This window comes from Pleurodeles waltl, chromosome 12, assembly GCF_031143425.1.
Source record: "Pleurodeles waltl isolate 20211129_DDA chromosome 12, aPleWal1.hap1.20221129, whole genome shotgun sequence".
Lineage (NCBI taxonomy): Eukaryota > Metazoa > Chordata > Amphibia > Caudata > Salamandridae > Pleurodeles > Pleurodeles waltl.
Window position 1 is genome coordinate 553,760,850 of NC_090451.1, and position 144,179 is coordinate 553,905,028.

General features: G+C 45.1%; 1 protein-coding gene across 6 annotated transcripts; it reads left to right on the plus strand.

The window, feature by feature from the left end:
- Positions 1 to 30,117: 30,117 nt before the first annotated feature.
- On the plus strand, positions 30,118 to 112,707 carry LOC138268194 (zinc finger protein 271-like). 6 transcript variants are annotated; one of them, XM_069217618.1, is made up of 4 exons: positions 30,118 to 30,376; positions 61,726 to 61,849; positions 86,001 to 86,708; positions 110,328 to 112,707. In XM_069217618.1, the coding sequence occupies exons 2-4, from the start codon at positions 61,831 to 61,833 to the stop codon at positions 111,911 to 111,913; spliced, it is 2,313 nt and encodes a 770-aa protein (XP_069073719.1). In that variant the 5' UTR covers positions 30,118 to 30,376; positions 61,726 to 61,830; the 3' UTR covers positions 111,914 to 112,707. The 6 variants fall into 6 exon arrangements, with proteins under 6 accessions (XP_069073719.1, XP_069073720.1, XP_069073718.1 ...); XM_069217619.1 differs by lacking the exon at positions 61,726 to 61,849 and having other exon boundaries at positions 30,119 to 30,475; XM_069217617.1 differs by lacking the exon at positions 61,726 to 61,849 and having other exon boundaries at positions 30,119 to 30,376.
- The last annotated feature ends 31,472 nt before the right edge of the window (positions 112,708 to 144,179 follow it).

Consider the following 144,179-nt stretch of genomic DNA (forward strand, 5'->3'; position numbering starts at 1 on the left):
TGCTGGCCTGCAACAGGAGGGGGAACTACAGAACACAGCTGCTGGTATACGCAGGCGGCAACAGATTGTAAATAATTTCTTCTGAATATGATCACTTTCACCACTTTAGTTAACCAATTTAAATAAACACCTATTCTAATCACCATATCATGGTCTGGCTATTCCTTTTTGCACACCTTCATCTCTACTTATCAGAATAAGAGTGTTGCCTCACGGAGCATTGCTGAGATACTGAGTAGGACACGGAACATCCCAGAGCTAATGTGATGCCTAACATACAATGGTCACATACACACACACTCTTAATGACATATATCATGTACATATCTCCTTTGAAGGCCAATAGCAGAGGACCACAACTATTTCACACATACATGTTGAAAGCAAGGTCCAACGCAGCATATGGCACACAACTATGACACCATCACTCAATAAGGGGAAAACAAGCCTCATACATGAGGCAGCCAATGTGCTTTGGCATCACTAACAGGAATGTCTGACAAGACTCTTGACAGCAGTTAGTCCAAATGCATCCAATATTTGCAAGGAATATCTGTGACTAGATCTGTGCCACACATATGACATGCATTGCGCACATGACATTCCATGCACATGTCAGCCCATTTCCTAACTCCTGACACACCCATGCACCTGGTCACAACCCACCTGTCGGAAGAGGTCCTTGGAATACTAAGTGGTGTACCCTGATAATACCTCCTCTACACACACAGAAACATTAGCAAACCAGTGTGCTACACCCTTTCCTAAGGTATGCCATTGTCATATAACATCTGACTGCATGGACGTCAGGTCAATTTATACACTGTCTTCTACTTTCAAAGCCCTATTAGCACATGTAGATTGCTTCCCCTTGTAAAAATGTCTGCTGGCTCTTAGAATGCAAGTCTCACCTACAGGACTGGTGAGAAACAGATGCAGCCCACACCTGTGATCACCTCCATGCACACCACCCATTTCAAAAAGCACTGCCCCTGATGATGCCTGGAACAGCATAGGAGTTGCCATTATGTCAAATACACCGTCAACCATTGATACTAATTAAGCCGTGTAACACAGCCCTTGGGTTCATTTGTCACCTTCAAAAACACAGGACGTACACAGTTTGACATGTCAACTGTCTAGTTTGTCCCCCAAACAGTCTCAGTCAGACCACTGATTATGTAACTTGTCCAGTAGCTGGCTCCTGAATCACCTTGCATTCTGTCAGCCTGACTGGCAACTGTCTATGCGTCACACTAAAGTATCCCTGTGTCTACATATGAACCACACGTGCATAAGAAAACCTCCCATTCATCAGGGGGCATTGGGCATGGGCTTCTTCCATGCATACCCAAATACATTGTATAGCATCATCTGCCTTTTAACTGTACCATTTGAGTTACATCCTCTTGGAAATGCAAAATCCATGGCCCATCCCTTGTCTGGGTTGCATATATGCATGAATGACAAAGTGTGACAGTGTCCCAGGGTCAAAGGCAGGGATTGGGTACGGGGCTTTCAGCACAACCAGCAACCTCTGATAATGTCCGTGAATAATACACAAATGTCAGAACCATGACAGTTCACACACAGCATCACAGTGCGCACAACATAGTGATGGGCCGTGTGTGGTGACTAGCTGCGAGAATAAACAGCACAGAGGCTATGATGTTCCCAGATGCAGTGGGAAGTGCAGAGGCCAACCTGTGTACAAATGTTGTAATGACACCTGCCGGAACATGACAATTGAGACATTATCTCACTCAGCACACCAAGGTTGCCCTGTTGACTGTCTCATTACATGTCTTTAGTGACAGGGTGGGACCATCCACATGTTGGTTCACATGTCCACATCTACTTTACTCACATTGATCAACCAAGGATACTCAGTAGTTACAGGAATAGCTGCCACTAACTCATGATGAGTCCTGGTCCGAACTGTGACAAATTACACCCCAAACAATCTACAGGTTCATCATTGGCCCACACACATGAACAAGACACCTACGTGCAATTGATCACTGGAAATATGTGGACACGTGTTGTCTTGTATGCTGGTCCACCACAGCCACTTGATAGTTGGGGCTTACTTCTATGGCCTCAACTGTGGTGTCATCATACATATGAGATTGATCCTTGTCTGTCTGTGCAAACAACATGGTACACACTTCCTCAATGCATGTGTATGACTCACTGTGGGATTCATCAACTAGTGCCTAGGAAGCTCTTACCAATACTCTAGGACATAGGATGTAGAAAATGTGGAACATTGACATGAACATGCGTCTGCCATCCATCTGGTGCATGCTATGTCACATGTGGTGTCTACGTGACCCTAAAACTTGGAAGTATACTTCATGGGTGTTGTTACATGTATGACCAACACATGCCCTTGCTCATTCCAAATTTGACTTGCATCTTAGGATTGTACACATGGACGTCACATTCATACAACCATATGTACAATAATGCTTCATGTGATATACACACACACTTGGTCAACCAACACATTAGTTGTCAAAGCACACACTTTGAGCCAAAGGTATTTAGGTATTGTACATATGTGCGTCACATTGCTATCATCTCCTCATGACAAACATGCACAATTTGTGCCACACATATATGTAGGCCACACTTATGACCATCTATGACGTCAGCCAACTGTGAATATACTGTGAAGGGTGTAGTGGATGATGTTCCGCTGCAGTATGATGTCACAAATGTGAACATACACCATCAACACCATACTGTCTTCAATTAGCCAATCTCTGATGTGTTCCAAATGTAAAATAACCAAAGAACAAGTAAAAATGGCCCAAACCAGTTAATGCACTGTAATTTTGACATCCCTAGCGTCGTGCGTCATTTTTTGTTTACCAAAACTGTATTTGCGTCATTTTTTTTTGACGCACAGGAGTGAAATTTAGCCTGCATCCAGATATTTGTACAGTCCATGTATCATTATGTGGATGCGGGTTAATATTCACGTCTGTGCGTCAAAAAAAATGACGCAAATACAGTTTTGTGCAACAAAAAATTACGCATAACGCGAAAAAGGCAGGACCTTTCATACAGGAAGTGATGTAATAGGATATCCTGTATACAGATCATGTACAGTGGGTGTACTTTCACTTTCACTTTACAGTCTATGATCCTTCTAGACTGTGTGGCTGTGTAGAGAGTGTTGTCAGAGATTTTGTGCTGTATTTGTCCTGTGTGCTATCTGTAAAGTCCTTTTGTGAATTAAATATTGTTTGTGTATACTGTACTACTGTGTTTTGTCTACATTTGTCCATTTATCTTGTGTATTTCTTGTTTGTGGGAGTCTGTTGTGGGTAGTGTTAGTTTGGGGATAGTTGGGCTCTATTAGTGTTTAGGTTTACTTTATTTCTGTCTTTTTCCCCCTACTTTCACCCTTTTCCCCTTTCTATTTATTTTCCCCCTATTCCTTATCTTCAACTATAAGTATGTCTGGTAGGCCCCGTCTTGGCAGGAGGGTGGAAGAGGAGTTGGGGGGCTCCATCTGGCTGGCGACACATTTCTTGCCGCTCATGATCCAGGCAGGGGGCAGGGTCATACAGGGGTACCCGACAGAGGCGAGCAGAATCCGGTGGGGAAAGGTGCTGCATCACCTGCAGCGTCTGTATGCCAGCAAGAGGAGTGACCACCAGCTGAAGCACCGGTGGGCTGACCTCATCACAAGGGAGCAGGATCTCTTGGACCACCTGGGAATCATGATTGGTGGCACTGTTGGTGAGTACGACAATTGTTAATGTGCACAATTAAATGCTCTGTAGTGACATCAGGGGATTAGTGCAATGTCTGCCAGCTAACTTGATGACTGTGTGTAATGCTGGGGAAATATAAGGGGATCATTGATGAACTATGGCAAGGATCACAATTGCAAGCTGTCAGGTAGCACGTGCTCGGCAAACTTACAGGTAACGTTACCATGAAGGAAATTGGTGCGGCCTTTTTGTCAGCACAGCTAACAAAATAGGAGCCAATCATGTCTATATAGGGTATTATTGACAGAGAAGTACAGATGTACCAACATTTAGGCCAACTACGTTGACACAATTGCTAGACTGACTTTAGAATCACTACATGATGCTGAAAATTAGTGCTGCCTTCACGTCAATTGATAATAGCAAAGTGGCTCAAACTTTGGTCTCATGTTAGTCTGGTGAGTGTGGAAGGAAAGCGTTCACAGAAGTACTATGAATGTGTGGGATTATTTGGTTTCTTGATCTTTTTGGATACATGTCAGTTCAGGATTTTAAAACATAATGAAAAGGTGTGAGGTGCCCTCAGCTAACATCTTAAGATGTTTGTTGGAATTAGTTGAGCCACAATCCAAATATGGATGGCAGTCCAAGTGTATGCACATAGCTTCACGTCTCCATGGTTAGTGCAAATCACCATAGCTGGGCCACATCAATTAACTATACTGTAACAACAGGATGGCTTACAGGAGTCCCTGCCCCTCCCTCTGTACATTTGGCCTATGTGCAATAAATGTGTCATGGCCACAAGGCATGTTTGACTGGTAATGCAGTCCTCAAGTAACCAGGCGTTGGATGTTTCTCTTGGATGCACATGATGAGACGATTACACTCCATATTTTTAGTGCTCACCAATTATGGAGCAAGTTTGCAACCACATGATAGTTAGAGCCAATGTATGTGTGCAGATATGTGTGTAACTGTCACAGGAGACCCATGCTATGTACAAGTTGTCCGTGAAATATCAGATGCAGTACCATCATGTCTGAATGGCTGCCATGTCCTTATTCAGCCTACACATTGTAAATGATTATGAAATTGTTGCACTGTGCACATATTTTGAGCACATTTCTTCCTTCCATACCTTACAGGTGGACCGGCACCCTACACTGTGGGAGAGGTGGCGACATTTGAGGACCCCGAACACTCCAGTAAGTGATGTGTCTGTTATGTGTTGTGTTTGCTGGTTATGGACTCGTGTGAGTTGGACGCATAGCAAGGTGTGATGCGTTGGGCAAGTTTTTCACTTGTTCCATGAGTGGGAATGCAGTTCTCACATGTTTTCAGTTTGCCAATGCGTATCCAATGGTATCATGTAGGGATTGTAGGACATCCCTGTAGGCCCCACTGTGAGTACAGGGGATAGTCATGTGTCTGACACTTGTATCACCAAGAGTCGCACTGGAAGTCAGCCCCTATTTAGTCAGCCTGTCAGACCCACATTCTCTAAGATTGGTGGAGCTAATAGCTTCCCAATAGACATCTGCTTCACTATTTACCTACGTAAGTTTGAAACAGTAGGTGGAACCTCCTAGCAGCATGTACTTCCACATGTACTGCATCAAGTCTGTGGAACCTGAGTGTAATGGCCTAGGTGTGCATGCAATTCATGATCATGGGTGTTCTAGCAACTCTGTGTCTGATGTAAGTCAGGCCTCACTGGAAGTATATGTTGTGTACTAAGTTCTGCATTTCCTGACATGTCTGACCCTATGAGTGCTCTAGGGTTTGCTGACTCCAAATTGTAGATAGACCTTACCTGTGGTGTGTCTGTAGAGACAAACATGTGTGGAGTTGCCTATACACTCCTCGTTGTACATGTTGTTGGCAAATTATAGTTTTGTATCCACGCCCACCCTCAAACACGGCCATGGGTTTGTGAATGGGGTACCTAGTATTGATGCTACCAGTATGTTACACATACCTGTGAATAGGTGACGGTTTGGTTGAATACTAGTATACACACTCAGGTTTGGCACTTGGTACCATACTGGAAAGTCCAGTTACAACTTGCAGACCATGTGGCTTTAGTTTTGCTTTCCGTACACTGACATTTGTAGCCCAGCTCTTGGTGGAGGATATGCAGCATGATTCTTAGATGTTAACTGGCAGAACTCAGATTGCAAGTCAAAGCAAGTTGTTAGCCATCTTGTGGGTTATGGATGTGCTTTGTGTGATGTCACCTTTGTTGTCTGGCGTGCCATATACTTCCTCAGGGACATTCAATGCTCTGTATCGTGATATGAGCTGTTACAAGTACAGTAGATGTAATGTCTGATTAACTTGCTGTGCCGTTTCACACAATGCAGTTACTAATGTAGCATATCTGCATTTGTCTTCACAGCAGCGAACATGACTTCAGACCAGGTCTGTGAATTTCAGCGTCGGGCCATGCGATACCAGCACATCCTGCTGGTGGAGTTGGGATTCCGGAGGATGACCCGGCGATATCGCCATCAACGTGCCTCCGGGGCATGGCGAGCCTTCCCACAGGGTGGGCCTACTTTGCCCACCACAGCCACCACAGCAACAACCACCAATCCAAGCCAGGTGGTCCCACCCACAGCTGCCACTGTAGATCCAACATCTGCTGGACTTCCTGGCCCCAGCATTGCCACCGGTGCAGGACAGCCCACACAGACCTCCTCCACCGGTACCCAGACTGCCACTGCTCCAGCTGTTGACCCTGCAGCCTTCAATAGACTTGAACATAATATGGACAAAGTGCTGCGCAAGGTGAGCCACCTGACCCGGGACGTGCAGCACACTAAACGGCGGGTCAAGGATATAAAGAGGACCCTCCGGAGGGCCAACCTCTAGACCATGGGTACTCACAAACTTTTTCTCGGGGGCCAAAATTGCAGTATGGTTTGCGGCCGAGGGCCGCACTGAAGTGACAGCGGGGGGCGGGGCTTAGAGGGGGAACAACCACCCCACCCCCTTTTTCAAAACAATGCCCCTACCCCAGTAACACACACAGCGCGCACACATACAGCGCCATCTGCTCTCACCCCTACCCCAGTAACACACACTGCGCCATCTGCACACAGCGCCATCTGCTCTCACCCCACCCCAGTAACACACACACACACACAGCGCCATCTGCTCTCACCCCTACCCCAGTAACACACACACACAGCGCACACACACAGCGCAATCTGCTCTCACGCCTACCCCAGTAACACACACACACACATCGCACACACACAGCGCAATCTGCTCTCACGCCTACCCCAGTAACACACACTACATTAAAAACAAATAAATAAATAACCAAAGAGCCTTACCTGACTCAAAGCACTGTAAAGATGCCACAAATGTGGAACAGCAGGCAGGCAGGCGGGCAGCAGACGTGGAGCCGGTGACAGGAAGCAGACGACCAAAGCCCCATAAAAGTTAGCTGCAAGCGCTGACTTTTATGGGGCTTTGGCTTCCAGGATCGTCAGGGCAACGGCATAAACAATGGCCGCCGTATGTAAACATAGAGGAGGGCCGCGGGAGCATGCTCCCGCGGCCCTCTTCTATGTTTACATACTGCTGCCATTATGATATGGCGTTTGGTGTGCGTCTCGCGGGCCGCCAAGCTAGGTCCGTGGGGCCGCTGGCGGCCCGCGGGCCGTACTTTGAGTACCGTTGCTCTAGACAGTTGATTTGATGGACATGATACCCTCCCCTCCCTCCTCTTTCCTTGTTCTTATAGTTAGTGGGCTTAGGGGGCTTGGTGTTAGGTTAGTATAGGCTGTTAGTTTAGTTAATGTTAGTGGGTGGGGGATGGAGGGTCCTGCTTGTTTCTTTTTTGACTTATTACATGTGTGGGTGGAGGGCTCTGTTGGGGTTCTTGTGTGTAAAAAAAAAAAAAAAAAAAAAAAAAAAAAAATTACCCAAAAATATATATTTGGTTAGGATAGTATAGTATGTGTTTAGGTTAGTATGTGTTGTCCTCTATGTGTCCCGTCTCATAAGGGGGGTGAGGGGTAGATGTTTAGAACGTTTCGTTACATGTGATTAGTAAGTGTAGCTTAGGTTAGTTAGGGACAGTTGTGGGTAATGAGTAGTCAGGGTAGATTAGTGTAGGTAAGATTTTTCCTTCAGTTTCCTCATCTATGGTTAGCATTTAATAAATATTTGGTTACCCCTTAGTATGTGTTGAATGGTACTTGATCGTGGGTTTGGATTCAGTGTACATCAATTTTGTGCTATAACATCTGTGTCCTATGCTACAAACAAATCCCAACTGAGCTGTATGATTGGCAGCTAGCCCAGAACTACCTTGAAAAGTGTCTACCCTTTGTTGCAACCACCAATCACAGTTAATATGGTTCCCAATGTGTTTCTGTTGATAAGTGTGTTTTAAAAGTCACTAACAGTGCTTCCAGACATGATACTGGGGAAACAGTTTTAGGTCTGACTGCAGTGTGATGATCATGCACACCCTTATAAGATGAGTTCTCATTGGCAATATTGTATTCTTGTCTTCATGACCCTCATACATCAATTGTGACACAGTTCGGCATGATTACCTATTTGTATGTTAACTCAGACACCTTCATTTATGCAGTTTTGTTAGTGTTTACTTAGATTAGTGTGGCATGATTATTGTGTTATTTTTGCATGTTGACAACATTTAGCAGGCACTATTTGATGACTTAGTTATCCGCTGAGGAAGCATTCTTCTGTCCAACACAGCATGATGGTGTATGGTTTCTCATTTCATGAGATTTGTCCCTCAGGATGGGCAGAGTATGATGCAATCATGGTCACTGTGCAGATTTCTCTAACTACATAATATCAGGACAGTTGTATTGACAAGCTACGTAATTTGAGAGTAGGCACATTTCAGTTATCTACTGCACAGTTGATATGTCACATTACCCAGAGACAGAATTGTTGTGTAAGTGCTATTTATTGAAAAGTGCTGTAGTGCTATCTGTACATTGTCCATGATTGTGAGTCCATTATAGTGACATCTTCCATTGTGATCCAACACAAGGGTTTACCAAAATGCTTTTGTCATGCTGGGGTTGCTGTTTCAGACAGTGCAGAGGGACAGACTTAGCCAATGAGTAGGAGAGAGACAATCACTTGGCTGGGTGACAAGATATACAGTGGTTAGCAGAACAGTGCTTGAGTACAGTTGTTGTAAGACTGTCATGTTTCAAAACGCAGGACTTTGGTAATAGTTGGCCATGTGGCAGGGACTAGTGCTTCCGGGTATTTTTCCTTGTGAATGTGATCTGTTCCTTGTCTTCTTCTTCTGATGTGTGTGTTGCCTGCTTTGTCCTTGTTGTTGTTGGTTGTGAAGGGGCAACACCCACCTCAGTGTTAGAAGACGTGGAGTCAGACATCCCGGTCGCTGCTCCCTGTGAAGGTCTTAAGGGCAGTACTGCTGCAAGGAGGGCCTGCTGGTTCTTGAGAATAGCAGCCACATCACGATGGTAGGCAGCCACGTCGGCCCTGAGGGGTTCAATATTGCATTCGTGCATGCGTTGACAGGATTGCTGTTGTAGGTGTTGGGTAAACTATATTACAGCTGTGCTGATTTCCTTCTGGGTTTTCTGCAGTTCCTGCAAGATAGATGTTAGGGCTTGCATAGCTGCTGCCTGATCTGCAGATGACATCATGCACGAACACACCCCCTCTAGGCTGGCTGCCATGTTTTGCATCCCCACCCGCACCTCCTTGGCCAGCTCCCGCTGTACTCCCACTACAGTTCTCTCAAAGCTGGTGCCAGTGTCGTCGAGTCCTCAGCTGTATTAGAGCTGGCAGGTCTTACAATTGGGGTGGTGGGTGGTTCCTCTGCGATGGCTGCTTGTTCTGTGCTCCTCCTTCTGACAGAAGGTCGGGTCTGGAGGGTTTCAAGGACCTTTTGGATAGTCTCCTGGGGAATGTTTATCGGCTCGTCATCCATGTCATCAGGGAAATCTGGGACAGGCATATCGGCAGGAGATCCATCTTCCTCTGCAATGAAACAGGGTACAATTAGTGTGTCTGTGTTGTGGCAATTTTGATGTGACGTGCCTGCCTTTTGATGAATTCACTTTGTGATCTTGTTTTGTGTTAATATCTGCAGTCCTTCAGATGGGCATTGTTTCAGGCCTATGGCCCACCTGTGTGTCACATGTATGTTATTGAGTTATTAGACTTGTCAGCCTCATCGCCTCTAGAATTGCCACCTTTTTTTCCTACTTGACCCTCCGTGTACATCCATTCTCATGGTGAGACCTTTCACTGGCTGTGGGGTTTCTGATGGCCCTGGCAGCACACTTAACAATCTGGACCTGCCCCAATCCCTGATCGTTCACATCAACCTAAATGTAATTGACATGTGGCATATCCTATGCATGGCAATGTTATGATCCGAGATGGATGTTGACATTGTTAATGGGCCCTGCTGATGTTGGGTAATGTGTGTTACATTGGATTGCCCTGATGGTCGTATCAGTGTCCTATTTCCTCCTCTGACTGTGCAGGTGTATTTCAGTGACCAGTTACATGTGTCCCCTCCTCTATGCTGTTTGCTGAGCAGTATGACATTTGGGATGTTGCCTTGTTACCCAGGCACAGGATGGACCCTGACATATGCAGCATGGGTGTGTCCTTAGTGCTGTGTCGCTCCTATTGTTGTTTACTTTGGCTGATGTTTGTGACAACTATGGGCATTGACATTGAGTGTACTGGGTCATTTGTCTTGTTTCTGGGGATTGTTGCAGATGTCATCCTCAACCCTCTAATTTAGGTGTGTATGATCCATGGGGACGTTACTGCCATTGGCTACTTGAGCTGCACACAGATCAGAGGTGGTAGTGGCAACTGTTGTCGCAGTTACATTGCAGTTGTCGGTTTGGCTAGAGGATTGCTAATAGGGCCCTAGTTAATGTAGGAGGTATGGTGGCTGACGAGTGCCAGGATGTAAGTTTGACGTAGTAGCCTTCCCTCCTGTCGTGGCTTTCCCTTTGCTCCATCGTTGGCATGACAGCATGCCCCCATGGGACTGTTGTTGGTGTAGTGTAATGGTGTGCACCAGCTTCTGTCTGTGCAGGCCATGCCCCAACGCCATGCCCCTTTACCCATGCCACTTCATGTATGCCTTCCTGTTCCTTGCCATCTTTTCCTTGGTCCTGCGTTTGCAGTCATGCCAGCGCTTCTTGCACTCGATGACTGTTCTGCGTACTTCAGCCACACTGTTAATCTTGTCGACAATTTGTTGCCATATAGCCTCTCTCCTACTTATTGGCAACTTTGATGTGACAAACAGTTGGTGCTGGTGTTATGTCACCTCTTTTTCCTGCTCCTCTGCACTAAAGCGACACTTTCTTTTCTTCTTAAAAGTGTCCTGGTTCTTGTATGGGTCCTCCTGGCTGGTTCCTGGTCTGCTGTCATCTTCCTGGGGTCTGTAGTGGTGTCTGGGATCCATTTTGGCTCTCCTCTGGTGAAATGGCTGTGTTCGCTGTGTCTTTTGATGCTATTGCGTCAAAACAAACTGCGCATATCCGGTTTGCGGTGTCGTAAATCGACCCACAGTAATTTCCGCTGCGTTAACATCCTTTTCCTTTACGACTTGATGCCGCGGTGTGCGTCAAAAATAATGACTCCCATCTGTTGTTTGCGCCGCCGTGCGTCAAAGTATAAATATGACGCCCGCATGGTGCACCAAAATGGCGTACGACAGCGGTAATATTTTTTACGCAAAACTGCACCAGCGCAGTTTTGCGTCAAAAAGTATAAATATGGGCCTAAGATTCTGATTAGCAGAACCTCAGTGACACTACACAGGTATACACATTCAGGCCACAAACCATGAGCACTGGGGTCCTGGCTAGCAGGATCCCACCGAGACAGATAAAACACACTGACAAATACTCACAAACAGGCTAAAAGTGGGGGTAACAATGCTAGAAAGAGGCTACCTTCTCACATAACCCCCCCACAAACGAAGGACAATAGGGCTAACCTTGGCCAGTTGAGTCTTTACTGTCTAATTGGTGATAAGTGGAGAATAGCTCTGCAATAGATTGGTTACTCCCTTTATCATCCACTGTATGGTTACTTCCCTGTGGGGATGTGAACCACCCTGTTTGGAGTTTTTTAGCTAACCAACAATGTGAGGTTATATTTTCAGAATTCCTATTAGTATGTTTTAGTTTAGAGCAGTGGGATTGGTCCACTGGGCCTATATCAGGTGAAGACAATGCTAAACAGGGATGCTGTCTCAATAAAGCCATGGCTGGGCAAAACGTTTGTCCATATGGCTGTAAGAGGGAACAGGGTTGCTGTTTCTCTTGAGTTGGAGCAGGGCAGGGCTGCTTTCCCCTAAGCTCCACACTAGGATAGGGTTGCTGTCCTTAGTGTTTTGAGGCAGTGCAGGGCTGCTGCACTAAAGTTTCTTTGGGAGGGTTGGAGGGATGCTCCATGTTAACTAAAATGGTGCAATTTTTCACATCAGGATTAGTTATCCCACAGAGAGGTACTTTTACCTCAGGGAGTACAGCTGTGGTAGCTGATTGTTTGCTTGGTCCGGGTTCCACCCCAGGAGAGGTTTCTCCCACCACAGGACTGTTATCCTTAGTGGCAGGGTGGGTCGGGGATACTTTGATGCCCTTTTTATCTGTTGTTGGAGAAGGATCCTGAGATTTCAGGCCTTTTTCTCTCCTTTGATTTTTCATCTCTGCTGAAATGAGAGGGAGCAATTCCTCAGGAATACCCAGCATGGAAGCATAGGTCCTAAACTCTACCTCAGTCCAACCTGAGGCCTCTAGGTCATTACCTAAGAGACAATCTACAGGTAAGGTAGATTTGGGCCAGTAACTCCACACCAACTAAACTGAACTATAGCTAAGGGGAGGAACTGAGTGGAGTTATGGACATCAATAATTTTGTACTGTTATCCAATGAGGTGTTGTACATGAGACACTAGGGCCCATATTTATACTCTACTTGCGCCGGCTTTGCGTCATTTTTTTTTACGCAAATTTGGTGCAAAACTTACACCATATTTATACTTTGACGCTAGACCCGTCTAACGTCAAAATATCTCAGTGTGTGTCATTTTCTGGATGCGTGAAACTGCATTGCGTTAAATGAGATGCAAGGTGGGCATTCCTGTCTAAAAAATTACTTAAACACCCGTGCGTCATATTTATCCAACCACGCAAAAATGCCACACGGCTGGGAGACGGAGGCGGAAAATGGCGCAAATCCCGATTTGCGCCAAAAATTAACGCCTGGATCAGGCCAGGCGTTAAAATGGGGCAAACACACCAGTACTTAAGGAAAACCCACAGAAGCAACATCAGAGCTCCAAAAGGAAGACATGCAGGTGCTATTCATCCAGCATGCACGAAGATGCAGAGCACAGGAGCAACAGCAGCAGCTTCCACCACACCAACAGGGACCCCAAAGGCAACATCGAAGGCAGGGGAGGATATTCCGGACCAGGACAACCCTTCTGGGCCTCAGGGAACATGATATCATCCAGAGGTGCAGACTAAACTGGCAAGCCATACAGCAGCTGCTGCCCCGCATTGAGCCACAGTTGGCACCCAGCTTGCTTACACCCTGCATCATTCCACCAGAGACCAAACTGCTAGCTGTCCTGCACATGTTGGCAAGTGGCTCTTTTCAAACCAATGTTGCCCTGGTTGCCGGTATCTCACAGTCCTCATTCTCTGCCTTCCTTCCCAAGGTACTGGATGCCATCATCTCCCTCACACCCGCCACATCAGCTTCCCCAACACACAGCAGAAGCAGCAAGAGATCAAACAGGTCTTCTATCAAATCAATGGCTTCCCACACGTGCTTGGTGCCATTGACTGCACACATGTACGGATTGTGCCACCTGCTGCAATGGAGCATCCATGCCGCAACAGGAAGCACACACACTCCATCAATGTGCAGGCCATTGTAGATCACCGGGGATTGATCACCAACATCGTGGCAAAGTATCCTGGGAGTGTACATGATTCATTCATCTTCCGATAAGGCACCATCAATCAACACTTCCAGGATGGACGATAAGGCAATGGCCTACTTGTTGGTAAGTACAGAACCCTAGTTATATACACACAGCACAGCAACCCTGTAGGACACACAACACATACACCACTACATTGACACGTGGCCAGGAAGACACTGAGGTTGTGACACTGGTAGTCATGTTTGATATCCTGACCCAATGGGATACACACCTATGGACAAATGACAAATGCAAATAATAACAGATGCCACTCCAGAGCCGCAAGGGACCAATTTAAAACCACACAGTGACAATGACATGGCCTTAACTGGCAGTGCAACTTGGAAGATGAATCTTCCAATATCACATCAATAACACTCAATCACACGCCCTTCCAAGCAATACATACTGTGTAAGGGGTGAGTAATGTGTTTCACTGCAGGTCAAACACCATGAGACATATAGCATGATTATGCTGACTCTAATGAAGGTGACATGGAATCATTGAGGCTGTGCCAACATCTCACATCACTCCTGGGGTGACATTGCCTGCTAGCAATAAGGAAGTGGACTGCGCTATGAAAACATATTAATGTGACACTAATGCAAAGTGAACACTGCTACACATACGGATTGAGACAATTACACATATACATAACAGATGTACAGGCACATGGACCTTCTGACACTTAAAGCTTCACCCCCACAACCAAGTTAGCCAGCTTACCTGGAGCAGGTTCAGTAGTGTAGGTACACGTTTGCACATGAGCCAACTCAGTGAGGGCACAAAAATAGGTTTGCCTAGAACTTGTCACACATGGGACATTTGTGCATTGTCAATTGTGAAGAATTCAGTGCTTCCAACTTATGGAGATGTGTTGCACATTGTCACCTAGCCAAATCATAGGGCCTCTCTGTTGTTTATCACATGCTCTTACATATGTTGAATTAGATGGGATGTTCAGGCCATATAGTGCCTTGTTACCACCAAAGTGGAATAAATTCTGTGTGTGGAAGTATCATTTCACCTCCACTGAAGGCACATGGACACTTCTTTCACATGACATAATGCATGGGAGAAACAAAAAACTGCAAGTTTACAAATATACCGCTGACATCAGGTCAATCAGCCAAACACCAGTTTTGATAATTAAACAACCCCATGCAGAAAGAACATCCTAGAAGCCTAGGATCCCACACAATAACACAAACACAGATGAGTCATAGACAACACAAGATAACAACTGCCATGTAAAGTTATATTCAAGGTGCAACCAACATCCAAATATTTACACTCATTTTCTCTTTCAGCTGATCAGGCTTACAGGATCCAGCCATGGATCCTGACCCCATTTGCCAACCCAAGCACAGCATCAGATCGTGCCTATAATGAGGCACATCTGAGTACACGCACCATAGTTGAGAGAACTTTTGGCATCCTGAAGTCCAGATTCAGGTGCCTCGACATCACCGGAGGCAGCCTCCTATATTCACCTGAAATGGTCTGCAAGATCATTTTGACCTGTGCCATCCTGCACAACATTTGTGCAAGGAGGAACATTCCCCTCTATGAACCAGACCCACAAATGCCTGAAGAGGAGGAAGAGGAGGCTGCTGTCCGTGAAAATGAGGGGGACCATCCAAACACTGCAGCAGGATTGCATCTGAGACAAAACATTGTACAAAACTTCTAACTATAGTTACCATCACCACTTTGTTATCATGTGTCATTAAACATCTACCTTCATCTCTCAACCATGCTCTGGGTATTTTTTATGCATCACATGATCCCTAGGAATCATAATCAGAGTTTAGCCTCATGGAGCATTGCAGAAATTCAGATTAGGATACTGAAAAAGCCACATCACATTTGATGGGTACGAATGTACACCCAACATCACACACAGTGTAGATGACATATATCCTGTCTATTTTACATGTGAAGGGCAATATCAGAGGACCACAGCTATGAGGCACATCCATGTTGCCAACATGGTCCATTGCAGCACATGACACACAACTAAGACACCATCAATCATAAGGTAAAAAAGTGTTTCATACATGAGGCAGTGGATGTGCAATGACAGCAGTAAGTGTGAGATCAGCTATCTTTGCAAGGAGCATGTATGACAAGAAGTCCATCTAAGCAGAAAATGGATAGCATGAGTGCCCCAGGTAGGACAAGCATTGCTCACAAGACATGCCCTGCGCAGTCCATCCCAGGTAATAAGTCCTGCCACTGCCATGTTTTCAGTCTCTGCTCACCCTTCTCTAGGGGGCCCTGTAAATGGACTATCTGCACCCTGAGTATCTTCATCTACACACACCCAGACTCCCATTCTGACTCCTGTGTTCTTCTCTCTTCAGTATGGCATGCCATAGTCATAGTTTATCAGTCTGCATGGACTTCAGGTCTGATAATGCACTGCCTGGTAGTTGGTAGGACCTGTAATCAGCTGTCCATTGCTTCCCATGTGAAAGGTCCAGTTAGCCCTTTGGACTTGATTCTCAAATCCAGGACTTGTGAGACACTGAAGCTGCACGCACACGTGAGCACTTCCATGCAGAACAGCCATTTGAACCTGCCCTGCCATTGCTGCTGCCTAGAGCTGCTTAGAAGCTGCCATTTTCCGAATGTCCTTGTTGTGCATTGGTGTACAAATCACTTGTGTAACAGAGCCCTTGGGGAATTGTGTAATGTTGCAGACCACAGCACAAATACAGTTTTTAGTTCCCACAGTGTTGTTCCAGTTTTTCCTAGTCAGAGTCTGCTCACTGTGTATTTGCCTTGTGGATGTTTGTTCCTGACAGAGCCTGCATCCTGTTAGCCTGACTAGTTCCTGTGTTTGTTTTGACCATAGAGGTCCCCTGTGGCTACAAATGTCTCATGGTTGCTTTCCATGCCCTCTCTTGCCTCCTGGGGTACTGTGTCTGGTAGGTGTATGATGAATCCTCAAATATATAGTATAGTTTAATCAGTTTCCTCATCATATTCTGTTCTGGGACATATATTCAAATTGCCTAATCCAGCCCCCATCCCTTGTCTGGTTTTGCATGTATTCATTAGTGACAAACAGTGACAGTGTGCTATGGCTGTATGCATGGATTTGGTCCGGTGCCTCCAGCACAACAAACAAGGGTTGCCAATGTGTATGTAAGGACAAAACATGTTTGTGCCCTGAAGGTCCACACACAGATTAACTTCTGCCGCCACATTTTGATGGTGCTTGTGTGATGATTAGCTGTGAGATTAATCAGCACAGAGGCACTGATGTTCCCTGTTGCAGTGGGAAGTTTAGAGCCCACCCTGTGTACAAATGTTGTGATGAAAGCTGCCTGTTTCCTATTACTGATCCATAAAGTTTTTAAGCACACCAAGGTTGCCCTGTCGTCAGCCTTATTAAAGTTCTGCAGTGCCATAGCTGGACTATCCCCAAGTGTGTTGTTAGTTGATCTTTGGCTTGAGGTCAAATCTGCTTCGAAGGATACTCTGTTAATTCAGGGAATTGCTCCACAGACTCATGACTAGACCTGCACGTCACTGTGACAAGATGGAGGCCAATAGTGACACAGGGTACACATGGCCACACACTTGAACTCGACACCTTTGTGCAATGAACCACTGGAAATATGTGAACACATGCAGCATGGTCTGCTGGTCCTCCACAGCCACAGGAGAAACATAGGTCATTTACATGACTCACACTGTGGTGTACCAAAACTTTTTTGGATTGGAGTTGGGACCCTGTGTCACAAACACTGTACCTACCTAGCATGTTCAAATGCATGACTCATGGGTAGTATACACACAAGTGACCATGAAGTGGTATCCAACATTCCATTACATGTGATGGCTTACACTTTTAACATTGTCATTATCAATCCTCCTCTCTCTATCCTGTGTATAGTTTGTCATGGGTGTTTTGTCCTCAAAGTCAGGGAAGTTCACACAGCATAAGATGCAACAGATATGACAAACGCATATCATGACTGATGTACCTCAATGAATGGCATCAGATGGTTATCCACAATTACAACACATGCATACAAGCACATTATGCAAAACACATCTTGTGACGTCACACAGAGGCCCAACAACAATTGAAATAGCCAATTCACAGACATAAACACACAGGCCATGAGTGAATTTGTTTAAGTTGCGTAGCCTTGCTATCCTCTATTGATGCACAACCTGCTCAAACTAGGAAATACCAATTTTAATTCCAAAAGTTTGGGTTGCTGTTGCGTCAGTTAAGAGTGCTAATCCGGCTCAACAAAATGAGTATAATGGTCCACAGTAGTGTGGTCAGCCATATGTGCCCAAACACTGGAACACACACAGCAGGCCCTAACAGCCTATCTTTGTATAGTTATAGCCTTCATGTATGTTTAAAATGAGAAAAATTACACAAACACAGTTAAAGACAGATATTTTGACGCAAAAGCGTAAAAAAGACGCATAAGCGTCAAAATGTGATGCATATGCGTTAAAAAATGATCCTCACACCCATTATACATCGATTGGTCCCTAGCGTTAATTCCAACACTGCCCCCGTGAAATCTGTTATCCATGAAAAATATATTGATCCTTGAATGCAGGGAATTTTTAAGCATATGCATCAAAAAATATTGATGCAAAGCCCGTAAGCGTCATAAAATTCCACGCATCGTAATAAAAACGCACCACATTTGAGACAGGAAGTGATGTAATAGGATATCATGTTTACAGAAATGGTTCAGTGGGTGTACTTTCACTTTCACTTTGCAGTCTGTGATTCTTCTAGACTGTGTGGCTGTGTAGAGAGTAGTGTCTGTCAATATTGTGCTTTTGTCTCCTGTGTGCCATTTCAATTGTCATCTGTTGTTTTTGTAATTGTCTCTGTAAATCAGTGTAAGTGTGTTTTTGTCATTTTGTGTGTCTAATTTTGTCTTTGTACTGTTGGGAGTGTGTAGTGGGTATTGTTAGTTGGGGTATTGTTGGGCTGTTTGTGGGTTATTTAACTTTAATTTCCATACCTCCTTTCCATGTATTTCCCTCTTTTCCCTTTCCTATCCCTATTATTTTTGTGATGTTGGGAAGGCCACGACTGGGGAGAATGGGTGAGGAGGAGCTTTCATTTGCTGGTGTGCCACTTCCTCCCCCTGATGTTAGAGGCTGGTGGCAGGGTGATACAGGGGTATCACACCGTGGTGAGGAGGCTCAGGTGGTCCAAGGTGCTGTTCCATCTAAAGAGAGTGTTCAACAGCCAGCGCAACGACCACCAACTTAAACATCGCTGGGCTGACGTTGTGGCCAGAGAGCAAGACCTGCTGGACCACCTGGGTGTGGTGATTGGTGGCCCTGTTGGTGAGTTCAAATTAGACTAATGTGTACAGTAAAATGCTCTGTAGTGACAGTAACAGATTTTGTGACATGCTGCATGCAATGTTTGTGGACATGTGGAATGCAAGTTGAACATACATGGCTCTGATTTATACAATATTTGCTACGCATTACCGTCATTTGTGGACGCAAAAGCTGCTCAACCTTACAAAAGACACCTTGATCTTGTAAATTGGTGCTGCTTTGACGTCAGAAGATGATGGTAATGTGGCACAAACAAAAATATTATTCAGAGCCTGTGAGTGTACCAGGAATGAGATATATTTCACATGCTAATGCAAGGAACAAATGTAGTCACTCATTTCTTCAATACATGTCTGAACTGTATTCATGGCCATTTGTACAAAGATCTTCCTAACCTCTGGTAATATCTTAGGCGGATATTTTGACTTGGTTTGTGCAGCATTTAAATTAATTATGGATGCCAAAGTAATGCACACTTGATATTATCTAAATATTTTGTGCTACTTTCCATAGCTGTAGCGTAAACAAATGAAGCCAATGCTACACATAAAAAAAGAAAACATTTGGCCCTAGGTTCATTGTTCCTGTGTGTTTTATTTTGCCTTGGGCACAATTGCTGGTACAGAGCAGATGCATTTGCCATCTGTGTCACTTTATAGCCAAACAATTTTCTAAAGTTAATGGGTCATCATGGAATCCCTGAACTTTGTGAATGGATGGTCACAAATTATTTATTTACATGATGTTGTGCAAGGGACCCCTGACTGCTTCCATCATACATTTAAAGTGACAAAATAGTTTGGTAGTTTACGTTTTGTACACCCCTGCTAATCTAGTGCAGCATATTTACAATTGTAAAGTTCTTAGTATAAAGGCTATCGCAGACATGAGTGTATGCTAAGATCAGCAGGCCAGCATTCCTGTGAGTGCTGCCATTCCCACGGGGCATACTAATTGAGACCTACCTCATCAAGATTGCCAAAATAGGACATTTGCTAAACCATGTTTCAATTGGTGACAGTGTCAGTCCTTTGTATAACCACCGATCACCCAACTTGACAAATGGAAGATAATGAATGTGGCTACCTGTGATCTATGATACCTGATATAGGTACACAGGGCCCTGAGTAACACATTTCAGGTGAAATGACTACACCTGTGCCCATGCATTCTGTCACGGATGATCAAATTAGACACTGTCTGCATATATTTCTTTGTTGTTTTGATTTAGATAAATGGCCAATCCATGGTTAGCGTATCATTGTCATCAAGTAACACACCTGCCATCATGGTGTCATAGGGGGTATATACGTCTCTGGCTACACTGCCAATGTGGCAGATGTAACCTACATACAGCACAGGCACACATATAATGGACCATAGAAAGCACTAAAAATCCAGAACTAAACTCAACCCACATGAGCATCACACAGTAACTCATTGTCCCTTGATGCACATGCCACAATACCTGAGTGACATGTATTGCAGTGCACCAGGAATGTGGCTTTGCATGTCTCTCATAACAACAAATGAAGAAATGGAGTACCCTCGAGAAATAATCATGCACAAAATTGAGTAATCATGTTTGGCACCACATGATTGTTAGGGCCAGTGCATGTGTGCATATGTGTGTCTATCACTCACTGGAGTGGCAGGGTCAATGCATGTTTGCAGTAGTATGTCTGTTGAGGTGTCTACATGCCTGAGGTGCTGCTCTATCATATAAAATGTCACACACAGTGATTTGTTGTTCCAGGTTTTGTACAGTGAGCAGACATTGAACACATTTCACCCTTTCATGTTTTACAGGAGGACCAGCCCCCTACACAATTGGTGAAGTGGCTTGATTTGCTGACCCAGACATATCCAGTAAGTGTTGATATGTTAGTCCTGTGTTGTGTTCGCTGCTGGTGTGTGATTGACTCCTGTGTGTTAGACACATTGCAAGGTATGATGTGCTGGCATATGATCTGATATGTGATTTGACTGGAGGTTGACATTTTGTTCCATGTTTGAGTTGGACAATCAGTGGCGGAAAGTCATATATTGGGATTCTAGAGGTGCGCTATAGGCATGGGCAGGTGTACAGGGTGATATTTGTTGCTACATGTATGCCAATGATTAATTAGGAGGTGGCTATTTTCATGATTTACTCAGCAAGTCATTCCCTTATTCACACAGACCAGTGATGCCGAAGTATGACCCACAGACTTGAGCATCCTTGTTAACTAATGACCATGTAGGACTGTATGTTTGACTTCCTAGCAGCATCTAGCTCCACATGTTGTGCTCGTTCATGTGGCACTTGAGTTGAATGTCATAGGTGTGCAAGCAGCTAAAGCCCAGATGGGTGCTTGCATCTATGTGCTTGTTTTTGGAAAGGCATCAGTGAGATCAAATGATGTTGACAATTATCCGCAATTAGGAACATAAATGTGGATGTGATTGTCCAATCTTTAAGTCAATCCTAGTTGGCAGCCCTCCTTACCTGTGGTGGACTGACTAAACCCATGGACAGCTGTCCAAAGCTTCCTGGCTATCCTTGATGTTTGAAAGTATGTGTTGCATGTCCATCACCCCCTGAGGCACAGGGTTAGGGATATGAAATATGTGTACCTAGGTGTGAGGATCCCAGTGTAGAAGACAGACATGTAATTCCAACATTCTATTGTTCCAATCTAGGATACCCCCTCATGTTTAGCAACTGCATACCGTCCAGGCAATTCCATTTACAAATCACAGGTCTTGTGGGCCTTGATTGTCATCCAGAAGATAGTCATTAGTTGGCCTGTCACATGTGGAGTACTTGCAGATTTTGTTATGTGACTAATAGCAGTACAATGATGTACAGATCATTTAAGTAGGTACACACCTTTTTGAGCATTGCTGTGCTGTTAGATAGTAGATGTGTAGGCTGCGTTGGCCTGTCATTCCTCAGGGACATTCTATGATCTGTACTGTTTCAGCTAATTTTGAGGAAGTGTTAGAAATCATCTGTAGATGTATCACACAATGATGTCAATAATGTTTGGTTTTCTCTATTTTTACAGCTGCCAACATGAATGCCCATGAGATCAGGGAATTCCAGAGGCGGGCGATGCGTTACTGCCACATACTAGATGTGGAGTCTGGGTTCCGCAATATGGCACAGCGTTATTGCCTTAGAGAGCCACAGGGGTCTGGAGGGCATTTGCACAAGGGGGGGCCATCCTTGCCACAACAGCCATCACCACCAGCACAACAGCTCAGATCACAGTCGCCCAAAGGATGACAGCCACTGTTGCAAGTCCATCAACCTCATCTGCTCCAGGCCCACAGACAGCAGCTCCTGCACCTCCCCCTCCAAGCACGGCACCGGCACCCGCACTGTCCTCAACTAGAGGAACACAGACAACCCCAGCTGCTGTAATAGACACTGCAGAATTTTAGTCCATGAGACGTGACATGCAACGGATGTTGTGCAGGATGGACAGGCTGCAGCAGGAGGTGTCCTGCAATAGCAGGAGACTGCGGGGTATAAAGAAGATCCTGCGGAGGGCAAATTTGTGACTTTTGGACCCTCAACCATGATTCCCTCCCCTCCCTCCTCTTTCCTGGTTCTTATCTTTAAAGGGTTTAGGGGGCTTAGTGTTAGGTTATAGTAGGCTGTTGGTTTAGTTAGTATAAGTGGGTTGGGGGTGGAGGGGGTTATATTATTACATGTGTTTTTTTTGTGGGTGGGTGGGGGATGACGTTGGGGTTTATGTGTATAAAAAAATGAAAAAGTATAGAAAAATATCAAATAAAAAAGCCCAAAAAATATTTCCTCGTTTAGGATAAGATAGTATGTGTTTAGGTTAGCATATGTTGTCCTACATGTGTCCCGTCATATAAGGGAAGTGGGGGGTTGATGTTTGGTGTGTTTAGTTAAATGTGATAGGTAAATTTAGATTAGGGTAGTTAAGGCCAGTTGTGGGTAATGTGTAGTTAGGATAGGTTAGGTTCGTTAAGGGGTTTCCCCTAATTATAGTATCCTTTATTACTGTTAAATAAAATTTTGGGTAATCCTTTACAGTATGTGTCATATGCTTAGGGATCAGGGCCTTGGCATGGGTGAAGAGTGTCAATTTAGTATTTGCATTTGTGTTCCATCCTGCATCCGAATCCCATTATTGACATGGTTATTCACAATTCCTAATGTGCAGTCACATTGCCAGCTACACCAAAGCTACTTCTCTATGCATCTGCCATCCATTGCACCCACCACTCAAGGTTACTATGGTTCCCAATGTGTTGTGAAGTTTGGATGTGTTTTTAAATCTGTCATCGTTTGAAACCTGAATTGGAATCTTGGGCACTGTGGTACATCTGCCTGCAGCCTGATATTCATGTGAACCCTGATAAGCTGAGTGATGTTATAATCTTATGTAGTATTGTATACATAACTCACATCTATCATTTCTTACATTATACTCCCAGGTTACATATTGGTCCATACACTTGTACACATTCATTCCTGCTGTATGGTGTGTGTGTGTGTGATAAAAGTTTATAGTCAGATGTCACATACATAAAGATTGTCTTGAAGGGACTGTTGCCAACATTGATTTTCAGCTTATACATACCTTGAAGCAGACTTTTTCAGTCCAACACAGCATTATACTGTTAGTTTTCAATTTACTTCAGAAATAAGCCTCAGGAAGCGCAGATGATGATACTATCCAGACCCCAGTGCATAGTTATCAGCCCACATTCTTTCACCACAGTTGTATAGACATTCTATGGCCATTGGCATGTGACATACATCACTAATCTCCTACACAGTTGATGTGTCACATTACACAGAGACAAAGTGGTTGTGTAACTGCTATTTCTTTTAAAATGCTGTAGTGCAATAATTACATAGTCCAGGATTGTGAGTCCATTAGCGTGATGCCTTCTATTGTGATGCTACACAAGTGCAATGGGACATGTCATTGGACATGCTGGGGTGAAGTGTCATACAGTGCATAGGAACATGAATTTCCAATGAGGTAGTGAGGGACAATCACAAAGCATAGTGTCAAGGCAAACAGTGTGCTGGAGAACAGTGCATGTGACCAACTGTTGCAAGACTGGCACGTTAACAAGCACAGGACCTAGGATATCAGTGCCCATGTGGCATGGACTGGTGCTACCAGGTACTCCTACGGGTGAAGGTGATTTGTTCCACGTCTTCATCTTCTGATGTGTGTGTCGTTTCCTTCGTCCTTGATGGTGGTGGGTTTAAAGGGGCAACACACACTTCAGTGTTTGAAGACGTGGAGTCAGAATTCCCAGTAGCTGCCAACTGTGGTGCTATTAAGGGCATTACTGCAGCGAGAAGGAGCTGCTGGTTCTTGAGTATAGCAGCTACATCACTTTGGTAGGCAGCCAGGTCACCATCTGTGCCCTTCAAAGCATTTCCAGAGGGTCTGGGAGGCTACCCCTCCCAAGCCTGTAACATCTATTTAAAAAAGGAGAGGGTGTAACACCCTCCTCCCAAAGGAAATGCATTGTTCTGCCTTCCTGGGATTGAGCTACTCAGGCCTCAGGAGAGCGGAAACCTGCCTGTGAGGTGGCACCAGCTGGGGCTGCAGTGGAAACCTCAGAGAGCTGGTTTAGCAGTACTGGGGGTCCATGGTCAAGCCCCCAGGGTGCATGGGATTGCCCCCACCAATACCAGGTTTTGAATGGGGGATAATTCCATGATCTTAGACACCTCACATGGCCATATTCTGATGTACCATTGTGAAGCTACATATATGTATTGACATATATGAAGTGCATGCGTGTAATGGTATCCTCGCACTCACGAAGTCCGGGGAATTGGCCCTGGACAATGTGAGGGCCCCTTTGCTAGTGCAAGCGTGCCCTCACACACAGTAACTTTGCACCTAGCCTTCAGTAAATGGAGGTTAGACATATAGGTGACTGATAAATTACTAAAGTGCAGTGAAAATGGCTGTGAAATAGTGTATGCACTATTTCATTCAGGCTGCAGTGGCAGACTTATAAGGGGGGTCCAGTGTGCCAGTTGGAATTGGAATATGGAGTCACTAAACTATAGTGACCAATTTGGTAAGTAGAGAGAGCATAAGCACTGGAGTTCTGGTTAGCAGAACTTCAGTGACACAGTTAAGCATACTGACAACACACACATAGGCCTCAATCTATGAGCACTGGGGTCCTGGCTAGCAGGATCCCAGTGAGACAGTAAAAACACACTGATAAACACTCAGAAACAGGCCAAAAATGTCAGTAACCATGCTAGAAAGAGGCTACTTTCTCACAAGAGGTACAAATTAGACCACTTAATACTCCAATTTTTAAGGCAGCTGGTCGAGCAGTTAGGCTAATCCAGGAGATGTGCTAAGTATTTGCTGTACTCACTAATCCAATCATGCACCACACACACACAATGAATAACTCGAGACCAGAAAGTATAAAAATAATTCAGACTTTTATATAAATTTTAGGACCAAGATCTTTAAGGTATGTTAAGTACTGTTTGAGATATGACTTTTCAAAGTTTTAATAAAGTTAGTCTTTCTGTATGTAATTACGCACCATAGGAATGAATAGGCAATCACTTTTAAAAATGCATTAAAAATCATACAGTTGAGTTCCCAGTCTCTTCTTTTGCAGGATGGTCACAGCCATCGATGGGCACTGTGTGCCAACTGGAGAGCCCCGGGCGGCTCCCGGTTCCGGCAGGAGCAATGTTGGAAAACCTCTAGGCACAGGCACAGGGCCACCAGGATGGGCCACTTGGAAAAGGAGCTGGTTTGCCGATTTAAAGTTGGTGCCTGGGGGTCCCCTTGGACTGATGAGGTCACAAGGGGTTGGGGACCCGGAGCACACAACAGATCCCACGTTGCAAGGCTCAGGGTGGCCAGGTGCAAGGTGTTTTGAAGGTCTAGGATGCTGTGCGTCAAGGCACCCTTTGGAGATGGAGGTAAGTCTTCTTCTTGAGGCCTTACAGGACGTTGCGGGCTGGAGGTAAGTCTTCCTGTTGATGCCTTACAGGATGTTGCAGGCGCTCTGGTGGGAGGTCCGGGGTGTCACTGAAGTCCCTCGACTGGGGCTTCCTCCTGATCCAGTTGCAGCTCTGGAGGAGCTGTTTTTGATAATGTCCAATGTGCACTGGTCAGTACTTGCAGCATTGCCACAACGTGGCCACGGGCGGGCGATGTGCCACCAAACCTGGCACACTTGCAGGTCACTTACGGGCTGTCGTTGTGTCCGGTTGCGACTTCTGGTTGCGGAGATATCGTCCGGTCAGTGAAGTGTCCCTCACCAGTTTGCAGGTTCCTTTGGTTTTTTGAATGGTGCCTCCATTCAGGAGGGAAATCTCGGGCTATTTGAGAAGCCTGGAGGTCCTTGGAGTCTTTTGAGGTTGTCCCAGTGGTCAGCTCCTCCGCATCGGCGATTATCGGGACACTGGTGCAGCAAGCAGGGGTCTTGGAGCCTCTTCTGATGCAGCAGGTCCTCTGTTCTTGTCTTGGCGGGTTCTTTAGTGCTGACTTCTTTTCTTCCAGTTGAATCTGATTTCTTGGTCTAAGGGAGCTCACTAAATATTGAATTTAGTGGGCGTTTTAGGGGGACCCTGGTAGTGTCCAATGGGACACTTACCCTTGGATGGCTACACCCACTACAGTGACCACTTGCTGTGGGGAGGGTCACTTCCCTGAACCCTATTGGATATTTTCCTGCCATCCAACATGGAGAAAAATTAGATGAAGGGTCCACTTTGCTGCAACCCCTTAGGGTTGGTGCATGCTCAGTGAGGCCACTCCTCCTACCCTTTGTGTGGTTTCCCTCCTTTGCTCACCCAAAAAATTGGGTTTTGAAAGGGGGAGGCCATCTGCTGCTAGGAGCAGGCATGGGGATTGGGTTATAAGGGTGGTAGCCCTTTGAAGTTCACTGCCAGGGCAGTGCACATTCCTGAGGGAGGGGTGTTAGCTCCTTCACCCAGGAAGGGCATTGTTTTACAAACCAAAGAGACAGGGCTCTCCCCCAGGTTTGTATATTGGCTGTCTGGATATGGCAGGTTGCTGGAACCATTCAGCAACCAGGCCAGGATAGTTATTTTTTGCAGAGGGCACCTCTAAGCTGACCCCTGGGTACATTTTATAATAAACCCAGTACCAGGACTAGTTTGGATTTATCATTATGAATTGTTTTATACCAAACAACCCAGGGTTCAGAGTAGCCGTTATATAGCTGGGAAACTCGTACTGACCAGTGTCCAGCACATGTATTAAAATGGCTGCTCTGTTCACTCACTATTTCCCAGGTTTGGCAAGGACACAGTGGGAGCATATTGCTCATGCAATGATGCCCTCACATATAGTATGGTGCACAGTACCTTAGGGCTGGAAGGCCTGCTAGAGGGGTGACTTACCCATAACATATGCAGTGTAGGGTGGACAGGGGACACAGGGAGTGTGCCATGTCGAGTTTGTGTGTTACATTTGCACCAGAACACTCAGCCTGCTATGGCAGTGCTGGATGCATCTGGATGCATGGTCCTAGAGGGTGGCACGATCAGTGCTGCTGCCCTCAGGGGCTTACCCATAGCACCCCATGCCCTGGGTACCTAAGTACCTTTTACTAGGGACTTATAGATGTAGCTACAGGTGTATCTACTTAATTTAACAATGTTTTAGGGAAAGAACACTGGCACTGGGAACCTGGTTGGCAGGATCCCAGTGCACTCCAGTCCAAGTTGCATTCAGAAACGAGGCAAAAAGTGTGGGGCGTGGGGGAGGTGGCCGCAAAAAGGTCCCAGTTTCTCACAAATGTCATCTGGTATCCTCAGAGCATGTGGTTGTGCTTTCCTTCCTCTTCTTGTGTTTGTCTCTCCCTTGGAGCATGAACACATGACTGTGTTCTTACACTGCTCATTTTTTCAGGTGCTACTTTTACCTTTTTGTTTAAGCACTCCGTAAGAATGCACGTGTTTTCCAGCTGTTACTCTATTGTGCTTTTCTTCCACCTTTCCATGCTGCTCCCTCTCGCTCATCTTGTTCTGCCCAGTCCTCCTCCATAATGCGCCCGCACTTGTGTGCTCCTCGCCTGCGATGCTTTCTTGCCCATATGCTTCTCCCAATTCTCCGTGTGCAGCTCCACATTGCTTTCTCTCCTGCTCATTTGCTGCCTCTCATGCCCAATTGCTGCCTCTTATGCCATGCGTTGCTTTCCACCTGACCTGCATCCTCGGTTTTGCTTCTGGCCCCCCATGTTGCTTTAGCACTCACTGCCCACCTGTGTGGCTTCAGCATACATGTCAATATTTTAGAACAGGAAAATGTGATATTTTGGGAAATAAATCGGGAGGCAATTTCCGACGAGAGACAACCAAAATTAAGATTTTTTCCTTCAAAAATCTGGAGTTTCCCGCCTGAATCGGGTCTATTGGCATGTATGCTTCAGTGTCCCCTTTCCCATGTCGTTGCTTACATGACCTTCTTTGCCCACGTATTTCTTTCACACTCCCTGCTCGTGTTGCTCGTGTTCACTTTCCCAAAATAAAAAAAAATCAAATTACCAATAAGTGTGTGATCGTTGGAAATAAAAAAATAAAAAAGCGTTTGCTGGTATGTAGGCTTGTGCATGCAAGGTGTATGCGCATACAAAATGATACGTTAGGGTTATTTTACTTATTTACCTATGCTGCACAGTATCGGGGATGCTGCATGGCAAAACCACTAAGTTCCAAAGGCAAGACCTATTGGCTTGCTTCTTTAGTGAAAAGGTTGACAGGTATGTATTTTCTTTAAGGCAATAATAGATATTTAGGGGCATATTTATACTCCGTTTGCGCCGCAATTGCGTCGTTTTTTTTTACGCAATTTCGACGCAAAACTAACTCCATATTTATACTTTGGCGTTAGACGCGTCTAGCGCCAAAGTCCATGGAGTTTGCGTCATTTTTTAGCGTGGACACCTACTTTGCGTTAATTATATGCAAGGTAGGCGTTCCCGTCTAAAAAATCGACTCCGAGGCATGTGTGTCGGATTTATACTCCCGGGCAAAATTCACGCCTGGGAGTGGGCGGGTCAAAAAAAATTACGTACGGCCGCTTTTGCACCTGCAAAAGGCAGGCGTTAAGGGACCTGTGGGCTCTGAAGGAGCCCAGAGGTGCCCTCCCATGCCCCCAGGGACACCCCCTGTCACCCTTGCCCACCCCAGGAGGACACCCAAGGCTGGAGGGACCCATCCCAGGGACATTAAGGTAAGTTCAGGTAAGTTTTTTTTTTAAAAAAAATTGTGGCATAGGGGGGCCTGATTTGTGCCCCCCTACATGCCACTATGCCCAATGACCATGCCCAGGGGACAGAAGTCCCCTGGGCATGGCCATTGGTCAAGGGGGCATGACTCCTGTCTTTGCTAAGACAGGAGTCATTTCTATGGGGGTTGGGAGTGAAAGAAAAATGGCGCAAATTGGGTTGAGGCGAAAAAATTGCCTCAACCTGACTTGCCCCATTTCTTGACGCCCAAGCCCCATATCCCCCTACGCCGGCGCTGTCTGGTGTACGTCGTTTTTTTTTAACGCACACCAGACGGCGCCGGCGGCTAACGCCAGCTAACGTCATTCAATAAATACGGCGCCCGCATGGCGCTTCAGAATGGCGTTAGCCGGCGCTAATTTTTTTGACGCAAAACTGCGTTAGCGCAGTTGTGCGTCAAAAAGTATAAATATGGGCCTTAACTACTAATAATTTGAGCTATACAGTGGCATCCCCTTTTTGAATTATTTGAATTCCGTACGAAATAATTAAGAATAAAAACGTACCAGAGACATAAATAAATACACGAACTAAAACGAAGACGTACTTATTCTAAGTAGTCTGATAACACGGCATTACTACCATTTATGATATATTAGTCTCAGTTATTTATCTGAGTGTCTCAGGTTTTTTTGTGACGTAAATTGTATGTAGCTTTGCTTTGATCCCTTACAGCCCGGCCGCTTTCCCAACCGCACTCGTCCTCCCCTTCCACTAATCCGACAGTGACCCAGATGTTTGCCGCTGGGCTCTTGCTAGCTCAGTAAACCCAGACAGGGCTAGAAAGATCGACTTCCGGGGCAGCAGTTGCAGAGCTAGTGCAGGCAGCCGTCTCGCCTGTTCTATTGTGTGAGTGTATGTGTGGCCTGCAGCGAAGCCGTCTGGCCCGGCCCTGTGTACAACTGCTCCCGAGTCTCTGTGCCTCTTCCCTTTTACACTGTTGTTGACAGCGGGAGATTTTCAGGATGGCGGATCCAACTCACCCCGTTAGGATTTCGGGTAAGCGCGTAGGAAGGGGGTGGAAGGCCATCCGGCTTTGGGATGTGCTGTCCAAAAGGCGGAGTCCCCTGAGAGACTGACTAGACTGTCCCGGCACAGGTAAAAATTATTCAATCTGGTGGTGTATTCGTAGATTTCTGCACATAGTCACCGCCATACCTTTGTGACTCAAACCTGTGAATCATTACCCATCCATCTTATTAGGGATGTAACCCAGCATGATGCAGCCCTGGCAGAATATGATGAGGGCACTGAAACTCCCGTATCTCACATACAGAAATACATCTTTGGCTAAATTGCAATACCCCCGCCCCTACACATACAGACATATCTCCGCACCTCAAAGTATACCTGCCCCCACAACCCCTGATCCCAGGTGACCTAACAAGCGCCCCCGACGAGGTTTGAGTCCCGGCGTCTGCTCAACATCATGTGATCCTGGGCAAACCACGGAATCTTCTCGTGCCTTAAAAAAAAGAAAAAGAATGTGACCTTGTGAATTTAATCTGGTGCTCATGTAAGCGCTCCAATGATATCAAGCCAAGATATCGCACAATACAAAACCGCAAAAAAAAAAAAGAAGATAAAAAAAAAGCACACAGAAAACGAATGTTCCCCCGTTTGCCACTGACTCCGCTACAGAGCAACGCCGTTTCCATTTCGTGGCACCAGCCCTGTTTTAACGCAGTATTGCGAGTATAGCGACTCCACCTTTAGCTCCAGCATCCAAGCCTGGACCCAAGATTTAACTGTTCTTTGAGCAGGGTAGGTAGCCAAAATTACTAAATAATTTTGTTATTGGCAGTAGCCAAGTTCACCATTATGTTCAACATTTCTGTCTGAATGCAGATAGCAACCCCGTCCAGAGTGCCTAACTTGCCTTATATTATGCATTTCATTATTTGTTACTCGGCTACATACTCGTTAGTCTGGCTTGTTTCAAAAGACTAAAGAACAATTTAACAGTTAGATGACAAATTACTCTCTTTAGATTAATTAAATCGTCAGTCTTTATTAATATTTTAAACGTTGCAGTCTTTATTAATATTTTAAACGTTGCTGTCATAACGTATTCTTTTTGGTCCCATTAGCAAAAGTGGTCAGTCTGCCAATGTAATTTTTAAATGCAAATATTTTGAGAAAGGAAATGGATGGTGCAATTCCTCTTGGAATCTAGGTTTCCTGTTTGGGACCGTTGCAAAAAGCTAGTAGCATACTGATTTAAGTCTGTCCTAGCTTGGTGTTTAACTTGCTGAAATTGCTATATGAACAGTCAATTATTAGAGAAATCACGACCTTAATGGTTTCTTTAAAGGTATTAAGTCAAATACTGTAGGAAAGTACCCTCTTTTTGGCATGTTACCCCCAATTTCTGCCTGATGTCAGTGTGTTTTTGACTGTGTCACTGGGATCCTGCTAGTCAGGACCCCAGTGATTATAGTTCATGGCCGGCTTGTCAGTGTTTCACTGTTTTCTAAATTGTTATTGGAGTCCTGCCAATCAGAACTCCATTGCTCATGCTCTCTCTGTTTCTAAATTTGTCACTACATACTAGTGACTCAGTACTTCACTCTAATTTGACATACTTGACCCTCCTTATAAGTCCAAAGTATATGGTACATAGGTACCGAGGGCATTGGGGTTCCAGGGGATCCTTATGGGCTGCATCATTTCTTTTGCCACCCATAAGGAGCCCATACAAAGGCTTCCACAGGACTGCCATTGCAGCCTGTGTGAAATAGTGTATTCACTATTTCACATTCATTTTCACTGCTCCAGGTCACTTATAAGTCACCTATTTATCAGGTCTTCCAACCCTGAAGGCTGAGTACAAAGTACCTGTGTGTGAGGGCACCCCTGCACTAGCAGAGGTGCCCCCACATCGTCCAGGCCCATTTTCCCAGACTTCGTGAGTGCAGGGATGCCATTTTAAGTGTGCACTGTCCATCGGTCAGTACCTACGCATAGCTTCACAATGGTAACTCCGAATATGGCCAAGTAAAGTGTCTAACAACTGGGAATTGTACCCTAATACTGATTCCAGTATTGGTTGCACAATCCCATGCACTCTGGGGGCACCACAGTGGACCCCCAGTACTGCCATACAAGCCTTCTGAGGTTTCCACTGCAGTCCCAGCTGCTGCCACCTCACAGACAGGCTTCTGCCCTCCTGGGGCTTGAGCAGCTCAATCCCAGGATGGCAGAACAATGCATTAGGAGAGGGATGTTACACCCTCTCCCTTTGGAAATAGGTGTTACAGGCAAGGGAGGGGTATCCCCCCCAGAGCCTCTGGAAATGCTTTCAAGGGCACAGATGGGGCCCTCCTTGCATAATCCAGTCTACACCAGTTCAGGGACCCACAGTCCCTGCTCTGGTGCAAAACTGGACAAAAGAAAGGGGAGTGACCACTCCCCTGTCCATCACCACCCCAGGGGTGGTGCCCAGAGCTCCTCCAGAGTGTTCCTGAGTTCTGCCATCTTGTTTCCAGGATGGACAGGGAACTCTGGGAGCATCTGAGTGGCCAGTGCCAGCAGGTGACGTCAGAGACCCCTCCTGATAGGTGCTTACCTGGTTAGGTGACCAATCCCCTTCTCAGGGCTATTTAGGGTCTCTCCTCTGGGTGTTTCTTCAGATTCGGATTGCAAGACTCCAGCAGGAATCCTCTGCATCCTTTACTTCATCTTCTACCGGACAGATCAACCGCTGTCTGCTCAGGGAACTCTACAAAACTGCAACAAAGAAGCTAGGATGACTTCTGCAACACTGTAACTTCAACTCCTGCCAGCAACTGCAACAGTTTCCAGGTTGTGTGTCCTCCGAAGACTGCCTGTCTTCAGCCTACACCAGAAGAACCAAAGGAATCTCCCGTGGAGTGACAGAGTCACTTCCTTGCTACATCAGGCACCTCGCTGCAGAGACGACCGATGGCTTGGGTCCCCTCTCCAGATGACAGGCGTGGATCCAGCAACACAGGTGGTGGACTAAAGTGATTCCGACAGTCCCAGCGTCCAGCTGTCCAAATTTGGTGGAGGTAAGAGCTTGCCTCCCCACGCAAGACAGTACCCCTGTGCACCGCATGACTTACAGTTGCCAAGGCTTGTCTGCGACCTTCCAATAAGTTATTAGTGCACAGCACAGCTTAGGCCCCCAGCACTCCATCCTGCGACGCACAGCTTCCTGAGTGGTCTCCGGTGGCGTGGGTATCCTTTGTGTCGTGCTGCATGGGCCTCCATTTGCACCTCCTTTGTCCCCGTGCTGTGGGACTCCTGTGCGTGCTGCCTGGTCTTCTGAGGGCTCTCTGAGTTGCTGAGAACCCTCCCTGTCTCCCCCTCCTGGGTAGAAGCCACCAGGTCCCTCCTGGTCCTTGGCAGCGCCATTTTTCGCCAACCGCGTGTTTTGCGTGAGCCAAGCCTTGTTGGTGGAATCCAGTGACGCAAACCAGACTGCATTCATCCATCTGGCGTGGGACATCTTCTGCACCAACCAGGAACCCGCATCTGTCTTCTTTAATGCAATACTGACTTTGTCTTCTCACAGTTGGTTCTTCTTTTGCACCTTCATCCGGGTTAGCAGGGGGTCCTGTTCCCCCGGACTCTTCATCGGTTCTTGGACTTATTCCTCTTCTTCCACAGGTCCTCAGGTCCAGGAATCCATCATTGGTGTCTTGCAGTCTCTTCTAGTTCTTGCATTATCTTCTATCACAATTTCTAGTGTGTTTTAGGAAACTTGTTGTGTTTTACTCCTGCTTTCCTGGACTCTGGGGTGGGGTATTTTACTTACCTTTGGTGTTTTCTTACACTCCCAGCGCCCCTCTACACACTACACTTGCATGGGTGGGAAACCATCTTTCGCATTCCGCTATTTTAGTCTATGGTTTGTGTTCCCCCTAGGCCCGTTGCAACCTATTGTGATTTTCACTGTTTGCACTATTTTCTGACTATTTACTTACCTGTTTTTGGATACTAGTGTATATATTGTGTAATTTACTTACCTCCTAAGGGAGTATAGTCTCCACAGTATTTTTGGCATTGTGTCACTAAAATAAAGTACCTTTATTTTTGGTAACACTGAGTATTGTCTTTCATGTGTGTGAGTACTGTGTGACTACAGTGGTATTGCAAGAGCCCCTAGTTCAGCCTTGGCGGCTCTGCCTACAGCTACCTCTAGACAGCCTGGCTTCTAGACACTGACTACATTTCACTAATAAGGGATAACTGGAACTGGTATTAGGCGTAAGTACCTTTGGTACCCACTACAAACCAGGCCAGCCTCCTAAAAATACTCAATCAAACTTTATTTCGGTTAAAAGACCATACAAGTACATGTAAATAAACACAACATTAAAAACAAATAAAAATACATGCGAAACTTCAAGCACAATGCCAGATAAAAATACTTCATTATTTAAAACATCCAACATTTCTTCCTCCTAATAAGGCACACCGCATACAAGTATCTGCTTACCCCCATATATTAAGGATTTAGACAGATCACTGTGTAAAACTCTTAGGCCTATATTTCTGGAAAGTTTGCGTCACCTTAGCGTAATTTATTTTGATGCTAACGCGGCGCTAACTTAACTTCATATTTATATTTTGATGCAAGACCAGTCTAGTGCCAAAATATCAGAGTTAGCGCCATTTTTAGGAAGCGCCAACACACCTTGTGTCTTATTGCAACAATGAGATGCAATGTAGGTGTTCTCTTCCTTAAAATGACGTTAGCCCCCCAGCGCCATATTTACCTCCTGATGCTGAAATGACGCGGACTTAAGGAATGGCGCTAAGCCTGATTTGCGTCTAAATCTAATGCCTGGCCAGACCATTGATTAAAGTGCTGGCAGGTCCATTTCCATGGGGAAACACCATGGAATGGGCACAAAGACGCCCACCCCAACCCCCAGCATCACCACCACCCACACCACAGGGACATTACTGGAGGAGGGAGCCCATCCCAGGTAAGTGTATGTGTGTGGTGTGCCACGGGAGCCACTTACACGGGGCTGGCACTGGGTATTTTGGGGTTGACCTGGGGACACCGGTCCCCTGTGGTGGACATTGGGGTTGTGGTAATGACTCCTGTGTGTACTTAGACAGGAGTAATTTTTTGGCTGTTTGTGTGTCAAAAAATGACGCTAGGCTGACTAGCGCCAGATATTTTGTTGCTAATCAGCCTATAGTCATTTTTGACCCACTATCGCCTTTTCTCCTAACACCATCCATCACCGGCTAGCGTCTTTTTTCCAGACGCTAACCATTCTTTAGCACCATTTTGAGTCTTTTCTTAAATATGGTGCACGGATGGCGTTAGGGAATGGCGGTAGCTCGCGTTAAAAAAACATTTTTCATAAATATTGGCCTTAATGCTTCTACATGCAATCTAAAACCCAAATTACGCCAAATTGGACATATCCATTTTAGTCTAGAAGCAGAGTAGGCCGGACAGAAAAACATCACATGTGCAATGTTCTCGGTTGCATTCTGAATACATAAAATGTAATTGGTGCATTTTTCTCCTTTCTCAGAATCCCACCACTGCCCCATTTTGATGTAAACACATTAATAAATAAAGTGCAACATCGAAATGTCAGATACAAGACCCTGGCCCTTAGAGGTTGTACCTCATCTACATATGTTTCAAAACAAGGAGTAGTGTTAATGGTCAAGAACCATTCTGTGAGTTTCCCCACACCTGGTCTCTGGTGGAGCCCTGAAAGCAGATTTGACTGATAGGCTTTCTTCAACAGAGCCTTGGAATTGACAGTCAGTAACCCTGTTTTATCCCAGAAAGAGCTCAGGCCTAATTTCCACAACCAATCTTTAATGTAGCACAACCAATGCAGGGAGGTGCCTTTATCCATATTCATCTGTTTCCTCAGACCCTCCCTCTAGTGAACCAGATCTTACATCACTCATACCCTTACCCATAATAATAAAGGTCTTAAAAAGGCCAGATGTTCTACCCTCTTATTTGCCAACTCTTGGAAAACTGGAATCGAAGGGAAGGCCTTTGGTAGGTTTAACAAAGATAGCATACACTTAAGCCCATATTTATACTTTTTGACACAAACCTGCGCTGGTTTGCGTCAAAATATTTACCGCCAGCTAACGCCATTCCAACGCACCAGGCGGATGCCTTATTTATGGATTGACGTTAGCCGGCGCTGCGGCCTGGTTAGAGTAAAAAGAAAAATGACTCTAACCGGGCAACGCAGGCGTAGGGAAGAATGGGGGTTGTGTGTCAAAAAATGGTGCAAGTCAGGTTAGAGTAAAAAATCATGGCTCTAACCGGACTTGCCCCATTTTTTGACGCACAACCCCCATTGAAATGACTCCTGTCTTAGGAAAGACAGGAGACATGTCCCCTTGCCCAATGGCCATGCCCAGGGGTCTTCTGTTCCCTAGGCATGGTCATTGGGCACAGTGGCGTGTAGGTGGGGGCAATTTATGCCCCCCTATGCCACTTAAAAAAAATAAATAAAAAAATACTTACTTCTACTTACCTGTACTTACCTGGGATGGGTCCCCCCATCCATGGATGTCCTCCAGGGGTGGGCGAGGGTAGCAGGGGGTGTCCCTGGGGGCAGGGAATGGCACCTATGGACTGCTTCCATGGTCAGAGACCATGGAAATGAGCCCACAGGTCCCTTAACGCCTGCCCTCACCCAGGCTTTAAAAAACGGCGCAAATCAGGCTGTGTGCCATTTTTTAAGGCTCGCCCCCGCCAGTGCGTCAAAATGACGCAGGAGAATAAATAAGGCGCACATGCCTTAAAGTCATTTTTTGGACGGGAACGCCTACCTTGCATGTCATTAACGCAAGGAGGTTTCACGCATCCAGAAAATGACGCACACTGCTGAATTTTGACGTTGGCGGGGTCAGGCGTCAAAGTATAAATATGGTGTTAGGTTTGCGGCGAATTTGTGTCAAAAAGTTTGACGCAAATTCGGCACAAACAGAGTATAAATATGCCCCATATTTTCTTCATTTCTCAATATATCCAATCTGTTAAACCACCACATTTCAGCTCCATATAATCAATCAATCAGTCAGGAATTTGTAAATTGCACTACTCACCTGTGAGGGTCTCAAGGCACTGAGGTGGGAGGGTGGTGGGGGAGAGGTGCTGCCACTGCTCAAACAACCAGGTCTTGAGAAGTTTCCTGAAGTTAAGGAAGGTGGCGCAGGTGGGTGGGAAGAGTTTTACACATTTTGGCAGCAAGGTGCGAGAATGATCTACCGCCGGTTGTAGTTCTGCAGACGCGTGGAACGGTTGCGTGGGCGAGGTCGGCAGAGCGGAGATGACGGGTCGGGGTGTAGGAGAGTCGTCTGTTGAGGTATTCTGGTCCGGTGTTGTGCAGTGCTTTGTGCTGCTGTTTGTTCCTTAAATGTATATATCTCTAGGGCAGGTGATATTGCCTTGCACAATGACATTCTGTGTTTCTTAATGATGGCCGGAAAATTCTGAGCGAATATTGCCTTGGAATTTTTTGATCTGAGGGGACCAGGGCAGCTAGGAATTTAAAGTTACGCCCAAATAACTGAAGTTCTCCACAAACTCCAGTTTATAGTCCTTCTCAGTCAAATTCTTTTTGGAAACCCTGTGTGGCTTGATTGCCATACACTTATTTTTCGATAAATTGATCACCAGACCTTTACGTTCACAATAACTGCTGAAAGAGTTTATAAGATTTTGGAGCCACTTCTGTGTCTGCGATATTAAGGTAGTACCACCAGTAAATAATAGGGCTGGAACAGGGGGGCCACATTATCTTGGAGAGTCGTGTACGCACTTGAAAAGATGATCGACCACATTAGTCACATAAAGGGAGAATAACGTGGGGCCAGCACTCCTTACCCTGCCTTACTCCCATTCTTACTGGAATAGGGTCAGTTACTTCGCCTTGAGGGCCTCATCTGACTCTGGTGTATTTTGCCTGATGCAACCTGATCATTTGTAATAAAAGGCTCTCAGGCACTTTCAGTGTTTTCAATTATGTCCACAGTGATCCCCTAGGTACCAAATTGAACGCTGTTTTAAAATCGATAATGGCAATGTAAATATGCCCCTTAGTTGGCTTGACATATTTCCATACCAGGCATAAAAATTTAAACACGATCTATCATGCTAACATGCTGCCTAAAACCGGCCTGGAACGGGGTGAGCACTTTGTACTCATCTGTCCAAATAGTCAACCTATTTAAAATCTGTTTCACATGTATTTTCTGTAGTGCCCATTAGGCAGTTTGGCCTATAATTTGCTGGGTCATGCTTATTTCCTTTTTTATAGATTGGAATTACTTCTGCTCCGCTCCACGTATCTGGAATTAGTGCACCTGATGCAACTGAATTACAGAGGAGATTAACATATGGGACTCAAACTTGTTTAGCATGTTTTAGCAGGTCCACTGGGATCCTATCGGGGTCTGGTGCTTTAATAGGATTCATTGCCCCTGTCACCGTCTCAGTTTCTTCCATGGTAAAAGGAGCTTAGCCTAGTGTTCCTCTCTCTTCCCTACCTCCCTGCAACTTAGACCATCATCCTGACCAAGTCCTAAAGATGCTAGACAATCATCAGCTCTGGAATGATCATTGCCCAGATCTCTTGACTGGGCACCCAAGTAAGAAAAATGCTTGTCAGAGTCTAAATAATAATCGGAATGGGCGCAGGCATCTTTACTTCCATGAGCTACAAGCCTTCACAATGTTGCGCTGTCTTTCTTTTTCCCTGCCTCAACTAGATCTTGCCAGTTGGAATCGTCCAATTCCATTTGCGCTTCTAGCGGGACTCTCTTGTACTCTGCCCTTGCACCGCAAAGTCCTATGTTATTTTTGGTCTTAAGTGCTAGTAAAATCTGTTCCTTGGCTTCCCTACAGGTTTTCGAATACCACACATTTGATGAAGACTTCCCTCTGAAGGTCCTATAGTTTTTATTCCCAAAAAATCTCATTAAATCATTCCTTATCTCCTCAGCTAGGAAGGAATACACACACATTATTGGAATTTCAGAAGGTGGCCAACCAGTGTAGGGAGATAACATGTCGGTGAAAACTGAATACATCCTTGCCAGAATATCTGTTTTTGCCAGTATGGAAGGCTACCTAAGCGACCTCCAATTATTTCCAGTGACTGGCTGGACGTGCATTACTTCGATATCTAGGAAGCGAGAGTAAAGAAAGTTTTCACTCAAGTACAAAAAAAGGAGATAGCAATCACTATATTGCCTATTTTCAACTCTGAAATCTTTAACCAATCCCCATTCCCCTACGCTCAACAGAACATAGTCTGTCCTTGAGCGTATGGCCCCATTTGTGTAGGTGAATGCAATTGGGCATTCTGACATTACTTGCTTGTAGATTAAGTTCTATTGCTAGCTGGAATAACTGCATAGAGGCTACAGTACACGGTACAGCGAGGCCTGCATCAATCAAGGGAATGCCTCTTGCCCTATGTCTCCAGCCCATAATTGTCTCATATTAACAATTAAAATCACCCCTCACTGTAACATTGGCTTTTGAGTTTAATGTGCTAAGAGCTCTATCGAGATCAGTCACTACAGAAGATTCCATACTGAACTTTCTCTGCCTGATGTAAACGTTACACAACCACACTTCCCGCCCCTCCTGCGCCTTTACCCGTATTCCCAAAATGTCCTTAAAAGCTAGCTCAATTCCATCTGTTGACACCATTAGGAAAATTTTAACCCATATCAACAACCCCCATGAAGGTCTATCTTTCGTAGGGTGAATGCATTGGTATAAAAGGTCTTGTATCCTGGCTTATACACGGGGTCTAGTAACCATGTCTCATGAAAAAGGCAAAAGTGGAATTGCTCAATGTAATCCTGCCGGTCTGGTCCATCATTTTGCCTTTCAGTCCTGCTATATTCCAGGAAATCAAAGCCACACGCTTAGACCCTCTAGCTCTGGGGATGCTGGTGTTAGGCTTTTTTTCCAATCACTATTTCATTTGAGGTTGTACTTGAGTTTGTATTTCCAGATAACTGGGAGAGGGAGGGTGAGGGGTGGGTTGTGTGTGCTTGAAAACAGAGCTATGAGGGCCTAAGAAGACTCCCAATACTAGAGATTCCGCACAATTTGGGGTACACTCAGTGGTAGAAAGTCAGTCATTGTCCTCCATGTTAGATAATGTGGAGAACCTATTACTGGTTGAGATGGTGGGCCTACACTTAGATTGCCACCTAGTCTCGTTCCAACCAGTGGCTGCAGAGTGTACATGACTCAGACCCCCTCTAGGCTGCAAATGCTTGTAAAAGAACCCCAATGGAACCAATTTCATGCCTTTGAATGACTGTGAATAAGTCGAAAAAGAAAAAATCAGTTGTTTGGCTAACTCTGCATAACAGCAGTTGATGACCACACAGTCCCCCTTTGCCCATTTTTCCTGCAGGCCCACCCAGCCACTAACTAATAAAATGTCATCCGACTCTGCTGCGTGGAAGACCGTATTCTTGGATAGCCAATGGCACACCTTTTTTTTAACTGGATCATGGATTTCCCCACACAGGATGACAAACAAGGAACATTTATGAGAGCGGCCATATATGGGCAACTCTCGGGGAAGATTTAGTCGCCTCGAGTTCTCCTTCCTTGTATCAATTTCAGAACTTCCTACCAAAAACGGACAAAGAGATTGTGGAGAACTATTTTGGTTCCTGGAGTCGACAGTGGCTTGCCTATGTGCCCGTTTAGTAACCCCGTCTGCATTCTTGGGGCCACCCAGAGCCGCACATGTAGACATTTGGGGCGGCTTCACTTTCCCCTTGGGGCCTGTAGATAATAATCCAGCAAGGTCCTTATAGTCAGGACTTAAGATGGCAAAACGGCCAGAACAACCAGAAGATATAGCCGGGGTTACTGAAGTACGCACTGGGGCAAAATCTGCTATCTTCGCCTCTATCACCCAGAGCTGTCCTTTATAGGAATTAGACAGGTTTCAACAGTTTCCCTTACTTGCAACAAAGGATCAGACATGGCAGCTTTAATAAGGTCATTGCATTCTGACTTTGGGATGTTGATTCCAATTTGGCTCTCAGTATAGCTTCCTGTGACGAAGCACAAGGACTCTTTTGTGGTTAATCTCCCTGATTGCTGCTTTCTTTTAGTAGAGGGTTTGGCTGTTATATCAGAAGAAGGCAATTGATTGATTAGGGTACAGCTCTGGGCTTGGTCTATTGTCTGGTCTGCCAATTCTACACAATCTGGACCAACATCCCCCTTTCTTATGTCCACCTGCTCCACTTCGCCTAAGTACTGCTCAAGAGTCACAGGACGAGTTCAGCACACGCACAAATGTAAGGCTAGGCTTCAGTCTGCTAGGTCAGTCTGTCTATTGACCACTTTGACCACCCTTGCCTGGAAAGAGTCCAGGATAGTGCTAAGCAGGCCATAGCGGGCCAGCGTTACCCTTTTGCCCCCAAATTCATCCTTTTGACCATGTTGAGCGATATTGTGAAGCAAACCACGTAATCTGTCAAAAGTATAAGACAGTAGACTAAAAAAAAAAAAAAGAAAGAAAAAAAATGAAGCCAAGAAAGAGGGCCTGTCCCAGCATGTTCCAGGCGATGACGGACCAGGTGTTTGCCCGGGCACGGCCAACGCGCGTCCCGCATAGCGGGAGTAGGTGAACAAATCTATGTGCCTCCAGGCGCCCGTGAAGGGACTGGCAGGCCTCCTGCCGCACGGTACTCCTGGTACTGGAAGTCGTTGGCGCCCCCCAGCAAGTCTATGCGTCCCGCGCAGCAGAACCAGATGAACAAATTTATGCACCTCCAGGCACACCTGAAGTGACTAGTGGGCATCCTGCCACACTATGCTCCTGGTACTGGAAGTCCCGGGGGCCCCCAAGGCAAGTCTATGCGTCCTATAAGGGAATCGTGAGCTCGGGATATTCCACTGTTGCACAAGCTGTTTAGAAGGCCCTTCTGTCTTGTATTTTTAATTAGCCTTAAGAATCTAAAAAAAAATATTGGAAAATTATACATGGTAAAACATCAATAGTTTTTAAACTTCCTGCAAACAGAGATCTGAAGGGCTCTTCTAAGAGAGTACCTGTAAAGAGAAACAAGCATTGGCATAGCCAATAGGTCTCTCTTTTAGGGCACTATAAGTATTTAGCCATGCATCACATTATCCTTGGCGCTACAACGTACCCAAGGCTTCACCTAAAAAATGACTCTTGGATCAGCAGTTTTATGCCTGTCACAGAACAGTTTATGAGCGCTGTTTAATTAAAGCGCTCTTGCGTAGCAGAGGCTTTGACTCTAAAGATTGAAACTGTGAGACCCAGAATGCAAACTACTATTTGTGGTCCGAAAAGCCAGACTGGCTTAGTAGGTTGCACATGAAATGGGAGTCACATCGCAAGTATGCTTCTGCATGTTCGGATCTGTCAAGACCCGGGGCTGCAGCTTTATGTTATTTTCTAATGGAAGATGTTTTTTATAGCTTGTTGTAAGAAAAGGTCCACCAAAATGCTTGGATTCATCCTTTAATTGGAGCCCGCCACGCCGTGGCAGCAGTCTGTTGAAAAAAAACATCTTATGGACTGCACACACAAAAGAAAAAACAAGCATTTGCAATGCAACGGGTTTCGCATTTCTCCGAGTTAGAGCTATTAGCAGTTGTAAACTCCCAACCAGACTTTTCTTGCCTCATTAAATGGAAAGAAAACTAGCACAATCTTGCTGCTAAACAAGCAAGATCACCCTGCGAAAAAAGAGAAAAAGTAGTCCACAAACCGGACGGAAAACAGCGAGCCTTGTATGTTTTCAGTATTTCGTGGTCGCGCTCGAGGAGGGCTTACCACCGGAAAAGACATGAAGTATGCATGCCTTCCACTAATGAAAGCAAGCAGATTTTAAAAGGCAAGCCCACGAACCAATGAAAGACGCTGACGTGACATGGACCTGGCTCCGAGTCCTTTTCTAACTATTACAGCATCTTGCAAGCAATACGCAGGCTGTACCCTAAAAAGTTGAAGTAAAGGGCGATAGGGAAAAAAACACAGATAGGGAATGTACGACATAATAATACAACACTTTCTGTGAAATGAGTCACCTTTAATTATTGACTTTCTGGTAATTAGCATAGTTCTCAGCATTTCAAAAAGTTAATGCGTGCACTGATTTAAAAATTGCCAATGCAGCGTTAAGTTTCAGCTTGCAGTGTTACTGTTTCATTTTTTTTTTTTTTTTTACCAAGCCCTCGGAAAGCATTGCCGCTGACCCCCTCCCTCTTCTTTTTACAGGAGGTCAGAGACGCTCTTGTCCCCTACCTCTTCCCAGCCGGGTTCTCAGGCAGATGTGTGAAATGCTTGGAGCCAGCCAGCAGCAGAGACAGATATTAGAGTCATACAATCATGCGATTCCATTCCTGCCGCTCACTCTTAAATCACATGAAAACAAAGATTTCATAGCCTCCTACATTTTCTGCAATTTTTTTAAAAATGCCAACAGATCTGAATTTCCAAGCAGAGGGAAAGCATGTAGAAACACAAGAAAGGCAGGAGGAATGACTGCAGCCATGAGTGGAAACTATTAATATAGACTAGTAACACTGCAGGCTCTGACTGAAGCACTCAATTTTAAGAGCAGCTGAACTCCATGATGGGTGGAGCAGGGGACCAGCATGTCAAGCCTTTGCAGCGAAGCCACCCAGCCTTTTCACCTCTGTACTCTTAAACAGAATGCAGCAAACACTTCTTTGTTAAGTACACAATCGTGCAAAGGAGGCCCTAAGGAAAGGTGTGTGAAGGCGCACACACCCTGACACAAGGGCAGACAAAGGCTCCTGTGACATGATTGCAGGGGTTGAGATGTAAGAGGCAGACCGAGGCCCTGATATTCAGGACTCGGAAAGCGTAGCCGAACCATAGGCTTTAGGTCGACAAGCAAGCTCTACATTTTAATAAGCTCATTATCAGAAAATCTGGAAATAAACCAAATGCAGTTAGGAGCATTTTAGCATCATTTTGGCATTGGTCTGACAAACATTCTTCACTGTTTCTGCAGATTTTAACTCCTTTCCCCGCAGCAATTTGAAAAACATACAACAGATTTGGACTGCTTCTCCTCATAAATTGCAGATGGCACTAATAAAGGAACGAATACTGCACCCTTTAATTTTAGTGTCAAACCTGTGTGTTGACCCCCGACTTGTATAACAGGGCCCTGGAATTACTCAACCTAAGACTTTCCCATTTATGTTTCTTTACTTTTTGGCATTGTTCAGTAGAAAAAGCTTCTAGATTATTTCATAATTCTTGTTTTCCTTTCAATTCGGTTCCACCTCCATAAAACATGTTTTTTAAAATTATTTGGTCCGATTCCGTGGATATTTTGCACGGTCAGTTCCACTTATTTATATGTGAAATAAACAAACAAAAAAACCGAAATGAACCACACAACTTTAACCAGAATCGAAGGGAGATATATCATGATTCACATATCTATCATTCAATTAGATGTTAAAAATGGCTGAACAACATATTAGCCAGCTCTTTAATTGGCTACTAAACGAGGAAGAAAGAAAGTTCTTACAAGATGAAAACATGCATGGCTTTTTCACAATAGCGACACTGCAAATGAACGGTGCACAATTATAAAATACAAGGTTAAATATCTAGTAGGTTTGCCATTGTACTGATGTGAACCCATTAAGGGGTGGTACTTTAATAGAACTTAGTTGAACCGCTGCCTCAAGTAAACAACAAGATTACTTCGTCCAGCCCAGGCCAGCCACAGCCCACCGGGAACTACAAAAGGACGCGCCCCTCGCGGGACGCGCTTCTTACTTCGTTGCTGGGCAACGCTCCAGCCCAGGCCAGCGGGACGTGCGTGGGACGAGCCCGGGCCAAGACGGGCCCGTCTACGCCCGTCTTCGGCTGATCGAGGCTGGGCTGGGCCTAATTTCTTACTTCATGGTTACAACTATTATGTAACTTTAAACCACCAATTTTTCTGTTTGGCCTTGTGTTAGTAGCGTTTTACTGGCAATATGGGGAAGAGGAAAGCTGTCGACTTCTTGGACCCTCCGTCTGATCGGAAAAAGCTGAAGAAACGTCCTCCTAAACTAGCTACCAAAACTAAAGGGAACACTCATAAACCTTTTGAGGAGATCGACCAGCTATTTGAAGAGGTGGAGGCGATTTTGAACTGCACAGTGGGCAACAAAGGCCCCCCACCTCTGAAAATCGCTCCAAGGATCCAAGACTTTTAAAAAAAAAGGACGGATGTCCAAGTGTCAACCTCCGCTCTGGTCAACAGCAGAGTGGTTTCACCAATAAAACATACCACTACTTCCTCCCCTTACCAAGGCTTATTGACTATGGCCAGTGATCCTTTATCCAGACATGGGTCTTTCCTAGTAGTAGAAGAGGGAAGTACACCTACCCCAGTTATTCCTTTGAGTCCCGTTGTAAAAGTTATCCCAAATATAGCCTGTAGAAACCGGTTTGAGGTCCTGGCTGTGGAGGACGAGACACCGAGGCCCTGTGAACCCTCTATAGTTGACCATATTAAAGAAAAAACTTCCAGTACTCTCGCCCCTACTTCTTTCTTCTCTGATGCATTCCTCTACTGAGCCCAATACATTATTCATTCTTCAGAAAATCGAGGAAGTTACGTCCCTGGTGTTACATTTGGCTAAAGTCTTGCAGGAAAAGTCAGTATGTGGATGCAAATGCTACCCAAGAGATGGAGGGGTAAAAGGTGTTCATATAACACCTGACTCAAATTCAACAACCTGGTCTGCACTAGGGGGCCAAGACAAAGATCAACAAAAGCTAATGGCATCCAGGGCAGGCCCCGATGTGAACATAATACGCCCTGCCGATATTTTTACATAGAAGCTGACAGGAACTAAAACTGTAATTGCTGAGGGGGCCAACAAGTCAAACTATCTCGCCACCAACGGTTACCGCCCAGCTCTCTCAAACCATTTGCCAATTAGGAAGCATAAAGCAACTGATCCCTTTTCACGCAAGGGGGCTTGTGTTCCTTCCAGTGTTAGCAGGCTATTTGCTTCGACTTCTTCCTATAGCCCCAATTGCGATATTCCTACTCAGAAAGATTCTTGTGGCTTAGCGACAGTGCCAAATGCTCAAGGCATCAGGTCCAGGCCAACTACTCTCTTCCTGAAACAAGTTCCGAAGCTGAAACCGGGGCTCATTGAGGATCATGAGTCAGTGGTTAATAAGGTAACTCACTGGCTACGACACCAACTGAACTGTCTATCGGTTATACGCTCAGATATCCATGAAGCTAAAAGGTGGAGCCCTCCGGGGCTGAAGTACGATGTAATTTCAATCGAGTTTCACGATAGATCTCTAGTTCAGAGCCTTATTTCATTTAATGAACGTACCCGCTTTTATACGGAACGAAGAAAGGGATGTATAACTCTAGAGTCAGCACTAGAGGACGAAGGTCAGGTTTCAGCCAAAAGCCATTCAAGCTGCAACATTGCACGTAATCATCCCGGGGGTGGTGATTCCAATGAGACTAACCCTGTATGACTGGCAACAGCTCAGGAAGTAACCCAAGGGGATAACCCTGTGGAACCATTCTTGATAGATCCCGAGGTGATTATTACTAATGAGACAATCCTGGAGAAGACCTACCTACAGACACCCAGTGCTGCCTCTGATAGGAAAGGTTTATCAATAATGACAGGGAATATAGCCGGCCTTGGGAGGAAATTAGATGATACTGATTGGTGTTTATACATAAACTCCCATGACATATGCCTTTTTCAAGAAACATGGGCGGAGGAGAAGATCATCATAGATGGGTTTCTTTCCTTTAATTTGGCAGCACAACCTTCTACAAAGGCAACAGGGCGAGCCAAAGGGGGTCTCTTGATGTTACTAAACAAAAAAGTGCAATGTGACTACAAGATTCTAACATTTAATTGTCCAGATTTGATGGGGTTACAAATTACGCTCCAACAGAGTTTTGATTTAATTCTCATCAATGTTTATGCTAGATCTGTATCTCGAGGGACAGAATCTCAGATTTTAAATCAGTTGCTTGATTTTTTAGATACCTTACAACCAACATCACATTTGATAATAGCAGGGGACGTAAATTGTACATTTGAACCTTCTGTGTTACTAAAAGGCTTAACAGAGGACGAAGACCAAACATGGGGAATTGCACAATTCTTGTGTAGCTTCCCAGCTGGCCTCTCTTTGTTTGAAGCATGACCTTAGGGCCTGCAATGGACGTATGCCTTCCGATTTGGATATTGCTCCCACCTTCAAACGAGGCACATCCACTAGTGTAATAGACTATTTTTTAGTGGATGTAAGATTGTGGCCCCTCCTGAGAGATATGAAGGTGGATGTGAGAAGTGAAAGTGATCATTATCCCTTGCTACTTTCCATTTCAGGTGATGTTTTTGGCAGAACTTCAAATAACCAAGTTACTATTGTCCCCACTCCAATTTTGAACACCCGGTCCACGAAGGTCAGGTGGCCGAGGGTGCAGTTGAATCCTTATTTGTTGCTTGAGATCTACTCAGTTTTTATTGACAATTTGGCCCCATACCATAACTGTGATTTTAATGCTATCCCACTTTTATCTATACACGAAAATATGGTCACTAGATTGGAAAGTATCTTTTATAGGAAGGTTGGACCAAGACAGCAAGGATGCCCCTCGGCTAATACCTCATGGTTTGACGAATCCTGCCACAGGGCCAAGACAGGATAAAAAAATGCCATCATTAAAGGGAACTCCGGGGAGATACAATCAGCCAGACGTATCTATAAGGAATCCATCCTTCGAACTAAAAAAACTTGGGAAGAAACAATCTGGCAGGAGCTGTTGGTTGCCACACAAACTAACAACAATAAGCTGTTTTGGGAGTTGTTGAGTAAGAGAGGGAAAGAGGGTAGAACCAGCCCAAGATATCATATACAACCAGAAAAATGGGTTGAACACTTCTCAAGCCTCTATGATAAAATTGATACTCCCGTGATTCCAGCTAGCAGGGAAATGGGGCAAGATCCATTCTTCACCTTGGATGCGACCCACAGTCTTATTCCAACAGAAGGGGGTTTACAGATCGCTGAGGGCCCCATCCATTTTTCTATGGAAGAAACTGCAGAGGCTATCCGCTCGCTAAAATCTGGGAAAGCACCTGGTCCAGATAAAATTCCGGGGGATCTTTATTCATCCGAGCCAGTTATCTGGACCTGGTATATCAACGCACTTTCCAATAAAATTTCTGATGGGGGGCAGATCCCTACGACATGGAAGGGTGCTGAAATTATTCCCATCCACAAAAAGGGTAACGTAAACCTCCCAAATAATTATAGGCCAATTAGTCTCATAGACAACCTCCAAAAGATATTTGCCAAACAACTTCTAGGTAGATTTACTAATTGGGCCACGGACCAACAGATCCTCTCTCCACTTCAAGCAGGGTTTTGATCTAGGATTAGTACAGTGGACTAGGTCTTTAGGCTGGCCGTGCTGTATTGGAAATATACAGCTCTTGCAAAACAGCCGTTATATATCGCCTTTGTTGACTTGAGATCAGCCTTCGATCTTGTTCCAAGGGAGAAGCTATGGGAGGTGTTATACAGAATAGGGACCCCAGCTAATATAATCCAACTTTTGAAGAGACTGCATAAAGACACCTATGCGCAAGTGAGGTGGGGTAACTCTGGTGAACTAACAGACAAAATCACTACAAACAGAGGAGTTCGCCAGGGTTGTGTGCTGGCACCGTTTTTATTTTCTATTTTTATCAACAAGGTGGTACAGGTTTTAATGGCATGCCAGAATGATGCACCAACCCTGTGCGCTCAGAAAATCCCAATTCTTCTGTTTGCAGATGATTCCCTCCTTATTTCCAAATCACCAATGGGCCTACAAATTCTTATTAATAGATTTAATCCTTCTGCCACGAGTTCGGCCTAGAGCTGAACCACAAGAAAACTAAGCTAATGGCACTCCGTTTTGGAGCGCGGAAGAAATGTACTATCAGTCTGGAAGGCGAACTCTTGGATAAGGTCAGCTCTATCGATTATTTGGGCGTGAGGATTTCTGATAATTTGCACTGGGCAGATCAGGTTAACAAAAGTGCTGCCCGCTTGCAACATGACGCAGCATCCATCCTCCATTTTTTCTAGGTACAACAACAAAAACTGTCTCCCCGGCAATAAAGATCTATATTGCCAGAGCACAAGGCGCCGCTGTCTATGGAGCAGAGGTCTGGGGCTTCTTCGATTGCAATAGGTTAACTATTGGAGAGAATAACTTTGCAAGGGCTTTATGTGCTTGCCCTCTTAGTACTTCGCTGATTCCATTGTTTTTAGATCTGGGCCTGAGACGGATAGCAGACCTAATTATTTTAAGACCACTCCTATATTGGGTTAGGCTATGGACTGTACCTGAATTAGGTGTTTACAAGTCTTCTCTTTTAGACCTGTTAAAATGCCCCAATTCCACTTCTATTCCTTGGGTAAAACATGTTTCCAAATGGTTTAACAACTTAGGCCTTGGAGACTTTTGGGAAAAACCACATAAACTTGAGAAAGTTCATTCTAAAGTGTTGAAACAAGTATATTGGTCCTATGTATGGAACAATTACATTATTCATAGATCCCATGGTTGTCTAACAAATCTTTTTTTAGACTTTAAATGGTATCCGCAATTTTAACTGTATTTAGACACTATACCAGATATCTTAGGCAAAAGTTTATATGCCAGATTTCGTTTCGGGTCGTTGCCATTGAAGTCTTTGATGTGCAGATGGGGTACAAAAACAGTATCTGATAAATGTCCTGTATGCGGCACAACATCTGAAACAGTTGAACATTTTATGTTTTTCTGTCCCGCATATTCTTCTCCCAGGTCAAAGTGGATTTGTATCATGTGCCGGGAACTGGGGATTAGAGACTGCGCTTCTGCTTTGAGGGTCTTAAAAAGTCATCATTCTAAGGCCTCAATACAAGCCGTTAGCAAGTATTTGCTAGCAGCATGGCGTATACAAAACTTTGCTATTAGCAATGAGCTTTGAACTTGAGTCAATAAGATTTTTACTGTGTATTTCTGTATGGGTTTTATTGAATCATATTTTATACTTTTCTGATTTTATATTTCTCTATTTATTATTGTACGTTACTTTGATGATCTATTCGATCGAATAAAGCTTGTGTTAAACTAATGTTAAACAAGAGACAACCATGTACTGTGGGACGAAAGCGATATCTGTGCTGCTGTCTGCAGAGAAGCAGGAGGCAGAAGCGGCGCTAGACAAAATGATTATTTGCAACATTTGGAAAAGATTCTGCAAATGTCTCTTGGATCCTCTTTCTTAAGGCACCTACATACTTTACAAAACTGAAATCCCTTCTGCTTTAGTGTTCCGAGGAGTCCCAGGCCACTGCCAGTGACTGGTGTTGTGTGGCTGTCTGTGTGTCTTTCCTGGTCCCTGAGCCAGGAGAGGAGGGAAGTGAATACGGAGAAAAGTGGGAGGAGCGGAGGGATGGAGGCACGAAAAGGAGGTGGAGTTGAAGTGGACTCCAGAGGGTAGAGCAAGGTGGGAGCTGAAGCTTTGTATTTGGAAAATTGGCACATCTGTGAGGAAGTTGCGTGGTGCAATGATAAAAACAAAATCCAGATTTGGTTGAAAGCGTGACTCGTGATGACCTGCGCTCACTTGCCAACCAAGCAAAACTATTTGCATCAAAACTTTTCCTGCTTAAAACTAAGAATACAAATGCAAACAGGCTTGTAAAACTATGCACACTGGAGTTGCGTCAATACGAGTTGTAAACTGTAAGTCGAGGGAGGCGTTTACGAGCCACCATCCCCTCTGGCTGCCTCTAAGGTGTTGTGTGCACTGAGCCTGTCTGCGGATGTGGGTGTTGTTTGCTGCTTCCTTACCCAAGATATTTATGTTGTGCGCAGCCACCTTCCTGTGCTCCTCTTGCCGGATCTGCTCCTTTGAAGACATGCTAGGCTGGGGCTGCCTCCTAATGCACTGCATCTTGCCGGGATAAGGTGTTCCGAGGAGCCCCGGGCCGCTGCCACTGACCGGTTGTGTGTGGCTGTTTGTGTCAGTCCCTGTCCAGAGCCAGGGGAGGAGGGAAGTGAAAACAGAGAAAAATGGGAGGAGCAGAGAGACAGAGGCAGGAAAAGGAGGTGGAGTTGAAGTGGACTCCAGAAAGAAGAATAAGGTGGGAGCTGAAGCTTTGTTTTTTAAAAGAAGGCACATCCGTGAGGAAGGTGGGTGGTGCAGTGTTGAAGGGGTGAGCAAGAAGGGGGGCGGAAGCAGGGGGGAGAGAAGGTAGAGAAAGCCTGGTATAATAAACAAGCCTTTATGACCTCAAAAAATACCAGAGAGTTAAAAGATACAAGAGAGCGCACCTGAACTCACTGACTAGCATCCCCGTCGCAGCAGTTCTGATCGGGGCACAACAGCTGGTCTTTTCCATCTTGGGAAGAGGTGGAAGAGACAAATATTGCAATAAAACTCAAGCAGCTACGGCCTGAAGCACCCACAGTGCAACAGGAACAACAAAGACATCATAAAGCAGTCCCTCAAACCAAAGGATCAAGCATAACTATACTGTACTTAGTCCCTGCTCCGTGGGTGGAACAAAATAGAAAAGGAGGGACAAAGAGGCACCACTGACCACATGCAAGCAAGGCTTTTTAAAGGGCATTGAAACAAGCAAATCAGAAGCATGGGGATGGATTTAAGCCCACAGAGATTTATACTAAAGTATACTTCTGGTCGAATGCTTACGCTTGACATAAAAATAAAAACTTCGCACAGTTTGGTCACAGACAGCTACACAGTGAAGGCCCACGGATGTCAGTTTCACTTTACAGATAATGTTTATTCGTTTTAAGGAAATATAATTAATAAGAAATAATATTGTAGAAGTTCATTAACATATTTTCAAATATATGGACCATTGTTGTAAATCATAAGCATTTTAAACCCCTGTGGGTAATTCATAAATTCCTCCCAAGTTTCCCAATTTAATTCTTCCAAGTATGATGCTTTATATTTGTTTCTGAATCTTTTTAATACACTACAGAAGAACACATTTTTAAATCTTTTATCAAATTTAAGATTCAACACAAATTCTATTAACTTTGGACATTCCTACATTTTGCATTGATGTCTAACAAGGTTAGTTGGGCTATTCTAAGTGACATATTCTTTTTTTTCAAAATTGGCTTTTGAATCCTTATATTTCAAGGTGTGAATGCAATGCAAATGCAATGGTTGCGTGTCTTATTTCAGAATCATTTTTGTTGGAGGTATTTATTTCAGTGCTCTACTTCACCCATCATTATTTCTGATTTTTATCTTTAACATTGTCAAAAATTGACTTTGGATGCTTTAATTCACCGACCCCTCAGCATCCCTAAACAACATCCTTTTTCCTTTAAAATGTCTCCTTTAGTTTTCAAATTATTTGTATTTCCCTAAAATCATCTCCCCTTAAAATTGGTTTTCCATGATTTGGTTTACTCCATTCTGTTTTCTCAGTTTTTCCACGAATTCACATAAATCACTGATAAAGGGCAACATGCTACATGAATTATCACGTAAGTTGTTCTTTTTCTCTTACTTCTTTTATTTACTTGCCATAACAATTAAATTGCTGGGTAGCTTGACTCACAATTGTGTATCCAGAATCACCCCTGCAATATATCTCTGCAATAATTTACAAGTTTGTATGATAATTCATTTAACCCGTAATTAAAATGGTAGTTACTTTACACTGACTAATTAAGTCCTAGTGGAACCAAATTGTTACTTAAATATATTGTATGTAATATTACCTCCGGTTGCATCTTAGGAATTAAAAAAAAACACATTTTCTCAGATTCTTGTTCATTCACAATTTGGTCATCATAGTATAATCGTTAGTGTTGGAAAATGGCTCTCCATGAAGGGTCAGCCCAAACGTTTTGCTTTCCTCCTCCTCTTTTTTGGACCTCATTTTTGTTCCAAATTTTGGACACTTTACCACTGCTAACCTGTGCTAAAGTGCATGCGCCTTCTCCCTAAAACATGATAACATTGGCTCATACCCAATTGGAATATTTAATTTACTTGTAAATCCCTAGTAAAGTGCACTAGATATGCCCAGGGCCTGTAAGTTAAATGCTACTAGTGGGCCTGCAGCACTGATTATGCCACCTACATAAGTAGCCCCTTAACCATGTCTCAGGCCTGCCATTGCAAGGCCTGTGTGTGCCGTTTCACTGCCACTTTGACTTGGCATTTAAAAGTAATTGCCAAGCTTTAAACTCCCCTTTTACTACATATGTCACCCATAAGGTAGGCCATAGGCAACCCATAGAGTAGGGTGCTATGTAAGTAAAAGGCAGGTCATTTACTTATGTGTTTTACATGTCCTGGTATTGAAAAACTCACAGATTTGTTTCTCACTACTGTGAGGCCTGCTCCTCTCAAAGGCCAGTGCTAGAACTGCCCTTATATACTTTTAAGTGATAGATTCTGATCTGAAAGGAGTTTCCCTGTCATGTTTAGTATGGCCAGAATGGTAATGGAAAATCCTACTTACTGGTGAAGTTGGATTTAATATTTCAATTTTAGAAATGCCACTTTTAGAAAGTGGGCATTTATCTACACTTACTGCCTTCTGTGCCTTACATCCTGTCTCTAATCCACATCGGGTCTAGTCTGTGTTGGTTGACAGCCCCCTTTGTGCATTCCACCCAGAGAGTCATAAAGACAGGGCACTCAGTTACATCTGCATTCATTTACATACTGAATGGGTCTCCCAGGGCAAGAAGGGTGGAGGGGCTCTCTCTTGCACTTCAAAAGCCAGTGGCCTGCCCTTACACAAAGGGCTCATAATGCTCCACAGGGACCAAGGCAGACAGGGCTGGGTTGAAAAGGGAACCTGTGCCCTTCAAAACCACTCTTTGAAGTTTCCCCCACTTCAAAGGCATTTGGGGGTATACATACTGGGTCTTTGACCCCACTAAATCTGACATTTCTGGACCTACACCTGGACTCTGTCAGAGGGACTGCCTGGCTGCCCAAAGGACTCATCTGGACTGCTTTGCTGAGAAGGACTGTTGTCCTTCCTGTTGCCCTGGTGCCTGCTGGCCCGTAACTCTGCTGGAAGGACACTGCCTCCCCCACAAATGCTCTCTAGGGGCTTGGGTTGAGCTTGCCTCCTGTTCTGCAGTCTCAGGGCCACAAAGACTTCACCAAAGAGAAGAAAATCCCTGTGCATTGGAAAATCGATGCAACGCCTGTAGAAATTGACAGAGCTGAAAAATCACTGCATTGCTTACAGGATCAACGCAGTGCCTGCTCCTTCTTACCAGCGTGTAGGAAAGTGTCCTCTTTGTAGGTATGGTTACCCCCATTTTCTGCCTGTTGTCAGTGTGTTTGACTGTGTTCACTGTGATCCTGCTAACCAGGACCCCACTGATTAAGCTCTCCCCCTTCTAACTTGGTAACTGTACCTTTTTCTTCCCACAGTTGGCATACTGGTCCCCCTATGTAGGTCACCAGTATATGGTAGCAAGGTACCCAGGGCATTAGGGGACCAGGGGATCCATATGGGCTGCATCAATTATTCTGCCACCCATAGGTAGCCCATGCAAAGGGTTCTGCAGTCCTGCCAAACGAAGAATCTCTTGTTGTATTTGTTCGACTTCTTCTCCTCTGGTGACCTCATTGTCTTCTATGCCTGACACTCGCTCCCCCAACGAGGTAAGATCGGCATGCAACTCACGCATATCGTGAGAGAGATCCTTCCGCAGATCCTGGAGATCTGTTTTCAGGGAATTGAACAGGGAGGTAAGAAATCCTCTCATAACTGGCGCCGTTTCATTGTCCTCCGCATCTCCTTTGTCTGTGATCACCTGTGATTGTGTGGGAGCGTTGGCGTGTTTGCTCTGCGCTGGTGTGGATCTGGTCAGCAGCTCCCGGACTGACTGATCCTTTTTAGATTTGGAGGAGGCCATTGTCTGCTTCTGCTTGCAGAGGGTCTCGGCGCAAACCCCCTGGGGGAGGCATCCCCCTTCCGCCTCGCCCCATGGGCAGGTCACCACCGCGGGCCGGACGCTGCGACCAATTGGCTGCTCTGCGCCGTGCCGTACTCCGGGTCACCCCGCATGCGGCCAAAAAGTATGCTCAGGAGGGGCGCGCCCCGGCCCGCACCGCGCCCCTCCGCCTGTGGCGCCTGTCTGCAGCGGGGTTCCCCGGTGGCCCTTGCTCAGGGTCTCCTTCCTAGCTGGTATGGCTCGGGGCTGGGGCTGGTGCCCTGCGTTGTAACCGCCAGTCCCAGATCAGGCCACCACATCCCTCTCCCCTTTCGGCCTGATCCGTGCCGCTGTTCGTGTGTCCCGGTTCAGGGCCCGCTCACCTCACACTGGCGCTGCAGGGCCCGTGCCCCCTCACTTCTCCGTCTGGGCACCCCGGTGCCCCCTTCCGCCCGTCGATGCTCCACCCGGGCACGCCCAGGACCAGGCCCTCGCTAGCCGGCGCTTCCCGGGCCTCCTCACCAGCCCGGCTGGAATCAGCTCCTCTGCTGGCCGTGCCCCTGAGCTGTGTTGCTCCCTCCTGGCACCCCCCTCTGTGATAGTGCTCTGATGCGCCTGGGGGCGGCCAGGGAGGGAGTCTCTGGCCCGCTATGCTGTGTTTTCGGGCCTGGGTGACGGAGAACTCAGCAACGCGTCGGTTCACGCCACATCTTAGCCACACCCCCTGAGAGCACTTTATTACTTTGAGTACTTTAATCCGTATTTTGATTCTCTTTTTGATGAAACAATATTAATACAAAAATCCAATAAGTAGAACTGGAGATATTGATTTTTTGAAGGTTTTAGATAAAAAATAGCACTAAGAAGTGCAAAGCGTTTAAACGGGTCATCTGGGCACGCTGAGCCTGGACAAAGTCAAGAGTTCAGGCTAACTGCATTGGTGCATTGGAACAATAGTACCTTGATCCAAAACTTCAAAGCGTTGCATGGGTTCGGGGAAATGATGCGTTGGTCTTACTCAGGGAGTCGAGGTGATGCATCGGTTCAACTCACACAGCAGAGGCGATGCGCCGGTTCTTCTCACATTGCAGAGGCAATGTGTTGGTTCCCAAGATGCAGCGAGGCTAAGTCTTGATGTATTGTAGCGGAGGCTGCCGTCACCTGGGAGGGAAGGACTTTGTGCCGGGAAAAGCATTGCACAGCAGCAGTTCCAGAGCGATGCATCGGTCCCAGGATGCGGGGGTGCAGCAGATAGGTGAAGCTGCTGCGTTGGTTCCAATCCACACGTCGGTTCTGCACCATGCAACACTGGTGATGCAGCAGTTCTGCTCTCGCAGTAGAAGATGTTGGTTCTGCTAGAGCAGAGCCCCTTAGGCCCACTTCCAAGGCTCCAAGCCTCGGGTGACATGACTTAGCAGGACAGACTCACGAAAGGCAGAGTCTATATGCAGAAGGAGGGTGCTTGGAAGTCTTTTCTGATCCCGAGACTTCAAATGAGGAGGCCAGCCTGCTAGTCCTTAGAGTCACTCTGGGTTTCTAGCATTGCAGGTCCAGTCCTTCTCACCCATGCAAGAGGGCAGCAGAACAGCACAGCAAGGCAGGAGTCAGCAAAGCATTAGTCCAGCAAAGTGGCAGTCCTTCAGCAGCACAGCAGTTCTTTCCAGGAGAGTCGTCACAGGTCGAGACGTGTACTGAAGTTGGGGCTTCAGAGGTCCAGTACTTATACCCAGGTTAGCCTTTGAAGTGCAGGAGACATCAAGACAGGCCTTTGAAGTTCACAGAGATCCTGTCTTTTCTGCTACGGCACCAGACTCGCTATAGGAGGTTATGCAGCCCTTTGTGTGGGGACAGGACCCGACCTATTCAGGTGGAAGTGAGGCAATGCCCAGCTCCTCCTTCACATTCTGCCCAGGGTGGCCCATCAAGGCACAACAGGTCACATCTAAGCTCCCATTGTGTGTGGCTGTCTAGGAGGACTACACAAAGCCAAGATGCTACTCCACCCCAGACACGTGAGCAGAGGCAGGCAGCAGGCACCAAATGGCTAAAGTAAGAACTTTCTAAAAGTGGCATTTTCAGAATTGCAGTTTAAAATCCAACCTTACCATAAGTTGTGATTTTGCATTGTGATTCCAGAGACACCAGACTTTAATAGTCTGTTCCTTTCAGATTGTGAATCACAACAATAAAATGTAATAAGGTAATCCCTCTTATTGGAGGGATGGACCTTGTAATAGTGAAAAGCATCTTTGGGAGTTTTTCATTACCAGAGCATGTGAAAACTTAAAAGTACATTTCCTACATTTGAAACACATTTCACCCTGGGCTGTGGGTTAACCAGAGCCTACCTAAGGTGACATGTTAAAAAAAGAAAGGTTTAGGCCTGGCAAAAGTTTTTTTTTTGCCAGGTTGATGCAGCAGTGTAAAACTGCACATACAAGCTCTGCAGTGGCAGGCCTGAGACACAGTTAAGGGTGACTTAACTGGGCAGCACAATAAGTGCTGCAGGGCCACTAGTAGCATTTAATTTATAGGCCACACAATACCACTTTACTAGGGACTTATAAGTAAATGAAATATGCAGAATGGGGATGAACTAATATTACTGCGTTTTAAGGGAGAGCACAAGCAATTCAGCACTGGTTAGCAGTGGTAAAGTGCACATAATCCTAAAGCCAGCAAAAACAAGGTCAGAAAAAGTGGGGAAGGAAGGCAAAAGGTTTGGGGTTGACCTTGAGAAGGGGCCATTTCAAAGAGTGACTTAGAAGTATTAAAAATAAAAATGTAGGCCTGGCAAAATATGTATTTTTCTAGGTGGAAATTGTAGTTTGAAACTGCCCCACAGGCTGCAGTGGCAGGCTTGAGACATGTTTTAAAAGCTCCTTAAGTAGGTGGCATGACGAGTGCTGCAGCCCGCTAATGTACAGGCCCTGGATAGATTTAGTATTATTTACTTGGGCCTTATAAGCAAATTAAAAGTGCCAATTAGATGTAGGGCAGTTTTACTGTATTTTAGGGAGAAAGCATAAGCACTTTGCCTCTAGTTAGCATAGGTAAAGTGCACCCAGTCCTAGTCCCAACAAAGCTAATTCAACAAAAATATAGGTAAAGCCAAAATGTCTGGGGGAATACAGCACCAAGGATGTCAGGTCTAACACCAAACCTGTGGAAAACATGGGTCATTATTTAAGTTCTGTCACACTACATTTCTTAAAGCTAGGGCTACGTGTAAATTGACTAGGCCCGAGGAATATTTTCTGGAAGATTTGGATGAAAAATGAAGAGAATGAGAGGAGGTCAAGGAGAGGAGAATAGGAGGGTTGTGAGAAGGAGGAGGAAGAGATGAAGGAAGCAGGAATATATCCAAAGTTAAATTTGGCATCTCTGTCTCAGGGAAACATTTTGTTTTATGAGACGAAAGGAATAGGTTAAGAACACTCTGGTAGGGGGCTAGAGTGAATGTGTACTAAGATAAGAGTAGTGGCTGACCGAATATTTCCAGGGAAGTATACTGTTATTCTTGGAGTTTCTCATGTGTGTGGGAAGAATGCTTACTTTTAACGTCGAGTAAACTGGATTGGCAGTTGCTATTTAGTTTGAGTGTTTGCTATAGTGTATAATGTAGATGAAGTAGATGATAACGGGACAGTGACTAATGAGGGATCTGTATGTTGTGCTTCACAAATAGTAGGCAATATTTTTAGTGCTATGATTCCTTCCTTGGCTATAGTTATGAACAATTTGAATTTCAGAAAGATGTCTACTTCAGTAGATTGACTCACTACTAATACTGCTGGTATTTTAACTAATATTAACAATGAACTTATGGAAAGAAGGGCAATGATTTTGCAGAAAAGGCTTGCTTTACATATCTTACTAGAGAAAGAGGGTGGAGTCTTTCACATGCTATGTGTCCAGCATTGCTATACTTGCATACCAGACACAAGTAAAGAGATTAACACATTTGCGACTAACATGACTAGTGTTTCTAGAGAATTGAAGGATAGTGATCAGACAGATGCCTGCGAAGCAAAAGAAAAGGGAATTTCTGAGATTGTGCAGTGCCTTAGTAATATTGCTGTGGAAAGTAGGTAAGCCATTGACAATAATACCAATCCTTATAATTTGTGTCACATGCCTATTTATTTTTGTGAGGGAGATAAAAATGATTACTGCAAGGCGGGGGGTCCAGATGCAATGGAGAAAAGCAACTGCCTGAATCGAAGGGGAAGAAAAGGAAACAAGCAGAAGTGGAGTTGGACAAGTTGCAGAGCAGCCTGTAAGACACAACAAATGATCTAGAGGAATCAAAGGCCCAAGCTGTCAAAGTCAACAACTGTTATGTAAAAAGGAATTTTAAAGATAAATTTGAGTGTAAAGTGTGGTGACTACCCAGAGTCACCAGAAGCAGGGATTTGAAGACAATCTCTAAATAATTAGATGTTTGTGTTTATATGGAAATTAATATGTACTCACACAATTGCATTTACTGTGTGTTATTCACGTTTAGATTAACCATAGCTAGCTTAGGCCTGGATTTTTAAATGGCTAACTTTTGGGTGCCATTTTGGTTCATGCCACGTCTTTCTTTTTTCTAGAAGCTGAAGCTGACTTCGTTTATAAATTTGATATATCTTTGTTTACTGTTCTTATGTGAAATGTTTTCTTTTACATGATCCTTTTAGAATGTACTAACAAGCTAGTTCAGTGCACTTGCAGAGCACAGTTTGGTCCAATGTATCTTATTTTGTTGCAGATCACTGTAAGTTTTGTTTGGGACACCTTTATTGCAAGAGTCATTCATTGGGTTCTTTCTGCTGGTCTTGGAATAGAGCATCATTTTTGCAGTTTTGTGGCAGACTAAGCATTTTGACATAGGGTAAATAATGAATTTGGCTTTTTGGATGTTTACTTTTAGAGTGTAGCAGTAGATTTGGGGTTTTCTTTTAGGATTTTCTCATCAATGTGCTCTTTTCAGCCTTTTCTTTATCCAAATGTTCTTAACATCACTCCACGACAAATTTCAAATTGAGATCTTTGTTTTTTTAGAGTGTCAGCATAACTCTTCAGTTCACACTCTGTTCCTTGCCAAATTATATAAATATCAATTTTGTAGCAACCTTAAAATGTATGATGTCTGAGTAGATGATTCAGTTCTTCGCATCATGCTCACTTCCTTCAGACCCATGAACACGTTCGCATAGGAGGGAATGAAAATGGCAGCCACTGCTGCTGCTTGTTTCTGAACATATGATATTTGGCTGAATCTAAATGCATTTTCGTTAAGTGTAAAGCATGTAATCTGCAGTTTAGTATTGACTGAACCATGTAATATGCTGATACCTTTTTCAAGAAGGGAGGCTATTATTTCAAAACCATCATAATGTCTTATAGTAGTACACACATTCTTACTTCTAAACTAACTATAAATTGTAGCTTTTGTCGCTGACAGAGAATGGAAGTGTTTCCCCCAGTGGATTCAAAAACATGTCTGTGTAATCTGAGAAGTTCAATTAGGGATCCCTTGCTTGATATCATAGGCTTTCCTATTGATAGATTCGTTTTTGCGGATTTTAGGGGCTAGGTAAAAGAAAAATCAATATTTTAATTTGTCAATTTGAGCTCTTTCTTATCCGGAAGCTCTTGGTATTTCAATTAACTTTGGAGTTCTTTAGTTGTGTTAATATTGAAAAAGTCGATGTCGATGTGTCCAAAAGTCCACGTGTAACAACAAAATCACGTCTCTGTTAGCGAATTCACCGTTCACAAACTCTCCATCAACCCCGATTCCAAAGTACGCGGTCAGACAGGCTCTTAGACCTAGGCCTGAGGTTACTGATTGACAGGTCGGGGAGCACATAGCCACCAAACAAATGCGCGAACGGGAAACTCAAGATCGGTCCCACAGATATGCCTGCAACACCACAGTAGTCCAGGAGATTTGCCCCAATTAAGCATACATAGCCAGAGGGTCAGTGGATTCCCAAACACCATAAAGTCAGATGTCACATGTAGTTAGGAACACTCAGCCAATTGGAGCACAGTAACACACCACAATCACTCGATCTTTAAGCTGGATGCTGAACACGTTATTTACTGGGCCGCATTTTATGATTCCAAGACAACTGCTCACATTCTTTACCCTAAAAGGAATGCTGTAAATTGTTTTATGGTACTCAGAGAAATGTATAAAACACCGCTCAGAGGAATTGTACGTTGAGACACTCCTCAGACCCCGGTTCTGTATCTGTTCTCGCTGCCATAATATTTAATTAAACAAACTGTTTCTGCTTTGCCAAATCCATCTTGTCTTTCGTTTTTTCAAGGTAAATTCACATCCAAGCAACATTTTGGTGAACCGGATAGAAGCCGATTGGTTCCTCAGATCCGACTCTGAACAAAGGAAGGGGACTCTGCCCGGACGGACTCACATGTGCACAACAAGGAAAGGTGAGCAGACTCTGCAATTGATTGGAAGTTCTGCTGAATCTGCAGGGCAGAGGTCAGTCCTGAAGCCACCGTCAAAAAGGTAAGAGACTACATCAGACCCTTAGTCCCAGCATTTGGCGTACGGCAAACTACAAAGAAGCGTACCCCCGGAAGTCACCTTTTTTGATTGTCAGCACACTAGGGAAGGTGAATGTTGTTTGAATTGTTTAAATATTGTTTGCTGCTTGTCACCTGGGTATGACTCAGATGGTACGCCTAGGCCCTTGGTTTGATATAGGGCTTGCATCTCAATTTTGCGAGGTGTCTACTTCTTGGACCGCCCTGGCCCTGGGTGTACTATAGGACTGAGGCCTCACTGGTTGGACCGCTGGGCGTGACACAGATGGTACGCATAGGCCCTGAGTGTTGTGTAGGGTGCTCACCTCAATCCTATTTTTAGTCTGAAAGGGTTTCTGAGTGCTACCAGTTTCTTAACACTGTTGGCATCTGAAAGATGCGAGTGGTGTTGTTCGCTTGGACCCCTGGGTGTGATACAGGGTGTGATTCAGACATTATAGAAGAAAAAGATTGGGTTCCAGGAGATTAAGTGTAGTTTGTGTTTGGTCAAGAAGGGCCTATGGTTGTCGAGTTATCCTCTAGCCGATATTGACAAGACTATGGGGCTCACTTAGTCCAGTGTACTGCGCAGAGCTTCCCCTGGTCACAGGATAGTATGCACTAGGAGCGGCCTAAGGTATTTTTGACAAAGTCATCACTTTTTTTTTGTGTTTTGTCAATTTGTCTTTGTTCCAGTTGGAAATGATGTCTCTTTGATATTGTGGCACTGGTAAATTAATGCAACCGTGTTTTGTCTTGAGTATTGTATTTTGTCAATGACTTGATGTGAAGGCATTGCTAATTCTCCCAAGTTGCTATTTGGTACCAAAGTAAGTTTGCTATTTTGATGCCAAATTTCATGGAGTTTGAATTAACAATTGCACTTTCTTCTAGGTTGTGACCCTTAATATGTTTTGTTATTTGTGTTTGTGAAATGTTCATGTTAATGCATCTGTAAATAACGCTGAGCTCATAGTAAGTAGCTAGAACTAGCAACAACTTGTATGTATTTCACCTCAAAAGAATTCAACTTAAGATCCCCTAAAACCAGAAATGCTAGAAGTGTATCTGTCCCCTAAAAAAACACTGCCCAAGATTATCATTGAAATACCATTAAAGCACATGCAACCAGGTTCCCCACACAGGCTAAAAAACTTAACACGTTTTGCCACAAATTGTACACACACACTAAGGGACATGTGTTTTCCTGGCCAAAAGAAGGATCATTTGACACTAACATAATAGAACACATGAGGACACACATACAGACCAAATATGTAGGGTAAAAGAAGGACAAGAGAAGCACTACTAAAATTATGGGCCATCTTCGAGGAGGCCTAGATTGATAATCCTTTCCTGCAATCAGCAAGCAGGACGTCTGCACTTCCCCTGCATAATGCAGAAATGCAGGTGCCTCTCCCTGATGCCCACTATCCCCTCATTGGGTTATACCAATACGCTGGTCGAGGGAGCTGAAAGTGCTCCTACCGATGAACAAACAGTTGGATCTAGTCATGACAGTCACCATAAACCAGCGCTAGGTTATCCTGATATTCGACCCCTCCGTCCGTTGCTTGCTGCCCCAAAACAAAAGTGTATAGCTCAGAAAGAAGGAGGTAATCTAGGTGGAAAGGCATGAACTAAAGAGGAGAGAAAGCTTGCACCCTGGAAGCACAACGAGAAAGTAGAGCAGCGCACCCTCCACAGGAGGAGAGCAGGGGTAGGTACAGAACTGGTATAGAGCCCTGTTTGAGGAAGAGTCAGAGGTAGAATTAGAGGAGAGACTTTTGGCTGGGGTCTGATCCTTACCAGACCATCAACATAGGAGAGGGGCTGACCAGGAAATAAACGACCAAGGTAGCCTGGTGCAAACTCATCTTAGACGCAGGAGAAACAAGATGGCACCTTTGTGTGTGCATGAGGAGAGCAGAAACAAAGATGTCTGCTGCTTCTCCTGAAAGCATAGGACATGACAAATTAATTCCAAGAGAGATAGTGGCCTGAGAGGAAGGCGAGATCTTTACGGGACCATTTTGTCACCTGCTAGCCCTCTGGACCGCGGAAAGTGACCAGTATGATAGATCCTGGCCAGAGGAGCGATCCTTCGAACCAGAGGACATAGCTGTTGCAAAAAACTGCATCCAGCATGGAGGGGGAGATCCCAAGTGGAACGTCCCCTACTTGCAGGATTGTCTAAGAAGATGTGAATGTTAGGTTGGGAAAAACCCAGTAGAGCTACCCAAATCCTACATATGCCTGCTATTGCAGAAGGGCACATCAGGGACCCTCTATGTGCCATGGGCTCAGATGGATAAAGAAGTGCTAAGGACCAAGTTGCCACCGTTGTTGGATGGGGCGGTAAAATGGATCTCATGCTTTGAGAGGAAAACAGTGAGAATAAACCTAGCGATAGGCGACGTCAAAAGTCTGCTAAGTAGTCTTATTGATGAACAAACTAACACAGTGTTCACCCGAGCCCGCATCTTAGCAGTCATGCTGACAAACACCGAGCATGCCAGTGCCACATTCAATTCGCACAAGCACACAATATGGACGGCCCTGAGGGAAATGTTCCCTTACTGCACAGATGTAGGAAGGTTAATGGCAGAAACAATGAAACCTGGGGAGACCATAAACGATTTTTTGGACAGGATGAGAGAACAATGGGAACAAGAGACAGGACAGCTATGGACAATGTGGGTCCCTAGCTCGCATTCTTTTACAATATCCTCACAAAGGGGCTGCCCAGTGAAATACAAACAGATGGACAGTGTAGTAGGGCTAGACACCAAGCCCTGGCGGGAGATACAAGCTCACATATTACACTGTCACAAAAAGAAACAAGAAAAGCACAGGGAAAGATAGGAGCAAGCCCAGAGAGCCACCGCATAAGTTGGTCCAACACAAATTGAAAAAGATCACCCTCTCACCAGTTCTGAAGGGAGGTCCACTGCAAAAACACCAGAGGGTTTCAACCTAGCTATGACAGAAACCAGGGAGGTTAGCAGCAGCCAGACCTTATAGAATGCCACTATTGCCACAGAATTGGTCACATGACTGACAGATGTCAGCTGAAGGTATATAAAAAAACAGAGGTCGCTGAGCCATAACATCCAGCCGTCCCAGTCCATTCCCATCATTTGGGCAAACTCCGAGTTCTTGGCCTTTCACCAGACTCTCCATGCAGCAATATTTTTGCCTCCTCCCTTCTCTCAAAGTTTTCTAAGTAACAGCTGGAAACTGCAGGTCCAAATATCCTGGGAAAAATGTGGCCCGAGGGAGAAGTGGGTGCTGGGGAAAGAGTCTGAAAAGATCCATCAAAGCTCCACGCAGAATAGAACGCAGAAAAATGCTCACCGCCATATCAGGGCTAGCATATAAGGCAAGACCATACTCACTACACCCCATTTGGAGGGAACAATAATCCCAATCTCGGACACCACAATATTAGAGGCACATGGGGGCAACAGAACAAACCCGCCCACCCACTCCAGCTCACGACATTTGAAATAACAGATCAAATGAGGATCTAGAGAAGCACTCAACGTCTAATGAAAAGAAGCCCAAAGCTAGCCCAGAAGAAGCCTCCATAAAAAAGGTGTAGTCAAGACACCTGCCACCACTAGGGAGAGTCGCTTTGCACACCACATGCCAGGAATAGAGGGGTATACACCTGACCTCAGGGCACGTTGCAATCACCAAACAACATTTCAGTTGTGACACACCTTCCCTTTATACATTGACCTGTGCATGTATAGGTCAAAAGACACTGCTTGCACCAATGACATCCCATGCACACACTAGGATACTGGAGGGCTAGCGGCACCCACAGAGCACTAGTTAAAAACTGAAATTACCCACATGCTCAAGAGATTACCCCTTTAAGAATTGCTTTACTGCTGTACACCTAGTCCGGCACGGAGAGGGGGAAGGTCCAACAACCCATAAAATTAATATGTCCATGAACAATAACCAGTTTTTCAAAACAGGTACCCCAAGTGGGGCCACCCCAAAGAAAAGCACAGGAGCCAATAAAGAAATAATTGGCGATGATGCATGCAAGAATGCAATGTTTTTTTAAATAACAAACCAAACCTAGCTCTTACCCAACAAGTCTGCAATCGATCTGCCAAGCACCACCTTTTACAGCGGACCATCACTTTTTCAGCAGCCACAGCAATCATCCAAACAGGATCAAGAGCTACAAACTGCCCCAAAAACTTTCCACATCAATACTCCCAACAGGATCCAAAACTATGTACTGCTCAGAGAACTTTTTTCAAACTGTTACTAAGAAACTCCCATCACCAGAAGACTACAGACATCTCTCTTGGATTCATCTCAGGACCCACAATTTTCTCTAAGGTATGTGTTTTTGTACATTTATGTACCCTCTGTTTATTATGGGTACTGCCGCATCTGTCAATTTCTAAAGAACGGCCTAGTCAAGAGGAGTCCATTCAGAAATTGTCACTGCTCTTGCGTAGAGACCTCTCCCATGTCACCTACAGTTACACCGTACCTAACACTAGCATTCCACATGCACTACACAGAGCCCTTTTATACAACACATGGTATCAGCACATGACTGCTGTGGTTTCCATTACATCAATCAGATCATGTTACAATCTGTTCGTTGATACCACATGCAGTAAACGCAGACAGTCTTTACTTGTCCCAACGGGTAGCCCCTAAAAAGCTAAATGCCTTCTCCACCTATACTTATGTAGGATTGGGGCCAAGATACAACCGAGAAAAGTAGAACTGCATAGAGTAGTGGTGATTCTGACCCCGATACAAGACCAATCCTACAGCACTGTACCTTCTCACTGAGCTTAGCAAAATCCAAACTGAGCTAGATAGGATGCGCAGGAGGGGCACCATAGGGGAGGATACTATTTGGCCCAAAGACTTTCCACAAAAGCGATTCTTTGAGGTAGAAAAAACCACCAAACCAATGCACAAACATGTCCGCTCCCACTTCCATCTGTGGTCCCAGGGTGGCCCTTAGTGTACCTGGGGCTGTCCTCATTAACAACAAGTAGAGCCCAGACATGGAGTTTCAGTGTAGGGCCTTCCACCTTGATGATACGAAGGGAAATGAGTCTGGATGAGGGAGGGTTGAATAACAGCATAGATACTACATATCAGGAAATCTGGCATACAGAGATAGATAGTTATACATGGATAGAAGGGAAAGGGCAACCCCTAATTGTATGGCGTCTCACACTGTATTTTTTATGTTTCAGAGGCAAAGGAACACTTCGGCTGGGTACGAATAAAAACTGTGGCACAATCCTGCAAATTCTAGACATGCAATGGGCACCTCCACCCTGATGGACACTTCCAGGCAATGTGGCGAGTTTGCCTACACCCAGCTCGTCCCCGGGTCGCGTGGCCTCTGCTCTCTCTCCACCATACACACCACCCTGGTTTTTCCCGTAGAAAATCTGTCAGAGGTGTACCAACACCCACTATGAAAGAAAACAACTCTGTTGCATCCGGCTCAAGAGAAAAAGTACTGCTGATTATTTTGGCTCGGCTCAGTACAAGGACATCCCAGAAGAATTCAGACTGTTCTCTGACGCACAGGTATCAGCGGGAGAGTCCTTACCCTTCACCGTGCAGATATAAGCAAACGTCCTCTGGTTACAAATAACTACGTAGGAAATACTCAAGATGATGAACAGCACTGAGCTCAGCCTTATTGCAATCAAGGAAGAACTGTGAGCCATCCGCCTCGTGGTGGTGCAACATCGATATGTGTTGGAGTTGATGACCACAATTGAGGGTGGGGTGTGTACAAAGATCGGTGCGTTCTGCTGCACGTTCATACCAGGCAATAACATAGACAATGGGACTCTGACTCTTGACATCCAAGCAGTGCACCGATTACAAAAAGACATGCATGAAGAAGGAGGTGCCCCATGGCAGGAGTGGTTCACAAACCTTTTCTCATAGCTACCCCAGTGGCTAATCAGTCTGTGTACGTAATTGTTGCTTGTTTTCATAATATTATTGTCTTTGTGTGGTTTCCTGCAAGTGGGGGCTTCCTGCTGTAAAAATGCAGTCCTCAAATTGGATGGAATGCAAGTAACTAGGGAAGTAATAGCAAAATGGAAGAACATGTCCACAATAATGTGACTGGTATTAGTATGGGTTAGATGGTGTAGTTTAAAATTCAACTAGAGGGGTGAATGTTAGTATTGAAAAAGTTGATGTCAATGTATACAATGATACGTCCACATATAACAAGGAAATCACATTTCTATTAGCAAATTCACCCGTCATGAACTCTCCATCAAGCCCAACTCCAAAGTACCTGGTCATTCAGGCTCTGAGACCTAGGCCTGAGTTTACTGACTGACAGGTCACAAGGGGCAGCACATAGCCAGAAAACAAACACACAAACAGCAATCTCAGGAGCAGTCCCACAGATAGCCCAGCAAAACCACAATGGTCCAGGAGATTGGTCCTAATTAAGCGCACATGGCCAAAGATGTGCAGGCATTCCCAAACACCATAAATTCAGATGCCATGTGTAATTAGGAACACCCAGCCAATCAGAACACAGCAAGTACAGTAACACATTGCAAATCATGCGCCCCTCTGGCTGGACATCTGGACACGTTATCGACTGGCCCACATTGTGTCCATGCAGGGTTGAGGCCCACCTGCATTTGTTATCAGGACCTTTATTTATGACTCCAAGACAATAGTGTGCACATTCTTTACCCTAAAAGGAATGTTGTAATTGTTTTATAGTACTCAGAGAAATGTATAAAACAGAGCTCAGAACAATTGTACCCTGAGACAGTCCTCAGACCCTGGTTCTGTAACTGTTCTCCCAGCAGTAATGTTTAATCAAATGAACTGTTCCTGCTTTGCCAAACACCTCTTGTCTTTTGTCTTTTCAATTTAAGTTCACATTCAAGCAACAGTTGGGTAATTTCTTTTTATTGCATGTTTTGTAATTCAGTTGTGCCTATATTAAGTAGTATTTGGTTTTTGCTATCACCGTCGTTTCATCTTTGACTGCCTTTTTAAGGTTTTGCTTGCACTGTGCTTGTGATTAAATTTCGCCTGCATAGCTCTTGTGAAATTCCTTGTAATAAAAAAAAAAAGTGAAAAGGGACTTACTGCCCGCCCCTACTTTACTGTTTGCTGGTCTGCTTGTCACTCTGTTTTCCTAGCTTTTTATTGGGTGTAGCGTCTCATTTCCTGTTGGATTCTGAATTCCTTTTGTGTGTTTTTCTTTTTGGTGGAGTCTGGACCAAGAACACCATCCTTTTTAATTTTTCATCCACTTTTCATGGATATCCTTTTTACTTTGTCTTGAAGCTCGTATGTTGACTGCATGTTACTTGTACAGCTGCATTGTTTTCACTATTTTGATTCTTTATAAAAAATGTATTTTGATACTTTTTATCATTCAGCTTCTTTGGTGACTGCAACTCTGCTTTTTTTTAAACACATCTTTTGTGGGGTTTTTTCTTCTTGTGTACGGACTTCAATTTTATTTCTCGCTCACACTCGCTGACTTTCTTATTTGGATTAGTTAGAATATTAAGCATATTTGGTGTCTGCATATAGAGCACATTTTTGTAGCTACAAAGGGAGTTGTGTAACTGTTAGACTGCATACAGACTTCGACCTCCCTCTCAGGAATTTTTAATCTGGATTACTTTCAATATCAAGCCTCTTTGGTGTCTGCATGTAGAGCACATTGTAACATTACAAAGAGTTTGCATGTAACTGTTACGTAGCTCACACAACTCAGGTTTGATTCTTATCAGTTGCCTTTTTAATTACTTCTTAATTTTGAATACCACGATTTATCAATAGAAAGTGCATGACATTTTGTTTCTTTATATACACAGTGTGTATATATATATATATATATATATATATATATATATATATATATATATATATATATATATATATATGTTCCTACTTGGGTTTTGGGTGTAACGTACTTTGTCTCTTAATAAAAAATGCTTTAGTTATTTTCTCTCTCTATGATGCTCTTTTTCGTAACATTTCAATTACATTCATTTGTATAAAGACCATTTGATTGTTTGAAAGCAGACCTGGAAATGTGGTGTTCCAAACAATTTGAAATGGAAAGACTTATCTTTTCTTTTACTCCTTGTAAAAATAACTGCCAGCTGGTGTATTGATTTTATACATCTACTGTGTCTCAATGCATTCGCAAGGAGACTTCCAGTAGGAAAAATACATATTTTAGACATTTACCATTGTGCAACGTGTCAGTTGTGATTGTACCCCCTTACTTCTATGTAGAACAAATCTTTCTTTTCTTACACATTTAGAAATAAAGGTGTGCTATTTCAACTGACACAGTGCAGATGTTAAATGCCTAAATATTTATCTTTTTCTAATGCATTGAGAAGCAGTAGTTGTATGAAATCATTAAAGCAGCTGGTAGGTGTGTTTAAAATGGATAAGACATCAAATAAAGCATCCTGTTTTTTAATTGTTTGGCACATCACGTTTCCATGCCTGCTTTCAAACAATGAAATTGTCTTTATGAAAAGAAACATATTTGAAATGTTATAAAAGAGAACATTATAAAGAGATGTAATAACAAAAGCATTTTTAGGTTGAGCATGAAAGCGCTCTGACGTGCTGTAATCTATCTGTGAGCTTTTAACCATGGCCACCGCATGACCATCACTGTCACTCGTTCATGGGCTTGCCTTTCAAAAATCTTTGTCATCATTGGTAGATGCTTTACGTTTGTCCCTCTTTGGGGCAGTGTTGTTACCGCCTTGGCCATCGACCCTGTTACATGGATAATTGCACTTTTGCCGATACGTTTGGCTGTGAGCGAACTTCTTTTTCCTTTTGTGTCTCTCCTTTGCTCTCATGGCAGAAGTGGTGCTTTGGATTGGCTTGCTTATGTCAACCCTTTTACTTTTCATTTTCAACTTATGTGGCAAGAAAAGTCCAGTTGGGAATTTACAACGCGAATAGTTCTAAGTCGAGCATGCGCGAGATTGTATGCATTGCAAATGCTTGTTTATTGAGATACAAAGTACGTTACACCCAAAACCCAACTACAATCATCAGGGTTGTATCATTTAATAAAATATCTACTTGTCCATGGGACAGGTTGATTCATAAATCTACTTGTCCTGTAAAAAAAATACTGCTTCTCTCTTTGGTGCCATCTAGTACGGGGACAAATTATGGAAGCAATTTCATTATATAAGAGCTCTGATAATAGCCTCTCTGATTAGGCCTAGGCTGATACTATAGTAGGGCATGAATACTAGCAGTTTCCTTGTTTTGCAGCCTCTCTGCAGATCTTCATATTGGGGCTGGAGGTAGTGGTAAGCAAGAGTTCCAGAGTCTGAATGTTCTTTTGAGACTGTGCAAACCTTCTAACTTGCATGTTTTAAGGTATTCCCCAGCTCTTCTCTAATAATTTACCGACACTGAGAAAGGTTAGAAATGTACTCCTTGACATGGGTCAGTAGAAAAACTTCTCCCAGGGTTGGGAGAAAAGTGGTTAAAGGGAAAGTGAACTTGTAAACGTTCAACAGATTTTCTCATGAGCAAACCTACATCTGCATATTTGCTTGTGCTAAAATGCTAAAAAGTTCACAAATACTTTCAAAGAGTACGAGTTCCCGGTCTACTACTGTAAATACTTGTGAATTAATGAACTAATGCAAAGACCCTCACGTGTGACAACTTCTGTGCTAGACTATTCCTTGTCACATTACATTACAATGATCACAATCTGCTCTTTCACAAAGAGCATATCGGCGCACAAAGAAGTTTTGTTTTGTGTCGGTAACTTCTGTGTCAATGTGTGCTTCTGGCGACCCAAAAATATTTTTGCTAATACTTGTCACAATGGTGAGGGCCCAGCAGCTCCCACAACAATAAAAGTTTACAAAAGCCATGAACAAACAAGACACACATTTACAAAACCAAAAAACTGACCACCAGTATCAGAGTTATTGGCTTTGCCAGTGCTTGTTTATATTCATGTTTTCCATAAACTTGTTGAACTAGTTACACTGACGTTCCATTATGAATATTCTTTTAAAAATACTAGCATGCATCAACACATTTTATTAAATAATGCTTCAAAGAAATGGTGCCTATAATTTCACAGTAGTTTAGCTAAGTTTTTTTTCCTAGTTGCATTTTTTTGTCAACATTTTATTTTGAAAGCAAAAAATCCTCAATCTTGCTTAAAAGCTTATGCAAATATGTGCATTTAATCAAAGAGTATTCTGGGAGCATTATACGTTGCCTCATATTTTTAAACTTTACAAATATGTGTACACATTTTTTAGGGGAACCACTGTCAGTAGTGCATTTAGAGCTTACAACATTTATTTAAAACGCTCATCCTACCAGTCTGCACTGGTTCAGGGACCTCCAGTCCCTGTTCTGGCACAAAAGTGGACAATGGAAAGGGGAGTGACTATTCCCCTGTCCATCACCACCCCAGGGGTGGTGCCCAGAGCTCCTCCAGGTGGCCACTTGATTCAGCCATCTTTAATCCAAGGTGGGCAGAGGCCTCTGGGAGCATCTGAGTGGCCTGGTCAGGCAGGTGATATCAGAGCCCCCTCCTGATAGGTAGTCATCTGGCTAGGTGACCAAGCCCCTTTCCAGGGCTATTTAGGGTCTCCCTCTTGGGTGGGTCCTCAGATTCGACGTGCAAGACTCAAGCAGGATTCATCAGAAATGTTTACTTCGATTTCTGCCCACTGGAACCGCAACTGGACTCCACAGGAAACTACAATCTGCACCTACAGCGAAGACTCTGCTCTGCAACATTGTTTCTCCAGCTCCGAACAACAACTGTAACATTTCCCTGGCTGTGCATCCTCTGAGGGCTGCAAGTCTTCAGCCTGCCCCAACAAGCAAGAAGGAATCTCCCTTGGAGTGAAGCAGTCATTCCCCTTCATCTGCAGGCACCAACTGCAACGACAACTGGCTGCGTTGATCTCCTCTCCTCCAGAGCTGTGTGGATCCTGCATCATGGGTGGTGGTCTGGAGTGGTCCCCACGGTCGTCTCTACCAGATTTCCAACTTGGGAGACGGTAAGGCCCTGCCTCTCCATGCAGGAAGTACTCCCATGCACCGCATCTCTTGCAGCTACTAAGGCTTGTTGACATCACCTCCAAGGGATCTTCAGGCTCCCTGTAGCCCCACCACCCAGCACTCTTTCCTGCGATGCACAGCCCTCTGTGATTCTCCTGCGACGTGCAACTCCTTTCTAGGTGTGCTGCATGGGCCTCACTGCGACTCCTGTGCTTGCTGCCTGTGGGTCATCTGTGGGGGCTGCCTCCTCTTCTTCTGACTCTCCTGGTCTCTGAGGGTGACCCGGGACTCCCTTCCGTGGGTTTAGTCCCCCTGGACCTTGCTGGTCCCCAGCAGCTGCACTTTTCTTCATTCGTGACATTTACCTTTGCCAAGGCTTGTTGGTGGTTTTCCCACACCACAGACCGACTGTAATTTTTCATCCAGCGTGGGAAGTTGACTGGCATCACTCAGGATCTCTTCCGCTGCTCCAGGGCTGCATTGCTGACCGTCTTCGCATCACCATCGACCAGATCCTGCATCCACAGACGGGTGGCTAGTGGCTCCTGCCACCACCGGACACTCCAAAGTGAACTGCACTTGGTCCCCTTCTTTTCCAGGTCTTCCTCTTCTAGGACCCACCTTTAGTTTCTTGCAGTCTTGTTTGGGTCTTGCAATATCCTTCTCTGAAGTCCTTCTGGTGGGTTTGGGGAAAACCAGTCACTTACCTCTTTTCTCCTGTTCGCTGGGGGGCACTCTGGTACTTACCCTGTGGGATTCCTAGTTCCCTCAGCTCACCTGTACCGATTCCACTTCCTTGGGTGGGGGCTCAACTTACGCATTTCACTTTCTTAGTATATGGTTTGATCCCCCGCCAGGCTTTCAGTATTGTCTATTGCTTTCACTTTATTCTGTTGCATTCTATGCTAATTCCTGACTGCTACTGTGCATATAATAGTTTACCTTACTTAACTCCAGTAGGGGTATTGCCTATATAGTATTTTAGTATTTGTGTCACTAAAATAAAGTACCTTTATTCTTGTAACACTGTGTGGTTCTTTAATGTGTGTAAGTGCTGTGTGACTACAGTGGTATTGCATAAGCTTTGCACGTCTCCTAGATAGGTCTTGGCTGCTCATCCACAGCTACCTTTAGAGTGCCTGGCTTCCTAGACACTGCCTACACCTCCCTAATAGAGGATTCCTGTACCTGGTATAAGGTGATAATACCATAGGTACTCACCACACACCAGGCCAGCTTCCTACTTATATATATGAACTGCAGTTTAGAAAATTATGTTGTGTCTGAAGTAGCCCACAGTCATTTTGTATTTAATTGGATAGACTTGGAATAATGGCCCTAATGGTCTGTTTTGTAAATTCCAGTCGTAAATGCACACCAGACATTTACGCCTGGCTTTGCCAAATGCTTATTCGGTCTTACTTTTGAGACAGTGCATGTTGTCTGATTGCAAAACATATATTGTTGATTTACTAAGAACCTACAGTGGACTTAGAGCCTGCCCCTTGCTTATGCTTAGTTGGCTTGTCACTCATTTGCTTGCTTCTTATTTGTTGGCTTGCCTTCCTCTTCTTGCGTTTGTTTGTTACTCCTTTGGCGTTTAGCCTTTTCACAATCCTTTTGACTGTGTCCTGTCATTGCCGACTTGAAAGGAACTACTTTTTTGTTATTGGTTAAGTACTCCATGACAATGCATGTTTTTTCTAGCTCCTTCCCTGGTGTGCTACCCTCATACTCCGTGTTACTGTCTCCTACATGTGCCACCTGCTCTCTTTCTATTGTGCTTTTCCCCTACCGCCGCACTCGATGCTCTCTCTTGTATACTGTGTTTCCCCTCCTCTCTCCATCTGGCTTTATTTTTGTTTTATACCCTACTGACTCCTCAATTCTCACCTCATGCATCGTGCCGGCCCCTCTGCTTAAAAAAACTGCTTTGCATTTATTTATTGATCCTTCTCGGATTCGTAAATCAAAACAAAACTGGAGCTCACCTTATGATGCACGCACCACATACTTCATCATGCATGTGCAACCCTATAAAATGACATGGCTGCCATCAGCGGCTGCACCACTGCCCCTTTTTTGTCTTTTTTTAGTGTTGAGCACAAATCGCTCTTTCCCTGGTTTAATCTCTCTGTGGGCTTTTAACCACGCCCATCAGTTTGGTTGGTTCGTGGACTTGCCTTTTAAAATTCGCTTGTTTTAATTAGTGAAAGGCATACATACATTATGCCTTTCCCGGTGTTTAGCCTGCCTCGAGTGCACCGGCCAACTACTGAAAACATACTAGGCGCAATGTTTTCGGTGTGGTTTCCGGACTATTTTTCCTCTTTAGTTCGTACGCAGCACGATCTCACGGGGCAGTAGTCGAGCGCTTTGCATGACATCGACCCTGTTAAATGGATAATTGCACTTTTGCTGATAAGTTTCACTTCGAGCGAACTTCTGTTTCCTTTTGTGTGTCTTCTTTGCACTCATGGCGGCCGTCGGCTCACTTATGTGAAACTGTTTTACTTTTCATTTTCAGTTTATGTGGCAAGAAAAGTCCAGTTAGGAGTTTACAACACTAGCCTCTCTAACTTGAGCAAACGCGAGACCCATTGCATTGCAAATGCTTGTTTTTTTTGGCCATGCGCAAGTACCCTTAGAGGAAGGGGCACCAGAAGGCCATGACTGACGTAGATTCACTGAAATGTGTGTGAGCATTCCAGTAATAGAATGTTATTGAGTAGATTGTGTTAGTAGTGCATTTACTGTCTGTGGCGCCACCAGGTCATTTAAATCTTATTTTGATGGTATGTTCCCAATTAAGTGAGAAACCTGTAGCCTTTTTTTAAACGGGTCACCCCCACCAGTGTAAGCTAGCACTGTCTATTTTGCAGCAAAGCAAAGAAAGGGTTATAACCTGCCCAAAAGGATGTCCCCGGAGACGAGTCTGAACTTCTGGTTGTTGTCACAATTATAGGATGGTGAACAAACGTTGGTTGATTTTCCTCTTCTGCAGGGACCAAACACAGGGCCACTTTAGGACTTTTGGCGTGCTGTGCGACAGTTTATTTTGGCGCCCCCCCCATCCCATGACCTTCACGGTTTCACTCACTACCACCTGGCATATGTGCCCCTCATCTCTCCATCGCTCCCCTTTCACATACGTTCATGTGTTTTAAAGCACTTGTAAAGGCTGGCTTTACTAATCCACTCAGCTAGTTACATAAAATATAGGGGCATATTTAAGAGCCCTTAGCGCTATTCTAATGCCACATTAGCATAATTTTTATGCTTATGTGGCATTAGAAGGCCAAAAACGCTGTGCTATATTTAAAAGTGGTGCAATGCATGCAGTGCGCCACTTTGTATCCGTTTGAGCTACATTATGCCTGCACCAGGCATAATGTATGCAACTGTGGCATTCCCCCATTAGGGGGGCCAAAAAAAATATCACAAAGAAATCCGACAGATTTCTTTGCGTAATTGTTTCTGGCACTTTTAACGCCTGCTCAGAGCAGGTGTTAAAAGGAGGCTTCTGTTGGTTACAATGGGCCTCTGGGTGCTTTGCAGGATTAGCATCTACATTTTTTATGCTAATCATGCAAAGCGCCAGGCTAGCGTAAAAATTCTGACACTAGTCCCCTAACTACCACCATGTTGCACCGTATTTTAAATACAGCGCACACATGATGGCGTTAAGGGAGCGCTAAGGGGCGCAAGAAAAGTGGGGCAGCACTGTGTGCAGCGCCACTTTTTCAATTTTGCCCCACAGGATCATAGTTAAGAGCCCCTAGCGCCATTATAATGCCACATTAGCATCAATTTTTGTATGCTAATGTTGCGTTATAAGGCCAAAAATGCTGCGCCATATTTATAAAGTGGCACAATGCATGCATTTCGACACTTTGTAACCCTTTATGCTACATTATGCCTGTGCCAAGCATAATGTATGCAAAGGGGGCATCCCCCATTAGTGTGCAGCGCCACTTTTCTTAAATATGCCCCATAGTTCTGTTTTTTGCAGCAGGCATATTAGCCCTCTATGCTACTTTATGTTGAGTCAAAGCTGCCACTAGACAAAAATCCCATCTCTCTCTCTCTAGCAGGAACATTAATCACAAGAGGTATCTTGACATTGTAATTGTTTCTTGAAGGTTAAATGCACAAGGAACTTTTCAGCAGGTGCTTTTAAATCGCAAGTTTCAGAAGTTATTGCTAAACACAGCTCCCCCCTGAGGTCAGCGCCCGGTGCGGTCGCACCACTCGCCCCGCCCAAAAATCGGCCCTGACCAAACAAAAACTGTAAAAAGCTCTTTGGCTTGTCCTCTAGCATACCTTGAGCGACCATTTATAATTTGCTATTGCACCATTTTTGAGGTTAGAGTTTTCATTTGGTAAGATGTGTGAAAAGGGCCACTAGGATTTTGCGCTGCACCATTTTCTGCTTTAATATGAAATTACCACACTTGCAGCATATTCCGCAATCTGTTGCACAATTTACGGATTTCAAGAAAAATATTTTAGCGCCAATAAAACTAAATTTACAGGGCAGGACAATCAAGTGAAGTGCAGATGCATATACTTTGCAAAACGTAACCAGTAAACCTTTAACTGATATTTGCCTTTATACAGATGCTAAACTGTTACTAAAAAGATGAAATAGATGCTCAGGCAGTATTAATGTCCCCTTTTGATGGAATGAAGAAGGAATTTTGTCAGCATCTTAAAAATCCTTACATATTTAATGGTTATTCAAAATGTCTGTAACGCTTTTTTTTTTATTATTCATGCAAACTTGATTTACACTAGAGATTGCTTCCGGAGTACTGTTCCGAGTGCTTCGACATTATTTGTGAATTAGACCAAGAGTGAATCTTGCCACTCATGGACAGTAGTAGGGAGTGAATGGTGGACCCTTCCTTTAAATTGTTTCCCAGTAAATTGAAATACATTAGCATACTTGTTGACCGTAGGCTGAAAAACACAATACAGCATGACATTAAGCTATTATTGGTGTTTTCCCCGTTGGTCTGCCATGTAGCTGTTGGGAAGAGGGTTTAGGTCAACAAGATGAATGCAGCACCCATATTCAATAATGTATTTAGTATGCCTGATCTGACGATGCCACAGTTGCTTATCAAAGAAATTGACTCAACTATAAAAGCCTTGCTATTGAATAGAGAGAGACTGAGGCCCATATTTATACTCTGTTTTCACTGAATTTGCGTCGACATTTTTGACGCCCGACCCCGTGAACGTCAAAATTCAGCTGTGTGCGTAATTTTTTGGATGCGTGAAACCGCCTTGGGTTAATGACATGCAAGGTAGGTGTTCCCGTCCAAAAAATGACTTTAAGGCATGTGCACCTTATTTATACTCACGTGTCATTTTGATGCACAGAAGGTGGCGGGCCTTAAAAAATGACGCACAGCCTGATTTACGCCGGTTTTTAACGCCTGGGTGAGGGCAGGCGTTAAGGGACCTGTGGGCTCATTTCCATGGTCTCTGACCATGGAGGCAGTCCACAGGTGCCCTTCCCTGCCCCCAAGGACACCCCCTGCCACCCTCGCCCACCCCTGGAGGACACCCATGGATGGGGGGACCCATCACAGGTAAGAATATATATATATATTTTTTTTTAAGTGGCTTAGGGGGGCCTAACTTGGGCCCCCCTACATGCCACTGTGTCCAATGACCATGCCAAGGGGACAGAAGTCCCCTGGGCATGGCCATTGGGCAGGGGGGCATGACTCCTGTCTTTCCTAAGACAGGAGTCATTTCAATGGTGGTTATGTGTCAAAAAATGGCGCAAGTCCGGTTAGAGCCATGATTTTTTACTCTAACCTGACTTGCACCATTTTTTGACACACAACCCCCATTCTTCCCTACGCCTGCGTTGCCCGGTTAGAGTCATTTTTCTTTTTACTCTAGCCAGGCCGCAGCGCCAGCTAACGTCAATCCATAAATAAGGCATCCGCCTGGTGCGTTGGAATGGCGTTAGCTGGCGGTAAATATTTTGACGCAAACCAGCGCGGGTGCTGGTTTCCGTCAAAAAGTATAAATATGGGCATGAGACTCAAAATGTAAAATTATATGCAGTGATAACTCCCAGGGTCTTGCGCCTAACACATATGAACTCTTACTATATGGCACGCAAAGTGGCACATTTTGCTTCTCTTTTGAGTACGTGAATAAACTTTCACATGGGTAAAATAGAGGAAGAACTGGTTGGTGTAGGATAGACTAGAAATATATAGGCCCATATTTATACTCTGTTTGCGCCGGATTTGCATCATTTATTTTGGCACAAATTCGGCACAAACCTAACTACATATTTATACTTTGGCGCTAGACCCGTCCAGTGCCAAAATTATGGAGTTTGAGTAATTTTTTGTACGCGAACACCTACCTTGCGCTAATGACATGCCAGGTAGGCATTCCCGTGCAAAACATGACTCTAAGGCATGTGCGCCTTATTTATCCTCCGGCTTCAAAATGACGCACAGGACGAGGCGGGCCTTAAAACAAGGTGCCCAGCTGAATTTGCGCCGTTTTTTAATGCCTGGGTCAGGGCAAGCGTTAAGGGACCTGTGGGCTCATTTCCATGGTGGGAGACCATGGAAGCAGTCCACAGGTGCCCTTCCCTGCACCCAGGGACACCCCCTGCCACCCTCGCCCACCCCTGGAGGACACCCATGGATGGGGGGACCCATCCATGGTGAGTGCAGGTAAATGCAGGTAAGTATCATTTTTTTTTTATTAGGGGGGGTCCTAACTTGGGCCCCCCTACATGCCACTCTGCCCAGTGGTCATGCCCAAGGGACAGAAGTCCCACAGGCATGGCCATTGGGGAGGGGGGCATGACTCCTGTCTTAGCTAAGACAGGAGTCATTTCCATGGGGGTTGTGTCCCAATAAATGGCGCTAGTCAGGTTAGAGCCAATATTTATTTTGACGCTAACCAGGCCGCAGCGCCGGCTAACGTCATTCCATAAATAAAGCGCCCGGCTGGTGCGTTGGAATGGTGTTAGCCGGCGGTAAACATTTTGACGCAAATCTGCGCTAGCGCGGATTTGCGTCAAAAAGTATAAATATGGGCCATAGTACTCCTAGGCAACCAGCTGAAGCACACCAACATGCAGCCCTCCTTTGGACATAATGTTCATTTAACCCCTGCACTGACTATGTTACATGACAATTCTGACATAGAGGATATCTCACTGGGAAAGGTGATTTGTAACATCTTTGGCAACAATATGTGTATGTTAAGACAATGGAAGTTGATGTACTCCTGTCCACCGATTTCCCCTCATTCCTGTAGTGATAAACAATTGCAGTCTCAAATGACACTGATCCTAATTGACCCACATTGAACAATACAAACATGGTTTTCCCTGTCGTGATGATTTGCTTTGGGAAACTGTAGTAATGGCAGGACAAGAAAGGCTGATTTGTATGCTTAATGAGCAGACAGGAAGTTGAACAAAATATGGGACCATTTCCTAAATACAATTGAGAACTGGTTCGGACTATAGCCTGATTCTGCTAATATAACTCAGACTGTCTATATTGATTACTTTAGACTGAGCGCAACCATGCAGGTGGTCTATGTGGTGGGCATTCTGTGTCCTTTGTACTGCTCAGACGGTGATGCATAATCACTTGTTCCTCCCCTCCATCAAGACAGAGAACCTATAAATAGGAAGTTGCGCACTGTAACACAAGAATATCAAGACGTTCAATGAATGGTAGCATTTTTCTGTAGCATATGGGAATATAGCCACAGGCTACTTAAATGGTAATGAAATATAATCTCTGGGGTGTGATAAACACCAGTGCAAGATGGGGACGTCACTTTTATCCACACACTTGTACCCCTCCTTTGAATTTGTATAGTGAGACAGAAATACCCGTTTGTATTTCTTATTGGACTGTGTTAACAGCTCCATTTAAATATTTTAAGACTAATGCCCGGCCTCAGCAATGTACACATAATGTGAATGTATTTTTAATAATGGATCTATTTTACAATATGTTTATCTTAGTGCACTTTGAACCAACCTAATGGAAATTATTACACATATAGGTAGATGTGCGCTCTGGCACAGTGATAATGAATGAAGAATGATTTTAAAAACAAATGCTCTAATTGGAAAGAAAAGTCCTAAACATTTGACTTCCTTTTTTAAGGTGTTATAGCTTGAATCTTACTGCACCTAGCTGATACATTTTAAATGAATTATGTACACTGTTGTTTCTTCGGGGCTTGCTAATGGAAATAATTCCCTTTCTGGATTCACATGCGGTGCATTATTTCGCCATCTAGTGATTGGGTCTGGATTCTTGTTAGTCCTCTTTTCACTTCTAATTTTTTTTTCACCTTGGATCTGGAAGCAGCAGGCAAAGCTCCACAATAGAGAAACAAGAGGACTAAGGTCGACAAATCGATGAGGATAGAATGAAATAAATCCACCACAAAGGTCATCTGTGCTGAAAAATCACTGAAGATCACCAAAAAAAGGGTGCACCATGTGGGAGGGTGAACACCCGGTCAAAGAATGCACCAGTAGGGGCAGAATCCATCAAGGGAAATGGAGAACACTCCTTTTAGATTCTGTCCCAAGTTCCACTATAAGTTTGCCCAGAAAAACAACCACCAGGTCTGCAACCTCTGCTGACCACAGCACTGAAGGCTGAAAGGTGTGCAAGCCAAGCACAGACAGGCCCACTGTGGCACCTTTTAGACCCAGAAGGGGAGCCCATTCCTTAAAAGAGCTCAAACCATCAAATGAGGACAACAAAGGCATAGAAGCGCCATAAGCAGAGGGATCTGACGTTGAGAGAGAAGTTGTCAACCTGGAGTCACAAGGCCCGTCATAGAGACTCTAGAAGGGAGAACTCCGAATACACCCTCAGGTAATGAGCAAAATACCGGGGGGGGGGCAATTATAAAGCGTCATACTCAAAGTCCTACAAGACTGCCTAAGTGCTGAAAAAGTTGTAAACCAAAGGAAAGTTGAAACACGAAGAGCCCTACGGACCCCATCATTTGGAATCTAGTGGAGGCCATCCCCCGGAGAAGTGCTCAAAGTTGAAATACGACCAAGAGAGAGCGAATGAACCAATAGACGTTGAAGCTCAGGCTCTTAAGAAAAGACCGCTGACAACGATCAACGCCGATGAGAAGGCTCTCAAGGATGAAAGAAAGAAGAAGCAACTGGGAGCCAGAGCTCAACGAAGACCAGAGGTTATTCCCAGACATCGAAAGTGTTGACAACTAGTGGCAAGATCATGTCTCTGACTCGCCGGAGGATGGAATCACTTCCTACCCCTCGAGACCATCACCTCCAGACGACATCGGCATGTAGTGGTTAAAAGGGGGGCAGACAGGTGTATTGAGTACAACTTTAGGAATAGAAGGCACAGACCTGCTTTGCTAAGTGTACAAGAGTTTCAAGAAAAAGCATAAGCTAGTACTTCCTGATGCTTCCCAGCATTCTGGATCAGGGAAGAGAGGCTTTCAGAGAATCCGCAGCCTATAAGGCTGTAACCCCTAGGATAAAAAAATATATATAGGCGCTCCTCCCAAAACCCACTATACATCCGTGGAAGTCTATGGCGGATTCCAAAATTTTGGCCATAACAAAAAAGAGAGCCAGTATTCTCACCTCCACTGGCTCACCCGTGGCGAAGGACAGTAAGTGCGTGGAAATGGTGGGGTCTAAAATAGAGAGAGGTGTAGCAACACAGTGGAGGCGGGCAAACTCCAGGACTCTCCTAAATCAATACCCCTACCAACACTAAGCAGTTCCCAAGGCAGACTGTCGCACTAGTGTAAGAGGAGGAAGACCATGGCCAACATGTTCCTAAAGTCTGCCCTTGATGCTGCACACACAGTCAGCAGATAGATGGTCACAGGCACAAACCTGAGGAGGCACACCTGGCTATGGGTGCCAGGTTCAAGAGTAAGGTGTAGGCAAATATCATCAAAACTCTCTTCACATGAGAACCTCTGTTCAGTTCACCTGTGGATGGCACGCTACAACAACTTAAAAAAAGACAATGACACGGCCAAGACCACAGGAGCGTTCCAGTTTTGAAGCCATTAACGAAGAGGGACAATCCTTATGAAGAGAGGAGACCAATTGGAAGGGAAACCACGCAGGGTATCAGTAGTCATCAGCCAACATTGACAACCTCAAGCAGCCCAGAGCCAGCCCTTTTCCGGCAAAGCAAGAGAAAGAGGACAGCTCCTTAACCAAGTGACTTCGCTTACCAATTGCCCCACCACATAACACTAGTGGGGGGCAGAATAGAGACCTTTCTTTAGGAGTGGTGGAGGGTCATTTAGGACCAATGGTCCTCAACATCGTCCAATATGGGTGCTGCATAGAACTTATAAAGACACCACCCGGGGTCGGACAAAAGAAAAGATCACATTTGAAGAGGAGAGACATTGCATGCAAAGTGAGGTGCAGAATCTCTTAGAAAAAGGGTAATAGAGAAAGTTCCTACAGCAGAAATCAGCCAAGGAAACTACTCTGCGTACATCCGCGTCCGAAAGCCAGACAAGTCTCAAAGACCAATTCTGGACGTCCTCTTCTTAAAGAAGGTAATAAAAATGCAAAAACTAAAAAAGCAAAAATTCCAAATGACCATGCTGCAGGCGGTCCTTCTGCAGCAGCAGGAAGAGGACTTCATGGCAAATAGACCTAAAAGACGCCTACCTACACATCCCTATGAATCGCAAGCACAAAAGGTACCTATGGTGTGTTGTCAATCAAAACAACTGCCAATTTAGAGTATTCCCTATTGGAATGAAGTCAATACCCAGGGTATTTAAAAAGTGTCTAGCCACAGTGACGGCCTACCTAATAAGGAAGGGTATCCACATATATCTGTGTCTAGATGACTGGCTAGTCAAAGCAGGCTCTTTTTCTCAATGCAAGAGGCACACTAGGGCAGTCTAGACACCCTTCACAGACTAGGATTCACAATCAACCTAGGAAATGCATTAAGAAATTCGCAAATAGAAAAACAGATTTGACACAGTGGAGGTGTGAGCCTTCGCTACCCTCAAGAGGATTCAGGCAAAAACAGAACAGGCTCCCCTCTACCAAAAAGATAAGTCTCTGCCAGTGGGGACTGTGAGGAAAATGATGCACATGATGGCCTAGTGCATTCCCGTGGTACCATACACAGGTTAGCTCACGAGACCATTCCAAAAGTGGATCCAAAATCAATGGTCACAGGCAACAGAGCAGCCAGAAGATCTAGTAGTTGTAACGGAGAGAGTGCACGGAGAGAAGACATGGTAGAACATGGACAACCTAACAGTGGGAAAACCTTTCACACGCCCAACTCCACCTGTGACAATCACCTTGGACGTGTCCCACATGGGCTGGGGAGTGCACATGGGGAAACTAAAGCTCAGAGGGCTATAGAAAGCGTAAGAAGTGATTTAACATACAAATATCCTGGAACTAAAAACAGGCCCTGAAGGCCTTTCAGACACAAGCGAGAAGAAAGAGTGCAAATCCAGAAGGACAACACAACCACAATGTTCTTTTTGAACAAGTAAGGAGGGACAAGGTTGCATGTGCCATCAAAACTAGCCTAGGAAATATGGATATGGGCCATTCAGGGAGGAATGACCTTCAGAGAGGGAAAACCTAAATAACAATACATCTGCCAGGAATAGAAAAGGGAGAAGCAGACAGACTAAGCAGGCAGGCATCCATATTGCACGAATGGGAACGAAATTAATAAGAGTTCCAACAGCTCTTCAGACAATGGAGCACCCCACAGATCAACCTGTTCGTAATGACAGAAAATGAAAAATGCCAAGACTTTGCGTTCAGGCACCAACAAAGCCAATCCCAGGGAGATGCCCTGTCGATAGACTTGCCATTGATCCTAATTGTCCCACACTGAGCAATACGAAGATGGTCCTCTGGTTTGATGGAGATGTTATAAGGAAGCTTAAAAAGACTACCAACAAACCACCCCCTTTTCTGCTTGCAGGGTATTAAAATCCACCATCCTGTGGCAAGCACCCTGAGCCTAGCGGCCTGGGTCCTGAAGGCATAGAGTTTGGACACTTGAGCATTCCAAAGCGATCCATGGACATCCTGAAAAAGGCTAGAAGGCCAAGTACAAGAAAGTGCTACTCAGCGAAATGGCAGAAGCCTGTCCTGTGGTGCAGAGACAAGCAACTGTTTCACAATAGAAAGGAGAACACCACAGTGGTGAGATACTTTACATATCTTCTAAATAACAAGTATGCTGAGTGCAGCAAAATTTCTGCTTACAAACGTAAAATATTTTTTTTAAGTATTTTTGCTCTATCACATTTCTTTTTTTACTACAAATGTACTTGCAAGTCTTCCACGTTTTGGATGCTTAGCCTTAATATGGTATATAGTAATTTTAATTTAGGTCTGTGCTCTATAAATGCCCCCAATAAAATACAAATAAATGTGCCCACTTCCAAAACTTTATTTTACTGTTGGAATTAGAAGGGACAAAATCATTATTTTTTGGTGAACAACGTTTTCAACAGGGCCTGAGAATGAGTATTATTTTCTTTCTTTACAAACTTATGTTCTTTTTGCAGTGGCTTTGGTAAAATCACAAAACAACCAAATTATACATCTCCCTTCATAACACGCTTTAAAAAAAAAAAAACTCTATAGTATGTGTTGATGGCTGAACTTGCTAAAGATTAAATTGACTTGGAATAGCGAAGGGCGAAGTCAGTCATTATGAGTGAGTTGGATTGGCCGAGCTATATGAGTTCCAGGGATTTTGCAGCAGCCAGTGCGATGATTTAAGGTGTTTGTCTGGTAATTTTATGACCGACATTATCTTTTTTGATAACTAGAAATGTGTTCTATGTGATATACTGTGGTTTACTCAATGGACTGTGGGTAGCACATTTCTAACAGTCACTTGTATCTTTTGTTTTATCTCTCCAGGGTGTGTCTCTGTGAGACCTGGAGTTATAGTAAGGGTAAAAGAAGAACAACATTCTGTCCCAGTGCTCCAGTATGCAAAGGGTATAGAGAGGATTATGCACAACAGTGAATCTGCTTGCAGAAACCCCAATATTTCGAATGAGGAAAATGAGATACAACAGAAGAAGCAGTCTGTTAAATGTCACGAGGTTTCGATGACTATGAGAAAGATTAAAAGGAAACAAAGTTCATCTGCCCGAAACTGCCAGGACCACAAGAAAAGAGGAAGAGTGAAAATACAGGAGCAGCAGCCTGTTGGAGACCACCAGGACTTAAAGATAGTTAAAGAACAGGAAGAAAGATATGTTGGAACATTGCAGTGGCCAGTACAGGTTGGGAAAATTAAAAAAGAGGACAATTATGTGAATGAGCAACCTGGTTCTAAGGACAGAGGGACAATTACAGAAAAGGGAGCAGCATCTGTAAGAGCGCAACAGGGCTCAGAGAAGCAGATGGGCTTCAAAGAAGGGGAAGAGAAACCTGTCAAATATATCCTGGAGGAAAGGAAGAAGATGAACGCTGGGGAGACATCTTTTGTAAGTTACCAAGGTGCGGTGGACTCCGAAAAAATAAAGAAAGAGTCATCTACTGAATTTCACCAGGACTCCGAAGATGATGGGATGCAAGCAGGTGTAGCTGAGACCAGAGACATTGAGAACTATTGCACAGGTCAGTAAGAATAATTGTAAGTACCATGGATATTGTAGATATTGTCGGATGAAAATATTTGCGTAGAGTTCTATTGTAACCTCAAACCTTTCCTAGGCCAGGCAGCTTATGGATCTGAATAGCCTATTTCCTTTTGCCTTTTACTATCTTTGCCTTTTAAAACCCTCAGAGAATGTGTTTGGCTCCAACAACTTCATCACATGCTACACATGATGTAATGATAAGCCACTCCTTTTATTTGACAAAGGGATCAATGAAAGTGTTTGCCCAGTTCCATTGTACATATCTATGAACTTTGATGGGTTTGGCTTTAGAGTGAACCTAGGAAAAAAGCCACAGACGCTCTCCCAGTTATTAGTCACATGCCATTCTAAGCTGTAAAAAACACTTAATAATGTAATTGTATTGTATTAATATAATGCTTACTACTCATGAGGCGTTGAAGCGCCTTTCTGCAAGTAGCATGCTACTCAGGAACCCATAATGAGTAGTGGTGGATTAGTATAGGGAAATATGAGTTGTTAATTTAAGCAGTGGACATGAAAGTCTATTAGTTGGATTGAGTGGGATAGAGGAGGGAAAAGTATAGAAAGTGTTATTTGGGAGATCACAGTAGTAAGATGGGGTTTGAGATGAGTCAAAGGGGAGAGGGATGGAGAAGGGAAGATTCTAGAAAGGGATTAGGGAGTTCATAGTAGTAAAATAAGGTTTAGGATGAATCATAGGAGGGATGCATGGGGAAGAATATAGAAAGGGTTATTTGGGAGATCATTGCAGCAACCCAGCCTCCACAATGAGGAAAACCACTACAAAATCAATGCACAGCATGTGAATCCAGAAGAGATTCACTCTGCCAAATGAAATGGTTACTTGCATATAGGTGTATTATTGCAGCTTGAAGAATTTATTGGATTCGCATGCAATCCACCGGCCTCCCCAGAAGACGAGACGAGCAACTTAAAGAATATGCAGTAAAAAGTAACACCACAAAACACCGAATAAACAAATGGTTAAAAAAAAAAAATCTGATGATGTCGCCCATGCACAAAGGCTTCCTGAGAGGGGTGTATGGGGCCAGGAGAGGTTGGACTAGCCACCAAACAGTGGGGGCAGTCGACGCCCAACAACAACAGAAAAGGAGGATAGAGAAGAAGGTCTAATATACAAGACCCCAACCACCAGATGGCTGAATAATGCACAGCATGTGAATCCAGAAATTTCTTCAAGCTGCAAAACTACTCCTACATACAAGTTACCATTTCATTAGATAACATATCTGCTAGAAAGAGAGTTACCAAAGGTAACTAACCTATTCTTCTAGTTTGCAAGCTGGTAGACAATAGAGAAAGGCAGATACATAAACCTATTAAATGTCTATCCACTTTGGGCCGGAAGTAGGAATTTCTGCAAGTTATTTCCTCCTTTGCTTTTTCATAGTTTGTGGACACACAACCCTTGGAAAAATTCAAGTGTGCTATGCTCTTTAGATAGCAGAAACAATATTTCCTTCTTGGTTTTGACTAAAAGCATCTACTGAGTATAGTAATTTTTCTTACAACTGTTTGGTAATTTTGAGGATGTTTCTGTTTACTTCAAAGAAATTCTTCCATAAAGAGGCAAAGAAAATAGTCGTATCTCCAAAGCACAGTCGAGGCCACCCTAAGGTGTTAATGCTTCCGGACCTACGAGAAACATGGCTTCTATTTGCTCTCCATGGAGTAAGAGATGGTCCAATGGCAGAAGTCCAATTTTGGCCTAGAATGTTAAGAACTGTGAGGGGGTGGCCTTACCAGTGGGAAAGAACATGAAATGACTTGCTGTGCCTCATCCTTAAGGTTGCTGAGAGGGAGGGCTGTTACTCATCTTTGCAAAAGCTACATAGTGATATCTGTAGGTAGAACATCTTGGGAGCAGAACCTGGACTCCACTATCTTATGGTGCTGTGAAGAACTAGCACAAATATCATGACCTAATGCTTGAACTTCAGTGATTGGACTTGTATACCCACAGACAGAGTGCAGAGAACCAGACCTATCAGCAGAATCATTCAACTGAGCTTGAGCTCAGATTTCTACAGCTTGAGCCTTCATATTTTTTACAAACCTTGAGATCAGTTACAAATGTTAGGGACTCCATGTGTTTAAGCTCTGCAGGCCATCTAATCTGGGTGTCCCTTGAGCTGGGTGAAGTCTAGTGTTTGGCGTTTATTTTCACCCTTTTTAAAAATAATTGTTTTATTGGGCTGTAAATGGACGTCCTGTTGCAGACATAGATTTCTGAAGCTTTAATGTTTGTATTGTGTGGACCATGTTTATTGTATGGAAGCAGTGTTTAAGAGTACCGCCTATAAGTCATATGCTTATGGAATGAGGTACTTCATCTACTAGTAGATCCCGTTTGTTCTGAGAACTGGGTGGGGACAGTGCTTGGGGCATATGGGGGGGGATCAGTGGGGAGGTTGGGGATAGTGGCAGGAAGAGGTTATGGGGGTGCAGGCCACAAGGCGAGCAGAGGCTACTAGGCAACAGCTGTGGTGGCTGGGTTGCTAAATGTGGGAATCCATAGGTCAGTTTAGCTTGTATCTTGCAAAAGTGTATGTACTCTTAGTGGTTACTCATTTCAAAATACAGCTTTCTTTAGGCAGTTTGTTAGTCTCTCAATTTGGTTTTGTTTACCTGTCTGTGAGAATGCGGTTAAACACGGCCATTGTTGTAGTGCGCCCTTCGCAGTCACATGGGCAGAATTGTGGCAGCAACCCCACATCTTGGATCTCACCACTCAAGAAAGAAGAATGGCAGGCCTTGGCAGCAGCTGCCTGTCTTTTGCATTTGCAGCCCCCTACCGTTGTTGGTCCTTAACTGCCGCAGTGCCAACGTCCTCATCCACAGCACATCAGGGCAGGTGTCTTGGGTCACTGAAGGGATACCAGATGGGCGTTATTTTTGTTTCTCACAGTTCTGCACATAAATCACACAGAGAGGTCTGGTGACTACTCATACCTTGGAAACAGATAATGTCCATTCATATCTGGAAGACTGTCTGTCAGACTGACAACAGTGAAATGATGATGGACCACAGCTGGTAAGGAGAACCTGTATTTTATTTATAGGAGCAGGTATGTACATCCCACCCAGAAGGAAACAATCCAGCAACTGGCTTAAAGCGTACTCCAACAGTTCATTTTAGAATGGAACCTCAAGGAGCCTTGTCATAACAACCAGCCTTGGATCACACTAGCACTTTGAGTACTCTTCAGAACACTGCCTCCTTTGGTCAAAAAGAACTTGGAACTGGAATTAATTAGAGTGGTTTGGGTCTCACCTTTATTCTGGTTTTCCAAACAATAAATGCTTATCGACTGTCTCAAGTCCAGGAACTAGTTTTAGGGTTATAAGGGCCATTTCTCGCCTCTGGAGCCAGTTCACCTTAGTTTTTAGTCTTACCACGTTGTCACATCAAAACAATCATGGTTCTAAGATTCATTCTGTTTCTTTATTTCCTAAATTCGTTTTTGTTTAAGAAAAGTTAAACATTTTATTATCTCAGCTGATATGGTCACAGTAGGCTAGGTATTGGTTATGTTCTGTGGACTTTAGAGCTTCTTTCTTCCATCCTTGAATTCAAGATAGACCTCAAATCTTTTGGGGAGGAGGTCAACTATACTAATCCCTACTGTATCCATTAATTGTACAACTTAGCCCTAAGTGTGTTTAACCAAGGTGCCTAGGTTTTCATTCTTGTATAGTTGACTAACTGGTCAGTTCTTCCCTCCCTATAGACCACAGGGACAGGTCTTCAGAAGGCGCTAGTCACTGTTGCTTCTCAGATTCACATTCAAGTAGTCCAAGCTTATGCCTGATTCATCTCATGTTCTTCAGTTAATCAGAGGATGTCTGTGTCATGTTAGAAGCTATATTTTTGGAATCTGGACACTGGTCTTTCACCGTCAGGGATGATTTGGGTGCTGTGACCACCAATTCCCTGAATGGGATTTCCAGCCTTCCAGTTCTATCAGATTCTGGGATTTCAGCAATCAGCATTTTACTTAAAATAGCAGGGTGTGGTTATCCTTTAATGTAGCTTCCAAAAACATATTGTATATAAACACAAACTCTGTGAATCTGTCTCACCTGAATCTAGCTTGTTTTTGGTTGTCTTTTAACAGAGCCATTCCACCAGATTGTCGTCATCAGCAGTGTATCTGAGTATAGGTGGGGTGCTCACACAGACGTACCCTCAGCCCATTAGCTTTGGTTAGCTATAACTATTGGTCTTACCATAGCTTCTCTGTCAAAGCACTCTTCTTGGCCGTCAAACTTACTCTTAATTGGATGATTGTTCTTACCTAGATAAATAAAACTATTGCCATGCTTTGTAGTAAAAAAGGAGCATTGTACTGCTACCCCACACTGAGTCATCTGCAGGTTAATTTAACAGTGGTCCCTGGATTACATTTCCTGTTTGCCACCAATCTCTTTGGAGTACAGAATGTAGATACAGGAGTGTAGCCAATGATTTTCAAAATTGAATTGGATCGTTTAGCACGACTGATACAAAGTTACTGTCACCTTTCTTATGGAGGACACAGTGTGTTCTTTTATTGAGGTGGACCCATATTCAGGTACTGTTAAGCAGTCCCATCAAAACTCACTTGTTTTATTTATGAGACCATATTTTGTGGATTTTAATATTTCATTGAAGGAATTAGGAGATTGCTATTAGTACATTTGCAGGGGCTTGTATCTCCTTATTCCCTGGTTTTGCCTTCTGTTTTCACTACCACTATTTTGTCTGCTTTTGACAGCAGTTGCTTAAATTCATGGTAATATATGGGTCAAAACATATGCAATGTGTTAACCACAGACCGAGGAGAGAGTCTTGTGCAGTCACAGACTACACATTTGCAGTCAATCACTGTGAATTCTCTCCCAGAGGAACTAGTTTTTCACAAAGATAATGGGGACCTTTCCACCACATGACTAGTGACATACATCCCTCTTCTCATCCTGTACGTAGCCAGGTGGGCCATACTCCCCTCTTGACCAGAGAAGTCTAGCTCCCTGATATGTTATAGCCCTGCAAAAATGTTTTATCTCTGGGCTGTCATCTGCCAGCTGGGATCTGTCATTCAGGTAAAGTTTAAGAATTAGGCATACAAGGGTGGGCAACAAGTACAAAGTAAATGAAAACACACCTGTGAATGTTGTGCTGTTTTAACTTGGCACATTTACTATAGCACTCACCGGAGATGAAAAAACAATCTACATGTCTCAGAAACCCTGTGTGTAAGCTACAGGTAATAGGAAGAGATATAGAAACCAATAAAGGAGCACCATGGTGTGTAAGTCCCCTGCTCAGCCATCAGCCTCCTTCCTTTTTGCAAAGAAGCAATAACATCCATGCAGGATGCTAAAGAACCCCATGTATAAAAAGAAACACAAGATGAACAAAAGAACTTTAGCCTTTAAACTCTCATGCAATTCTTTAAGAAGATTTCGGTGCCATGAGTACTGTAGCTGGAAAGAATAGAAATAATCATAATATTTGCAGACATTGAGGGAAACAGTATCTGAAAAATATGGAGGAATATTTCCCTGTATGTCATTAAATATAATAAGGATATCCCTTTACAATTCTTGTTAGGAAACTTTGCGTTTTACAACAAGACTGGAGGCTCATATTACGCGATTTGAAGCATACTAACACATGTAGAGATGTGTGAACCACAGGTTTGGAATACAGCATGCTGGAAGTAGACACTCTAAACCAACCTGCAGATCTAAGAAGGCCCTTAAATGTTGCTCCAGCACAGAAGTCTTTAGAATCCATAGCATTGCTAATTGAATGTGCCCCTAAAAGAAGCTATTGCTCATTTGACCCAGTTAGCCAAGATTGGGGAGGAAACAAGGTCATGAGGTTTTTTGAAGGAAATGAGCATCTCTGGAAAGAACATTTTCCGAACTACAGTGCGATCCTCATATTCTTTAGGACATTGATTAATACTCAATTTAGGGTGAGAAGGAAAATAAGAATTCAAACTCGAAGTGTACAGCAGAGGGGTTCCTGTAGCTTCCAGCCCTTTCAAAAGCAGTCTTACAAAAACATACCTTAGGAAATATTGATGAAAAGGCAGCTATCTACTCGCTAATCGCCTTTATGAAATGATTTCCAAAACGGAAACCTTGTGTTTCAGTCCTAGTCTTGAAACTCGCTAATTTCCCTTAGTTTTGAGTCTGTTTTGAGGATAAGACCCCAGTTTCCCACAGAAACGTCGGAAATTAGAAACTGGATTACTAAAGGCATCTAGAATATCTAAACTAGCGCATTAAAGTCTGATCTTTAGGGGGTAGGAGAATTGGACAGTGTCTGTCTTTTTGATTTACTTGGTCCAATCCACAACCTATTATGGTCATCCCCATTATCTTTATTTCTAACTGAAAAAGTGGATGTATTGCTACCTTTACCAGAGTCAGTCATGCAGAAGGACATTATGAGGGTCATTATGACCCCGGCAGTCGCGATAATATGGCGGTAACTACTGCCAAGAGGCTGGCGGTACTTACCGCCATATTATGACATTGTACCACTCCGACCGCCATGGCGGTATCAGCCGCCGGGCTGGAGATATCCATCTCCAGCCTGGCGACCCTCACTGTTCCGCCTGCGGGATTATGACCCCGCCTACCGCCATGGTTTTTGCGGCTTTCTTTAAGCCACGAAAACCATGGCGGCAGGCACTATCAGTGACAGGGAATTCCTTCCCGGTCACTGATAGGGGTCGTCCCCTCCTCCAGTTAGCCCACCCCACCTCTCCAAAGACCCCACCCCCCCTACATTCACACCCCCTTCACACACACATGCATACACACTCCCATTCCCACATGCATCCACCATGCATACATCCATTCACACAACACATCCACACACACTTTCAAACATACACCCAGCCATTCATTCACATAACACAACATACACACGCATTCAACACGCAACACACACCCGCATCCACGCTCACACAAAAATTCACACCCTCCCTCCCACACACAAACACAACAGCCCCCACCCCCCTCCCCTGTCGGAGATCCGACTTACCTGTGTGCTGGGGGTCCTCTGGCAGGAGATGGGACTGGGCGCTGCTGCCCACCAGCCACGTCGTCCAGCAAAACACCGCCAGGCTGTATTATGGGTCATACTATGGCTGGCGGTGGTCTGCTGGCGTGGCGCTGCTGCTGGCAGCAGCACCACCGTACCGCTATCCGCCGGCATGGCCACAGCTGGATTTCCACCATTCCTCTGGCGGAAACCCAGATGTAGTCACAATACGGCGGACGGCTGGTAGTCGCAACAATGGTCGTTTGGCAGCCGTCGCTGCGGCGGTAGGTGGTTTTTACTGCCAATGTCATAATGAGGGACTATGTATTTTCCTTATTTTATCTTCTACCTCCAACCGTCGTGGACTGAAATGTGACTGGAAGTAACCATCATTATGCAGTTTTAGGGCCAATCACTATTGTGTAAGAATCTGAAATCCACTTTATCAAAAGAGGTTAGCTATATATTCTTAGCATAAATCTAGACATTTGTGTGTTTACTATCGTTGAGTACTGTCCAGATATCATTCAACAGAGAGACAGTTTCAATAGAAATGTGTTTGTTACCAGTAGGATAATGACACAGCCCGCTAGCATGAGGAAGCCCCTAAGGGGCATATTTATACTCTGTTTGCGCCAGATTTGCGTAATTTTTTTTAGGCAAATCCAGCGCAAACTCAACTCCATATTTATACTTTCGCGCTAGGCCCGTCTAGCGCCAAAATCCATGGAGTTTGAGTCATTTTTTAGCGTGGACATCTACCTTGCGCTAATGATATGCAAGGTAGGCGTTCCCGTCCAAAAAATGACTCTATTTATCCTCCCACGTCATTTTGACGCACGGGAGGAGGCGGGCCTCAACAAATGGCGCCCAGCCGGATTTGCGTTATTTAACGCCTGGGTCAGGGCAGGCGTTTAGGGACCTGTGGGCTCATTTCCATGGACTCCGACCATGGAAGCAGTCCACAGACGCCCTTCCCTGCCCCCATGGACACCCCCTGCCACCCTAGCCCAACCCTGGAGGACACCCATGGATGGGGGGACCCTTCCATGGTGAGTGCACATATATATATATATAAATATATATATATATATTTTTTTTTGTGGCATGGGGGACCTAACTGGGGTCCCCCTAAATGCCACTGTGTCCAATGGCCATGCCCAGGGCACATAAGTCCCCTGGGCATGGCCATTGGGCAGGGGGGAATGACTCCTGTCTTTGCTAAGACAGGAGTCATTTCCATGGGGGTTGTGCGCCAAAAAATGGCGCTAGTCAGGTTAGAGCCAATATTTTTGACTCTAACCTGACTTGCACCGTTTTTTGATGCACAACCCCCAGTCTTCCCTACGCCTCTGCTGCCCGGTCAGCGTAATTTATTTTGATGCTGAACAGGCCGCTGCGCCCGCTAGCGTCATTCCTTAAATATGACGCCCAGCTGGCGCGTTGGAATGGCGGTAGCTGGCGTTAATATTTTTGAAGCAAACCTGCGCTGGCACAAGTTTGCGTCAAAAAGTATAAATATGGGCCTAAGTCTTTGAGTTTTAAGGAACCGGCCACTGACGTAGACTCCAAGGCCTTGTAAGTGGACTCCCATTGACCTTGGTTTGATCTGTTCCTGTAGTGGGCACTAGTCCCAGTCACACAAGTGCTCAGGGGCAAATTGAAGGCAAACCCAATTTGCCACTAAAAGGGGCAGAAAGCCCACTCCACACCATGGAATCCAAAATGGAGAGCGGCCTACTCTAGCATCAGGCCGTACCCCTGCCCCAGAAGGGGTAATATTATCTTTCCGCCCACCCCTTGGGGACAGATAGTAGGCTTGTCCTAGTTGAGGAGGTTGACCCAAACTTGTCCCAGGGGGTGGCATAAAGTTCACCTGACACCAGGGATTTTGCCTTTGGGGGAAAAGAAAGCAGTGTGGTATTGCCCTCTGCATTGGCCACACCTCCTCCCTAAATGGAACAAACAAGAGTGCAACACCCTCACCACTATCTTGTGCCCTAAAAGCAAAATCTATAGTGTCAGGTGAACTTTCCACATTTCCAGGGGCCATATTTATTTTTATATTACACCCTTATGTCTAGTGGGCCTTTGAGGGCAGATCAGGGGTTAATTACTCCCTTCCAACCCAAGCAGGGATCCATGCAGTGGGCAGAGATATCATTGGAAAGTGGAGATTCTCCCCCTTTCCAACAATATCTGTCCCATGATAGTCAGTGCTGTGGGTGGGCAGAAAGATTGATATTGTAAGGGGGTTTGGGTTGGGGGGGGAGCACAAACTCTTGTCCACGGTGCTGCTCCCATAAAATACCTGGGCCCATATTTAAACTTTTTGATGCAAACCAGCACCGGTTTGCGTCAAAACATTTACCGCCGGCTAACACCATTCCTACGCACCATGCGGGCGCCTTATTTTAAGGATTGACGTTAGCCGGCTCTGCGGGCTGGTCAGAGTAAAAAAAAAATGACTCAAACCAGGCAGCGCCGGCGTAGGGGAAAATGGGGGTTGTGCGTCAAAAAATGGTGCAAGTCATGTTTGAGTCAAAAATCATGGCTCAAACCGGACTTGCGCCATTTTTTGACGCACAACCCCCTTTGAAATGACTCCTGTTTTAGCAAAGACAGGAGTCATGCCCCCTTGCCCAATGGCCATCATGGCCATTGGGCACAGTGGCATGTAGGGGGGCCAAATTAGGCCCCCCCTATGCCACTTAAAAAAAATAATACTTACCTCGACTTACCTGTACTTACCTGGGATAAGCCCCCCCCCATCCATGGGTGTCCTCTTGGGGTGGGCGAGGGTTGCAGGGGGTGTCCCTGGGGGCAGGGAAGGGCACCTCTGGACTGCTTCCATGGTCTGAGACCATGGAAGTGAGGCCACAGGTCCCTTAACACCTACCCTCACCCACGCATTAAAAAACTGCACACATCAGGCTGTGCAACGTTTTTTAAGGCCTGCCCCCTCCTTTGCGTCAAAATGACGCAGGAGTTTTTTTGGGAGGGAACACCCACCTTGCATGTCATTAACGCAAGGCAGTTTCCCGCATCCAAAAAATGACGCACACAGAGTTTTTTTGACGTCCACGGGGTCGGGCATCGTAGTTTAAATATGGGGCAAGGTTTGCGCCGAATGTGCGTCAAAACTTTTGACGCACATTTGGCGCAAACAGAGTATAAATATGCCCCCTGGTATTTAGTGTGTGGATCCCTTCTTGGGGATCGCTTTCCTGTGGCAATCCCCAAGCAGGGATCCATCCACCAGGCAGAGATATCATTGGAAAGTGGAGGTTCTCCCCTCCCTGAGTTGTTCTCCGGCGGCATGGGACCATCCATTGTAGTACTGCGATGACCGCACTTTGCATTTTCTTTGTCCCTATGTTCTAGGACCCCCCCGGGTGCTGCCTGGTCTTCCAAGGGTTCTCTGAAGTGCTGAGAGTCCCCTCTGTCTCCTCAGTCTGAGTTGAGACCCCCAGGACCCTCCTGGGTCCAGGCAGCTCCTCTTTGATGCAAACCGCTTACTTGCTTGAACCAAGGCTTGTTGGTGGAATCCAGCAACGCAAACAGCCTGCATCCAACAACTCGACTTGGGACATCCCTTGCCCCAAGCAGGAACCCGCAGCCATCTTCTTTGGTGCACTCCTGTACTTTTCTTCTGACCGGAGAATCCACGTTTGCACCTTCTTCTAGGTTGGCAGGGACTACTGTCCTTCCTAGACTCTTCTTTGACTTCTGGACTTGGTCTTCTCTCTCCACAGGTCTTCAGGGAGGATTTGTGATTCGCATTCCACTTTCTTAGTATATGGTTTGTGTTGCCCCTAGGTCTATTGCATTCTATTACATTTTCCACTGTTTGCACTATTCTATGACTTTTTACTTACCTGATTTTGGTCTCTAGTGTATATATTGTGTATAATACTTGATTCCAGAAGGAGATTTGCCTCTAAGATATTTTTGGCCTTGTGTCGTAAAATAAAGTACCTTTATTTTTGGTAACACTGAGTATTGTCTTTTATTATGTATAAGTACTGTGTATCTATAGTTATATTGCAGGAGCTTTGCATGGCTGCTAGTTCAACCTAAGCTTCTCTGCAACAGCTGTCTCTAGACAGCCTAAGCTGCTAGAACACTGCCTACATTTCACTAATAAAGGATAACTGGACCTGGTATAGGGTGTAAGTACCTTAGGTACCCACTACAAACCAGGCCAGCCTCCTACAATATACCATATACTAAAATAGTGGAATACGAAAGTCGGTTTCCCTCCTAGGCAAGTGTAGTGTGTAGAGCGGCACTGGGAGTGTAAGAAAACACCAAAGGTAAGTAAAAGACCCCACCCCAGAGCCCAGGAAACAGGAATAAATCACATTACGTTTCCTTAAACACACAAGAAGTAGTGATAGAAGATTATGCAAGGGCCAGAAGAGACTGCAAGACACCTACAATGGATTCCTGGACCTGAAGAACTGTGGAAGAAGGGGACCAAGTTCAAGAAGCACTGAAGAGTCCAGGGAGAACAGGATCCCCTGCTGACTTGGATAAGGTCCAAAGGAAAAACCACCGGTGAGAAGACATAGTCAGTAATGCACCAAAGAAGACTGATGCAGGTTCGTGGTTGGTGCAGAATATGTCCCACATCGGATGGATGAATGCAGTCTGGTTTGCGTCAACGGATTCCACCAACAAGCCTTGGCACACGCAAAGCTCGCAGTTAGTGGAAAACGGCACTGCCCGGGAACAGGAGGGGCCTTGTGGCCTCTACGCAGGTGGGGGAGACAGAGGGGGCTCCCAGCAACTCAGAGAACCCTCCGAAGACCAGGCAGGGTGCACAGGAGTCCCACATCACGTGGACAAAGAAGGTGCAAATGGAGGCCCACGCAGCACAACACAAAGAGATCCCACGCCGCCCGAGAAACACTCAGGAAGCTGTGTGTCGCAGGATGGAGTGCTGGGGGCCTAAGCTGTGCTGTGCACAAAGAACTTCTCAGAAGGTCACGCACAAGCCTTGGCAACTGCAAGTTACGCGGTGCATGGGTGTACTGTCTTGCGTGGGGAGACAAGCTCTCACCTCCACCAAATTTGGATAGCTGGACCTTGGGACTGTCCAGGTCACTTTAGTCCACCGCCCGTGTTGCTGGATCCATGCTTGTCGTCTGGAGAGGGGACCCAAGCCACCGGTCGTCGCTGCAGAGAGGTGCCTGCTGAAGCAGGGCAGTGTCTCCGTCACTCCATTTGGGATTCCTTTGGTTCTTCTGGTGCAGGCTGAAGACAGGCAGTTCTTAGAGGATGCACAACCTGGAAACTGTTGCATTTGCTGGCAGGAGCTGAAGCTACAATGTTGCAGAAGTTGTCTTTGCTTCTTTGTTGCAGTTTTGTACAGTTCCTGGAGGGTTCAGCCGCGTTTCTGTCTATAGAAGATGAAGTAAAGGATGCAGAGGATTCCTGCTGGAGTCTTGCAATCCGAATCTGAAGAAACACCCAGAGGAGAGGCCCTAAATAGCCCTGAAAGGGGGATTGCTCACCTAACCAGGTAAGCACCTATCAGGGGAGGTCTCTGACGTCACCTGCTGTCACTGGCCACTCAGATGCTCCCAGAGTGCCCCACCACCTTGGAATCCAAGATGGCTAACACTAGGACACTCTGGAGGAGCTCTGGGCACCACCCCTGGGGTGGTGATGGACAGGGGAGTGGTCACTCCCCTTTCCTTTGTCCAGTTTAGTGCCAGAGCAGGGACTGGGGGTCCCTGAACTGGTGTAGACTGGAAATGTGTAAGGAGGGCACCGTTTGTGCCCTTCAAAGCATTTCCAGAGGCTCTGGGAGTCTACCCCTCCTGGTAACACCTATTTCCAGTGGGAGAGGGTGTAACACACTTCTCCTAAAGGAAATGCCTTGTTCTGCCTTCCTGGGTTTGAGCTGCTCAATCCCCATGAGGGCAGAAACCTGTCTGTGAGGTGGCAGCAGCTGGGGCTGCAGTGGAAACCTCAGAGAGCTGGTTTGGCAGTACTGGGGATCCATAGGATTGCCCCCCCCCCCCACCAAATACCAGATTTGGATTGGGGGAGAATTCCATGATCTTAGACACCTCACATGGCCATATTTGGAGTTACCATTGTGAAGCTACATATATGTATTGACATGTATTTAGTGCATGCTTATAATGGTTTCCTTGCACTCACAAAGTCGGGGAATTGGCCCTGGACGACATGGGGGCACCTTTGCTAGTGCAAGGGTGCCCTCACACACAGTAACTTTGCACCTAGCCTTCAGTAAATTAAGGTTAGACATATAGGTGACTTATAAGTTACTTAGTACAGTGTAAAATGGCTGTGAAATAATGTGTGCACTATTTCACTCAGGCTGCAGTGGCAGTCCTGATGAAAGGTTTGTATGAGCTCCTTGTGGGTGGCAAAAGAAATGCTGCAGCCCATAAGGATCTCCTGGGACCCCAATGCCCTGGGTACCTAGGTACCATATACTAGGGACTTATAAGGGGGTCCAGTGTACCAATTAGAATTGGAATATGGAGTCACTAAACTGTAGTGACAAATTTGGTGAGTAGAGAGAGCATAAGCACTGGAGGTCTGGTTAGCAGAACTTCAGTGACACAGTCAAGCATACTGACAACACATATACACCACAAACTATGAGCACTGGGGCGGCTAGCAGGATCCCAGTGAAACAGGCACAACACACTGACAAAAAGGGCAGAAATTGGGGTTAACATGCCGAGAAAGATGGTACTTTCCTGCATTTATGTTCACCCTAGGCCCATTGCAACCTATTATGATTTTCGCTATTTGCACTGTTGTCTGACTGTGTACTTACCTGTTTTTAGTTACTATTGTATATATTGTGTATATTACTTACCTCCTAAGGGAGGATAGTCTCTAAGGTATTTTTGACATTGTGTCACTAAAATAAAGTACCTTTATATTCGTAACACTGAGTATTGTCTTTCATGTGTGTGAGTACTGTGTGACTACAGTGCAATTGCAAGAGCTTTGCATGTCTCCTAGTTCAGCCTTGGCTGCTCTGCTACAGGCTACCTCAAGACAGCCTAGCTGCTAGACACTGACTAAATTTCACTAATAAGGGATAACTAGGCCTGGTATAGGGTGTAAGTACCTTTTGTACCGACTACAAACCAGGCCAGCCTCCTACACCTTGCATCTCTGCCCAAGTACAACCAGGTACACCGTCCAGCAGGGCGAACTCGAACCTGTACCTGGCCTGTGCTCCAACGGGGTCAGCCTGAACTTGTGATGTTGTCCTGACACAACCAGATAACCACAGTTGGCTCTTTGCGCATTTAGGCACTACTTTTACTTAAGACTTTACAATATCTCCAGTCTTACTGACTGGATTTTTGCCGCTCTGCTATCATTTTATTTTTGTAAATGTACTCCATTTTTCTAGATTGGTGTGGGATTTGTCTTGAGTTTTTCCACTTCATTACGGTTTGAGAGCTACATAAATATGTTACACATCGCCTTTAAGTTAAGCCTGGCTGATTTTGTGCCAAGTTACAAGAGGGTTAAGCACAGATACATTTAGGGCCATATTTATACTTTTTGACGCACAACTGCGCCAACGCAGTTGTGCGTCAAAAATGTTAACGCCGGCTAACGCCATTCCAAAACGCCATGCGGGCGCCTTATTTATTGAATGACGTTAGCCGGCAAAAAAAATGACTCACACCAGGCAGCGCCGGCGTAGGGGAAAATGGAGCTTGGGTGTAAAAAAATGGGGCAAGTCAGGTCTGAGGCAAAATTTTGGCCTCAACCCGATTTGCGCCATTTTTTTTTATGCCCAACCACCATTGAAATGACTCCTGTCTTAGCACAGACAGGAGTCATGCGCCCTTGCCCAATGGCCATGCCCAGGGGACTTATGTCCCCTGGGCATGGTCACTGGGCATAGTGGCATGTAGGGGGACACAAATCAGGCCCCCCTATGCCACAAAAAAAAAATATATATATATATATACTTACCTGAATTTACCTTAAGTTCCCTGGGATGGGTCCCTCCATCCTTGGGCGTCCTCCTGGGGTGGGCAAGGGTGGCAGGGGGTGTCCCTGGGGGCATGGGAGGGCACCTCTGGGCTCCTTCCGAGCCCACAGGTCCCTTAAAGCCTGCCCTGACCAGGCGTTAAAAAATGACGCAAAAGCAGCTAGACGTCATTTTTTAAGGCCCGCCCACTCCCGTGCGTCATTTTTGCACGGGAGTTTAAATAAGGCGCACATGCCTTAGAGTCATTTTTTAGAAGGGAACGCCTACCTTGCATATCATTAACGCAAGGTAGGTGTCCACGCAAAAAAATGACGCAAACTCCAAGATCTTTGGCGCTAGACGGGTCTAACGCCAAAGTATAAATATGGAGTTAGCTTTGCGTCGGATTTGCGTAAAAAAAAACGACGCAAATCCGGGGCAAACAGAGTATAAATATGCCCCTTAGTGACTTTTTGTGATTCAACCTGACAAGGATTGTGGTTTTTGCTTGGGAAGGGTTTCCATCCTCTCAACCAGTACCCCAATTTCTCACACTTTGTCAGCACTACACTGTCTTGGTGCTCAATATCTGCTGGAGACTAGACCATCAGACAAGCAGAGTTTACTCTCTGGGACAAGCGCTGGGTACACTTGCCGTCCTGGAGAAGTTGCTTTGGATGCATGGCCATCCTTTCTGGCCCTGTCATTTCTGTGCTATATCAGCAAGTAGTATCTCTTGCAACTGGTTCCACATGTAGGTTATTTCCTGGGAAGCTCAAGCATTACTTTTTTATTGGAATTTCCACCCCCTGTAGTCCTGCTCTGGATTCCTCCTGGATTCCTCAGCTAAAGGCCAGCCATATGTAGGTTATTTCCTGGAAGCTCAAGCATTACTTTTTTTATTGGAATCTCCACCCCTGTAGTCCTGCTCTGGCTTCCTCCTGGATTCCTCAGCTAAATGACATTCAAGACCCCTGGTTACTTGGCTGACGAGTGTATGGTTTCCTTGTCGTAGTAATTGTTAACTTTTCAGTAAGTGATTGTTCCACAGGCATGTCCTTGTAGGTTGGAGTAGATCACACAAGCTTGGCCAGTGGTATGCTTTGACACAATGGTCCTGGCCTAGTCCCACTTTTGCTGTGGAAAATGCTCTATTGGGTAAACCCATTATGGCAGTAAATGATCAGCTTCCTCTCCTGAAATGTCTAGTGACTTTTTCTGGATGCTGGGGCTGAGATGTGACCTCCCTCGACTGACTGTAGAGCAGGGTGTGTTCGGAGACCAGCAACAGCGCTGGGTCACACGATGCTGCAGGAGTGAGGGGCATCGGACTTCTTGGGTAAGTCATTGTGCCCACATAAATTCAAGGATCTCTGAACATTCACAGCCATGAACAGTGAGTGGCATGCCATGTTTCCTAGGATATTCTGTGCCCATCGCAGTTTCTGGAGTTCGTCCTCTGCCCCTTCTCTGGAATACCTGATGATTCTCTTACTTGTACTGCACATGGTCATGGTGTCACAAGGAAATCTCGGGCATTCCTAAGCACTCGGGTGTTTCCACAAGGCACCGTTACTACCAAGCCACCACCTTGCAGATTTCTGCCACCAACCAGCCAGCCACCTGCCACATCTTGATCTTCCTGATCAATTGCCGAAAGCAGGCATACAGTGGGTGGCAGTGTTTGGGTCGTGGAGTATGCGGGGCCTCCACCGACATCTAAATGATGGCCTTTCTAACACTTTCCACCATGGTGCTTGCACTCCACCCTCCCCTTACAGTTCCATCCATATTTCTTGTAGTCCGATGTGCTCTCCACAAGTAAGTTGTTATTTGTAAAGTGTGCGTTCATCGCCAAGTGCTTTTTGGTGTTAAGGACAATCAGATAAAAAGTGGGAAACATTCGACCTCTAAAAGACGGAAAAAAGCTGAAGGCATTAGAAAAATTTAAAGGTTTTTAAGGAATTTCTGAAAGCAGATTGAGAGTGAATGGTTCTTAGAAATAGTGGCAGATAATTTCATAGTCGAGGAGGGCCCAATATACGAAGAATGCCTTCCAAACAGCAATCTTTTCAGAAGTAAACCACTAAAAGTCATCATGAGAATTCTGTATTATAGCCAATGGAGACCAACCCAGGACTCCGATTCTGGCAACCTTTTCTCGTAATCCCAGATTCCCACTTTCCATTAAAGGAGGATAATATTTGGAAATGGAGAGTCCGCTACCCGTTGGGCTCAGTAGGATCCGTCACTGCACTCTTGCCTTTGCTGGCCACCTTCATAACCTTGTTGCTCCCTTTTAGTACTGGGACCTCTAAGGGTGTCAAGATCTCCTTTCATACACTTTGGCCCATATTTATACTTTTTTAGCACTGCATTTGCGTCGTTTTTTGACACAAAATCGGCGCAAACTTACAAAATGCAATTGTATTTTGTACGTTTGCGCTGCTTTTGTGGAAAAAAATGACGAAAATATGGTGCTAAAAATGTATAAATATGGGCCTTTGTGAGCTGATCCTTAACAAGTTTTATCCTTGTAAAGTGTGCAGGCTCCACAGCACCAGTTGCCTCCAAATCAGCCTCCTAGAGATCACTCAACAACGTCTTCACAGAATAAAATCAGGTGCTTATTACCCTCATCTATCTGTATTTTGTGTACTAAAAGGGCATGGCACGGGGCCCCAGGTCAGGCTCAACCTTACATTAGGCCACTGTTAGTGCCAAAGCACTGCTGTAGACCACTCCTGTTACCACAGTAACCTCCCCTCCGCTCTCTCCTGAGTCCAAGTCACTTTTATATTGGGGACTCACAGACATTTCTAGACACTTCGGGCCATATTTATACTCTGTTTGCGCCGGATTTGCGTCGTTTTTTTTTACGCAAATTCGACGCAAAACGAACTCCATATTTATACTCTGGCGTTAGACGCGTCTAGCGCCAAAGTTCATGGAGTTTGCATCATTTATTAGCGTGGACTCCTACTTTGCGTTAATGATATGCAGGGTAGGCGTTCCCTTCTAAAAAATGACTCCGAGGCATATGCGCCGTATTTACACTCCCGGGCAAAAATGATGCCCGGGAGTGGGCGGGTCAAAAAAAATGACGTCCAGCTGCTTTTGCGTCATTTTTTTAACGCCTGGTCAGGGCAGGCGTTAAGGGACCTGTGGGCTCGGAAGGAGCCCAGAGGTGCCCTACCATGCCCCCAGGGACACCCCCTGCCACCCTTGCCCACCCCAGGAGGACGCCCAAGGATGGAGGGACCCATCCCAGGGAACTTAAGGTAAGTTCAGGTAAGTTTTTTTTTTTTTTGTGGCATAGGGGGGCCTGATTTGTGCCCCCCTACATGCCACTATGCCCAATGATCATGCCCAGGGGACATAAGTCCCCTGGGCATGGCCATTGGGCAAGGGGGCATGACTCCTGTCTGTGCTAAGACAGGAGTCATTTCAATAGGGGTTGGTAGTTAAAAAAAATGGCGCAAATCGGGTTGAGGCGAAAATTTTGCCTCAGCCTGACTTGCTCCATTTTTTGACCCCCAAGCTCCATATTCCCCTACGCCGGCGCTGCCTGGTGTAAGTCATTTTTTTTTACGCACACCAGGCAGCTCCGCCGGCTAACGTCATTGAATAAATACAGCGCCCGCATGGCGCTTCAGAATGGCGTTAGATATTTTGACGCACAACTGCGTTGGCGCAGTTGTGCGTCGAAAAGTATAAATATGGCCCTTCAACTCTTCCCCTGCGGTCACTGCTACAGCTGGACCTACTTGCACTGCATCTGTCTCAGCAAGAACACGACGCCGTCCTACTAGTGTCCAGGCTGCAAGCCGTCATTTAGCCCACTACTAGATCCACCAGAAAAGTGTCAGCACTATTCTTTTGCTCCAATGCCCAACAATGAGCTCTCTCCATGCGCCCGAAGCAGACCTGAAGGATAGAGCCACTCCAGAGTTCTGCCTCCCTTCCCCATTCATACTTTTTAGATGTAGGTAGACTCTATACTGAGCAGAGATATTACTTGATGGGAGTTTCAGTTCGGAGAGTTTTGTTCCCTCCAGTCGTTGTTAACCCCTGCTTTCACAGCTTAAGCAGGGTTATTTTGAGACTTCTTGAGCCTGTTCTTGTAGAAAAGTACCATCTTGCCTGGCATGTTACCCCCATATTTCACTGTATATATGTTGTTTTAGTCTATGTGTCACTGGGACCCTGCCAGGCAGGGCCCCAGTGCTCATAAGTATGTCCCCCTTTATGTGTTCCCTGTGTGATGCCTAACTGTCTCACTGAGGCTCTGCTAGCCAGAACCTCAGTGTTTATGCTCTCTCTGCTTTCAAAATTTGTCACTAACAGGCTAGTGACTAAAATTACCAATTCACATTGGCATACTGGTACACCCATATAATTTCCTGGTATATGGTACTGAGGTATCCAGGGTATTGGGGTTCCAGGAGATCCCTATGAGCTGCAGCATTTCTTTTGCCACCCGTAGGGAGCTCTGACAATTCTTACACAGGCCTGCCACTGCAGCCTGCGTGAAATAACATCCACGTTATTTCACAGCCCTTTACCACTGCACATAAGTAACTCATAAGTCACCTATATGTCTAACCTTCACCTGGTGAAGGTTGGGTGCAAAGTTACTTAGTGTGTGGGCACCCTGGCACTAGCCAAGGTGCCCCCACATCGTTCAGGGCAAATTCCCCGGACTTTGTGAGTGCGGGGACACCATTACATGCGTGCACTATACATAGGTCATTACCTATGTATAGCGTCACAATGGTAACTCCGAACATGGCCATGTAACATGTCTAAGATCATGGAATTGTCACCCCAATACCATTCTGGTATTGGGGGGACAATTCCATGATCCCCCGGGTCTCTAGCACAAAACCCGGGTACTGCCAAACTGCCTTTCCGGGGTCTCCACTGCAGCTGCTGCTGCTGCCAACCCCTCAGACAGGTTTCTGCCCTCCTAGGGACCAGGCAGCCCTGGCCCAGGAAGGCAGAACAAAGGATTTCCTCTGAGAGAGGGTGTTACACCCTTTCCCTTTGGAAATAGGTGTGAAGGGCTGGGGAGGAGTAGCCTCCCCCAGCCTCTGGAAATGCTTTGATGGGCACAGATGCTGCCCATCTCTGCATAAGCCAGTCTACACCGGTTCAGGGATCCCCCAGCCCTGCTCTGGCGCGAAACTGGACAAAGGAAAGGGGAGTTACCACTCCCCTGACCAGTACCTCCCAGGGGAGGTGCCAAGAGCTCCTCCAGTGTGTCCCAGACCTCTGCCATCTTGGAAACAGAGGTGTTGGGGGCACACTGGACTGCTCTGAGTGGCCAGTGCCAGCAGGTGACGTCAGAGGCTCCTTCTGATAGGCTCTTACCTCTCTTAGTAGCCTAACCTAGTAGCCAAACCTCCTTTTCTGGCTATTTAGGGTCTCTGCTTTGGGGAATTCTTCAGATAACGAATGCAAGAGCTCACCAGAGTTCCTCTGCATCTCACTCTTCACCTTCTACCAAGGATTGACCGCTGACTGCTCCAGGACGCCTGCAAAACCGCAACAAAGTAGCCAGACGACTACCAGCAACATTGTAGTGCCTAATCCTGCCGGCTTTCTCGACTGTATCCTGGTGGTGCATGCTATGGGGGTAGCCTGCCTTCACCCTGCACCAGAAGCTTAGAAGAAATCTCCTGTGGGTCGACGGAATCTTCCCCCTGCTAACGCAGGCACCAAAAGACTGCATCACAGGTCCTCTGGGTCCCCTCTCATCCCAACGAGCGTGGTCCCTAGAACACAGCAACTCTGTCCAAGTGACTCCCACAGTCCAGTGACTCTTCAGTCCAAGTTTGGTGGAGGTAAGTCCTTGCCTCCCCACGCTAGACTGCAAAGCTGTGTACCGCGTGATTTGCAGCTGCTCCAGCTCCTTTGGTCTCTTCCAGGATTTCCTTTGTGCACAGCCAAGCCTGGGTCCCCAGCACTCCGTCCTGCAGTGCACAACCTTCTGAGTTGTCCTCCGCCGTCGTGGGACTCCCTTTTGTAACTTCGCGTGGACTCCAGTTCACTCCTCTTCCAAGTGTCTGTTTGGGTACTTCTGCGGGTGCTGCCTGCTTCTGTGAGGGCTCTCTGAGTTGCTGAGCGCCCCCTCTGTCTCCTCCTCCAGAAGGCGACATCCTGGTCCTTCCTGGTCCTCAGCAGCACCCAAAAACCTCTACAGTGACCCTTGAAGCTAGCAAGGCTTGTTTGCGGTGTTTCTGCATGGGAACACCTCTGCAAGCTTCATCGCGACGTGGGACATAAGTCTTCCAAAGGAGAAGTCCCTAGTCCTCTTCTTTCTTGCAGAACTCCAAGCTTCTTCCAACCGGTGGCAGCTTCCTTGCACCTTCAGCTGGGGTTTCCTGGGCTCCTGCCCCCCTGGACACTGTCACGACTATTGGACTTGGTCTCCTTGTCTTACAGGTACTCAGGTCCGGAAATCCGTTGTCAGTGCACTGCTGGTGTTTGTTGTTCCTGCAGAATCCCCCTATCACGACTTCTGTGCTCTCTGGGGGTAGTTGGTGTACTTTACTCATACTTTTCAGGGTCTTGGGGTGGGGTATTTTTCTAACCCTCACTGTTTTCTTACAGTCCCAGTGACACTCTACAAGCTCACATAGGTCTGGGGTCCATTTGTGGTTCGTATGCCACTTTTGGAGTATATGGTTTGTGTTGCCCCTATACCTATGTGCTCCTATTGCAACCTATTGTAATTCTACACTGTTTGCATTACTTTTCTTGCTCTTACTTACCTGATTTGGGTTCGTGTACATATAACTTGTGTATATATCTTATCTTCTTACTGAGGATACTCACTGAGATACTTTTGGCATATTGTCATAAAAATAAAGTACCTTTATTTTTAGTAACTCTGTGTATTGTGTTTTCTTATGATATTGTGCATGATATAAGTGGCATAGTAGGAGCTTTACATGTCTCCTATTTTAGCCTAAGCTGCTTTGCCATAGCTACCTTCTATCAGCCTAAGCTGCTAGAAACACCTCTTCTACACTAATAAGGGATAACTAGACCTGGCACAAGGTGTAAGTACCTCTGGTACCCACTACAAGCCAGGCCAGCCTCCTACAGTTCTGCCTGCAGCTCTGCAGACAAATAGTTATAAAAAAAAGAAAAAGAAAGGGAAAATCATATGGATGTGAAGCCAGTCACAGTCAAATAGTCCCACAATGTAATTGAGAAAGAAATAGTGTGCAGGGGTGTAGCTTCAGTTAGTTCAGCAGGTGTAGTGGCACTGGGGCCAAGAGGCCTGAGGGGCCGACTGAACCCTGTTTATTGCTTTAGTCTATCAAATAACAGCCGGGCAATACTTTCTTCCTTGAACTAGGGCACACAATACACCGGCTACTGAGAGTGTCAGAGAGGGTTGGAAGGAAGAGTGGAACAAAGAATATGAAAAGAAGAAAGAAAATGTGACAAAAAGCATGAAAAGATGAATGCCGGGGTGAAAGAAGTAATGGATGAAATGTAAAACATTGAATGGATGGGTGGAAGAAACAATGGCTGGGAAGATGAAAGGTTGGATTAATGTGTGGATAGATGGAGGTTTGGATGAATCGGTGAACTGATAAAAGGAGAGTAAATTAATGTATGGGTGAAAAAGAAGGGACGTATGTATTGGAAAAGGATGGATGAATGACTGTAATTGTACGTGGACAGATAGATGAAAGGGTGGGTAGACAGAATAAAGGAAGGACGGAAGCATGAAGAGGTGGATATATGAAAGGCATAAAAGATGGAGAGGTAGATGAATAGAAGTCCGATGAAGGGACCTTATTTAGATTGGGAAGAGCTTTCTCGCTTCGCTCACGCGATGGCATTCTTGGTATGGATCAAAGGTGGGGTTATATTTATTTTCTGGCAAATCCCTTGCCTCCAGTGACAAAGTTAAATACACGAGTTTAGATAATTCTTCAGCAATTAAGTGGCACTAATAATTGCATATAACATACTGCGTACCCTAACTGAATCCCTCCAGACATACCTTAACGTGGTTGCGTTTCCCAGTGCAACCACATGAAATGACTGCTTGCAGTTTCTTAAAAGACTATAACAGCCACATTGAAACCTGATCCGCTTCTACACTTTTGTAGGGTAACACTATCAGAGGTCATCTACTAGTCACTTAATAAGGTTTATCAGAGTCTAAGCTTTATTTCCTAAGATATTACAAATTCTTAACTGGTTTTATAGTGTGAAACTAACACTTGGTGACAAATCAACAGGGGACTCTCCATCGTAGTTGTCGACCCTTACATCATCCAACACACTTCTTTGTTACCCCTCCTAACATGAGGCAGGACGTTGTAGCATGCTTAAGCATTTATAAATGTTATTCAGGTAACTGGTAAGTAATCGGTCTTTGTAGAGTTTCTCTCTATTAAGTTGTGACATGTTGCACTAAAACAGGCCAAGGCTTAATGTGATACATAATTAAGTACAGATTGTAATTTTCACTTTGTGTATTAACGTGCAAGTTCTTTTTTTTAATCCCACAGAAACTGGTCAGGTGAAAAAACCATCTAACAAGAAGCTGAAGGAAGTCAGAAAGACATTTTTGAAGGATGATAAAGGAGAGTATTCAGATAACAGAGAAATCAGCACAACAATTAAAAAGTCACCAAGAGTGAAAAAAAGCCCAGTAAGATATGGGTCTGATGCATTCAGTCAGTATGAAAGAGATTTTATTGATTCTCCAGAGTCAGTGAAGACGCAATCAACACAGGAAACCGTAACAGACTTATGTAATGAATGTGGAATAAGCTTCAATGAGAGCTCAAGTCTTATTGAGCATAAAAAAAAACACTGTTCTGAAAAACTGCATGATGATTTTGAGGAGAGTATCATCCCTTCCTCTGAAATAATCACTCACCGTATAGTAGACAAAGATGGGAAAATGTATAGTTGTAATGAATGTGGGAAAAGTTTCAATCTGTCCTCAAACTTTTACAGACACCAACGAATTCACACAGGAGAGAGACCATTTGTTTGTGGAGTTTGCGGCAAAAGTTTCAAAGTATCATCGCATTTGAACTCACACATGCAAGTGCACACTGGAGAGAAACCATATTCATGTAATGAATGTGGAAAACGATTCGGTCATTCATCACATTTACTTTACCACAAACGAACACATACTGGGGAAAGACCATTTTCCTGTGGTGAATGTGGAAAGAGTTTTATCAGACCAGCCCTCCTCATAGCGCATAAGCGAATACACACTGGTGAGAAACCCTTTAAATGTAATGAATGTGGGAAAAGTTTTAGACGGTCTTCACACCGGCACACACACCAAGTTACGCATACAGGAGATAAAGTATATACATGTAATTATTGTGGGAGAAAATTCAATAGATCCTCCTCCTTGTGCACTCATCGGAGAATACATACAGGAGAGAAGCCTTATTCATGCACGCAGTGTGGAAAGTGTTTCAGGCATTCCTCACATTTAGTTTCTCACCAGCGTGTGCATTCAGGAGATAAACCATATAAATGTAGTGTCTGCGGGAAGGATTTTGCTCGATCATCAAGCTTAGTTATTCATATGCGCACACACACTGGAGAAAAACCTTACTCATGCAAGGAATGTGGGAAAACCTTTTGTCGATCATCTGATCTTTCAGAGCACCGGCGAGTGCACACGGGTGAAAAACCTTACACATGTAATGAATGTGGGAAGAGCTTTGGGCGCTTATCAACCTTAATTCCGCATCGACAGGTACACAGGGTCGAGAGAGCATTCCAATGCTCCCTGTGTGACAAGAGCTTTTGTCATTTGTCAAAACTAATCATCCACCAGCAAGTGCACACTGGGGAGAAACCATACACATGTGAATGTGGAAAGAGTTTTTGCCGAGAAATCAATTTGCAAATGCACAAGCGAACTCACACTGGAGAGAGGCCATTTGTTTGTAAAGACTGTGGAAAACGTTTCCTCAGGTCACCTGATCTTATCACGCACCAGAGAACACACACAGGTGAGAAGCCATTCTCGTGTTTTGAATGTGGGAAGTGTTTCACCAGGTCAACAACACTAACTGGACATCATCTACGGTTACATGGAAGAAAGATCATTAAAATGTAGTAATTTTGGGAAAACCTTGGACTGCTCACCCTAAAACACATTTAAGAATCCATTTAAGAGAAACCTGATACTTGTGTTGAATTGTTACTAAGTTACTCATCATCATCATCTTGTTAGTTATCATACAAAACCTACCCATCCTAAAGAAGTTGCAAAGCGAGCAATGGAGTGCAGACAAAAAGGTCCATGAATTAATGGAACACTAGATCGGGAAGCCCTATGTATATCAAAAAGTACTCCACACATAGAACATTCCAGATCTTCTTTGTAATGGAAGTCCATGACATTACATTACATATTTGCTTCTGAAGGACAATTAGAGATGGGCTCAACAGGACAGAGCTTAGCCAGTTTGAAGTACCAGTATGTATTATTCTGAACTCTGTTGAAAAAGCAATTTTGCAACTGACTAGACTACAAACGTGCTTGTTTATTACTGACACCTAGGCTTCAACATGAAGCGTTGCAAAAAAATATGTTGAGAACATTCCTGCATAGAGTACACTCAAGTGAAATCACATACCCAACTTGTCCAATTTCATGGACCAGTATCTCATTTTGAATTCCATGAAGGAAGCACATGCCCCAATTATTCTATTCCTTCTGCATTTTTAAGTTGTATAGAAATGTGTTCAGACAGGCACTGCTTGCATACATTTGTGCATGCAGAAATGTCTCCTGTGAATCATTTTATAGTTTAGGTTAAACTTCTCAAATGTTTTTACTTCATTACATTGAACACATGTGCCCAGTTATTCTTCAACGTTTTAAATTAAATCATGATTGGTCATGCAGAGTGTATAAGGGTAATCTTCAAATTTAAGGTACCACCTCTCATTCCCTATGTCACGTATCAACTGTACACCTCTTTCTGGGTTTCTCATCTCCAAGGTTCGACTATAAGCCTTCAGCTACATAACTTGGTAACTAGTGCACGTGGCTAGTCGTTGTTCAGACCTCATAAAGATGTCAACATTAGACATGCAGTTTAAGCAGTGATATTGTTTATTCCATCTGTGATCTCTCATGACAGATTTCAAAGGTGAGTTGTCCGCTTCACTAAGAATTGTTAAGTTGTTCTTGTCAACACAATACTGTGCGTGAATGAGAAGTCACATTGTGTAAGGTTTCAGAGCAAGCAAAGTGTCCAATGGCACAATGAGGTAATCAATCACTGGTGATGTCAAAATATACATATCTTGTACATTCCACCATGTGACTGAAAGGTAGAAACTTAAAATAATTTAAGTGCATAGCAGTATGTTAGCAACTAGGAAGTCCAGCATGAAAGATTATGTTTATTGAGGCAGTTCTTGGGATATCTTTACGAAGCCTGAAATCATAAAATCATTCTCAAAATACAGTATGCATGAGTGAGAGAATGGGCTACATGGGGCTTCTAAGCCACTCTGTTAGCAGAGCTCTAGTCGTCTGGCTCAGTGTCTGAATGGTAGGTCACTGGACACAGAAACACCTTACTGAAGTCAAAGGGCAAGTGCACCGTTGTTTTTAACAAAATACTGAAGAAAATACCTGCAAGCACACAGTCCTTCATTAATTTACTTCCTCTTCCACGTAGCCACTTTTGTACAATTAAACTCAGCAGGATTCAGAACAATGAAAAGAGACCACAAGACTCAACCACTAACAGATTTCTGAATTTGGTGTTTCCCTTCTTAACTGGATTTGTGCACTCTAGAGCCATTCGTTACAGAGGTCTCACTTTCACATTCCTAATTAAATCAACAGTAATAGGAAGAAAGAGGAGTACCAAATATGCTCCATTTGTGCTAAACAATGCCGAATATATTTATAGTGCAACATAGTTGTCCTTGTGCACATCATAGAGGGGATTTTCCATGCTTAAGACACAAAACTAGGATGGTAGGTGCCAAGATGGGCCAGCGCAAGCAATAAAAAGACATGTGTAGGGGCATAACATCACCACCATCGCTGTGACAAAATGTAAGAATTATTCTCGTAGAGGCCATCTGCATGTCTTAGATTTTTCTCTTGCGTTATTGTAATTTTATAACCTAACTACGGGTGTTTTATTAGTTTTTATTAATGTTAATGTACTTTGTGACTATCTTTTTCTTATACAGGACCAAAAATTTAGATTTTATTGAAATACTAAGTCAGAAAATATGTGCAATAAGGAGTGAAACGATGGCAGTTCTTAAGACAAAGGCAGTCAAAAATCCAGATGTTCGCTTACTAAGAAATTAAGGCCCATATTTATACTTTTTGACGCTAAACTGCGCTAACGCAGTTTAGCGTCAAAAAGTTTTGCGCCGTCTAACGCCATTCTGAAGCGCCATGCGGGCGCCGTATTTATGGAATGGCGTTAGACGGCGCAATCAGACCGGCGCTGCCTGGTTTGCGTGGGAAAAAACCACGTAGACCAGACAGCGCCGGCGTAGGGGGAAAATGGCGCATGGGCGTCTTAAAATGGGGCAAGTCAGGTTACGTCGAAAAAATCGTCTTAACCCGACTTGCGCCATTTTTTAACGACGCCCATCCCCCATCAACATGACTCCTATCATTGTAAAGATAGGAGTCATGCCCCCTTGCCCAATGGCCATGCCCAGGGGACTTCTGTCCCCTGGGCATGGTCATTGGGCATAGTGGCATGTAGGGGGGCACAAATCAGGCCCCCCTATGCCACAAAATATTATTTAAAAAAAAAAAAAAAAAAAAACTTACCTGAACTTACCTGAATGTCCCTGGGGTGGGTCCCTCCAGCCTTGGGTGTCCTCCTGGGGTGGGCAAGGGTGGCAGGGGGGGTCCCTGGGGGCAGGGGAGGGCACTCTGGGCTCATTTTGAGCCCACTTGTCCCTTAACGCCATGCCTGACCCAGGCGTTAAAAAGCGGCGCAAATGCGCCGTTTTTAGCCACGCCAACTCCCGGGCGTCTCTTTTGCCCGGGAGTATAAATACCACGTAAAGGCCTGGGAGTCATTTTTTAGACGGGAACGCCTCCCTTGCATATCATTAACGCAAGGAAGGGGTTCACGCTAAAAAATGACGCACATTCCGGGAACTTTGGCGCTATTCGCCTCTAACGCCATAGTATAAATATGGCGTTAGTTGGCGTTAGTTTTGCGTCGAAATTGCGTCAAAAAAAACGACGCAATTTCGGCGCAAACGGAGTATAAATATGGCCCTAAATACATTTTCACAAATCTGTAAATGCATATGTAGATATGCTAGAAGTCTTTGGAAGCCACTGCTCCTTTTACTTAATGGTTACTGAATGTGGTCCTATCAATTGTAGCACTTGTCAAGGTCCATTTAACCCATCTCTGGAAATAGCTGTCCAATGCGATGATAATATTTCCACACAGCATTAAGGCGTTTAGAATTTTAGTAATATTTAAGAAATGGCTATTTTGGCCTTGTGAGTGTTCCTCTATTTAACGGACATTTTGCATTAAACAACTAGAGAACACCAGCATTTCATTGTTTAGGGATTTTGATGGAAACACAGAATAAAAAGATCCACACTACACATGCCAACTTCTAACATAAGAAAGTTGTTGGAAAAATATTTGTTAAGAACAAAAAATTAGTCCCTCCAAGAGATATGAATTGTGACCCAACATTTTTTCTTTACTTAGATTTACGCAGATACGTGCTGCATAGCCTTTCTTGATGAGACCTGACTGCGTTTGAAAGTCTAACGAAAGAACCAAACGAGCTGACATTTTGTAATCCTTTAGGCTGGGTAGAATAGTTAGAAGAGGGACATGATGGTGGCAAATGCAGCAACTTTCAGACCTAGCAAAGGTTTCAGAAAAACTAAATATTCTGGATTAGGTTTCTAGGAAGTACTCACTGGTGATATATGCATTACCTGCCCTTTGCCCCTGTAATCATTGCAAAGAGGGAAATTCGTATCCTTGTGGCTTTAATCTTGCAGAAGTGCCACAAAAGCAATTGATTCCATATTTGATCCCCAGTTATAGAAGTAATGTCATCAGTGTTTAGGGCAAAGATTACAGTTGTCACTTAAAGAGGATAAAACTTTTTTGTTTGCTTGCCCAGCACCTTTATCATGTGATGTAAAGGTATCTCAGCTTACAAGATTTAGTGGCTTATTTTGACTTTGGTGGACGGGATACTCCAACAAAACATGAGGATATCCAGTCCACCGGATAATGAGTTCCGTAGGCTATAGTGCACTTGAAATAGAGAGGACAAGATCCGCTAGGAGCCACTTGTTCATCTCAACAGAGGTTAAAGTACTTCTCTTTGTAGCCCCTTTTTCCATATCTTTGATGCCACCCTTATCTTTTTTTATAGACTTTGATACCAACTGTGTGGGTTATTGACTGATAGTGCATATCATGCTGCCTAATTGTCGTGCAGCATACTTTCTGATAAATTTCTGCTTACACAACAAATAGTAAATATGACAGTATGGAAATATGAATGAACGCATGGCATTTAAAATATAACATTGCTTACATAATAAGGTGCAGCTGCTGAAATGGGATTTACATTGCAGCATGATTTTAATGAAAGTGTTCCCCAGATATAAATTCGCCGAAGCAATTTTTAGCAGAGATTTAACTGCATGATTAGGATTTTGTTGTTCCAGAGTGCATTAGAAGGAGGAAATATTTTATTCAGCCCCGTCCCAAACTAATTTAACACAGAAGAATATTACCCCATAATAATTCATAGGTGTTGTGTTTTGTTCTTAAAACCGCATTACATTTTGTGTACCTTGCTTTGCAATGTACTCAACATTCCAGTTTTAAAAACAAATGGAGAGTTACAACGTACCACAAATAGAATAAAATATTTCTAGTTCTAAGAGTGAACACACATCATTTAAAACAAGTTCTATTTCTTCAACATACAGGCAGTGCCATTAATTGGCTATGTGGAAATGACCCCATGTGTATTTTTATATCCGAATGTTTTCACATCTTACACGTTTCTCAGATGGTGCCTACTAGAAGGAAGATGTGAAATTCATCTCACCGCATTACCACTAACCACAAACAATAAAGAGACCGCGGAAATTAAGACACCTAAGATGCATGGTCATCTTAATGCTGAAAGAAGGAACACGATTTATTACTAAAGTAAAAACGTAAACAGGTTGACAGAACAAAATAGGCAAAAATCTTATCTAGTGCCCAAGTTGGGGTTGTGGGATTGCTTTTCAATGCTGTACGTGATCTTTGTGAGTGAGTTGCTAGCTGCAGTGTGCCTGTAAAGTGCGAGGTAAGCTTTCATTGTTTCTGCCATGTTGGGCAGTTTTCTTTACAATGTGTGTTAGTGCTGATAAGAGGAGGAGCATGGCATAAACAATTAGTGCCACTAGGCACACAAGTAAAGTACTTGCTGCCAAATAAAAGTGTTCTAATAAGAGTAGGTGATAAGTCATCCAGTCATTACAGATAGTGCAGCTCGACCACGAAGCTGCAGGGAGTTGGTCTTGTCTTGTAAAAGTTGAACGGCTTGCTTAATCCTTTCAGGAAGCAGCATTGGAAGGCGTTATCACACGAAAGGTCAATCCAAATTAAAATGCACGATTCAAGTGAGGAGAGCACCAAAAACGTTGGGGCATAAAGATCGTGTTGGTAAATTATTTAGGAATAAGGAATTTCCTATAAAATAGATTAAAACTGCAAGGGCTTATCAAATGTTAAAGATAAAAATGAATTACAAGTTTGTATGTGCCAGAATTAAACATCTAATCAAGCAAAATGAGAGGCAATAGGAGAAAAACTATTGAAAACGTAAAATGTGTATATTCCTGAATTACCCATTTCTTGCTAAGGATATGGAAAGCGTTATATAAATATTAGTACACTACACTGCAGTACTGTTCTGGTCTCTGAGTGATCCAAGTCAGTTCTTCTTTTTGGTCTTGTAATGTGTGCTTCAGTTCAGTTTTTGTAGCTATCACACGTTATTTACATCTTTTACTGTATGCTGCTCCAGCATTGTAATAATAATGTCAGTATTGACAACTAGTGGCACTGTCAGAGTAGGAGAGTGGCGGTCTACGAACGAAGCTTGAAAAAGGTAAGCCCCAACTACATTGCCCTTTAGTAGTTGTAGGTTATGTAGTAGCATCATGTCACCGAACTCATTGAAGAATTTAGTCTGGTGAAAGCCACAGGGGTGCTGCAGAGACCCTTCAGCAAATGCGGTTTTCCACACAGGGGCCTGGGGGACAACAGAATACACGAACTGTCTAGTGAGCCTAAGTGCGTTGTTTTTCCTAGGATAAAATCTGAGCTAGGGATAGCTGAGTGGAGGTGCTCCTTTAAGGGTCTAATCCTGGTATTGCCCGTTTCAAGTTTCATTTTGTACACTACAGCAATGCTTATGATTCCGTTCATGGGCTTTTCAAAGAAAGCGTTTGACTGATACATAGATACCAAAAAATAGCTTTGGATACTTTTATGCCTCAAAACAATAGTAATAACCAGTTTACAATATAAATGCTCCAGACTAATAGTCGCAACAAATTACATCTGCGTACTCAAACATGAAATGCTGTTACTACCAGGAGAAAGTTGGAACAAATGCTTTAGATAAAACAAGATGGGAAAAGACTAGTTGAATGAACGAGAACCACCTCCAGAAGTAAAGAAAGGGAGAAAGTGGTTGGTCAGTCCACATATCTGCGCTGTCAAGAGAATTGACTGGTCTTTAAGCAAACCTGGGGACAGAAATGAGGAAAGAGGCTACCTTGTCTCCAATAACGTGATTATGGGTTCAGGAAACATGGTCAAACTGTGAATAAAAGGTTCCTTGTTTGTGACAACAAGGACCATAGACACAATATTCATAATCTCGATAGTCAATTCAGGTAACGAAATAGTATAGTGTAGAGCAGGCTTGATTTTGTGTACAAAGTGGACGAGACCAACGCGTTGTTTCTTGCCTTTTAGGAATGGACATTGATGTAGGGTTATCCATTTGGGTACATAGATTAGCCACAGCTCTTCCATTTGTCAGAGAGAGAATGCATTGACTTGAAAAAACCCATGGTTAGAAAACCGATATTTCTGTGGCCTCTGTACTCGCAGTGTTTGCGGTGGAACACTTTCAAATGTTTACCAATGAGAGCGAATCTAAAAGTTTATGAAAAGTGCCAAAAGCCATCAGTAATGGGTATAGGGATGGACTAATGTTTCCTCTAAGGCCATAGCTTCAGAATTTCAGGCTTGTTATGCTGTATGAGTTCCTATAGTTAGTGTATTGAGGGCTCGTAATCCCCTTTTGTAAGTGTTTTTGACTTGGAAAATCGAGTGAGAACCATAGCTCTGCAAAAGGTGAAGGAAAGTTTACGTCTCCATCCAAAAGTGAAATTGCCAGCCACTACCCTTCCTCCCTTCAGTGTGAAAGGCAGTGAAACCAAGGGGCATATTTTCAACGAATTGGCCTAGGGCAGCACCACAAGTTTTCTTGTTACGCTGCCCAATGCCAATTTGAAAGGGCAGAAATGCACCGTATGCACAAACTGATGCCTAGTGCCAACTCAGGGTGCAAGGGTGTCTGTGTTGTCTGCATGATTGTTTTTGCGCAGGCAGGGACACCTTCCTACACAACGACAATCCAGAGAGGCGTTTTCCTCTTTTTATGTCTGCTGCAGAATGCAGCACACATAGAAAGCAGAAACAAGGAGGAGAAATAAAGATATTTCTCTTCGTTGCGCCTGCCCTGGGAGGCATACAGTTATGACACATTCCCAGGTTTATAAATTCTTGTAAACCTATAAATGCATCAAAACCCATTGGTGTAGCGCGGGAACACCCAACACAACGCCCATGGTATGCCTCCCTGTCACAGTGTAAGGCATCGCATCGACTTGCGCTGCATTGCCTTCCACTGTATCTACAAGCCCATGAAAAGCCACACTAAGTGGCTTTTCGTGGCCTCGTAGATATGGATCTGCACACTGCGTGCCGGAGCATCAGCAAAAGTGATGCATCGGCGGCGCACGGGGCTTGAAAACATGCCCCTAAGTGTACAGCCATGCAATTAAGGAAGCCCTGGACTATATATGCTTGGCCCTCATGGCCTCTCAACTTGAAGTGTCATGTGGTGATCTTCAATGAATGAACAGAATATGTTTTTGAGTATATTTTACTGTCCTGTTTTATATGTTCTCTTTGTAGCATGAGCAGAGGAGTTGATGTGTGCTAATATATGTGTTTACATCAGTCTGTTTAAAAAGCTGTGGAAAGACATGAATTGTCTAGCATCAAATATGTTATTGTTCAACATTTATTGTGAATTAGATGTAAAGTTAAAATTTTGTTTCTAGTTGTGGGATACCCTTGAAACGTTTTAAGTTTAACAGATTCATCCGATCAACACTTTTGTCAAGTTGACTACTCTGTTGCAGTCTGAGGGCACTGCGTGATCAATTACAGCGCTAACCTGTAAAGCAATTCTCATAAGTCTTTTTTGTCACTAGCATTTGTACAGCAGAATATGTAAATTTAAAGACAACACTATGTGCTGCACAGTCCAATTTCCCTAAACCCACATAAAAAGAAAGTATGATATTTATCAATGAAACTGTAAGAAATATTCAGATCTCTAGTACTTTGGGAAGAAGTGGGCGCAAGGAATATGAATTGGTCCTTGATCTAAATATTTTTACTTAGGTTTCAGTTTTGTCTTTGAGATATAGGATTGTTGTAGAGATATGATTTGATGATTAAGGCACCATCTTTTGTGAGTAAGGACCCCTTCTTCTCAGTATAAAAAACTTAGAACCATGCATGTAAGCACTTGTTAGTGTAGATTTTTTTTATTACATCAAATAATCGTTATATTATTTTTCAGATAATGCCAGTATTATATACATTTCGTACAGCTAGGGAATATACTTGTTAGTTCATATTAACGGTTGTCTACAAATAAATCCTGTTAAGTATTTTGTGATTTTTTTTTGTACTCTGCATTGAGCAGAACTTGAATATTAATAATACGCCTCTTTTCAGTGTTTGCCTTAATGTTTTTGTGAGGTCGTAAAATATGAAAAAACATATAAATGACATGCCGAGTTCTAATAATATCTGTTTAGATGAGACAATTTTGTTGGCTAGGAAAAATAGTTTTCACATCTGGTCTGCAAGTACGCCCATATGTTTCCTCCTAAGGGTGGAGTACATTTCAGACCTTTCTGAATTAATAAAGGAGTTCCCTGGGAAGCAGAGACGATAACAATCTGCTCTAACAGTGTTACAATGCAATATATAAAACTGTTGTATCGACACTAGCACTGGGTTTGGGGTACTAGGTAGGAAAGGATGAATGCTGAGCAAAAACGCTTATTAATGCCTGTAGAAAAATGACACTCCTTTATATATATAACTGTTAAAGCATTGGCAAAATAGCTCTGTACGCTAAGACTTGCCACTACACTGGTGTGCAGTGTTTAAGGTCATACATGTGAATATCTGCATGCCTGATCTTGAAATTGAAGAAAACAGAAAAATGTGTACATTACAACATGTTTAATTTACTCTGGTTTACTTAATTGATGACGTCTCTGGACTTACGTATTTATAATTTAAGACTATTGAAAGGATTGTTAAATTGCTTCAATCAAAAAAAGCTCTTTGGCCTGCTTACCTAGTTGTGCACTGTAAATCTTACTAGTTTCTAACATTTTGAAATTTGAAATGTATAACTTTTTTGACCATACTTATTGACCTCCACCACACAATCTGTTTTCTCATATGCACTTCTGGACTCAGTAGCAGCCATTATCAGTAACTAGTTCATCCACCTTGGCAGCCCACATTCTCAACACCATATCTGCCCTGATAAGGCTCATCTAAGTAATTGGAAAATGCCCTATAACACGAAGCAATCACCCTATCCTTCAACAGACTCACCCTTTATGGAAAAAGTGGCTCCAAAGGCAATTCAGAATAAGTTTTAAAAAAAAGTAGGCAAAAGGGCCCAATATACTCAGCACTTCAGAGTATACATTGCCAACAATTTTGTTTTCGGAATTTTGATTAAATTCACTAACACTGTCAGCACTTTAAAAAAGATTAAACACGATCAGAAACTGCAATACCTCCTTACCAAACCACTGCAGCAAGAAGCCCTCTCCCCCCTCATGTCGAAGCCTGTTGCCTCCCTTAACAGAGGACTAGAAATTGGCCAAATAATTACCAGTAACCGAAAATAATTCAAGCATTCTACCCATCAAGTTTTTGTATGTGTGCAATAGGTATTCCCAGACGTGGGTTCCTTGCTCATTGTACAACTGGGACCTAGCTACACCGTACTGATAAGGCCCAAAACCAGTCTGGGGTTGCTTGTGTTCTGGATTGGATGGGCCTATCCTCACAGTTCAGGTTGCACTGTTCCTACTAGAGCAGGGAGACGGCTGATTTACATATGGAAGGGTTTTTGTCTGAGATGGCATGGTGGGCAAAAAAAACAATGAATGGGATGTGGCTTGGGTGTCTGAGATTCATTTTCAAATTTCATCCACCACATTTATTGTATTCCTCAGTCCTCTCTGAACAAAGTAATATCTCTGGTGATGCCATACCAAATCAGGCTATCTTCAGCCCTCAACCCATACTGAGCTCACTAAAACTTCTGACACCAAAAGAGACCTCTTGTTAAGACTCCTGGGTTCTACTCTTGATCGTCCGCAGAGTGGCCTCATTTAAAATTATCATCTTGCTGAGGTTCCTATGTGTATATGAAATAAAGGAGGGATTTCACAAATATAGAAGAGTTTGATAATAAATTTGCTTGATAAATATGTCTCTCGCAAACAGAAATAGGAAGCCTGGGTTGGGCCCCCTTGACGAGGTGGACTGGAGGGATGTACAAATGCCCCCACTCCCCGCGGGTGCTAGCCATCTTGTCCCTCGTGCAGCTTATCCAACTCCACTACCTGCCTGTCACACACCTCACCCCCTTACGTTTGTGGAAAGCGGGCAGGCGGTCCACATCGGACCTGGCTCGATGTGCCTCCCTATAGACTTTTACCATGTGGTGTGGTCCTGCCCAGTTATAGCAAACTATTGGTTGGCAATTGGAAAGGTGTTGTCAGACGTACTGGAATGGCCAGTAGAGCTCGCCCATAGACTGGCATCAGAAAGCCCGATGTGACCGTACATTAGTGGGTATGGGCATGCTACTTGCTAAATGGGACATAGCACACTATTGGAATAGTTCACACCCTCCCAGGATCTTGGAATGGTATACGGCAATAGACTGGTTCTTCAAACTGGTAGAGCCCATCGGTCTGGCCAGGGCTTAGTGAAGATTTTCACAGTAACTGTCCCCTCGTTAAAGGGCTATTGTAAGGGGTAAAACGAATAACATTTGATTATAAAAAAAAAAAAAAGTCCTGGTTTTCTAACCTACGGGTGCATGGACTTAGTTCAGTGTACCATCAATGGGCAAGAAATTCCAGCTGAACTGCAGCCCAACACAAGCCATTTAGCATTCCTGCAAGGGTGGTGTTTTCTAGGTTATTAACAATCTCATAAAAGATTCAGGGACAAAGTGGTAATTCAAACCTTAGAATAGCAGGCTAAACCAGAACAGTAAGAAAACACTATATGAGTGTTTATTTTAACAGTCTTAGTCTGTTGCTTTATACATGTGTAATAACCACACAGCATAAAACAGTTGTTTATGTTGCTATCAGCAAGAATAAAATGAGCAATTCTAACGTGATTTTAGAATGTTCCTAGCATCCTACCATCTTCATGCTATTCTCAGTACTACACTATAAGACCATGAAATAGCTAACTTGCTTCTAGAGTGTCTTGGGGCCCTGTGCAATGCATACCTTTTCACAGCTGATCAGCTGGGTTTGTCAGACTTAAGCCCGGAAGAGAGTATACCTTCAGAAGGAAAGCACATAACAGCTGAGCTCTGATCACTGGATCGACACTCCTGGCATAAGTATGGATGTTCCGGCAGTCTGGCCGGACCTCCTGTGATTACGTAGTGGGAAGGCCTCTATTCTTCAGTTGTCAGTTTAAGAGGTTATATAGGATATTGACCACTAACTTTCAGTTTGCATTGCAATTTCAAGTGGGTATTTTCCAAAATGCGAGATGCAACCGGTCTAAATCAATGGGGTAATAGTAAGTCAACCCTGACTAAAGCTCATATTTATGGGCTTTTGGTGCAGGGCAGCACAGCAAGCCACCTTGATGCGCTGCCCTGTGTCAAAGGGGAAGGGCAGGAATGTGCCGTATTTAAGCATTATGGCGCATTCCTGACTTTTCCCACTGCACTGCGTGCAATGAGTGGCCTAGTGACTATGCCAGCACCCTTCCATCATGGTGCAACAGGCACCTTCCTGCACAAAAACAATCCCAGGAGGCGTTTTCCTCTTTCTATGTGTGCTGCATCCTGCAGCACACAGAGGGAAAAACGAGGAATAATAAAGATATTTCTCCTAGTTGCGCCTCCCCTGGGACGCATAAGGTTTTGGCGCCTCACCAGGTTTTCAAGCTCATGTAAATCTGGAGATGTGTCAAAATCTGTAGGTGTTGCATGGGAGCACCCACCACAATGCCCATGGAATGCCTCCCTTGTGCAGAGTAAGGCAACGCAGCGATTTGTGCTGCCTCGCCTTATTCCATTTCTATGAGGTCATTCAAAGCCACGCAAAGTGGCTTTGTGAGGCCTCATAGATATGATATCAATGTTTGGCTGTTACGTCACAAAATGTGATGCAGCGCAAGTGGCTCATAAATATGCCTCTGGGGAGGAGCCAAGATGGCAGACGGGAAGGGCAGATTCCTGCGCCTCTCAGACAGCCCGGCGAGAATCCCCGGCCACCAGGGCGGCGGTGACCACGTGTCAGTAAAGCACTGCCAGCCAAGGTGCAGGGGAGAAGCCGAGGAGTCCCGAGCGGAGGGAGAGGCGTCCGGAGGATAGGCCAGAGGACACCAACACAGGGGGTCTCCTTTCGGGCCCATCCAAGGAAAGTGAGACCTGGTGGGGAGCACCAGGGGAGTCCCCGTGCCCGGAGATGAAAAGAGAGGAGGGTCTGCGATGGAGCCGAGCAGCCCGACCAAACGAGGTGGTAAGGGCCGTGCAGGAGAGACGGACCTGACACTGGGACCGGTCGGGCCGAGCTAGCACTGACTGCCTCGCGGCAAGGCTCGGGAGGTGACGTGGAGAGCTGGGCTTACCGTCTTAACTGCTGTGAGGGGCAGAGGAGGTTAGAGTCCCACGACACAGACAGAGGGCCCAGGCGGAGTGGCCAACGAGGAGTCCAGAGAAGTGCCTTGCCCTGTGGACCAGCTGACGGTGAAGGAGCCTTGGACGGGCGCCTGCGGAGCCTTTCCGGCCGTGGGCGAATGCATGGCTGGCCTGCAGCGGAGCCGTGCCCCCAGCCAGAGAGGAGCTGGAGAAGAGTTGGTGAAGAGACGGACTGGGCAGAGGGACCCGCCTGGGAAACAATGGGGTCCCCAGTTACCAGGGTAACCCCTCAGGACTGAGCGGAGAGGTGGGTCCCCCAGATGAGCTTGACGGCAGGCCCAGGCAAGGGGGGACAGGGGTGAGACCGGGAAGACCCGAAACTGGGGGAGTTCGACAACCGGGCCTGAGAGGCAAGAGCAGCTTCTTCACCCATTTAAGCAGAGAGCCAGCACGGGGAGACATGGAACGGGACCCGAGCCTCCCTCTGGTGCCCCTGAATAATGGAGCGAACGAATAGGAAAGGGTGTGGGCAGAAGGCGAGCCCTCGGGCCGGGACGGACAACAGGGCCGCCGCAGAGAGCGGAATCACCTGCGCTCGAGGGCTCACCTACGCGGGTAACGACTGGGCGCAGAGAGCCCCAAAGGAGGGGCCGCACGTGGAGCAGACTGGTGGGCGCAGACGAGGTGCCCCATAGCGAGAGGGGCGTTCATCAGACGGAGGGGCTGAGGACAGGCCACAGACAGAGACCACTGCGGACAATGGCCGCAGCGCGCTCCAAAAAAGACAGATTAGTGAAAGATATGTTGACCAGGCCCGCACTGAGCAAAGCTGAAGGGGACGCAGCTTCCACAACAAGACAGGGGCATGGAGGACGGGAGGTGGAAAGAGAGAGCCCCATTATGCTGCCATTTCTTGAGGGCCTGTTCACATCACAGAGAGGATTTACAAACAGTTAAAAGGGACCTGTTGCAGGACCTGAGGGAGGTACGGCGTGAGCTAGAGGAGGTCGGCGAGAGGGTGACCACCCTGGAAGACCACGAGACTAGCCAGGATGAAGAGATCGAGCAGCTCCAACAGGAAGTAATCAGCTTGAAGGAGCAACAGATTGACCTCCAGGTGCACGCGGAGGACTTGGACAATCGCTCAAAGCGAAATAACATCCGCATCAGAGGGGTGCCAACAGGGGCAGAAGAGGATGTTATCTGTAGGTATGTCGGGCCCTTGTCCGTCAGATCCTGGGGGAGAACCAGACAAGGAGATCAGAATGGACAGAGTAGGCCCACCGAGACAGTCTCATGTGCTCCCCACAGACATTTTGGCCTGTATATACAAATTTCCCCTTAAAAGAGCGTATTCTACGGCTAGCACGAGAACCACACCCTCTGAAGTCCCGGGGGAACACCTTGCTCCTATAACAGGACCTTGCAGCGATTACTCTACAAAAGAGGAGAGACTTCCAGCTGATCACCTCCCACCTAAGGGAGGAGGGATTCACCTACTCCTGGGGTCATCCCTTCAGACTAATCTTCCAATGGGAGGGCAAGACGCATCAGCTGCACTCTCTGAGAGAGGCGTATAAGTTGCTACGGCTGGAGGAACCCTCGGAGGAACACCCACACTCACCACAACCAGATTGACTGAGGTAGAGGAGAGCACGCTGGCAGACAGCACTGATGGGATTACCAAACCGGACTCAGGGACTATAGAATCCGAAAGAAGGGCAGTACTGGATACCTTAAGGGGTATTATGAAGAATCCTGAAGGGGTGTGAGGGGGCAGGGGCTAGGAAGCATTATGATGGCATGGCCCGGGGGGAGAGGGCGTCCAAGGCAGAACTAGTGAAATGCACAGCTCTTGCAATACCAATGTAGTCACACAGTACTCACACATATGAAAGACAATACTGAGTGTTACCAAGAATAAAGGAAATTTATTTTAGTGACACAATGCCCAAAATACTTTGTAGACTATACTCCCTTAGGAGGTAAGTAAATTACACAATATATACACTAGTAGCCAAAAACAGGTAAGTAAGTAGCCAGAAAATAGTGTAAAAAGTGAAAATCACAATAGGTTGCAATGGGCCAAGGGGAACACAAACTATATACTAAAATAGTGGAATGCGAAAGTCGGTTTCCCACCTAGGCAAGTGTAGTGTGTAGAGGGGCACTGGGAGTGTAAGAAAACACCAAAGGTAAGTAAAATACTGCACCCCAGAGCCCAGGAAAGCAGGAGTAAAACACAGCAAGTTTCCTAAAACACACTAGAAGTCGTGATAGAAGATAATGCAAGAACCAGAAGAAACTGCAAGACACCGAGATAGATTCCTGGACCTGAAGACCTGTAGAAGGAGGGGATCAAGTCCAAAAAGCACTGAAGAGTCCAGGGAGAACAGGAGCCCCTGCTAACCCGCAAGAAGGTGCAAGAGAAGAGTCAGTATCACACCAAAGAAGACAGATGCAGGTTCCTGGTTGGTGCAGAAGATGTCCCACGCCAGATGGATGAATGCAGTCTGGTTTGTGTCGCTGGAGTCTGCCAACAAGCCTTGGCTCACACAAAACACACAGTTGGTGGAAAATAGCGCTGCCCAGGACCAGGAGGGACCTGGTGGCCTCTACCCAGGAGGGTGAGACAAAGGGGGCTCTCAGCAACTCAGAGAGCCCACAGAAGACAAGGAAGCGCGCACAGGAGTCCCACAGCACGGGGACAAAGGAGGTGCAAATGGAGGCCCACGCAGCATTACACAAAGGATTACCACGCCGCCGGAGAACCACTCATGAAGCTGTGTGTCGCAGGATGGAGTGCTGGGGGCCTAAGCTCTGCTGTGCACGAAAAACTTCTTGGAAGGTCGCCCACAAGCCTTGGTAACTGCAAGTCACTCGGTGCACGGGGGTACTATCTTGCGTGGGGAGGCAAGCTCTTACCTCTACCAAATTTGGACAGCTGGGTGTTGGCACTGTCGGAGTCACTTTAGTCCACCACCCGTGTTGCTGGATCCATGCCTGTCGTCTAGTGAGGGGACCAAAGCCACCAGTCGCGCTGCAGAGAGGTGCCTGCTGAAGCAGGGAAGTAACTCCTTCACTCCACAAGAGATTCCCTTGGTTCTTCTGGTGCAGGCTGAAGACGGGCCTTCCTCGGAGGATGCACAACCTGAAAACTGTTGCAATTGCTGGCAGGAGCTGAAGTAGCTGAAGATACAATGTTGCAGAAGTCATCTTAGCTTCTTTGTTGCAGTTTTGTAGAGTTCCTGGAGCAGTCAGCGGTTGATCCGTCAGAAGAAGAAGAAGTAAAGGATGCAAAGGATTCCTGCTGGAGTCTTCCAATCCAAATCTGAAGAAACACCCAGAGGAGAGACCCTAAATAGCCATGAGAGGGGGATTGGTGACCTAACCAGGTAAGCACCTATAAGGAGGGGTCTCTGATGTCACTGGCCACTCAGATGCTCCCCAGAGTTCCCTGACCATCCTGAAAACAAGATGGCAGAACCCAGGGACACTCTGGAGGAGCTCTGTGCACCACCCTTAGGGTGGTGATGGACAGGGGAGTGGTCACTCCCCTTTCCTTTGTCCAGTTTCACACCAGAGCAGGGACTGGGGGTCCCTGAACCAGTGTAGACTGGATTATGCAAGGCGGGCACCATCTGTGTCCTTCAAAGCATTTCAAGAGGCTCTGGGAGGATACCCCTCCTATGCCTGTAACACCTATTACACTTCTCCTAAAGGAAATGCATTGCTCTGCCTTCCTGGGATTGAGCTGTTCAAGCCCCCAGGAGGGCAGAAACCGGTCTGTGAGGTGGCAGCGGCTGAGGCTGCAGTGAAAACCTCAGACGGCTGGGATGGCAGTAATGGGGGTCCAGTGTGCAACCAATCAGTATTGGAGTACAATTCCCAGTTGTTAGACACCTTACTTGGCCATATTCGGAGTAACTATTGTGAAACTGTACATAGGTAATGACCTATGTGCAGTGCACACTTAAAATGGCGTCCCCGCACTCACAAAATCTGGGAAAATGGGCCTGGACGATGTGGGTCACCTCTGCTAGTGCATGCTCTATTTCATACAGACTCTCACACACAGGTACTTTGCACCCAGCCTACAGGGTTGGAAGACCTGATATATAGGTGACTTATAAGTGACCTGGTGCAGTGAAAATGCCTGTGAAAAAGTGCACGCACTATTTCACACAGGCTGCAATGGCAGTCCTGTGGAAGTCTTTGCATGGGCTCCCTATGGGTGGCAACATAAATGGTGCCACCCATAAGCATCCTGTGGAACCCCAATGCCTTGGGTACCAAGGTACCATATAGTAGGGAGGGGGTCCATTATGCCAATTGGAGTGAAATACTGGGTCACCAGTATGTAAGTACAAATTTGGAACCAGAGAGAGCATAAGCACTGGAGTTCTGGTTAGCAGGACTCCAGTGACAGTTAAGCATGCTGACAAAAACAGTGAAACAGACTGACAAGTAGGCCATAAACCATGAGTACTGGGTCCCTGGCTAGCAGGATCCCAGTGACACAGTTAAAACACACTGACTAACAGGCCAAAAATGGGCTAACCATGCTAGAAATAGGCTACTTTCTCACAAGGGTGGGATGCTCCTGACACTTAACCTTCTTTCCTGGACTATACAGTATCTTGGGCTCTCACAGTGAAGCCAACAGGACAAGTTCATAGATTTCTATTTGTTTAATGTTGGGGTAAGGTGCACAATGTTTCCGTACTGATGCACACAAACAGAGGACAGTCACGAAAGACAAGCCACCATTCCCACAGAGGGGGAGGAAAGCGGGTTCCTTAGAAGCACTCACAGACCATCAATAGCTCACCTGAATAACAACAATAACCTTTAAAGTAGTCACCCTCAATGATAAAGGGTTAAACAACCCAACCAAGTGTAGAGCAGTCCTTTCCTATTTGGAACACACACAGGCTGATATATGCCTCTTTACAAGAGACTCCTTTAGCACCTGCGGACCACCACAGACTCTGCTCATGTTCTTTCCCAATACAATACTTTTCCTCACAACGATGGTGGCGGGGGTGGCACTTCTTGTTTCATGGTCCTTCCGCAGGAGACAGGATACCTGAAATAAGAGATCGTTTACTGGCATTTTGGATACATATAGGGGACTTTCAAGTTACCATTGCATCCATATAAGCGCCATTCGAGGGACAGGAGGGGTTCATACACTGGGTGCTGGAGGAGACCATGGTCACACAGGACAGATGGGTACTGGTGGGAGGGGACTTCAATATTGTCCTCAACAACTACTGGGACAGATCAGCCTCTAGATATTGAGGGACAGGGGCACTGTCGATGGAGGGGGTGCGGAGATTGAGGGAAATAAGCCTGGGAGACCTATAGAGGGGCAGACATCCTACAACCAGGGACTATACATTTTACTCACATGCACACAAGACTTATGCCCGCTTTGACTTCTTCTGGGGCTCCAAGGAAACAGAGCAGACACTGAGGGAGATAGCCATTGAGCTGTGTGCACTGTGAGAGGACGCAGCAGTATCCCTGGTCTTGCACATCCCCCCCACCCACAACCCAAAAGACACTGCCCTTGGCAGCTGAGAACCTCCCTCCTGCTGAGAAAAAAGGTAGTTGCACAAATAAAGGCCATTTCCCAATTCCTTGAGATCAATGACACTGCAGATACATCCATCACACTACCCTGGAAGACGATGAAGGCAGTTATCAGAGGGGAATTCATTGCGATATCAGCAGCAGATAATAAACTCCAATGGGAGAAGCAGACCCAACTGCAACAACAGGTGTAGGCAGAGAAAATTCACAAAAGAACCAGAGCTCCCTTAATATGGAGGCAACTCAGCACAGCCAAAGCGCAGCTAGCCAGCCTTGTTACGGACAGAGAGGAGTATCCAGCCCTGCGCGCCTTCGACACTCCTTTTATGTGGGGGCGGGGGGGAGATAAGTGCGGTTGCCTCCTGGCCAACAGGCTTAGGGCCCAGAGGCAGAAACTCGCGGTGGCAGTGATCCAGGGCCCAGACAGGTTAGAGGTGACGAATGACACACAGATAGCCTCGAGGTTTCGTGGCATCTACTGGGCCCTTTACTCTCCCCTGAGGATGAGTGGGGATGCACCCTACCATTGTCTCACCCAAGCACACACAGCTAAACTGACGGCTGAAGAGGCGATTCAGCTGGAAGCCCCAATCAAGATAGAGAAGGTAATCTCCGCAATTGTTCGTTTGGAGGCCTCAAAGTCCCCAGGAACAGACTGGTTCCAAGGCCTATTTTATAAAATGTCCTGCAAGAGCCTAGCCCTGATACTGAGATGCCTCTTTAACGCCATCACAGAACCGGGTGAGAAGCAGCTATTTTGGTGATCCCCAAACAGAGAAAGGACCACACACAATGCAGGTCCTACAGACCAATCTCTCTACTTAACGTAGATTTCAAACTTCTAATGTGCATCCTAGCTCCCGCCTGAACCCGCTCAGACCCGGTTTGGTGCACCTTGATCAGGCGGGTTTTATCCCAAATTGGCAGGGTGGGGACAACACCAAACGGCTCATGCACATCCTAGATGAAGGCCAGTGTTCGAGGAGGGAACTAATGCTACTAAGTATAGACGCAGAGAAAACATTCGACTGCGTCCATTGGCAGTACCTGCAGGCCACGCTGGAGCACTTCGGTATGGGTCCCGATTTTGAGCCTGGATAGAAAGTGCGTATAGCCACCCGAAGGCCTCGGTCAGAAACAATGGGGAGCCCTCTGCCACATTCCAGACTGGCTGCAGAACCTGTCAGCGATGCCCGCTTTCCCCGCTCCTGTTTGCCCTTTACATGGAGCCGTTTGATCAAAGTATGAGGGACAGCCCAGAGATAACTAGGGCAGTATTCGGGGGGGGAAAGAATACACCATCGCACTATACGCGGAGGCCATGGTGGTTGTGTTAGATGACCCCATAAGGGCCCTCCCGGCCTTTTTGAAAGAAGCGGAGGCCTTTGGAGAGGTGTCCGGATTCTGGATTAACCGTTTGGAATCCCAGACCCTCAATCTCACACTTCGAGCGGGGGTGGCGGACATGATGGCCCAGCAGTATCCCTTCCAGTGGCAGATGCATTCTATTCCCGACTTAGGCATCCAAATTGCCAGACCGGTCCCATAGACCTCAAAGAGGAACTATGAGCTCCTTCTGGAGGGTGTCAAAAAAGCCCTTACGCAATTGCAATGATACCCCATATCCTGGCCCAGGAGAATAGCTGCAATAAAAATGACAACCCTCCCCAAGGCCCCATTCCTCTTCCAGGCACTGTCAGCCAACCCCCCCCGTTGGGGCGCCCTGCTGACGCTGCAGAGGGAAATCAACTGATTCTTTTGGGCAGGCAAGAAGACTAGAATGGCTCACACACTGGCTTGTCAGCGCCATCTCAGGGGAGGACTGGGAATCCCAGACCTACAGCTTTACTATAGAGCAGTTCAACTCTGCTATTTGGTGGATGGCTGTTTATGAACTTGGCTGTCGCCGGCACACCTCTTTGGAGGATCCCTTCTCTGCCCCGATGCCATAGACCATGGGGATTGTACTCCTCCCCGTCACCAGAAAGACCCTGAAAATTTGGGACCAAACAGCGTATACCAGAGGCCTGACCTCCTCCCCCATCCCCTGTCGCCCATCATGGGGAACCTGGTCTTCACGCAGGGCTTAGACCAGGGAGTTTTCCACGCCTGGGCATCTCCGTCATGCCGCACCATCGGACATTTGTTCGATGAGGGGGGCTTGTGCTCTTCAAAAACCTAAAGATCATTCACTGCCAGAGATGGAGAGGATGCACTATCTACATGTCCACCATTGGGTGATGCTGCCTGCGACTCGGGCACAGGCAGGTAGACCCCTCAAGCAATACGAAAAATGGCTGCTGACGAAAACGACAGACCGGCACATAATCTTGGACCTATATGACTTACTTCAGCATGCTACTCCAACAGCTAGGGCTCCAGGCCCGATGGGAGGCAGAATTGGGTAGACCACTGGCACCCCAGGACTGGTAGGCGATTTACTACAGGGCATGACACACAGCATACAGTACAAACAGCAAAGAGACGGCAGTGAAAATTGCTATCTACTGGTACCTCACCCCAGTTCGACTTCAAGATAGGGACCGGTCACAGACATCCCTGTGCTGGAGGGGATGCAGGGCATTAGACATACTGACCCACTTGCTATGGAAATGCCCGAGGTTGACGACTGTTGGAAATGGCCTCTCTGCAGGGTCACCTCCAAACTTTTTTGCCTTCCACCTCTTTTTCGGACCTCATTTATGCTGGCTTTAGGACTCTGGATACTTTACCTCTGCTAACCAGTCCTAAAGTGCATGTGCTCTCTCCCTAAAAACATGGTAACATTGGTTCATACCCAATTGGCAAATTTGATCTACTTGTAAGTCCCTAGTAAAGTGCACTACATGTGCCTAAGGCCTGTCGATTAAATGCTACTAGTGGGCCTGCAGCACTGATTGTGTCACCCACATAAGTATCCCCTTAACCATGTCTCAGGCCTGCCATGAAAAGGGCTGTTTGTGCAGTTTACTGCCACTTCCACTTCCACTTGGCATGTAAAAGTACTTGCCAAGCCCTAAACCCCCTTTTTTCTACATATGTCACCCCTAAGGTAGGCCCTAGGTAACCCATAGGGCAGGGTGCTATGTAGTTAAAAGGCAGGACATGTACATGTGTGGTTTATATGTCCTGGTGGTGGAAAACTCCTAAATTGGTCTTCCACTACTGTGAGGCCTGCTCCTTTCATAGGATAGCATTAGTGCTACCCTCATATACCATGGGAGTGGTAGATTGTGATCAGAAAGGGGTAACTAGGTCATATTTAGTATGGCCAGAATGGTAATAGAAAGTTCTACTTATTGGTGAGGTTGGATTTTATATTACTGTTTTAGAAATGTCACTTTTAGAAAGTCTCTGCACTTAAAATCCATCTGTGCCTTACAGCCGGTCTCCGATCCACATCTGGGATGGGTTGGTTGACAGCTCCTTTGTGCATTGTACCCAGACAACCACAAACACAGGATACTCAGTCACACCTGCACTCATCTGCATACTGAATGGGTCTTCCTGGGCAGGGAGGGTGGAGGGCCAGACACTTACATTTCACAGGCTAGTGGCCTGCCCTCACACAATGGACTGCCAAACCCCCTATTGGGACCCTGGCAGACAGACCTGTACTGAAAGAGGGCCTTGTGCACTTCAGAACCACTCTTTGAAGTCTCCCCCACTTCAAAGGCATTTTTGGGTATATAAACTAGGTCTCTGACCCCACTAGACTTCATCTCAAGGAAACTCCTTGTGCGGCGGAAATCGACGCACAGCCTGTCTTGCGACGAGAAAAATCGCTGTACAGCCGTCCCGGAATGACGCAGCCCGACTTCCCGTGCAGAGATTGACGCAGTGCCTGTGTAGCGACCCAAAAATGAGACGCACAGCCCTACCGGATCATCGCGCACCCGACCTGGAACGCCGCAGCATTACTTCTTGTGTGAAGATTTGACGCAGCACCAGTCTTGTGACAGAAAATTCGATGTATCACCTACCGGATTGATGCAACGCCTGGGACTTCTTGACGCACGCTCAGGATTTTCCCTGCATCATCCCTGGGTGTCGAAAGATCCCCACATAGCAGTGAGGAACCAAGACTGCACGCAGGAAATCGACGCAAAGCCCCTTGCAGGGTGGAAAGAAACAACGCATCGTCTGTGCCGAAAATCCGACGCACACGTTATTTTTCCACGCACCTCCTCCTCCGAGGTCTCCATGAGTAGTCATTTTAACGCAAACCAGGTACTTTGTGCTAACAAGAGACAACTGTTGATTTCTAAGACTTAAGGCTTTTTAATCTTGCAAAAGTGATATCGCAACTTCTGCTTATTGAATCTTTATCGTTTTGACCTTAATTTAACCAGATAAATATCTTATATTTTTCTAAACCTGTGTGGTGTATTTTTGTGGTGTTTTTCACTGTGTCACTGTATGGTTTATTGCACAAATACTTTACACATTGCCTTCTAAGTTAAGCCTGACTGCTCAGTGCCAAGGTACCCGAGGGTGGGCACAGGATAATTTGGATTGTGTGTGACTTACCCTAACTAGGATTGTGGTCCCTACTTGGACAAAGGTGAATAGTTCTGCCAACTAGAGATCCCATTTCTAGCAATGATCTACTGGGAAGACATCCTAAATGATATTGACTGACTGACACTTCGTCACTCAACTACAAAGATTCCTGGCCTACATCATACTGAGACTACCAAACCCCCCCAATGTTCCCGCTTAAGTCAGGGCGAGGCTGCCAGATTGGCCTAGTTTTAGGAGCAGCCCTACAAAACATACTGACCCACTGGGGAACTGCACAAATTCCACACAGCTATGTTGGCTGCATCGGCTATGGGGATGGAAAAGATTACACTCACCCTTGCGTCACAAGGACAATCCTTCCGAGAAATATGGCACCCTTTTCTCTCACTTCTCTCCAGAGTTCCAGGAGCTGACCTCCCCAAAATACCTGCAACTTCAATGGCTATCAGAAGGGGACGAAACCGTAAAGACCCCGGTGGGAGAACACTAAGGAAGCTGGGTGGCTCAAATACAGGACTGGACGGCATCATTGTGCACCACGAGGGAGGAAGTTTTTGTAGGATGTATGTTTTCTCAGTTCCAGAGTGCTGCGTCACTCTCTGTTCTAATAATACTTGAAAAATCAAAGAAATGTGAACAATAAATATGCCCCTAAATGTTTACCTTCCATATCTACTGTTAAACCTTGAGATGTAGATAATCAAGGATTTGTATCAGACTTGTATTGCTTCGTTATATGAAACATCAGTATTCAGATGAAAGTGACACTTTCACAATTTCTGTCAAAGTTAACGTTTAAAAACTGAGGGCCAGATTTACAAGGCCCTAGCGCCACTGGAGCGTCACTTTTAGTGACGCTCATGTGGAGCTGTGCAGTGCACCACATTACGAGGTGGCGCAAAGCCACTTGTAGCTTAACGCAGCCTTGTAAATGTGGGACCCTCCAACGCAGTTTTGGGTGTTAGAGGGGCGTGCAATGGGTGTTGCTGTGGGCGTTCCACTGCAACACACATTGCTTTTGACACTGCCACCGATTTATTATAAGGCGTAAATCTGTGGTAGCTCCAAAAACTAACGCCACCCCAGGGTGTTGTTAGCATGGCACAACGAGGAGGAATACTTTTATTTCTCCTCGTTGTTTGCTTTTTCCATGTGTGAGCAAAAGGCCATGAATGGTCGTTTTTGTGCAGGAAAGTGTTCCTTCCTGCACATAATCAGTCCCCTCAATGCAGACACCCTTGCACTGCAGTGCAAGGATGCCTGTGTTGGCTGCTTAATTTAGCGCCAGTACAGGTGGAAACGCAGAGGTGCACAATATTCTTGTAAATACGGCAAATCCCTGCATTTCGAAACTGGTGCTGAGCTGCTATTTTTGGCACAGCACGGTGCTGCTCCAGTTTCTTGTAGTTCTGGCCCTGAGTCTAACTTTTTTTTTTTTCTTGATAACCAAATTTTTATTTTTATACAAAGTCACGTTTATCCCACAGGGATGTTACAGCCATACATATTACTGTGTTTCAAGCATGTCCAGCCATCCCAAACAGTCCCTACAAGCGAGGCTCATATGTATATCATTAGTACACAAGTATAACAGATCTACAGGTTGTCTACCACATCCGTTCCATGGTCGCCAGTCCATTTAGACCAGATTCTACTGTATTTCATTGGGCACCCTCTTGCCTCGTAAACAGGTTTCTGTATTTGAGCACACCAATCTATTCCCCTCTTCCACTGCACAATCGTAGGGAGACTGGTCATTGACCAGTGTCTTGTAATGTCCCTCTTTGACTCGAGTGATTTCACGCCCGTTTATTTATACTCGAGAGGTGCATGCTCACGTCACCAACTGAGCAAATGGCATGGTTGGTCCTTCTTATCCCTCTCCACGTAAGTGGGCAGATATGACCACCATTACAGTGGAACTGCCACAAACATGCAGTGGCAACAACCAGAATTAATCAAGCTAACAAGAAACAAGGGTGGCCTCTCTATGTCCAGGACAACCCTATCAAACAAAGTAATGGAGTTTAGTGTTGGGCTGGGGACTGGGCCTCAGGTGATAGGGATGGCTGGCTGAATGCTTCCCTACCCTGGTCCCACTGTCAGCCTGTCCGTTGGCCATGACATCAAGGGATGTGGTGCTTCCTTCAGTCCCTGGGGGAGTGTCTACACTTTGGGACGTGGTCACATCCAGGCACGGCCAAATGATCATCTCACTAGTCCATACGTCACCATCCGCCCCATGCTCTTCCTCAGGCACATCGCTAGGAACCAGTGGTTCGCTACCAGGGGTAACTCGCTTGAGCCAGGAGGTATTAAAGGTGACCACTTCTGACCCTTGTGCAGTGCTCACCATGGTGTCCTTTGGTTCCCTGATTTACCACTATCCTCTTTCAAAGGGGGACCTGAACTTCCACCGGACCACCGGTCTCTTAGCACCACTGTGATCCCAATCTGCAGCAGGGGATCAGCAGCCTGCTGGGCTTTGCTGGCTTGATCATTAGCAGTCTTTCTTTTAGCCTGCACAGCTGCATCATGCATGGGCTCGGGTCTCCAACTGGGTTCACTGGGTATGCTGTCTTTTACTGGTCACTCAAACACTAAGGGCCGTATTTATACTCCGTTTGCGCCGAATTTGCGTCGTTTTTTTCGACGCAAATTCGACGCTAAACTAACGCCAACTAACGCCATATTTATACTATGGCGTTAGAGGCGAATAGCGCCAAAGTTCCCGGAATGTGCGTCATTTTTTAGCGTGAACCCCTTCCTTGCGTTAATGATATGCAAGGGAGGCGTTCCCGTCTAAAAAATGACTCCCAGGCCTTTACGTGGTATTTATACTCCCGGGCAAAAGTGACGCCCGGGAGTGGGCGTGGCTAAAAACGGCGCATTTGCGCCGCTTTTTAACGCCTGGGTCAGGCATGGCGTTAAGGGACAAGTGGGCTCAAAATGAGCCCACAGTGCCCTCCCCTGCCCCCAGGGACCCCCCCTGCCACCCTTGCCCACCCCAGGAGGACACCCAAGGCTGGAGGGACCCACCCCAGGGACATTCAGGTAAGTTCAGGTAAGTTTTTTTTTTTTTTTTTTTAATAATATTTTGTGGCATAGGGGGGCCTGATTTGTGCCCCCCTACATGCCACTATGCCCAATGACCATGCCCAGGGGACAGAAGTCCCCTGGGCATGGCCATTGGGCAAGGGGGCATGACTCCTATCTTTACAATGATAGGAGTCATGTTGATGGGGGATGGGCGTCGTTAAAAAATGGCGCAAGTCGGGTTAAGACGATTTTTTCGACGTAACCTGACTTGCCCCATTTTAAGACGCCCATGCGCCATTTTCCCCCTACGCCGGCGCTGTCTGGTCTACGTGGTTTTTTCCCACGCAAACCAGGCAGCGCCGGTCTGATTGCGCCGTCTAACGCCATTCCATAAATACGGCGCCCGCATGGCGCTTCAGAATGGCGTTAGACGGCGCAAAACTTTTTGACGCTAAACTGCGTTAGCGCAGTTTAGCGTCAAAAAGTATAAATATGGGCCTAAGGATATAGGCGACCTGGATGTAGTGCTATGCGGTGTTACAGTAATTTCTCAGAAACTGGTGCTACACCATTCTAGTTCTTCCTGCTGGGACACTCCAATCCGAAGAGTTTTGTTTATGGTTCTCCTAAATCACTCAGCCTCCCCACTGACTTGGCGCCACAGGGGTGTTATTCTCAGAAGAGTCACTTCCTGGGACTAAATATATTCTTTAAAGTCCTGGCTTTGGAACGGGGGCCTGCTGTCCATCTTGATGATGTGCGGTAACCCAAACATGACAAAGACCTTTTCCAGTACAGGCTGAATGGCGGGAAAAGTGGTAAAGGCACCACCTCCACTATTGGGTATTTTGAGTAACTGTCTATAATTACCACAATGTGCCATCCATCCAAAAAGCTGCCAAAGTCCATGCTTAGTGCACTCCAATGACCAGTGCTGGCTTTCTCCTTCTGGATCAAAGAGAGGCTGGCGGTGGGCCAGTATCTAGCACGGATGGCACGCCCAATCGTGTCCATACCAGGGAGCCACAACTTTTCATGGAGTCTGGCTTTAGTTTTCACGGCTTCTTGGTGGCCTTGATAAAGCAGGTCCACTGTCCTTTCCCACAGCGTTCAGAGTACAACAATGCATCACACCCTCATGACGATGCCCTCTGAGGTAGCACTAAAATCTTCCTTCACTCTTCAGAGCTGGTACATTACGGCCCAGTTCTTGGGGCTCCAGTGCTTGGCCCCCTCTAGTAATCTCTTTCACTGATATCCTTGAAGGGCCTGGGTTATCTTTTGCAAGTAGCTGACTCCAGATGTAGCCTCTCCGATCTCTTCAACAAACAGGGCCTTTGGGCAAGCGGATCTCAGGGGCATGTTAACGAATCCTTCGGCCTCATCGACATCCGGGTTCTTCAATGGTCAGTCGGATGGAGGGTGCCTGGAGAGTTAATCCGCTGGGTTGATAGGTCACTGTTAAGTCATAAGATTGCAGCTGCACTGCCCACCGGTCGATTTGCATGGGGTGGGTTCCTCTATGTGCCCGCGAACAGGGCCACCACTGTCTTGTGATCAGTCACAACTTTGAATCCTTGCCCATACACATATAGATTAAAGTGCTTGTATCCCCACCGGATAGCAAGGGCTTCCCGCTCAATTTGGGTGTATCTGGTCTCGGCCTGTCAGCACCTGGCTGATGTATGCAATAAACACCAATTCCCCTGGAATCTGCTCTTGGGTAAATACCGCCCCTAGGCCTACAGGACTTGCATCCACCAATAACTCAATGGGGCATGGTAGGTCAAACTAGGACCTGGTGGCATCTCTGAGCAGTGCTTTCGTTACCTTTTCAAAAGCCTTCTCTGCCCGTTCAGTCCATGTCCACACAGACTCTGCCTTTGTTAGCGCCCTAAGACGCTACAAGATAGTCACTAAGTTTGGCAGGAGCCTCCTACATACAGTATGTTGCCATACCAAGGTAGCTCCTTACCTCCATTGGAATCTGAGGGGGTTTTGAATAGCATCTGCTTTGCAGGAATCCACTTGCAGCCCTTCACCCGAGAATTCATACCCAAATAATTCAATGGTGGACTCAAAAAAGGAGCATTTGCTTATGTGGAGGGTCAATATAACCAGTCTCTCGAGGTTACCTGTAGCCGGGTGTGATGCTCTGCAAAGATCCTGTGGTAGATGAAGATGTCATCCCTTAAGTTGAGGACGCCCTGCAGCCTAGACAGCGCATCATGGATGCTGTTTTGAGAAACTTCCATCACTGAGCGGATACTAAAGTTGAGGCACCGATACCTCTGCAGGTCAAGTGTGGAGAAGTGTGTGATGAACTTGCTCTCCGGGTCCAGCTCCAGCTGGTTGTACCCAGCATTTAGTTTAAACTTCGAGAACCAGTGGATGCCATTGAGGTCGGCAATGATATCGTCTATGGTGGGCGTTATATGGCGATCCTGTCTGATCCCCTTGTTTGGTAGCCTCATGTCCATACACAATCTGATGGCCTATGGTTGCTTTGGCTTGAGTGCCACTACCAGAGGGAGTCCCACAGGGTAGCCCAGACTCTTTCTCAATGACTCCCTGTTGTACCAGCTTTCTCAGTTAGGCTTCCTCCAGTGGGCAGAAGTAGAATGGTTCTCTCTTGTACTGCAGGGCAGTCTGTTTGACAGTATGGTCAATGTGGAGCTTAACTTTGATGCCCTTGGGAACCCAAGTTCATGAAACAGCTGCGGGAAGCCCTTCAGGATGTCATGGACTGGTGCCTCATGGATGCCTCTCACGAAGAACACTAACTCCTGCTCTTCTGCCAACTGACAGCCTAGCAGGGTGACACTGCCTTCTTCAGTGATATGGAACTTTATCATTTTATGGACCTCCCCATTGGTCACTTCCACTTGGAAAGCACCCCTCCCCCCCAGCAGCTTCTGTCCTCTATAGGCTTAGATCTTCATCATGCTAGGTGATAGTGGTGGTAGGAGTACCTGTGACATGTATAGATGCCAGTCCATGACATTAACTGACGCCCTGTGTCTATGAGAGCTCTGACTTTACACCCTGCAACAGTGTTGCACATAAGAGGAGAGCACACATTCTTCTGTGCAGCCCCTGCATTTGAGATCATGAATGCTTCTTCATCATCACTCACAAAATACTCATCTGGCATGGAAGGCAATAGATGGCGGATGTCACATGGCTCGTCATCCAGTGATGGTGGTCTCATGGTGGACGTGGTTTTGGAATGTGTTGCAATCCTCTTCCCCTTGGGGCAGACCCTGGCAAAGTGGCTGGACTTATCACACTTCTAGCTCAAGCGATTGTGTGCTGGGCACATGTCAGAGGTGTGTTGATCATGGCCACAGTTACTGCATTTGGCCAGTGCTTGTGAGCGTGAGGTTCATACATGATTTGTAAAGCATGTGGCTACCAAAAAAAGATTCCCAGCTCTGACTGAAATACGGATGGAGTCACTCCAGCATACCCATTAGAAGGGGCAGTTATTTAGAAACCTGATGATTGAAACAACCAGTTCTTTAAAAGTTTCCAGAATGCAAAGAGAGAACAATACTCTAAATTTTGTAGGCAAGTCAAATAAGAAAATGCACGGCCTCCTTGGCGGGATTTTCTAATTCTAGTAATTACAGCCAGCTTCAAATGGCTAGACCGCAGCAGGCGTTTCAGGGAATACGCAGACATCAAGGACCTGAAATAAATGGGTCCGGTGTTTTGTAGGCATTTGTGCATGTGGCACAATACCTTAAATTGCACCCGTCGCTCAATCGGCAGCCAGTGCAGGGACCTTAATAAACTGAGAGTACCCGAAAACTTAGGTGGGTGGAGCAAAAGACATGCAGTAGTATTTTGCACAGTCTGGAGGCATTTAAGTAATGATTTTGCCATCCCCAAATATAGAATGTTCCCATAGTCCAGCCTGGAGATAACCAAGGCTTGTACTATGGTTCTCTGAGCTGAGGTAGAAAGGCAGTAGAGAATCTTCTTGAGCTATTTCTGTATGCCAAAACAAGTGGCTGCTACTTTGTTATTCTTCTGACTCATATAGGTTTGTGATCCAACCAGACTCACAAATTCTTTAGGACATGAACAGGATTAAGGGTATTACCCATAGAAGCAGGCCACAAGTGTGCACCCCAGGGGGTGGAAGTGTTACCCACCAACAAGACCTCCATCTTGTCTCCATTTAACTTTAGGAAGTTCACGCCCATCCATTCTGAAACTTGAGCAAGACAAGAAGGCAAAGCTGTGATGTTCTGGTTATCCTTAGATGACAGAGATACAACAATTTGTTTATCAGCATACGAAAAAAGTGAGAGGCCACAGTTTTCCACAATGTCTGCCAAAGGTCTGACATATAAGTTGAATAGCAGAGGACTCAAAGTGGAGCCTTGATGCACACCTGAAGCTAGAGAATAATCTGACCTATATTGGTTAATATGTACCTGAAAGGTACGATCGTCCAACAAAGACTTGAACCAAGCTAATACAGTGTCTTGTATTCCCAGTCCTTCCAGTCTTCTTAGGAGCATATTATGGTTAACAGTATCAAATGCTGCACTGAAATCTAACAAAAGCAGAACAGCAGCACTGGCTTCACCCAATTGATGTCTCAAAAACTCCATGACCATAAGGAGCCCCGATTCAGTACTATGACCTGCTCGAAAACCAGATTGAGACAGGTGAAGTAAGTCATTCCGTTCTATGGCCCAAATTTAGGAAGGCCTTGTGCCACATTAGCGTCATTTTATTTGACCTGACGAGGCGTCAAAGTACTTTTCGGAGAGTAGCACACTACTCTGGAACCCAAAAGGATTAGTGGTGGATTAGTATAGGGAAATTTGAGTACAGTATTAGTATAGAGAGGTATGAGTTAATTTGAGTGGAGAACATTTGAGTCTGATAGTTGGAGGGAATAGAATAATGGATGGATAGAGGAGGGAAGAATCCATAAGTTCTCATTGGGAGTTCATAGTAGTAGGATGAGGTTTGGGGTGAGTAAAAGAGATGAGGAATGGAAGAGTCTGTAGAAAAGGATTAGCGAGATCATAGTAGTAAAATGCGGTTTGGGAGTCAAAGGAGAGATACATGAGGGAGAATTTAGTAGGGTTGTTTAGGAGATCATAGTAAACTGAGGATTGAGGTGAGCCAGGAGGGGAAGAGGAGGGAAGAGCCTAGGAGGGTTATTTTTGAGATCATGGTAGTAGAATGGGTTTGGGATGAGTCAGAGAGCGGTGATATGTATAGACTGATAGAGGTACAGGGTGATGGTGAGCGAGTAAAGCTTTCAAGACTAAACTTTTTTTTCAATTTGTACAGTAGGACTAAAGTAGTAAATATATAGATACATGATTACATATTAAGGGAATATATGTGTAAAAATATATATTAAGATTTAGAGGTGTATCCTATAAACACAGACTTTCAAGAATTGCAGTATTTGAAGTAAATTTATTTGTGTACTTTTATAACATTATTTGATCTTTCTCAATAGTTCAATTGTGAAATGCTTGTAAATAAATGGTTAAGATAATATTTACCTATTGTGATAGATAAAATAAAAACAGACTCATAAGCATCTAATCAAACAACTAATTATATATATATATATATATATACATATACATACACACACACCTACATATACATTTAACCGTAGGTAAAATATACATTTGTTAAACATGCCTAAAGAGTATAAAGAGTATGTATATATTTTAAGATAAAGTAATTAATATACATATTTGTACAAAGAAATACACATATCTAGATATATACATATAATCAGATTATAAAATGTGTACATGTACAAAGGGATATGCAGTCCATTGCTGTTGGAGCATGTGGTTATGTAGGAAAGAGACAACTCTTGAGTAGTCTTCTGAAGAGAAGATAGTTATCAGTGGATCTGATATTTGGAGGAA

What these genes read in the sequence shown, in the direction of transcription:
- LOC138268194 (XM_069217617.1), top strand. Translation starts at nt 30,343, where the DNA reads ATGGCGGATCCAACTCACCCCGTTAGGATTTCGG. An exon ending in TCACCCCGTTAGGATTTCGG is followed by an intron (nt 30,377 to 86,000) that starts GTAAGCGCGTAG and finishes TTATCTCTCCAG; the next exon opens with GGTGTGTCTCTGTGAGACCT. An exon ending in CATTGAGAACTATTGCACAG is followed by an intron (nt 86,709 to 110,327) that starts GTCAGTAAGAAT and finishes TTAATCCCACAG; the next exon opens with AAACTGGTCAGGTGAAAAAA.